The sequence below is a fragment of the Salvelinus alpinus genome, chromosome 7 (genome assembly GCF_045679555.1).
Source record: "Salvelinus alpinus chromosome 7, SLU_Salpinus.1, whole genome shotgun sequence".
NCBI lineage: Eukaryota > Metazoa > Chordata > Actinopteri > Salmoniformes > Salmonidae > Salvelinus > Salvelinus alpinus.
In genome coordinates this window covers 57887682-58009577 of record NC_092092.1, presented here as the reverse complement: position 1 = coordinate 58009577, position 121896 = coordinate 57887682, and the positions used below count along the sequence as shown (strand labels likewise).

General features: G+C 43.0%; 5 protein-coding genes across 19 annotated transcripts; 2 read left to right on the top strand and 3 right to left on the bottom strand.

Moving 5' to 3' along the window:
- Positions 1-11515: 11515 nt before the first annotated feature.
- Positions 11516-15287, top strand: LOC139581311 (CD40 ligand-like). Its single transcript, XM_071410923.1, has 5 exons — positions 11516-11843; positions 12580-12714; positions 12834-12855; positions 14104-14190; positions 14601-15287. Exons 1-5 carry the CDS (start codon positions 11661-11663, stop codon positions 14966-14968), a joined length of 795 nt encoding a protein of 264 aa, XP_071267024.1. The 5' UTR covers positions 11516-11660; the 3' UTR covers positions 14969-15287.
- A 1207-nt stretch (positions 15288-16494) lies between these two features.
- Positions 16495-46035, bottom strand: LOC139581310 (rho guanine nucleotide exchange factor 6-like). Of its 3 annotated transcripts, none has more exons than XM_071410920.1 (22): positions 45748-46034; positions 41935-42018; positions 37617-37701; positions 33938-34050; positions 33456-33660; positions 33260-33312; positions 33019-33113; positions 32727-32822; positions 29564-29686; positions 28017-28155; positions 27706-27765; positions 26698-26844; positions 25313-25399; positions 25146-25227; positions 24219-24334; positions 23800-23964; positions 22810-22830; positions 21780-21873; positions 20831-20932; positions 20508-20607; positions 19311-19365; positions 16495-19142 (listed from the first exon to the last, which is right to left on the bottom strand). In XM_071410920.1, the coding sequence occupies exons 1-22, from the start codon at positions 45910-45912 to the stop codon at positions 19020-19022; spliced, it is 2310 nt and encodes a 769-aa protein (XP_071267021.1). In that variant the 5' UTR covers positions 45913-46034; the 3' UTR covers positions 16495-19019. The 3 variants fall into 3 exon arrangements, with proteins under 3 accessions (XP_071267021.1, XP_071267023.1, XP_071267022.1); XM_071410922.1 differs by lacking the exon at positions 45748-46034 and adding an exon at positions 42616-43576; XM_071410921.1 differs by lacking the exon at positions 22810-22830 and having other exon boundaries at positions 45748-46035.
- Positions 46036-46459: 424 nt separating this feature from the next.
- On the bottom strand, positions 46460-60564 carry LOC139581307 (RNA-binding motif protein, X chromosome-like). 11 transcript variants are annotated; one of them, XR_011676201.1, is made up of 11 exons: positions 60424-60530; positions 51776-51982; positions 50557-50682; positions 50135-50241; positions 49891-50044; positions 49554-49667; positions 49330-49444; positions 49087-49203; positions 48917-49008; positions 46687-46774; positions 46460-46585 (listed from the first exon to the last, which is right to left on the bottom strand). XR_011676201.1 is itself a non-coding variant. In XM_071410916.1 (10 exons), the coding sequence occupies exons 3-10, from the start codon at positions 50663-50665 to the stop codon at positions 48055-48057; spliced, it is 1125 nt and encodes a 374-aa protein (XP_071267017.1). In that variant the 5' UTR covers positions 50666-50682; positions 51776-51982; positions 60424-60564; the 3' UTR covers positions 47741-48054. The 11 variants fall into 11 exon arrangements, 6 of the variants coding, with proteins under 6 accessions (XP_071267017.1, XP_071267015.1, XP_071267016.1 ...); XR_011676198.1 differs by lacking the exons at positions 51776-51982; positions 60424-60530 and adding an exon at positions 51390-51500 and having other exon boundaries at positions 46667-46774; positions 49554-49694; XR_011676197.1 differs by lacking the exons at positions 51776-51982; positions 60424-60530 and adding an exon at positions 51390-51500 and having other exon boundaries at positions 49554-49694.
- On the top strand, positions 59554-82436 carry LOC139581306 (transmembrane 9 superfamily member 2-like). Of its 2 annotated transcripts, XM_071410910.1 has the most exons (18): positions 59554-59841; positions 63412-63479; positions 67670-67763; positions 67999-68126; positions 68305-68434; positions 68711-68838; positions 69209-69320; positions 69451-69530; positions 70048-70153; positions 70420-70467; positions 70867-70999; positions 71802-71921; positions 72153-72210; positions 72324-72483; positions 72704-72855; positions 73033-73144; positions 73598-73769; positions 81782-82436. In XM_071410910.1, the coding sequence occupies exons 1-18, from the start codon at positions 59707-59709 to the stop codon at positions 81847-81849; spliced, it is 2004 nt and encodes a 667-aa protein (XP_071267011.1). In that variant the 5' UTR covers positions 59554-59706; the 3' UTR covers positions 81850-82436. The 2 variants fall into 2 exon arrangements, with proteins under 2 accessions (XP_071267011.1, XP_071267012.1); XM_071410911.1 differs by lacking the exon at positions 70420-70467.
- Positions 82437-87164: 4728 nt separating this feature from the next.
- Positions 87165-89550, bottom strand: LOC139581309 (probable G-protein coupled receptor 101). Of its 2 annotated transcripts, none has more exons than XM_071410918.1 (2): positions 89425-89550; positions 87165-88737 (listed from the first exon to the last, which is right to left on the bottom strand). In XM_071410918.1, the coding sequence occupies exon 2, from the start codon at positions 88625-88627 to the stop codon at positions 87281-87283; it is 1347 nt and encodes a 448-aa protein (XP_071267019.1). In that variant the 5' UTR covers positions 88628-88737; positions 89425-89550; the 3' UTR covers positions 87165-87280. The 2 variants fall into 2 exon arrangements, with proteins under 2 accessions (XP_071267019.1, XP_071267020.1); XM_071410919.1 differs by having other exon boundaries at positions 87165-88734.
- Between the last annotated feature and the right edge of the window lie 32346 nt (positions 89551-121896).

The window sequence follows — 121896 nt, the reverse complement described above, 5'->3', positions numbered from 1 at the left end:
TGGTGATGGTGTTTGTGACCACAGGGTGTAAGTGAGGCCCTATCTGACTAACTAATGGTAGTAAGGCTCAGCAAGAGAAGATTTTGAAAATGGAAACTTAATGGGATGAAGATTAAAAGCCATGTACCTGCGCGTATGCTAGGTTAAGGGGAGTCATCACTGGGGTCTGTCGTGACTTTACTTTCATTAGATAAGTCATCAGATAATCAACTATGTTTAATTGTTACCCAATTGAAATGAATCATGTAACAATTAACTCATTAGGATTTGGGGAACCACGAGAGCGGTTGTTTTAGCGTTACCTTCTCCTGAATTAAACTCAAGGTCTTTACCCATCACATCCATAAAACAGTCAACGTATTAATCATAACCTTGTGTTATATCATCATTCTGAACAGTTGTAACCTCCTGCATCTGCAAAACCCCCAGCCTTACTTATGATTCAGTACTACACAAATCGGTTGATTTATTAGCTAACTAACACAGGATAAACATACAGTAATACATTAGAAAAAGGTCCCTAGCAGACTGACACAACATATGTCGGCTTGTTACAAAGGAGATAGAAAGACGCTTATCATTGATACATTTTAGGAACTACTCTCACAGTAATCATATACTTTGCACACGAACCGCCGCCCGTTTGGAATAAAATCATGAATGTATTTACGTATAAATGTCTTCGTTCGCCATGTATCTATGTCGGAACCAAACTTTCTTGGATAGGATTTGGTTGGGTCTTTCCGCGGCACGCGGTCTCTTCTACTGTTGCTCTCCTCTGCCATCACCCGGAATCCAGTGACCCGTTGTGTAGTCCTGAACAGAACTAGAGCTCACTCTGCTTCCACTTGATCTGGAAGAGAATTATTTGAAGATAAGCTAGCCAGCTGTGCTGAGAGTAGCATACTACAGTGATTTGAGAATAGTAGAATGGTCCCACTAAAATTCGCTTTTCTAGATACTTTACTTAGGACCGCTAATCAGCTGTACCAGTGATTGTCCAGGAGGTGAGCTTCTCGCCTCTACCTCGTGTTGATAGTCAGAGTTCAAACCACTTTGGATGTGAGCTGCAGCTACATGCCTCTCTGTTCTAAATATGAATTTCTTTACCAATCCTTTTATACACTCTGGTCGAAAGGGACGGTTCCGTCAGGCTATTTACTGTGCAAAGTTTATAGAAAACAAATTCTCTGGCTCCAAAAATATTTTAACAAATACTTTCAGAAATGTTCATATTTCATGCACAATGTAGAGGATGGATATTTTGTACATGTAGTGTTTATACTTTAACTTACAGTATTTCCTTTATAACATGTTTAATTACATCACAAAATAACCCATATGTCATTCTTTAGATCACCTCTGGCCATTCCCCACGTTCTCTGTTAGAAATATTGTCCCAGTATTGGCTTTAGAACGTGTTAGAGTTTCTTCGGGAAACTGTTGGTGTAGACAAAGGAACATTCCTGTGTCAATTTGGAGAGGGATGTTCTCTCTTTCCTTGATTTACAACAGGGTGTGAAATGTCACCCCCCCCCCCCCCCCCCCCCCCCCCCCCCCCGACATCTATTCATTGCAAACCTGATCTGACCCATTTTGGATCCTCACAGGACAGTCATGACAGATCCCAATATCTATGTCCACAGATGATATTAAAGAAAATGTGAAGGGAGGCAGAGTGATTGAGGCCAAAGGGTTCATCAGTAGGAAAGAGGGTCAAAGAAGTGAAAGCTTATCAGTGACGCTGAGGTAGGAGAAAGTCTTGCTGGGCAAAGTACAGATTGAAACTATGTTAGAATTTGAAATGTTTTAAATGTCAAAGCATGGGACATGTACTGTAGTTGCTCAGTGTAAAGAAAAGATGTGGGAACATGATTATGGTGAATGTAGATCCAATGTGAAGGTTAAGTGCTGTACATGTGGGGGAGAACACAGTGCAGCATTTGGTGGATGCCAGGTACAGAGAAAGGCTAGAGAAGCTCAGAGATATAAGATCAGTCATGATGTGTCATATGCAGAGGCCGTGAAACAGATTGGTAGAACTACAGTGGGGACTGATGGAGATTACATGGATGTACCTGTAGTTAGTGGACCTACTGTCAGGGCTGATGCTTCTCATGGTCCTGGCAGGGTTTTGAGGCCTGTTCAGAAATGTTGTGCTCATGAATGTGCGGCATCCAAGGACACTTTAATAATGAATAAAGTTTCCTTCATAACTTTTATTGGTATTATCAATACGACTTAGGTTGTGGAAAGCAGAAATGCCAGGTTGAAGATTATTGTGGAGACGGAAAAAGAGATATTATTGTGGGTAACAGATGTTACTGTTGAAATGGTTGTTGACATGCTGAACAATCCTAAGGGTGGAGTGTTTCAGCATGATATAGAGAAAGTTTAATGGAAGGGGTTTTGGGGGAGGGTTTGGTAAAGTTAGGGATTTATTTGGTTTGAATTTTATTTTCATGGTGTACAGAATTGGGCAGATCATGATTTTACAGTACGTGGCGACATGCACTTAAACGATTGTTTGCGGACTGCCATAATATCAGAGTTTTTGCTCTACAGCCAATTCTGTCGAATCAAAATAATTAGCAAAAAACAATCGGATTTCAACGAACGATATGGAAATAAATTTAAAGGAAAGGGGGGTACAAAAATGGTCAGATCAATACTGCAGTTGAAGAAATTAAAAACATTATCTCTTTCAAGGACAGTCTTGTTAAAAAAGTTTTCTTACTACTTCCTATTCAAAGTGCTCTGAACAAATTAATGGACTGCAGTTGTGAAGCTTTCTAACAAAAAACATTTCATGATACAAATACTCGCTCGTATCGACATTCTTTCACTTACACACTTCCCTTTTACTGTATGAATCTTGTACGCTCCGTCTATGCGGAACTAATTTCATTAATCTGCTTTTAAAATTGAATGTGTATTTTAACAACAGTGTTTGAGCATCTTTTTCTCCATTTGTGCTAATTCAAACCTTAATTATGTAATTACATTTGGGAGGGGAAAGAATGCCCTCCTGCAGTTAAATCAGCCATTTGTTTGGCCCAGTTGCAGTAGAGAGAATGACTTTGCTTGCACTCCAGGCACCATAAGAGGTACTTGAAGCGCACTCAAGTCATAATTTCATTTTCTAATAGCCAATACAAGTAGGATGCTAACAACTGGGTCAGGATCTGACATCCCCCATGGAACCAAAGTTAAAAGCACTAACTAGTTCTCCCTGAATTTTTACCCCTGGGTGCAAAGGAGAAGTTTCTGTATGTGAGCGCGTTTGAGTGGTAAGGCTACACTAACCGACTGTAAACGAAAGTCGAGGGGGTGCCTCTGCAACAGCCAAACGTCAGACACTGATCTGGTTATCCAACAAGGCTCAGAGTAACATGGCAGTGTTGCCATTATTTAGAAGTTTCTTTGATGTAAAAAAAACTATCTCATCACACACACCCACCAACTGAAATACTGTGTGTACATGGTATAGTCAGCCTCAAATATCACAGCAATTTGTAGCCACTGTATGAATCTCGGCAAGGTTGGTTCCTGTTTCAGTCTGGTCACGTTTGCGTCAAAACCAAACAAACACCCTCACGATTAGGGGATAATAGAGCCTCCCACTATGCAGGTGACGAAAGGCGGTGATCAACGACTTGATGCCAGATCTTACAAGATAGGTATTGGGTAGATATTTTACATATCATCTAACCACATGTTGCAGGGCAGTCCTACAGAGCCAAAACACTTATTGTTTTCATTCTCTCCTTCTACTCAGACCTGGGACACCAGGTGAGTGCAATTAACTACAAGGTAGTAAGAAAAAAACAGAAGTGTTTCAGCCCTCCTGGATCAGAATTGCACAGCCCTGTAAATCTGGTGCCCGAAGGCACAGTCAATGAAGTGGCAAGAGACCATTGATTGACGCATGCAATGTGTGAGTATGGGCACACACACACACTGTAGAGGAATCACAAGGTGGAACTCAGAGCAAGGGAAGATTATGGTCAAGTCAGGATTTCTCAGTAAATGGAAAGATTCTAATTTAATCCTATTGAGTCAAGCAGTTTCCATAGCATTTCATCAGCAGACTCATTTGGAATGGTAGTCTACTTCCGAAATGGCACCCTAGTCGCTTTATAGTGCACTACAAGAGCCATGTTCAAAGTTGCACTATAAAGACAATAGGGTGCCATTTCGGACGTAGACTACCACTAAATGTCTTGAGTTAACATTCACTCTGCACTAGCAGTAAAAGAGGACTTAAGACAAACTAGGGGGGAAAAAACCCTGAAACTTTCATTTTCATAATGCACATTGCTGAACAGAGAAATGACAGTTTGAAGTGTTCCATTATTAAATGCAGCCTTGGCAACATTTTTTTTTTTTTTTACTACAAAAACGCACTGTTTTGGAATCAGCTTAGTTTCCTTGTATCTAAAATATATGAACCATGACATACATTGCAACAATATAGAAACTAATACAGCGGCATATTAACATGACTGGCAAGCTGTCTAAACAAAGTTCACCAATACACAACTGCCAAAGCACTAAATTCTACATTATAGGCATAAGGGAAATACACATTTATATTTAGTATGGTGATCAGTAACAAACCAGGGCTTCCCTTAGTGGCATACATATGAATCTCTGGTGGTATGCCCCTTGAGCTATAGTATTTGTTTAACTGATGATAAAGGGGTTTAAATCCATGTATAAATATCAAGTTATGATTCAGCCCTAAATGCAGTAGAAGTCTGATTTATAACGATATGAGGATGAAGATGCAAGAAGGCTAACGCTAAGAATGGAGCAGGAATGCTAACACTAAGGTTAGTGCTGGAATTCACAAGCCAAAGCAAGTCAATGGTACCCATATTAGCATTTTCTTGCACTTCATGTCCAAATCTATAACTATTGAGTTATACAATTTATTTTTTGGACATGAAGTACACAAATTCTAATATGGGTAGCTTACCATTGACTCACTTTGGATTGTGCCATCAATGCTAAAATATTAGCATTTGAAACAGTGGTCAGGTAAACAAAACCAAAGCACAGATTTGTCATATATTGTTAAGAGTATTTTACTTTCAATTGGTATCAAGAATATGCATATCCTTGCTTCAGGGCCTGAGCTACAGGCAGTTAGATTTGGGGGTCATTTTAGATGAAAATTGGGAAAAAAGACTAATCCTTAAGAGGTTTTAAAGCGGCAATATGTAACTTTTTGGGCGACCTGACCAAATGCACATAGAAATGTGAGTTATAGATCTGTCACTCATTGAAAAAAAGTCTAAGAAGCGATAGATCTGTTCTGTGTGCTATTTCTATGCTTCCTGTTCTCAAGTTTTGTTTTTGCATCTTTTACTTTTGGTTTAGTACACCAGCTGAAAATATTCTTTGTTATGGAAAATATATTAAACAGCGGTTTAGATGGTGCAATGATTCTCTACACTATATTTGCTTGTTTTGTCACAACCTGAAATTAGGCAAACTGTTAACATTTTAGCAACCAGGAAATGGCAGAGTGATTTCTGCATAGTGCACCTTTAAGCAAAAAGGTTACATCAACTCTGGGGTCTGTTTTGAGGCAAGCCACAGGGGAAGACTTTGTGCCCACAACCCACCTGTGAAATTTTGCATGCGAATGTGGAACACTGTTCCACTTTCAGTAAAACCCTACATATATTAACATGCCTTCAAGCTAGCAGTCTTTCCATTCTCGCTCGTCCTGTGGTCCAACTCAAATGCTTCACTATGAGAGGAGGCTGGGGGTGGCTCTTACAGCAATTTACAGAATTCTGATGAAAACCAACCATCCCCGCTGTTGATTTGTGGGATAACATTGGCCTCTCAAGCGTTGGTGTGGTTGACACTGACTAATTCTTTCTGTAACCAGTGTGGGTTTTTGGGCACCTATACTTGAAAGAGGGGCGGATTTCCAAAAATGTCTTCCCACTGGGTACAAGCTGGTTGAATCAACATTGTTTCAATGTAGTTTGTCAACGTATTGTTACGTGAGAAATACATTGGATTAGAAGAAAAAAAATGTTGAGGAAGCAATTTCAACCACAGGATTATGTCAAGGTAACTGAATTTCAACAGACAAACCTTGTTTAAAATACCATATGACCAAAAGTACGTGGACACCTGCTCGACAAACATCTCATTCCAAAATCATGGGTATTAATATGGAGTTGCCCCCCCTTTGCTGCTATAACAGCCTCAACTCTTCTGGGAAGGCTTTCCCACTAGATGTCGGAACATTGCTGCGGGGATTTGCTTCCATTTAGCCACAAGCATTAGTGAGGTCGGGCACTGATGTTGGGCTATTAGGCCTGGCTCGCAGTCGGCATTCCAAATCTTCCCAAAGGTGTTATATTTGGTTGAGGTCAGGGCTCTGTGCAGGCCAGTCAAGTTCGTCCACACTGATCTTGACAAACCATTTCTGTATGGACCTCGCTTTGTGCACGGGGGCATTGTCATGCTGAGACTGGAAAAGGCTAAGTTAAACGCACAAAATAAACGCTCACAATTGGCCCAGCGTCGTCCGGGTTAGGGGAAAGTTTGGCCGGCTGGGATTTCCTTGTCCCATCGCGCTGTAGCTGCTCCTTGTGGCGGGACGGGTGCCTGCAAGCTGACTTAGGTCATCAGCTGGACTGTATTTCCTCTGACACATTGGTGCGGCTGGCTTCCAGGTTAAGCGAGCAGTGTGTCAAGAAGCAGTGCGGCTTGGCAGGGTCGTGTTTCGGAGGACACATGGCTCTCGACCTTCTCCTCTCCGTAGGGGAGTTGCAGTGATGGGACAAGAGAACTAAATTGTTATTGGGGCATATGTGTAAATTGTATATGTGTAATTTGTACTTTAAAAAAAACATCAGATCTAGATCCACGATCAGATAAAAAACATTAGGCTGTGCGGCACCTCCCATCCAAGGTTTTAACCAAACCTATGTTATTTGTCACTGACTGTTACCAATGTGCTATCAACCTAAATACTATAAAGCATTTGTAAAGTCATCAACAGCTATTGTTTCAATTCAACCCATAATTCAACTAAGAATAGACAATACAATAGGCCTAGGGTTTCAAGCTTGGGTTGATTTCAAATGGAATGATATTTAGTTATATTGAATTGTGTTTGGCTGTCAACGCAACCAAATATCAATATTTAAAGGTGATGTATTTTCTGCTGGGTTAGTTCAATCTGTGCCACTGAATTAGTCTGGCTTTAATTCTAGTTTGTCTACAAATGTATAATGATGTTGGATTCGCAGCTCCATCTCAACATTCTAAGTAAAACAAAACAGGACTAAATCAAATAACTTTATTTAAAGTGCACATAAAGTTAGATTTTATCCTGTTCTTTAATTTACATTTTTGGTTGAGATGGAGACATGAATTCAAACATTAATTCCAGTTTGTCTACAAATGAATAATTTAAGCCAGACTAAATCAGTAACCCAGATGGACCTATCCAATGGCTGTAATAATCTGCGCAGACGGTTGAATGGCATTGATTATTTCCACCATTCTATTGTAATCTCAACTGGAATGCAGGTCATTTGGTTCTGTCATTAGATTAAACACAATGGCAACACAATCTGTCCTATAAATAGACAAATCTGACATTGAATTCCCATTTACTATGCTGTGCTTTTAAATAGTTGATAGCGCAGTGTTAAACATTTGGGTGACAACTAATCCAAAAATCTGACATTTCTCCATTGGAATTTGGTTGAGCTTTAAGAGAATGCTGCCTATATACATATACTTGAAATCACTGGCCACTTTAATAAACGGAACACTAGTCACTTTAACGTTTACATATCTTGCATTACTCATCTCAACTGCATATACCGTATTCTACTGTATCTTAGTCTATACTGCTTTGACATTGCTTGTCCTCCATATATTTATATATTCTTAAATTACATTCCTTTACTTAGATTTGTGTGTATTGTTAGATATTACTGCACTGTCGCAGCTGGAAACACAAGCGTTTCACTACACCCGCAATAACATCTGCTATATGTGACCAATAAAATTTGATTTGAGGTTTGATGAAAGCACAGTGATAACACATTGGAAATTCAGTTAACTTTTGGCTGTCTTTTGGAGTGGGTGAATATAGGTTGTAATCCCATTGATCAACGTCTCAACCACAGGAGGCTGCTGATGGGAGGAAGGCTCATAATGCCTTGAATGGAATGGTATCAAACATATGGAAACCACGTGTTTGTGTTCAATAGCATTACATTTAATTCTGCATACTCCAAGAAAGGTTCATCTCACCTTTTTGGTACATTTAAAAAAAAAAAAAAACATTCAGACTATTTGCTATGAGACTTAATTGAGCTCAGGTGTATCCTGTTTCCATTGATCATCCTTGATGTTTCTACAACTTGATTGGAGTCCACCTGTGGTACAATTTATTGATTGGACATGATTTGGAAAGGCACACACCTGTCTATATAAGGTCCCACAGTTGACAGTGCATGACAGAGCAAAAACCAAGCCATGAGGTTGAAGGAATTGTCCATAGAGCTCCGAGACTATTGTGTCGAGGCACATATCTGGGGAAAGGTACCAAAAAATGTCTGCAGCATTGAAGGTCCCCAAGAACACAGTGGCCTCCATTCCTAAATGGAAGAAGTTTGGAACCACCAAGACTCTTTCTTTAGAGCTGGCCGCCCAGCCAAACTGAGCAATCGGGGGAGAAGGGCCTTGGTCAGGGAGGTGGTCACTCTGACAGAGCTCCAGAGTTCCTCTGCAGAGATGGTTGTCCTTCTGGAAGATTCTACCATCTCTGCAGCACTCCACCAATCAGGCCTTTACGGTAGAGTGGCCAGACGGAAGCCACTCCTCAGTAAAAGTCAAATGACAGCCCACTTGGAGTTTGCAAAAAGGCAACTAAAGAATCTCAGACCATGAGAAACAAGATTCTCTGATCTGATGAAACCAAGATTGAAGACTTTGGCCTGAATGCCAAGCATCACGTCTGGAGGAAACCAGGCACTGCTCATCACCTGGCCGATACCATCCCTATGGTGAAGCATGGTGGTGGCATCATGCTGTGGGGCTGTTTTTCAGTGGCAGGGACTGGGAGACTAGTCAGGATCAAGTTAAGATTAACGGAGCAAAGTACAGAGAGATCCTTGATGAAAACCTGCTCCAGAACGCTCAGGACCTCAGACTGCAGGAAAAGGTTCACCTTCCAACAGGACAACGACCCTAAGCACACAGCCAATACAACGCAGGAGTGGCTTCGGGACAAGTCTCTGAATGTCCTTGAGTGGCCCAGCCAGAACCCGAACTTGAACCTGATCGAACATCTCTGCAGAGACCTGAAAATAGCTGTGCAGTGACGCTCCCCATCCAACCTGACATAGCTTGAGAGGATCTACAGAGAAGAATGGAAGAAACTCCCCAAATACAGGTGTGCCAAGCTTGTAGGGTCATACCCAAGAAGACTTGAGGCTGTAATCGCTGCCAAAGGTGCTTCAACAAAGTACTGAGTCTGAATACTTATGTAAATGTGATATTTCCTTTTAATTTTTTATAAATTTGCAAAAATGTATAATAACCATTTTTTCTTTGTCATTGTGGGGTATTGTGTGTAGATTGAAGAAAAAACATTTTAATACATTTTAGAAATAAGGCTGTAACATAATAAAATGTGGAAAAAGTCAAGGGGTCTGAATACTTTCTGAATTGCATCACTGCCTGGTATGGCAACTGCTCGGCCTCCGACCGCAAGGCACTACAGAAGGTAGTGTGTACGGCCCGGTACATAACTGGGGCCAAGCTTCCTGCCACCCAGGACCTCTATACTAGGCAGTATCAGAGGAACGCCCTAAAAAATTGCCAGGCTCCAGCCACCCTAGTCATAGACTGTTCTCTCTGCTACCGCAGAGTGGAACCGGAGCACCAAGTCTAGGTCCTTGAGGCTTCTAAACAGCTTCTACCCCAAGTCTAGGTCCTTGAGTCTTCTAAACAGCTTCTACCCCCAAGCCATAAGACTCCTGAACATCTAATCAAATAACTACACAGACAATTTGCATTGCCCCCCCCCCCTGTTTTACACCGCTGCTACTCTGTTATTATCTATGCATAGTCACTTTAATAACTCTACCTACATGTACATATTACCTCGACTAACCGGTGCCCCCGCACATTGACTCTATATACAGGAGGTACTGGTACAGTCTCACTATTGTTATTTTACTGCTGCTCTTTATTAACTACTTGTTACTTTTTCTTATTCATATTTTTTAAACTGCATTGTTGGTTAGGGGCTTGTAAATAAGCATTTCACTGTAAGGTGAACACACCTGTTGTATGTGACAAATACAATTTGATTTATTTGCTCTATTTTTTTGGATCAACTGATTCAGTGGAAGTATAGAAAAGAAATGACACACTTGTGAATCATATCCTGTGTGAGATGGTCAGAAAGGTTAGCCACCAGTTTTCACTTCCACTTTCTTTGCAGGGTGCAGTGTGTGATAAACAACCCAGCTAACAATTCTAGGGGGAGAGAATGTTCTTGTAATGTTCTCCTGATGTTTGTGCCCATTTTTTCCTTTAGTTATGGGAAAATTCTATGTATGTTAGCAAAAAACTCCGGAGAACTTATTTAGCATGTTTTGGCATTAGACTTAAGAGAACATTCCCTTTCAAGCACAGTCTCGTTAAAAAGAAGCGTTCGTACTACTTCCTATTCAAAGTGCTCTGAACAAATTGTCAAACAGAACATGGTTACCATGTTTACTGAATATCCTAAATTAATGTTCTAGACACGTGTCATGGGAACGTTGCAAGTACATGCCTAACCAATGATGTTTAAAACAAATGTGGTGGCATAGCAGGAAGATCAGATGAACCAAAAAGTTGTGAGTCTTAGGTGAGGACATGTGGAATAATAACTGTATAAATGAACAATGTAATCATGTGTCAAATATGTAAGTTGAAAACATTGTATATTAAAATCACTGTTTGTGTGGATGTCCCTAACCTTGACAACAGACAACGAGCTGTGAATGGATCAGTGGTTCACCAATCAGGGCCTTGATGGGATCTGAAATGGTAAAAAAAAAAAATTTGGCAAAGTCCTTTCAACTGTAAACCTATGAAAACGTTTGATTCAATTGAAATATCTAACATGCCCAACTCTAAACAGAAATATATAGATGCATCTCTAGGTGCTGGTTGAATTGTTTTCTGTCAGATGGACAAATTTCAGCCAAAAAGCCTTGGTCAGCAAATGCATTGATTGTGCAACATTCAAACCCTTCTTTAGGTGATTTCCATCAGCATTTCTACTAAGCTCTATCATATCACACACCAATCACTTCAAGAAAGGAACCTTTTGGAATCAGTCCCTGGGTAAACGTGGACTGGAGAAGCCAACAGGTAAAAATGGGATTGTTTAGAGAGGTTGATGCATTCAAATCAAACTCAGACACAATGTACACACACACACACACACACAGACATGCACTCAGAGGCACACACCTAAAAGTTGAGAGCTTCCGGGAAGTGGCCTCTGAAGAACACACTTGCTAGTGACAGTCGACTGACAGTAGCTATTCAGAAGTGAATGGTGTGTGAAGGCAGCCAGACCTCCCCAGAGTAAATCTCTCTGCACCACCATGATCAACATGTACCAGACCAACCTGCCTCCACCACCGATCCCCCCCCGGCTAGGCTCTGTCAAGTCAGCACCAGGCCCGGGCCACAACAAACCTCTCCTCGGGTTCCTCATTGGTATGATAGTGCTCCAAATGCTGCTACTACTGGGGGGATTCACCTACCTGTACCACAAGGAAAACAAGGTAAGAACTCACCTTTCTAGATATGGTTATACATGTATTAGTTTCTTAGTGCCACGTTCACAACTATCATAGATCATGGATACAAGTTTATTTTTGGTAACACTTTAATTGGATAAGTCCATCCGTGAATGCTCTACAGACTCTCAATAGCATTTCAACTAACTGTCTACGAACACTAGTCCTTATCCTAACCTTTATTCTAAACCTAACCCTAACCTTAGCCAGCAGTTGCTTATGAACAGATAGTATGACCACCTGTAGAGCATATCTAGACGAACTATCCGGACTACCCAAATAAAGTGTGACCCGTTTAATTATTTTATAGCTGAAATCTATCCTGAACTCTACTAGAGTGAGATATTGTTTGAATATGACTGCCGTCGGCTCTACGTGACATAGTATAGTGTATTTTCAAAGAGCATTGTGGTTTACAGAGTAAGAGCGTCTTTTCAACATCTAAAGTATTTCAGTTTCAACCTAGGCCTACTATTCTTCAAGCACAGGAAACAACCTCCGTTATAAAACAATTAAAATAGGTTCATGAGAACATTTTCCATGATCAGAATAAACATTCGACAGAAACATTTAGAAACAACACACACAAAACAACTGCTTAGTCCTAACATGCTTCATGAGCTTGTCCTGATGTGAACTTGAAAGACACGTGTGATCCTCCTTAATCAGTGCTGATATTAAATATAATGTTAACATTAATTCCTGCTTTGTTTGGGCTCAGTATGACGAGGACTTTGAACACAAGTACCTGGATGACATGATTGTCCTGAGGAGACTTGGGGAGTGTGAGAAAGACAGCCAGTCAATGCTGGACTGTGAGAAGCTTGTGGAGAAATACAAAAACATAATGGAAAAGGTAGGCTATGGTTTCTGAGACTCAAATTAAGATAGAGGTTTTAGGAGTACATTTGGAGAAGAAGAAATATGCAGTATTAACAGATAATTAAGCAATGCTATGCTCTCTCTCTCCTCAAGGTCTCAGAAGTGGAAGGAAAAGGTATGTCAAAATATTTAATTACATACAGTGAGCTCCAAAAGTATTGGGACAGTGACACGTGTTGTTGTTTTGGATCTGTACTGCAGCACTTTGGAGTACAGACTGTCATCTTTCATTTGAGGGTATTTTCATCCATATCGGGTGAACCGTTTAGAGATGACAGACCTTTTGTACATAGTCCGCCCATTTTAGAGGACCAAGGGTTATTGGGACAAATTCTCTGATGTGAATTAAAGTAGTACAATTTGAAGTATTTGGTCCCATATTCATAGCACGCAATGACTACATCAAGCTTGTGACTACACCTTTGTAGGATGCATTTGCTGTTTGTTTAAGTTGCGTTTCAGACTACGCTGTGCCCAATCAAAATTGCTGATAAATAATGTATTGTGTTACTTTTATTGTAAATAAGAATAGAATATGTTTCTAAACACTTCTGCATTAATGTGGCTGCCATGATTACAGATTGCTACCATGATTACAGATTGCTACCATGATTACAGATTGCTACCATGATTACAGATTGCTACCATGATTACAGATTGCTACCATGATTACAGATTGCTACCATGATTACAGATTGCTACCATGATTACGGATAATCCTGAATGAATCGTGGATAATGATGAGTGAGAAAGTTAGACACACAATTATCATACCTCCCCAAAAAACAATGCTAACCTCCACTGCCATTGTAATGGTGAGAGGTTAGCATGTCTTGGGGGTATGACAGTTGTGCGACTCCACAGTGACACAATACATTATTTACCATTCATTATTATTGGGCACAAAATAATCTGAAACACAACCAAAACAAACAGCAAATGCATCCAACAAGTGTGTCACAAGCTTGGATGTACTTAATTCATTGCATGCTAGGAATATGGGACCAAATACTTAACGTTTGACTACTTTAATACATAAGTGAATTTGTCCCAATACTTTTGGTCCCCTAAAATGGGTGGAGTATGTCCAAAAAGTGCTGTAATTTCTAAGCAGTTCACCCAATATGGATGAACATATCCTCAAATTAAAGCTGACAGTCTACACTTTAACCCCAGTCAATGTATCACTTCAAATCCAAAGTGCTGGAGTACAGAGCCAAAACAACAACATGTGTCACTGTCCCAATACTTTTGGAGCTCTTTATATGTGTTTCTGTACTTCACCTGCTTTACTTGCCACACTGTCAGCAGAGAACCTCCTATTCTGAGAGGGTGAAGACTGACTGTCTGTTCTCCGTTTCAGCTGTCAAACTCACTGGGGGTTTGCTCTCGAATGGAGCCATGGCACGCATGATAGTCAAGCAACCTGTAGTTGGTGCACTCCCTTCATGTAAGAGATGTTACTTATCACGAACATTCTTGGTTTGTCTTTTCCCTATGGAATTGCAGCCTCAATTCAAGATAAGTGTCAGTATGAGGTACTACATAAAACCATGACTACATGGAACTCTTAACTAATGTAAGCAGTAAAATCTGATTCAAACAAAAGACCTACACCTTATGGAACAGCGCCGACAGTGAAGACACACACACACGCAAACACATACACACATCGATTTTGTATTGTAGATATGTTGTAGTAGTGTAATAATGTATTGCGAAGTGTAACGTTTGAACTGTATGTACATTTCCTTAATGTTGCTGGACCCCAGGAAGAGTAGCTGCTGCTGCTTTGGCAGAAGCTAATGGGGATCCATAATAAATGCAAATTCTTAAAATATAAATTGTTTGGTTGAACAGCAAAGTATCTGGAGTGGAACATAGGCCACTCAGTGCTGAGGAACGTCCAGTACTTCAAGTCCAGCTGGCTGAAGGTTCAGCAGTCTGGAGACTACGACATTTACTCCCAGGTGGCCTTCTCCAAATGGCACCCCAAAACCCCTCTGGCCAGCCGGGTGAAGCTGAGGAAGGGGGAGACAGGAGAGGAGAAGAACCTGATGACAGCCTACTGCAGCCTGGGGGACCAGAATCGTACAGACGTGTGTACGGCCTTCCAGGGAGGAGTGTTTAGTCTGGAGCCTGAAGACCAGATCTCTGTGTGGGTGACGGACCCCAGCCTGGTCAACTATGAAGAGGGGACGACCACCTTTGGATTATATAAACTGTAGGCTAGACATTACCTACAGTATGGAGAGGATGGACTCTATTACTTTGGATTATTACTGTATTGGAGTGATGGGTGGAATCAAAGCCCTGCGTGCTGTTGGATTTGTTACAGGACTGATCACAGATCTGCTCATGGACTACAATTTGAACATCTTTCTAAAAAAAGGCCATGGTGAAAGGAATCCCTGGAACTTATCCCTGTTGATTGGATAACCTGCTCTCCCTGCCCCCACAATGTTAGATATGAATATGGCAATGACTGTGTATTTATTGTGACGGATGGTGTTTGTATAGTTAATAAATTATTATATTTTAATTTAAAACGTGATTATTTGAATTATAAATAACCATATCTCTGTGGTAAGTTTCCAATTGGTTTATTGCATACAGTATCATTTCAGTGCTTGGAACTGACGCAACCCGTGAAACCTTTATTTCCACAAGCCCCCCCGCAATTTCGTGGGTTGCTAAGCATAATTATCAAACTAAATGGTGTGTTGTTTGACTCATCACCACAGACAAATGTCATGTACTTTATGGTTATGGTCCCCAACACAACTTGTGAAACCAAGTTGAAAAAAAAAAAAAAGTGTCTCACGCAAACCTTCTGCAGCAATGTTGCATCCCCTCACAACAAACGCTGCAGTAACCTCTAGAATTAGCACCAGAGCAAAAAGACCTGTGCAACAAAACCAGACAGGTCTAATGAAAATCAGTGCGTTTCATGAGGATGCTGTGACAGCAATATGAGGTCTTCACACAGGGCACTGACTAAGCCATTTTGTATACTGTAGTAACAGCTACTCCAGGGGTATTCAAATCTTACCCTACGACAGCGCTTCCCAAACTCGGTCCTGGGGACCCAAAGGGGTGAACGTTTTCTTTTTGTCTGTAGCGTTACACAGCCGATTAATTTAAAAAAAGAATCAAAGCTCGATGATGAGTTGATTATTTTAATCAGATGTGTAGTGCTAACCAAAACGTGCACCCCTTGGGGTCCCCAGGACACAGTTTGGGAAACGCTGCCCCACGAGGTCCGGAGTACTGCTGTCTTTCTGTTCTACCTGAATTAATTGCGCCATCTTGTCCCAGGTCTAAATCAGTCCTGATTTAGAGGGGAAGAATTAAAGAGCAGTGAAACTGGCTTCCAGGTTTCGATTGGGATTTCAGGGAAACAATGACTAATCTGGTTTATAAAAACAGTACGAACGTATGGCGACAAACTCCACACAGCCCTGCCGTCATATAGACCATTCCACTCCAGAGGTAGAGGGGTTGTTGAGCAGCATGGAAAGAGTAAGTCTACAGAGCAGAGGTGCAGCGTACCCTGTCAGGAGGTGAAGTGGCTTTCACAGGATGTCATCTTTACTCAGTCATTCCATCCCGTCATGGGTGTCTCTCAACATACACTAGTCACTGTAGCGTGGTCTATGTACCTGTGCAATCACTCAGAAGTGGAGAACAGGTGGAAAGCAGTTTACCAATGGACTTTTCCAGCATGAAAGAAAAACTGATGAATCACAACGGATCAAGTTTGATTTTTATTAAAAGAATGACCATACTGAAAACATGACAGTATGCCGCCACTAGAAGGAAAAAAATGCCTTACAATAGAGTTATAATTTGCGTCAAACAACTTTTTCAAATGATACACATGGAGTGGTCTGCCGACAAGTCGTCATGAGCAGGATGGAACAGTCCAAGTGCTCGCTTAGGCTATCAGGCATTGAAAACTTTAAGACACTTTATGAAGAAAACAAAATGCATTGATAAAAATATTGATGGTAAAATTAATCTCAGCAATAAAACAAACAAACAATACTGAAGGACATTTGTACAGGTGACAAAACATGTGGAGTTGACCTGACAGACCGTGGGACCTGAACACAACAGCTTGTAACAGTATACTGCTATACATCAGGACTGCAGAGAACACAGTGGCCAGGAAACAGGGACAAGGCAATAGGCCCATTTGGTTAAGGGGGTGAAAGAGTCATCATCACTGTACATTAACAGAGATACGTTTCTTTATACATTCTGGTCTACTGCCCAACTGACTGTCTCAGAGTGACACTAAAGTAAAAACAGTCATACTGAAGTGGTCACATTGCATTTTCATGAAGTTCCTACTGTCACTCTGCAGTATGAGGTTGACATCAGGTCCTACAGTGTATGCACTGCACGTCATCCCGGGAGGAAGTGCTGTGATTCAACTGAATAATCTTTCACCTAAGTGCTGTGATTCAACTGAATAATCTTTCACCTAAGGCCTTGACATAAGGCATCAAAGCCCGGTTCACATTGAATTGTTACACGACCCTTACCTGTCCCCATGAACGTCTAAACAGTGCCATCAGCCCCATTGAAAATGGGAAACATGACAGAAAACCTGTGCATGTAAATCCCTGCCACTTCCTCTGTACCTCGTAACTTAATCCACTGTGATCAGGAGGCCCTTGATCCCACTACTCATACTTTACACTCTCCATCAACACAATCAAAGTGGGGACATATCTCCATCTGCATTAACTCATGAGAAAGAAGCATAAGAACGACAGACCAGGGACGAAATTTACAAACCGTCCAAGAAACGGATCATCTTTGTTCCCTTTTAGACCATAATTAGTTAAGATTTAAAAAAATGTACAGGAGGGTCCTGATCCTAGAATAGCAGTCCTACTCAGACACTCTGAAAATGGGCGCAGGACACGGATGCAATGAGACTTCCTTGGAATGTAACCCTAACTCACATTGTGGGACACAGTTTACGACGTACAAATAACATTGTTCCTGTGGTACCAAATTCTTAAAATCAAAATGGGTTGTGTTTTGTCTTCCCCAATGGACAATGCCAAATAAATAAAGATCACTTTTTTAAAAATCCTTAGGTTATCATTCTGTAGAGGTGGTTTCTGCGGTGCGGGTTGGTTTAAGGCAGAAACCCAGAGACCGCCCCAAGTGGGTTCCCAGTACCATATAACCTACATACAATACACACGTCTCTACCTACATAATGAAATGTTTTCATGGAAAATAAATAAGCAATATATATTCTTTAACTCCCGAATAAAGCAAAGCTATGTATTATTAGTACATGTATTTAATTGTTATATCGTTTCGGTAAGAAAGTATAGGCCACACCGTTGTCATCTTTACATGTGTCTATTTTATACGCAATACACCATATACGGGTATTCTATTTGTTATATATCTATATCCCTGAAAGCTTTGGCCTATATATTGATCGTCACATCTAATGTGTGACAATATCATAAAAACACTGTACATCCATGCAGATTGTAAGAAACACAGTCAAGGACATTATTCACTAATGTTAACACCAGCGTGGATATGAGCGGTATTGAAATCCACTTACCATGAGCTAGAGGACTGTTTGATAGTTCATGGATAGGTCTCACCCATCTGAAATGAAAAGCTAAAGCTTTGAGGACTATGAAATAGCTTGGAGACGCAGAGTCTCACGTCTTGAACGTGCATTCTCAAAATGCCAATGATGTTCACTAAAGCTCGACGCAAGCCTCGCTCTTTCCCGACAAGGCTGCAGGGGGTGTCCTCAACACCAAAATAAAGAAACAGTGCTGTAACAGACATAGAGTGGGACAGATGAGCCCTAGTTATGGCTGAGGGAGTCGCTCTCCTGCTGAAACAAGTGCATGCAAGAGAACACTCCATTGAACTGAAAGATGGCTTCTCGTTCCCATTAGATGTTCTATTGAAAATGTAGACACAGTAGTCCACAGTGGCGATGCAGCTGGTGACACTAGAGCAGTAGTTCTTTCTCCTTTGTCCAAAATGCTTCCATCAGAGTTGACCAGTGCCAGTAGACGGGAGGCAATCAATCAGAATTTTCGCTTCTGGTTATTCCCCCCCCTCCAAGCATCAGACCAGAGAGTTGCTCTAACCATTGTCCAGATACATGAATCCAACCCTTCTGTGTTGTAGGGATTGAAGGCAGTCACACACAGTCGCACACACACACACACACACACACGGGCTAGGTAGGTAGGTAGTTGGGTAGGTATGGGGAGTTGTTCAGTGCCCTCCATCCTCCCAGGTACAGTCGTTCTTCTGCTTGGCCAGCTTCCTGACCACTCTCTCCAGCTCCTTACGAGACTTCTGCTCCTCCTCCAGACAATGCTTCATCCACTTATTCTCCTGACAAGACCCATACAAGTTAAATATTACACAGCACAGATGTGAGAACACACCTACACCCACAAGTATGAACCCACACAAACCACAATTACCCACTACACCAACACTACTTAACAAAAATGGCTTGTCAACCTTTACATTTCTCAGAGTGAACAATTCATGTTTTACCTTCTTTAATTCATGGACCTCATCCTTTAAAGCATATACTGCATCAACCAGACTCCTGCCAGTGCAGAAACAAAAAGGTTATCAGAAAGTGGGACAACAGCATATCTTAATGTCACATTATGTTCTTTGACAAAGGCTTTGGAATTTGAGTGTTCCAGGCAGCCGAACATAATTTCACAAATATTGACGAGGCAATTTCTTGCTTCTCAATGTTCAAGGTAAAACCACCACTTGCTAATACCTTAACGTTATTATGTAAAGAAATACATTTCTTAATTTTAACTGGATTAATAAATACCACAGATTTGAAAAAGCATCGTATTAGATGTGTTGAAACGACCACCTAAACAAAACTAACTGCAGATCCATGTCATACACAGGAGGGCTGGGCGATATGGCCAGGTGATATACATAATACTCTGAGTAAAAGAGAATGTTTTTGGATTTTCACCCTCCAGACATTATTTCCTAGAGGTCTTAATGATGAAATGCCTATGTATGTTATGTTGTAAATGTGAACATTTAGGATTACTCTGACGTTTTTCTTGCGCTGTAGCCGATGATTTATGAAAACTTGCTTGGTAGGTCGATGTCCTCATTGTGTTTAATACGTTTAACGTACACACTATTTCAAATATTTATGAAATGCACATTGTTATATTGGTAGCACTTATTTGTTCTCTTGACTCCAACCCCATTCGATGCGTGGAACGGATGTGGGTGGAGCCATGTCTACATAATAGTGCTAAGGCAGTGTGTCCGATACATAAAGCTTATTAAAGAGCAGTGACACTATCAAGAGCGGTGACACTATCAAGAGCGGCGACACTATCAAGAGCGGCGACACTATCAAGAGCGGCGACACTATCAAGAGCGGCGACACTATCAAGAGCGGTGTGCAGGTTTCTAATTTTACTCAACTGTTACCATGCACCTGCAACAAAGACAGCTAGATGTGCGAGTGCCTTTTGAATTCTGGCCAATATATCATATTTTTCACATTTTTGACGGTATTTTATGTTTTTAATAATAAAAAAGTTCTAAAATAAACTTTGAGTAGTTCATGATCTTAGGGGGCAACAAATAAGTGATTTCAAATGAGTCTTTCTCCATTCTGATGGTATACCGCCCCGCCCTAACACACAGTGTTGTAATGGTTTAATAAAGGTCTATTCTCCTGAGTGGTGGCCATCTTACTTTTCCTCTATGCTTGTCTGACCGTTGTTCTTCATCTCCTCCACCATGATCTTCTCTTCCTCTGGCAGCAGGACCTGAGGGACACACACTTTCCTCACCGCTGCAGAAAGACACAATAACACACATGTAAGTCTGAGTCATTGCCATGCCTATCTATGGGCCATTAAAGGTGTGACACACACACACACACACACACCTTGTACCTGTTGAAATAAATTATTTGTCTGTATAACACACACATCTATGACAGGTTGAAAATAATCACTCACACACAGATGCATACAAGTGCGCGTGCCCACAGACAGACACTCTCTTCAGCTCACCTGTGCTGGCCTGATGCTGGCTGGCATGATGCTGGCTGGCCCCTGTGCAGTAGGCCTCGATCACCTTCAGAATCTGGGCATCCTCCTCCAGAGCAGCTGTACCTGTCAATCAAAGGCACACAGGGGAAACTGGGAGTCAGGAGCCTTCTGAACCACAAAGACTGACTTTAAATTACAACATTCAACTGACACACAGACCTGACAGACAGACAGGAACAACTGATTTAGCTGCTTCATCTCTATGGTAACTGTCTGTGTGTCTGCTACAGATGGTCAGTTCCCCTCTCATTGTTCCAGTTACTTTAAATTAACTGTCTAGTTTTTCCAGATTTCTATTAAATATGACCTATAATTAATTACAATATGAGTGAAATAGTTTTCCTTCCAATAAATGGTAATGAAGTGTGTTTAAAAGCAGCTTTTCTGTGTTAGAATGGTTAAGGGCTACAACAGAATGGTGTCTACCGTCATTAAAAATATTAAATGGCAAAAGCTGATTGGCCAGCTCAGCCAACTTGACATCACGTTAAATGAGGAAACAGCAAGCATTTTTAAACAGTCTGTTTGAGTAGTATTTTTTCCCCCCGAAGTGTTTTTATTTTATTTACACTTTGGCCACAAATATGAGTATAGGATGAGTCAACAACATTATTTGGGTATGAGTTAACGGACTATGAACTTCAAAAAGTGAGATTTTACTGGACAGTTACTAGGAGCTGGATGTCTCACCTAGCGATGACACTGAATGTGTGAGGTACCATAAACCACGTGAGACATGCAATTTGAGTTACGTGCAGTGAATTACACTGGAGTGTTGATTCACAGTGAGAGAAATGAGTTAATTGTTTAGGCAGCGACTGTATTTTGCCACGCAGAGTGTGAATCTGTGCTTTCCTTGGTGGCAACACATTTATGGTTTCATTTCCTAGAGTGGAATGATCAAACCTACTTTTCCGTAAGAGGAACTCATCATCGGAATGTTTTCTTTCTGCTCTGCGTTTTGGGAAGAAATTCTTAATGGGCCCAGAGCTCTTACTGGAGTCCTGTAGGAGTGACAGAACTGTTAGGAGGGTACGGTACACAGAGTCATAGCCAACACAGTGACACACACCTTCAAGCTAGGGGGAAAAACATCACGGTAAATGCAAGCCTACAGTAACACACACACATTGCCTCCATAGACGAAAACATACACGGTGACAAAGTCTTAGAAGTTCCACAAGCATGGGACAGCAGTAACCAAAGAAACCTGGTGCATGTTCATTAGGGCACGCAACAGGAAAATAAAATTATAATTTCTTATTGGAGAATTTAAGTAGCCACTCCCCGTTTCAGTCAGGTTTCTTCCATTTGGTGCCTAATGAACACAACCCTGGTATTATTTTAAACAGTTTACTTTTAGAAACAAAAATTGTCCCATCCGAGTCATTAATTAACACATTTTGTTTTTAGCACAACCATGTCACACACTTGTTGCTAACTGTGTGGCCTATGTCATCACATCTGCTATAATGAATCACCTTTACCATTAACGAGATCATGATTAAAATAATGAACAATTTTAAAACCCTCTTATGTAACCACTCCCATTTTCAAACCTGTAAATTGCCATTTATTCTTTCTTATTTGATCATATGCTAGCCAAGGTGCAACAAGAAGCAGCTTCGTTGAAAATAAAGCACACACACACATTAATTTATGCACAATGTGTCCATCTCAATAAAGATGTGTGGGATGAGTGCTTCTGCATCAAATTCTACTTGTATCCGTTACCTAGAAATAACTTTGTGTTACCTAGAAAACAGAACGTCTGCCAGAGGCTCTTGGTGAGTACGGGGATAAAAGACAGACAAGGCAGCAGAGAACACAGGAAACCAACAGCTTACAACAGAGGAAGAGGCAAACAGAGCAATGACATGCCACTTCAGCACATGCACGCACACATCCACACAGAAGGAGAGCGATAGATCTAGCCTCACCTTCAAGATAGAAGACATCCTCTACAGCAGCCAGTATGGAGATAGAGAGAGAGAGATAGATAGAGAGATAGAGAGAGATGCATGAGAAGAAAAAAGAAAGTGGGAGAAATTAGAACAGGGTGAACGGTGAAAATGTCAGTACCCCCCCCCCCCATCCTGCAGTATGAAGAAAACAGAGTGATGATTCCACAGAAAAAAAGAGAGGGAAAGGGGAGATGCATTCTCCAGAGAGGTAGAGGAGACCCCAGCTAATAGCTGCTTTAACCCTGGGGGCATAGAGCATAGTGGGTAATGCTGCACTCTAGCTTTAGAATATCGTGAAATCTCACCACAAATGACCTATTTTCAACCTACGTCATTGTACGTAACGTCTTTCTGTCAACGTTTTCATGGATCTCAGGAATCCGCAAAACGATAACCATTTTTTAAGAGGACTATTCTGGCAAAATAAATGGTCAGTGACCAAGCTCGACCTCACCGCACACTGACCACTTCCCGACCCTGTGGAGTAGCAGCTGGTGCAGCCCACCACCAGGTCAACTTGACAGCCAGACAAACGCCATTCAAAAGACAAGTCTGTACCGGAATGAATGTAGTTACTTATCACCAACACAACCCCCCCACCTTGTCTATACACTGTTTTTATATAGATTCGTTGACCCCCGTTTGCCTACTCATCTGGTAAGAGCTCTGCCCACTCAAACAGCTATATCTGACAGGGTTTTTCCATGGACCCGTTAAACTCATGTTACTGTAAAAGACAAAGCAGTGCTCTTTACCCCAGGCGCCGAATATACTTAGTGGGTGCAGGCTTTTGTCCTAACCCAGCACTATATCCTGATTCAAGTAATCAGCTATTCATCAAGAACCTGAATAGCTCCAGACTCTAGAGGGTTAGTGCTGGGCTGGAACAAAACCCTGCACCTCTCAGGTACCAAGACTGAAGAACAAAGAGATAGATGGATATTCTGTAGGTCTGGGTTGGCCTACCTCCTTGTAGCCCAGTGCAGCGGAGGGCTTGAGAGGTGGGGCGGGGCGCAGGCAGCTCAGGGACCAGGGCTTGGTGGTCTTGGGGGGCTCCAGGGGTCCCCGGTTGGCCTGGCAGGGGTTGCTGAAGCTGGGCAGGTGAGTGGGGGTGCCCAGCATACTGACCGGCTTTCAGTCAGAGAGATGGGATGTGTGAGGTTCAATGCAAGTGCCAGCCATGTGTGAAGTACAGTGGATGTTCAAATGGTTCAGTGCAATGCGAGTTCTGGATACATGTGAAGTGGTGTAGATGTTTTCATACTATGATACTAAGTCTAGAGGGAAATACAGCACAGCCATTTTGTTTAGTGAACATTCTCTACGCAACGGCACTTTCTACATCTTTTCAAAAAGAAATCATGAACAGTGTGCCACGTCTTTACCTTGATAATGGTGCCCACGGGGCTGGCTCCTTCGCTGTAGGCATGGAGATGGTCCAGCCACTCCTGCAGCTCCTGGGGGTTACTGCAGAACACTGTGACGCGATCCATCGTGCTTCCTGCAACACACACACACACACTTCAGTGGGTTGCACTTTGCAGGAAAGATTCAGGCTAGGTTACCTAGAGATAGGGCTGGGTAAAACTGTTAGCAAGACGTTTCGTAAAGCCCACATGTAGGGCACCTGGCATGAATCATAAACGTCCACCATGACAGCTGGCGAGTTGCGACTGGATGAAAAACTGGATTATGGTGTCATGGTTAAAAAATAAAATAAAAACTGTTAGCCTGTGTCCTGCGGCAAGTATATAAGACAACTAGGAGGAGTGGTTCTCCCTGCAGCCCTGGCATGTTAATGATAGCATTGCATAAACGCTATGACGCATAATTTCACGTAATTCATTAATGTAGCGTCGTTTCCCTTTCCCTCAGTGAACGTCATGAGTAACTGCATCATTAAACCCGAGATGAATCAAGGTTTTTACACAGTTTGTACTGAAGGCATTGGAATGAGAATGACATAATATAATAGGAAGCTGCTCTGTCAGAGGGATGTCAAGGAAGAAATCCTCCATTGATTCACTAAAAATGAGGCGCAACTGCATTACTGACCTTCAACCCACTGACGTGTAGAGTGTAATGGACCAGTGACCTCTGATCTATTCAACAGGACCAGTGTGTTAAGATATAGGCCTTTCACAGGAAACCCAATCCTTGGCACTGATCACAAAAATCACTAGAACGTATCTATTTGATGGAACTGCAGACAACACCAAAGCGTATGAAAATGTATGCACCCACTACTGTAAGTCACTCTGGATAAGAGCGTCTGCTAAATGACTCAAGGGTCCCTCGCTAACCTACGGTACCTGTGATCTCAAAGGTGTAGTGGCCGTTCTCCGTGTCCTCCGTCTGCCTGGAGACTGTGGAGCCTGTCAGCGGCAGCCTTCCCTGGGGGGGGACAGAGAGAGGGGGGGGGGGGGGGGTTGACACACTTCCCCAGATTGAGTGCAATACTTTGGACGCATTAGGTTACCTGGTATATGAAGCCGCTCATGCGCGGACTAGCAGACAGCAGGACCAGCACACCGGGAAACAGCATGAGGTAGCGCTCCTCCTTCTCCTATGGGGAACACACACGCAGCGTCACAGAATCAATCACACAACGACACCCACGGACACAGGTGAGTGTCTGGGAACTCGGGCAATGGGATATGAAAATCCCTGTCACATGTACTCCATTGTTGAGGGAGCTAGGCCATAAGCATTTCGGTGCACCTTTTATCCGTGCTGTAAACTGTGTACGTGGCGAATACTTTTGATTTGACATCGAATGTGAATCCCAAATCACAATATTTCAGCTAAGTTAAAAAGGTCAAGACAACAGGGAATAGGTTTGAAAGATGTTAGATTGGCGTCAGGTGGTGCTTCAATCAGGCCAAAACACAGCCAGATAATTGTTCCTCTCAGCTTTCAGATCTTCATAGTCGACCCCTACACAGAAACCACACTGCGGGGGAGGGGGACTGGCTTTCCACTCTATATATAGCCAGTCTGGGGTTTCTGATTCATAATGAAATTAGATATTTGATTAACATAGGCATAACGTATGAGAGAGGGGTGGCAATCAGCATATAGGACTACAGAGGGTAGTGCGAACGGCTCCGTACATCACTGGGGCCAATCTTCCTGCCATCCAGGACCTCTATACCAGGCGGTGTCAGAGAAAGGCCATAAAAATTGTCAAAGACTCCAGCCACCCTAGTCGTAGACTGTTCTCTCAGCTACTGCCTGGCAGTAGCGCCAAGTCTAGGTCCAAAAGGCTTCTAAACAGCTTCTACCCCCAAGCCATAACCCTCCTGAACCTCTCGTCAAATGGCTACCCAGACTATTTGCATTGCACCCCCCTGCCACTCTCTGTTATCATCTATGCATAGTCACTTTAATTAACTCTACCTACATGTACATACTACCTCAACTAACCGGTTGTATTCAGCGCATGTGACTAATACAATTTCATCTCCAGAATGTGTTCGACGGAAACAATCTTATCTGTGCCAAATAATGTGGCAATGGCACGTTCAGTCATTTGGAAATGCTATTCACAGGAGCTGAAATAATATAATTCTGGGGAAATAGGTCCTTGTATCAATTCTACGCCTGTGAGTGAACAAACGGGCAACAATTGTATTTCCTGGTCGTCAAGCAGAGAATGTAACTGGTCTACCTCACTTTTCTCGTTATTCGCCTAACCACCGTTCATACTGCTCAAAACATTGTTATTTTGAACTTTGACCGTCTCGGAGGTGGTCTGTAGCACTCTCTCTGGGTAGTTGCCCTTACACACAGATCTAGGATAGGCTTACCTTCCCCAGATCCTAACACTTAATATTGGGATACACCTGTATCTGTTGCTCTCACCTCATTGGTCCCGTTCTGCATGTGGACCAGGGACATGTAGGCCACGTGACCCAGAGACTTCATGCCGTCTCCCTCCCAGCCTCTCACTGGCTCTGACAGGATCTGTAGCTCCAGGTTCTTACGCTTCCGCAGGTCCTGACACTGGGTCTGAAAGGAGAGGTGTCCATTACTGTATAGTTCATATGAGAAATTGAAACACTGTTAATGTGTGGTGGATAGATTAACCATAAGATAAAAGCTGTTTTAAGCCTGGTTTAGTAAGCATTTCCACACTATAAATGCAAAAATGTCCATGATATGGCAATGCTGCAACAGGTATAAAAGAACTGTGCATCGTGCAAAGGTGAATTACAGAGAACAGTTTACCGGGACCAGAAGGGGGATTCCCCATCTCTCAAAGACAAAATGACAAATCAACACCAACCAGGTTCACGTTAAATAGGGCTGGTGGACCCAAAATATGCTCAAATGCACACCTCAAGAGACTACTACAGTGTGTGTGAGTCAACGCTTCCCCGCAAACTCTCAGCCACACTGTGGAAACTGCCTCTCAAACTACTGCTCCAACAGAAAACGGTGTTTCATGCTGCTATTTCAGTCCACAACCCACGATTGGAAAACGTTTTTCACTGAGGACATATTACACAGGAAGCAAGATCGTTTTTTCTTTTCAATTAAAACAACCGAGGTGGGCGTATCATCTTGAGAATTTCTCTCATGGAAGACAGTCTTTTATGTGATGCTCCATCTCAGTTTGGAAACATAAGAACTATATACAAGCAACATCTCCAATCTTCTGAGAAGGACAGCCTTCAGTAGTTTCAAATTGCTAGGTGTGCTTTCATCAAGACAGACAGTGATGATTCTTGGTAGTGTGTTAGGTAATATAGACTAGATGATGCTACTGTAGACTTGTGAGTTGATACAGTACTCAGTGTACACGGCTAATCTCTATGGACCATGTCTACCTAAACATTGCATGAGGAACCACAGGGGTTCTGTACCTACCACCAAGCTTTTAAAAGCCACCGTAACCTTCAAGATGTCACTGTAGTCCGGGTGGGCCTCCTGCAAGATAGTCAACAAATTATAAACATTTAAATAATTTATATCTTACACAATACCCAATTAAAAATATAGAAATCAAATCTACATTAACACGTTTGGGAGGGATATCAATACATGGTATATCAATGGTATTTGGGCATTGTAGGGGAGTGCTATCTGGAACAGCGGAGGTGAGTTAAATCTCAGTTGCATACGGATCCATAGATGGGCCTATAGAGAGTTATGTTGGCTCCAGATGAGGCCTAATGTACCTCTATATGTCTCTCCAGCTCCTGCAGCAGGATGGGATACTTGTCCAGCCTCATGAAGGGTTTACTCAGGCTGGTGGTCAGGGTCAGGATGCCTGGCGTACTAGCCCCCTGGCTCTCCATGAACGTACCCAGCTCCTCACTACAACAGACAGAGACACACACACACAGTTTTACTGCTGGGTGACCATGTAAAGAGACAGAGAAAATATTCTACCATGGAAAAAAATCTAGATTTGTTGAATGTGTTTGGTAGTGAAAGAAAAAAGCTGAAAAGGATCCCACAGTATGAAAGATGCTAATTAGTTCAGTGTGAAATCAAAAGTGCCTCACCTGCCTGGAACATAACCACAACTATAGATATCCTGTGTGCAGCTTCCTGTGTGTGTGTGTTTGTATGTGTCATGACAGTGTTCTCTTGTCTCTGCAGTGCATGTTTTCACATGAACAATTACGCAGCAAGAGACCGAGGGGGGGGACACCAGTTCCACAATAGTGTACATGATTAATTGCGTTACTAACATAATAATTACACAACCGCTTGATTCATTGCTCTGTTTGCTCGTTACAACTACATTGCGTGTGATGGACAGCGCTGTGATTAACTGTTCACAGAGCCTCAGGGCCCGGCTGATTGTAGTGAGGGGATATGAATCAGGAGGCTACAAATTAAAAAAGGTCACTCACAACGGACGAGAAATCCTGACTGGTTGCATCACTGTTCGTTATGAGAACTGCTCAGCCTCCGACCGCAAGGCACTACAGAGGGTAGTGCGAACGGCCCAGTACATCACTGGGGCCAAGCTTCCTGCCATCCAGGACCTCTATATCAGGCGGTGTCAGAGGAAGGCCATAAAAATTGTCAAAGACTCCAGACACCCTAGTCATACTGTTCTCTCTGCTACTGCATGGCAAGTGGTACTGGAGCGCCAAGTCTAGGTCCAAGAGGCTTCTAAACAGCTTCTACCCCCAAGCCATAAGACTCCTGAACATCGAGTCAAATGGCTACCCAGACTATTCACATTGCACCCCCCTCCCCACACCACTGCCACTCTCTGTTGTCATCTATGCATAGTCACTTTAATTAACTCTACCTACATGTACATACTACCTCAACTAACCGGTGCCCCCGCCCATTGACTCTGTACCGGCACCCCCTGTATATATTGTCATTTGATTTTTTTACTGCTGCTCTTTAATTACTTGTTACTTTTATCTCTTATTCTTATCCATATTTTTTGAAACTGCACTGTTGGTTAGGGGCTCGTAAGTAAGCATTTCACTGTAAGGTCTACACCTGTTGTATTCGGCGTATGTGACTAATACAATTTTATTTGAGACACCGCTCTGTTGCGCCTCTACATTTCCAGAGAAAGTATGACTCCTAGTGGCTCAAAGAGAAACTGCAACTACTCTTCTATAGCCTATGGTTATCCACAAAGACATTACATTTTACTTGCAATACTAAACTGATGGACTTGATTTGCAGTGAAATGTCAATCAAATGCAGATGCATGTCATGCAGAACTGAGATGCCAGTAAGGACTGACCTGTGGTCAGTGAGTACGCAGACAGCCGAAGGGTGACTGGAGCAGTATGACCGGTACAGCCTCCTGATCTGACTAATCAGGTTGAGGTAGCAGGCAGCCAATCGCTGCTGGCTCTCTGGAACCCTGCAACACACAGAGAGAAGTGGGTGTGTTAGTTACTAGGACAACAGTTGGGTTGTTCCTGTATGTTTAGTTTCCGATTCCATTCTACATATTGACCACTAGAGGGAGCATAGAAACCTGAGGCCATACCATCTAGAGCTGCAGGTAACTGCCAAAATAAAGGAAACACCAACAAGTGTCTAAATAAGGCGTTGGGCCACCACGAGCCGCCAGAACAGGTTCACTACGCCATGGCATAGATTATTGGCAAAGTGTCTGGAACTCTATTGGAAGGATGTGATACCATTCTTTGTTGATGATCAAACGCTGTCTCATGCGCCACTCCAGAATCTCCCATAACTGTTCAATTGGGTTGAGATCTGGTGACGGCCTAGAGCATATGGTTTACATCGTTTTCATGCTCATCAAACCATTCAGTGACCACTCGTGCCCTGTGGATGGGGGCATTGTCATCCTATTGGGACATAGCCATGGTAGCCTAAATAATGGTCTGCACAGCATTTTTAGACATTACCCTAAGCATGATGGGATGCTAATTGCATAATTAACTCAGGAAACACACCTGTGTGGAAGCACTTGCATTCAATATACTTTGTATTCCTCATTTACTCAAGTGTTTCCATTATTTTGTCAGTTACAAGTACATCACAACAAATACAATTATCCCCAGAATATCTGATAGAAACCGCTGAGTAGGCAGAAAGTGTAGTGACAAAGATTAGACATTGTGTTAGGGTAATGTGATTGGACCAATTCAGTTGCCTCAATGAGCAGTGCCCCCACTGTTTCCTCATTACGCTCTCTCACAGTTCCTTCTGAAATTATTCAGGCCCCTTGACATTTTCCACCTTTTGTTACCTTACAGCCTCATTCTAAAATGGATAAAAATCCTCAGCAATCTACACACAATACCCCGTAGTGACAAAGCGAAAACAGGTTTTTCAAATGTTTTGCAAATGTATTAAACTTGAAAAACAGGAACACACTAACATTCAAAGGTTTGGGTTCACTTAGAAATGTCCTTGTTTTTGAAAGAAAAGCCAATTTTTTGTCCATTACAATAACATCAAATTGATCAGAAATACAGTGTAGACATTGTTAATGTTGTAAATGACTATTGTAGCTGGAAACGGATTTTAATGGAATATCTACATAGGCGTACAGAGGCCCATTATCAGCAACCATCACTCCTGTGTTCCAATGGCACGTTGTGTTAACTAAACCAAGTATATAATTTTAAAAGGCTAATTGAGCATTAGAAAACCTTTCTGCAATTATGTTAGCACAGCTGAAAACTGTTGTTCTAATTAAAGAAGCAATAAAACTGGCCTTCTTTAGACTAGCTGAGTATCTGGAGCATCAGCATTTTTGGGTTCGATTACAGGCTCAAAGTGGCCAGAAACAAAGACCTTTCTCCTGAAACTCGTCAGTCTATTCTTGTTCTGAGAAAAGAAGGCTATTCCATGCGAGAAATTGCCAAGAAACTGCAGATTTCGTACAACGCTGTGTACTACTCCCTTCACAGAACAGCGCAAACTGGCTCTAACCAGAATAGAAAGAGAGTTTCTAAGTATCCTCAAACCTTTGAACGGTACACACACACATATTTCCTTTATTATCCTCCAACCCTACCACTCCTCCCCCAAATGGAGAAAACTAGTGAACAACAACGCTTAGGCCTGTATTTCCAGCGTATACATACTATATACATTTAATGGTGCATCCTGTTTCCATTGATCATCCTTGAGATGTTTCTACAACTTGATTGGAGTCCACCTGTGGTAAATTCAATTGATTAGACATGATTTGGAAAGGCACACACCTGTCAATGTAAGATCCCACAGTTGACAGTGCATGTCAGAGCAAAAACCAAGCCATGAAGTTGAAGGAATTGTCCGTAGATCCCCGAGACAGGATTGTGTCGAGGCGCAGATCTGGGGAAGGGTACCAAAAAAATGTCTGCAGCATTGAAGGTCCCCAAGAACACAGTGGCCTCCATCATTCTTAAATGGAAGAAGTTTTGAACCCCCAAGACTCTTCCCAGAGCTGGCCGCCCGGCCAAACTGAGCAATCGGGTGAGATGGGCCTTGTTCAGGGAGGTGACCAATAACTCTGACAGATCACCAGAGTTTCTCTGTGGAGATGGAAGAAACTTCCCAGAAGGACAACCATATCTGCAGCACTCCACTAATAAGTCCTTTATTGTAGAGTGACCAGACGGAAGACACTCCTCAGTAAAAGGCACACGACAGCCCGCTTGGAGTTTGCCAAAAGGCACCTAAAGTCTCGCTGGCTATGGGAAACAAGATTCTCTGGTCTCATGAAAATAAGATGGAACACTTTGGCCTGAATGCCAAGCGTCAAGTCTGGAGGAAACCTGGCACCATCCCTACGGTGAAGCATGGTGGTGGCAGCATTATGCTGTTTGAACGTTTTTCAGTGGCAGAGACCGGGAGACTAGTCAGGATCGAGGGAAAGATGAACAGAGCAAAATACAGAGAGACCCTTGATGAAAACCTGCTCCAGAGCGCTCAGGACCTCAGACTGGGGCGAAGGTTCACCTTCCAACAGAACAACGACCCTAAGCACACAGTCAAGACAACGCTGGAGTCGCTTCGGGACAAGTCTCTGAATGTCCTTGAGTGGCCCAGCCAGAGCCCGGACTTGAACCTGATCGAACATCTCTGGAGAGACCTGAAAATAGCTGAGAAGCGACGCGCCCCATCCAACCTGACAGAGCTTGAGAGGATCTGCAGAGAACAATGGAAGAAACTCCCCAAATACAGGTGTGACAAGCTTATATCATCATGCTTCAACAAAGTACTGAGTAAAGGGTCTGAATACAATTGTAAATGTGATATTTCCTTTAAAAAAATGTTTTTTATACATTGGCAAAAATGTATAAAAACAGTTTTTGCTTTGTCATTATGTGGTATTGGGTGTAGATTGATGAGGGGCAAAAAACAATTTAATCCATTTTAGAATAAGGCTGCAACGTAACAAAATGTCTGAATACTTTCCGAATGCACTGTACACTTACTTGGTGCACTCGTCCAGAGCAAGAACCAGACCCTGCTGGAAGGTGAGGATCTCCTCCAGGTTACCACTCAGACTGCCACTGTCTGTAATGCTCAGCCTGGACACCACACAGCAGAGAACATAGAATTACAATGAGTAGAACAGATATGCCCATTAAAAACAATGGCATGTTGCATGGGTCATTCGGAGATATTCACAATGCCACAAGACTCTTTAGTAACTGGTATTTCAAAATGTATCTAAACAGTTTGCATCTGAATGAATTGACCCCCATCCTTGTTCGCTGAGCTTACTTGTCGCTGGCCTTTAGAGGTCGTAGGTAACAGCTCAACATTGTCTGCAGCTCCTTGACAAACTCCCTCTCATGCTCCAGGATGTCCTGCACCACCTGAGAAAGATCATTTAAATAACCCACATCCTATTCGAGACAGAAACGCTGACACAGCCTAAACTGTTCCGCTAAGCGAAGCTGTAGTGGCCCAGTGCATATGGAGCTGTAGAAAAGGGACATCCAATGGGAGAGGGCCCACTCACCACACTGTAGTAGTTCTTGGTCAGTTGAGATGCTTTAGGAGACACAGGTTTATCTGCAAGAAGTAAGGTAGTCGGGGGCGAAGTTACAGAGCAGCAAACAGCACACAGAATGAGTGGTGGTGTTCTGCTAAGCATCATAATCTAGTCTGGTGTTTGTCCAGCATGGTACCACAGACTCTTTCCCAGCCCTACTCACCACAGGGCTTGACCTCGCGGACATAGTTGCTGGGGAACCAGCCCGTCTTGCCATTGAGCGAGCCCTCCCACCAGCCGCCCTCCTCCTGGCGCGACACACTGATCAGGTCTCCCTTGTTGAAAGACAGCTCATCCTCGTTGTTCTGCTTGAACTGGAAGCGCGCCTTCACCAGCACCAGCCCGCCTCCGCCGTTCTCTGACATCTCCTGGTTGCGTAGAATAGTTGTCAGTTACTGACTCGTATACAATCTAACCAATCAGGAAAGTTTGATTTATTATGCATTTATGTAATTTGTGAGCCGAGTGTACAAGCCGTTCAGGACAGGCGTACAGGAGTGTGAATATATTTGTAATTGCTGGTTAACAGCACATGCTACAAAAAAGGTTCCAATTACGTCCGTTTCACTGTCAGGGTCATCCTTTTACAAACACGGAATGACACACAAACGACTAATGTGACTGAGTGCGTGCGTGCGTCCTTACCGCTGGTTTGGATTGTCTGCGCAGGGACTTGGACCTGGAAGAGGTGTGTGAGGTGGTGGACTGGCTAGGAGCAGGTGTGCCGGACTGGGGACATGACCTCTCAGTGCCACAGTCTGTGGAGGAGAAAATACACACACACACACACACACACACACACACACACACACACACCTTAAATAGTTAATTATGATCCACCATGTAGCAATGTGACTGCAAAGGACTCGGAGGTTAGATAAATGTTTGTGAGTCTGTCCTTGAATATCATGAATACGACAACTTACAATTATTTTAATCAAGTACAAAATCACTGTTTCATTTTACAATTACACTACTCATGACAGATGAGATGACAGAAATACTTGTCTTTCGCACACACACTTCAGTCGTCAGGTTAAATGGATTTCAGACCAATGTTGAAGCATTGGTCTGTGCAGTGCTAGCAGCTTGTTGATGACAATGTGTTTCAATGCAAGCCGTTCGCTCTGCGGAGTCCCCAAGGGACAGTGGGCACACAGATGTCTGCAGTGCCTAGCTGACAGAATCACCTCAACTAGCACACACTAATCCCAGACCAGCCATCTAACACAGACAAGCTGAGAAACCTTGATGCATATTATCATTGACCAACATCAATGATGTAATGGCTCATTATACCTCAAATGTGCTCAAGTAAACAGATGGCGTGGATGGTAGTTTGAGTTGGACAATAACACTGGCAGGTAGACAAAATAATCTTCAAAGAGCTGACTAATAAACTCTTGTTAGTGTTCTCTGACAGGAGTCGTCTTGTGAGAGGACTCCCTTGCAGTCACAGTGATGCACTAGCTTCTAGCCCCAGCAGTACCAACAGAGCTGGGCATGTCTCTGCCACAACCTCTTCCAATGCCAGCTGCAAAACCTAAGTCAACAACTACACTAAACAAAAATATAAAAACGCAACATGTAAAGTGTTACTCCCATGTTCCATGAGTTGTAATAAATAAAAAAATCCCATAAATGTTCCATACGCACCAAAAGCTTATTTCTCTCAAACACTGAGGAGTATCTGTCTATAATGAAGCCCTTTAGTGGGGAAAAACTCATTCTGATTGGCTGGGCCTGGCTCCCCAGTGGGTGGGCCTATGCCCAGTCATGTGAAGTCCATAGATTAGGCCCTAATAAATTTATTTCAAATTGACTGATGTCCTTATATGAACTGTAACAAAGTAAAATCTGAAATTGTTGCATGTTGCATTTATATTTTTGTTCAGTGTATGTGGACCCACAGCCATCCATTCCAACATACTATTAGATCAATACTTGGATCGATGTCGGGAGGTGACAGCGAATACTTTCTAAATGAACCAACACATGACTTTAAAATGAAACATTTGCATCCTTGTCGGCTGGTACCGAGTCTACATCCACTATCCAACGAGGGAAAGTGTCCTGGAGTAGAACCTTCATTTGATCTCTTTTCAATATAGGAGCAGATCATCACCAAGCTATTTATACATGTTTTGATAGAGAACCAACCATCTGGAAGGCAGGATTAGCTATATATCCTATTAGTCACACAGACCATTATAATAAGAATTGATAAAGAGAGATTGGCAGAGGTATTGCGACAGTCTGGAAATGACTGGAGGAAAAAGCACCAGGATCATGTTTTTATTCAACCTTTTAGACCCGAGAATAGAGATATAAAAAAAAAGACATTTTCCAAGGTAGATCTGGTCATGTAGGCTATAGGAAAGCCCTGTCCAGATATAAAATGACTGGTGTGCTTTGGTGGTTCAGAGTTCTCCTTTAACAATTGGAGGGCACTCCATACATATATCCATACTGGTTCAGCCAACTATTTCTAGGGCACCGCCAAGAGTCAGTGCCAACCTGGACATCACCCTCATTCCCCATCCCTTTACAACTGCAGAAAAAGAGAGCGCAGACGGCAGGCCAGTATAGAAGGAATGCTTGCGTTTCTCTTAGCTGTGAGGGGGTGAGTATTCCACATCCCTTTACACATGCAGTGAGATGCCCAGACAAGCCCTGTACTGTAGTCGGCAGCTCCCTCCTCGTGGCCTGGCCACCAATACTTCTCGCAGCTGCACTGTCAGAATGTGCACACAACCACACAGAAACACAGGGAGAGAGACACAGTACTGAGGCCTGTCAGAGGATCAGCAGAAACACAGGGAGAGAGACACAGTAGAGGCCTGTCAGAGGATCATGATAAGCAGAAACACAGGGAGAGAGACACAGTACTGAGGCCTGTCAGAGGATCAGCAGAAACACAGGGAGAGAGACACAGTACTGAGGCCTGTCAGAGGATCAGCAGAAACACAGGGAGAGAGACACAGTACTGAGGCCTGTCAGAGGATCAGCAGAAACACAGGGAGAGAGACACAGTACTGAGGCCTGTCAGAGGATCAGCAGAAACACAGGGAGAGAGACACAGTACTGAGGCCTGTCAGAGGATCAGCAGAAACACAGGGAGAGAGACACAGTACTGAGGCCTGTCAGAGGATCATGATAAGCAGAAACACAGGGAGAGAGACACAGTACTGAGGCCTGTCAGAGGATCAGCAGAAACACAGAGAGAGAGACACAGTACTGAGGCCTGTCAGAGGATCATGATAAGCAGAAACACAGGGAGAGATGCCTCTTCTCGAACCCATTAAAGAGCGTATGACTAACCCAGCCCAAATCAATAGCACTAGACAGACATTTTGAAGACTATTCCATTTCAAGCTGAGAGAGCGAGAGATTCTGGTCCAATCGTCATGCTCCGGCCTTTAGCATCGATGCTCTCTGATGAGGATTGGCGCTAAGACAACTTCAAACACATAACGACACTATTGGATACAGTCAAGTGATGGCTTTTAGAATTAGCAGCAAAAGCTTTGCGCTAGCAGAAAGTCAAACAGTGTATCGATTGGAGTGACTGTGTCAGCTTGCTGTATATCACGTGAATGTCTTACAGCCGCGCTGCACTGTTGCTTTGACATGAAATACCATTTCATCATATTGACAATGAGCTGTCTGCCATGTAAATTCCCTTCCTACAACCGTCTTATTCAAGCTGAGCCAGGTGTCTTCTAATGCAGTGTTACAGAAAAGAGTAAGGCATGTTCAGTAGGACATGAGAGCCATGGTAGTCATCAGAGTAAATATGGTACTCTGCAGGAGGCCCTTAGAAACAGACACACAGCCATGCCAGCTGTCTGTGAACAGGGCACCTTTTAAGATTCACCAGGCCTACTGGGACCAATCCAGCGAAAAATGACACATGCATATTCATTTTACACACACAAGACAGAGTGTATTTTAAACCACAACGTTGAGTGTGGTCATTGTGAGTCTCAGCACTACACACTTCACACACTAATGCGTAGCTGTAAAATGATTCAGTTTTCTACTAGAGCTTACAGCGTGTGAGGGCAGACAGTCATGCAAACGTAGCATACACATCAATGATTACAATATTGCATGATAATGAAGGCAGGTGAGTACATTTTATTTGGGCCTAAACTTTAAGCTCATTATGTATGGTCTTATTCAGTGGGGTACAATGTTTACCACCTTAAAAATAGAAAATAATGTGTGGAGTAGGAATGTCTGTTTAACCCAGTGCATTTCTATCTGACTGTTTTGTAGCTCTGCATCCTCCTGAATAAGGCCCAACAGTCATTCGACTTACCTTGGGTGGCGAAGTTGACTCCCAGCAGAGTGGTCAGCACTTTGTTAAAGTTCTCGCCAGAGTACAGGCACTCTGGTTCAAATCCCTGGCAGGAGAGGAGACCGACACAAAGAAGACACTTTCAATTCAAAAACAAAATACCTGGCTGCTTATATGACTGACTAAAATCAGCAGGGGACAAGAAGTAGGTATAAAATCATTAGCAACAAAGATGTAGGAGATACTGCTTGGCTGATTATCAGACAGAGAGAATCCTGACCGCAGCCCAGCATCAACACATAATGGGATGTGACTTACACACAAGAAGACGGAGAGAAAAACAGACGTGTTGAATGTGACCCATATTTTTCGTGGCCTAGTGGTTTTGGTAACGAAACAGACGGTTCTCTCCTCATTTGGGGGGTTCCTGAGTGGCGCAGCTGTCTAAGGCACTGCATCTCAGTGCAAAAGGCGTCACTACAGACCCTGGTTCGATTCCAGGCTGTATCACAACCAGCTGTGATTGGGAGTCCCATAGGGCGGCGCACAATTGGCACAGCGTCGTCCGGGTTAGGGTTTGACCGGGGTAGGCAGTCATTGTAAATAAGAATTTCTTCTTAACTGACTTGCCTAGTTAAAGAAAGGTTAAATAAAAAACTAATTTGTCCTTCGATGCGCGCCGAGCACTCGCTCGCTCTGTCTGTCTGTCTCCCGGGCCTCACAGACAGTCGGTTATCCACTTTCCTCTAGCGGCTATGGTTTCACACTTGAAATGAAACATCTTAAATATAGAGGGTAGCAGTCCACGAGGCATCTGTTCACTATCTAGCCCTTCAGAGCCAACGCGACTGACTGACTCATGCATAGTCTTTTCAAAGCTGAAGTGTGGCCTATCTGGTAACCATGTCAAGACGACAGACTGAGGTAGCGTGTGATATTGACATGTAGCAATCTGTTGTTGTCAAAAATGAACAAGCATCTAGAGAAACGAAGCACGGATACAAACATTAAAACAGTGACAAAAGTTTAACAATCTGAAGCTAACATATGACACAGGAATCAAACTTGTTTGTTGCTGTCAAAAAGCATTGAGCAGGGCCAGGGTAGTATGTGACTCACAGGCGTTACAACTGTATATGTCTATAAAAATAATAATACTGTAGGCTCAGGATCTATAAATTCAACTATACTGTAGTCGACCATAACTCGTCAAGTTAGCCGTCACTCAAGCCGTCGCAGCTGCTTCCCTTTTCTGCATCTCGGAACAGAAGTGAAAGTTGTGTGAATGTGGTCTTTGTCCAGTCACATGACAGCCCCATGGCTGTGGTTAAGAAAAATGGAGTGAGAGGGTGACTGGCCAGAGTATGAACTGCAACGGTCCGGAAAAAGTCAAGAAGACACATTGTACAGGGGCTTTCCAAATCCTTACGGTCGTGAGCTCCTGAACTGCCCCAAAGCCTCTAATTATGGAGAAGTGCGATCGCTGCAAGAAAGCAGAAGGGACCTCCCAAACCACAACAGACCAGCCTGCGTTTCTCCCCCCGAACCACTTGACTTGCAGTAGCGAGCCTGGCTGATTAAATTACTTTCTTTTTTTCCTAACCAACTAATGTGATTCAAGACCAGAAACGACTGTTTATAAGGGTTGGGGAGGAAAAGGCATGACTGAGGGTCCAGTGCGGCAGTCACTGTAATGCATAGGGAGGGAAAGGACTTCCAACACCCTCTTATTTTGTGCATCATCACTCATAGTGCTGGAAATACAGTTGAAGTCGGAAGTTTACATACACTTAGGTTGGAGTCATTATAATTCGTTTTTCAACCACTCCACACATTTCTTGTTTACAAACTATAGTTTTGGCAAGTCGGTTAGGACATCTACTTTGTGCATGACACAAGTAATTTTTCCAACAATTGTTTACAAACAGATTATTTCACTGTATCACAATTCCAGTGGGTCAGAAGTTTACATACACTAAGTTGACTGTGCCTTTAAACAGCTTGGAAAATTCCAGAAAATGATGTCATGGCTTTAGAAGCTTCTGATAGGCTAATTGACATCATTTGAGTCAATTGGAGGTGTACCTGTGGATGTATTTCAAGGCCTACCTTCAAACGCAGTGCCTCTTTGCTTGACATCATGGGGAAATCAAAAGAAATCAGCCAAGACCTCAGAAAAAAAATGGTAGACCTCCACAAATCTGGTTCATCCTTGGGAGCAATTTCCAAACGCCAGAAGGTACCACATTCATCTGTACAAACAATAATACGCAAGTATAAACACCATGGGACCACGCAGCCATCATACCGCTCAGGAAAGAGACACGTTCTGTCTCCTAGAGATGAATGTATTTAGTGCGAAAAGTGCAAATTAATCCCAGAACAGCAGCAAAGATGCTGGAGGAAACAGGTACAAAAGTATCTATATCCACAGTAAAACGAGTCCTATATCGACATAACCTGAAAGGCCGCTCAGCAAGGAGGAAGCCACTGCTCCAAAACCGCCATATAAAAAGCCAGACTATGGTTTGCAACTGCACATGAGGACAAAGATCGTACTTTTTGGAGAAATGTCCTCTGGTCTGATGAAACAAAAATAGAATTGTTTGGTCATAATGACCATCGTTATGTTTGGAGGAAAAAGGGGGAGGCTTGCAAGCCGAATAAGAACACCATCCCAACCGTGAAGCACGGGGGAGTCAGCGTCATGTTGTGGGAGTGCTTTGCTGCAGGAGGGACTGGTGCACTTCACAAAATAGATGGCATCATGAGGGAGGAAAATTATGTGGATATATTGAAGCAACATCTCAAGACATCAGTCAGGAAGTTAAAGCTTGGTCGCAAATGGGTCTTCCAAATGGACAATGACTCAAAGCATACTTCCAAAGTTGTGGCAAAATGGCTTAAGGAAAACAAAGTCAAGATATTGGAGTGGTCATCAAAGCCCTGACCTCAATCCTATAGAGAATTTGTGGGCAGAACTGAAAAAGCATGTGCGAGCAAGGAGGCCTACAAACCTGACTCAGTTACACCAGGTCTGTCAGGAAGAATAGTCCAAAATTCACCCAACATTGTGCGAAGCTTGTGGAAGGCTACCCGAAACATTTGACCCAAGTTAAACAATTTAAAGGCAATGCTACCAAATACTAATTGAGCATATGTAAGCTTCTGACCCACTGGCAATGTGATGAAATAAATAATTTTCTCAACTATTATTCTGACATTTCACATTCTTAAAATAAAATGGTGATCCTAACTGACCTAAGACAGGGCATTTTTGCTAGGATTAAAAGTCAGGAATTGTGAAACTGAGTTTAAATTTATTTGGCTAAGGTGTATGTAACCTTCTGACTTCAACTGTAAATAAGGTATTTCTGTTTTTAAAAAATGTTATAAATTAGATTAAGAAAATTAAAAACCTGTATTTGCTTTGTCATTATGGGGTATTGTGTGTAGATTGATTTTTAAATAAAATCTATTTTAGAGGCTATAACGTAACAAAATGTGGATAAGTCAAGGTGTCTGAATACTTTCCGAATGCACTGTAAATATCAATGTCACATGGCTGAAGAGGGGGATCATTTTCACTTGTAGAAAAGGTAGGGAGTGCTGCTAGATTTTCTATTGCTGTTTAACCAAGCAATATGATGCATACTGCTCAATGCACACTGCTCAAGCAGTAATAGACAGTGGAGCCGTATGCCGTGTTTAAGTGCTAGTCAGAACTAGGAAACTCAGAAATGTCCGTCTTGCTAACGGTTTGTAGTTAACATGTGCCACGTTCAACCAGTCGTACATTTTCGAGTTTACTAGTTCCGACTAGCACTTGGACGCGGCATTATTTAAGACGAGCAGTCTTAGTTGAGACCCATCAACAAACCCATCTGTCTGTGTGTTCTGTGGGAGTGACTGACAGCATGCTTGCTTAAGAGGGCAACCCACTCCACATGGCAATCAAGAGACATGTCACAAAAATACTGCATGCAGAGGAAAACAAATCTATGCTGAAGTAACAGCTAAACAATTGTAGGAAAGTTAAGCTTTTGTTGACTGAAACCTGAGTTGACTCTAGAAAATAATACTGCATAATTGTGGCAATAATCACCGCTTCGAATTGCTCAGCTGACAGATATGTAAATCGTGGAGACCAGTCCTTAAACAAGCAAACCCTTAAGGCAATGTATTATTGTTTGTATGAAAATGTTGACTAAAGCTAGAAACAAGAATTCAGCAAGGAACTCAAATCAAAATGTCCAACAACAACAAACACATTATCACAAAACATGTCAATATAGAAGAGATGAAACAACCACCAACCAAGCTGTTTGAAATGACTTACCTCTACTTTCAAGGATGTGCATCCTCTCAAAAACTCCTTGATATTGGCGATGCAGTCAGCTTCGTTCCTCGGTTCCTGACAGTACTAAAACAGACATAAAATAAATATATAAAAACATAGCCTATTTTGGAGATAAACGGTTTATTTTTTTGGTTTACTATTATAGGCGTTGACGCAAATGACAACTCAAGGTGGGGAAAATAAACAGTCACAATCCACTGTATCCTTTCGAATATTGATATTTTACAGTTTAACAAAGTAACGGTGGACTCTTCCTACGTCTCTCTTTCAGGAATATCGTGTCGGTTTCAAGACAGCTGGGAACTCGGAAATCTTTAAATCGAACTTCCGTGCGTTATACAACTGAGAACTCGAAAAAAACGAGCTCTGATGGGGATAAAATTGTTTAGAACGGTCAACTTCAATTTCAATGTCAGGGGCTTCATTGGCATGGGAAACATATGTTTACATTGCCAAAGCAAGTGAAATAGATAATAAACAAACGGGAAATAAACAATAGAAAAATAACAGTTAAACATTTACAAAAGTCGGAATTCTAAGACGGAAATTCAGGCATCTTCCTAGAGTTCTGACTTTTCGACCTAAATATCTCTGACGTCACGATTGAACTATTCCCCCCTCCGAGTTCCCAGTTGTCTTGAATGCAGCAAATATACCCACCACTCGCTCAAGGGGGTGGTTGCACCAGGAAGCAAGCCTTTGAGGAGGAAGTGACGATGACCTCTCGCTGCATTTCAAAAATATCCACAGATTAGCCATTATATTGAGCAAATACTGAGGTGGTCGCTCTAACGATGAAAATACGTTTCTTAAAAAATGGAAGGCAGTGGGAAGGTGCAAGTTCAAGTGGGACCATTCTAGCCAATGAGAGGGCAGATACGCGCGTGAACAACAGGCACAATCCAATATAAAGTGTTTTTTTCTCAGTTGCCGGGATATACACTCGTAACAACCTTTTCTTCGAAACTTCTATTCGATCAAATAAGCCGCACGTAGCAAATAAGCCATTCATTTTTTTTATTGACCAACTTCGACACTCATTGACCTCCATACAAAAAACTCCTCACTTGATGAGCGAAGGAAAAAAACACCTGCTGGAGAAGACAGATTTTGCGCCCACTATACCTGTCGCTTCGCCTATTGCCCTCGATTATTCTTCAAACGAGGGGATTCGATCAATTTGAGCCGTCCCTAGTTGCCACAGACACAGTCATAAACCCCGCCGATTTCTACAATTGATTTTCTTAAAATGTGATTTTAAACCTAACCTTAACCACACAGATAACCCTGTGCCTAACCCTGACATTAAATAAATACCAAAAAACATATTTATGTTTTTTTTTAAACAATATAGACAATTTTGACTTTGTGGCTGTGGTAAATAGTGGAAACCATCAATCAAATCAAATGTATGTATAAAGCCCTTTTTTTACATCAACAAAGTGCTATACAGAAACCCAGCCTAAAACCCCAATCAGCAAGCAATGCAGATGTAGGAGCACGGTGGCTAGAAAAAACTCCCTTGAAAGGCATGAACCTAGGAAGAAACATAGAAGCCCTGAGTCTGAACTCCGCCCTGTGCAACTGGGTCCTGGACTTCCTGACAGGCCGCCCCCAGGTGGTGAAGGTAGGAAACAACACATCCACTTCACTGATCCTCAACACTGGGACCACACAAGGGTGTGTGCTCAGCCCACTCCTGTACTCCCTGTTCACCCATGACTGCGTGGCCATGCACGCCTCCAACTCAATCATCAAGTTTGCAGACAACACAACGGGTCTGATTACCAACAATGACGAGACAGCCTACAGGGAGGAGGTGAGGGCCCTGTGAGTGTGGTGCCAGGAAAATAACCTCTCACCCAATGTCAACAAAACAAAGGAGCTGATTGTGGACTTCAGAAAACAGCAGAGGGAGCACCCCCCTATCCATATCGACAGGACCACAGTGGAGAAGTGGAAAGCTTCAAGTTCCTTGGCGTACACACCACTGACAAACTGAAATGGTCCACCCACACAGCAACAGTGCCTCTTCAACCTCAGGAGGCTGAAGAAATTTGGCTTAGCACCTAAAACTTTTACAGATGCACAATTGAGAGCATCCTGTCGGGTTGTATCACCGCCTGGTACGACAACTGCACCGCCCACAACCGCAGAGCTCTCTAGAGGGTGTTGCGGTCTGCCCAACGCATCGCCGGGGGCAAACTACCTGCCCTCCAGGACACATACAGCACCCGATGTCACAGGAAGGCCAAAAAAATCATCAAGGACAGTACAGGTGCATCAAAGCTGGGACCAAAACACTGAAAAACAGCTTCTATCTCAAGGCCATCTGACTGTTAAATAGCCACCATTAGCACATTAGAGGCTGCTGCACTATATACATAGACTTGAAATCACTGGCCACTTCAATAATGGAACACGAGTCACTTTAATAATGTTTACATATTTTGCATTACTCATCTCATATGTATATACTGTATTCTATTCTATTGTCTTAGTCTATGCAACACTGACATTGCTCGTCCAAATATGTATATATTCTTAATTCCATTCCATTAGATTTGTGTGTATTGTGGTGAAATTGGTACATTACAGCACTGTTGGGTCTAGAAACACAAGCATTTCACTACACCCCGCAATAACATCTGCGAAACACGTGTACGTGACCAATAAAATTTGATTTGAGAGAGGAACCAGGCTCTGAGGGGTGGCCAGTCCTCTTCTGTCTGTGCCGGGAGATTATAAAAGTACATTACCAATCTGGCCCGGGCAGGTGTGTTCTTTCACTATGTGAAAATTGATTGCATTTGTTTTGGAACCGGGCTGCGTCCCGGGCTTGAGCCATGTGCACCGGTCAAATCCCACGGCGAAGTCGGCACTAAACAAAAGTGACCTAATTAAGCACGTGGTGTAATGAGTAGGATTCTTTTCGCATCTAAAAGTGATTGCTGTTATGTTATGTTTCTGGACCATTCACCACGCTGCCTTATTGACAGTATGACCGAGCGGCGCAGATTGATTTGATTTGGTTTGATTGCAGTTCGATTTGAGATAGGCGTTCCTCCTCCACCGTTTTTCCCTGTTCACGTCACGGGCCATAGACCGGTGCACCCTCGGCTCAGCATAATCGAAAATGCAGTGCAATTTTTTCCCCCCTAGTCAGTGACAATCATCAGTTTTGAATTGGATAGCCTACAATTAAATTAGAAAAATGGCTTCCGCCTAATGTAGCCTGTTACATTAACCAAGTAGGCTATGTTCCTTGTTCTACATCTGTGATTCAGCTGATCTGTACAAAATATTATTCCTGTCTGGTACCCGAAGTGTAAAAAAATATATACCTGCTAAAATGCACAGGTTTTGCATAGTATAATGTGCATTAACCTGAATATAAGCATCTTTGGTTACATAATTATATGCGTTTTGGAACATGTTTTGTCATTTTCAGAATGCGGAAACACTTTTCACTTGACAGGAAGTCAGCAATGCATGCAAACCCATAGGAGTTCAGCACTCTTTTACATTATTGATACATTTCTCATCGTAACGTTGCATATTAATGTATTCCACGCTGGTTTAATTGGACTATTGAAGTTACATTACACCAACGGGGATTGGTAATTTATTCAAACAACCCCTCCCTTGCGATTCAAACAATCCCTCCACTGGCATAGCCAGTGTTTTTTTCTTCTCACGGTTCAAGTTGTTGACTTAGTAAATATTACTTTTCTCCGTTATCACCGTTAGAATGTTGCACGGATAACAGTGCAGTAACAATGTTCTGCTTACCTTTGGAAGAGTGCTGGGCACGAGCCGCTCCATGAGTTTGCACAAGACGACCCCATCTTTCAGAGATGTTTTCAGAAATTCTTCTGGGTCAGCTATGTTCTTCTTGGGTGAATTAAGCACCCCTAATGATATCAGCCACGTTACTGTCTGCTCCTCTGGGTTCATGGTTCCAATTAACCCTCCTTATTATGCATCCCCACCGAAGGCGCCAAATTATACAACTCCGTATCAAAATGTTACCCACATCCGTGTCACACTTCTGCTTGTAAAAACGCCGTTAGTACTGGGTTCCCCTACAGGTTAATAACAAGCACTGTAGCAATACATATTGATGAAGGTGGTTTCCATCCTATGCAATAAGTTTTCGCCCTTCCACACCTGAGACACTGTAGGTGAATTCTGAGCTATGGTTGAATGTTTTCTGCCTCCAATTCCACTGAAATAACACCAGGAAACAGAGAAATCATGTTATCTGAAGGGACACATCCCATATTCAACAGAATGCTGTAGAAAGTGGCGACCACAATAGTGCCTCAGCAAAAAGAATGAAATCTGCATTACATTCTAGTCAAACATCTTCATGGACTCCCAAAACTCCAGGAATCAAGTTATTTTGCTTTTGGGCACCATATAAAATCAACCACTTAGTGGCTAACCATCGCTGTTCAGGACTGTCTACAAATGACAAACAAATCTAAACTACACCAAACAATTCCAAGTAAAACATGTTTTATTGGCAAAAATAGACATCAAGATTTCAAGGCTAATTTCTCAGCCAGAGTTCTGTCCATGGACATGCCCACCACTCTTGGTTCCATCACATGATCAGCACAGGTACCTGGAACAGGGAAACAAATACAGTCTATTAAGTCTGAAAATGTTACATGTAGCTATTAAGAGTGATTAAACTATTGATTACTGAATTGGTGGTGGTCATACACGTTCGGTTCTCTGTGCAGTGGTCCAACATCCACTTGGATCCAACAGGACGGCTTTAATCAGCAATAGTTCCAGAAGATTGCTCATCCTGAAACAAGAAAATATAAATTAAAATCCCGCCATTTCTTTTGGATTACATAAAATTGATAACCCAATCCTCCAGTATCCCCTTCAAATAACGCAATGGTCCGATTTGATTCTCGCTCCCATTCACTTTCCAGCTTGGTTGTTAGGACATGGCTGCTCTTCCGAGTGGTCTCCATTTGAGAATTGGCATGCTTGAGACAAGCTTGATCTTTGACTATGGCACAGAAAAATAAAATGAAATCCACTGTACACAAAAAAAGAATCCTTATTATGAACATTGCCCCTCAGTAAAAAAAAAAATTGCCAAACATTTTTTGGGATGAGTTGAGAAAAACAAGTGCCCAGCAAAGGTGATCTCCTTTTGTGATTCTGCGCATTGTTGACAAGTAAGATGTTGACCCGTAACGTAGGTTTAGTGGCTAATTCATTGTTTATCAAGCAAAATACAATTTCTTAAAATTGCTGCAATTAAAATTTAGTAGACAAAAGACAACAAAAAAAAGCTACTTCAATTGAACTACATTGATTCGTTTCATTCCCTGGGGCATCCAGTCTCTTGCACACTATACCTTTTGAGCTGACTGCAATTCACGGTAATGAGAAACTTAACAGACGAGAAACAAAAAGTTTTGCTTTGCTTACCAGCTGTTGACACTATCAGTCGGGTTGAAAAGACTCTGGCGTTTGGTTGTTGGTCTTTGGTAAGGTCGTTGCAAGCCAGCATTGTTTGGCTTTATGGCGATGACTCCATTTCCAGAGGGAAAACTACACTGATTGACATGCGTTGTCCTCCGACAACCGGTTGGACAATGCAAAGTACAGGACTGCTAAGTGTCATCTACAAGCGTCACAGTTGAAAGTTCTGCATTTCAAATGATCTCTACTTGTTGATGTGCGCTGGGCAATCGGTGTACATTTATGTAATAGTTTGTCACTTTCAGAACATCCATTAGTGTTGGTAAAGAACTTTGGTTAAAAACTTTATTAGTATACGAAAGCCATATCCAAGGGCATAGCAGGACTTAACAGCACTAAATGTACAAAAACTAAACACGCATCACTTGGCAATGATATCACATGGGCTGGGGAAATAAAAGTAATTTTAACACTTAAAACAAAAATAAATTGACAGCCTGAAGATAAACATCTCAAAACCTATGCTTGTCCATGGAATTTCACATCCTAGTTTTTTTGCCCTCTCCAACTTTCCACCCACTTATATAAGTAGTGAATGAACACGCATTACGTAGCGGTCGCTTTGATGTCATGTCCAAGTCCATCTCAGTATCTGCTCCGGGCAATTCCTCTATCGACTCTGGTGCCTCCGCGGCCACCACGGGGTGCTCCACGACTTGAGCCACTGTACGCGTCACGAGGAGGGTAGCCTCTCTCGATTGGGGGCGCTGGCCCCCGCTCCTGCCTGCCCATTCGCTCACCACGGCTAGGGGGGTATGGGTCACTTCGACTGCTGGGGTAACTTTCACGACCGCCATAGCCATCCCGGGAACTGCTGCCATAGTCGTCATAGCGACTGCTTCCGCCACTGCCATTGTAGGATGGTTGGGGGGCTCTTGAGGGTGGGGCGCTGCGTGAGTTACCTGCAGGGTCAATGGGTCAGGTAATTGGCAAGTTTCACTTCACACACTTTGCTGAATTATGAGCCAATGTTTTCTGTGAGTATTTCTTAAAGACTATCAATTGCAACTATATGTTTAAATCTCCAATATGCTAGGGATCTGATCAAAACTTAACATTTAGGTGCTTTCAGCGATTATTTATCCAAGCTTTGGGGATCATAAATTAGGCAATGAAAGCCCTTTGAGCATGCCATGGTTTTGTTGAGGAGCTGCTTTTTCCTTTTAGAATTCCAGTTGTTAGAATCTCACATTGGTCACAGTTTTTCAGTGAGGTCTTGATGGTTTTGTGAGGGTCGTTTCACCCTACAAAAACAGATTTGAGCATGACTCCTTGAGGGAGTATTTTGTGACACTGTAGAATGAACATTGAATGGTTAAGAGGCTTTTTGGATGTTTCCCTCGCCTCTTGTGGTGCATGTAAGGTCTCCAGCTCCCAGGGGGACATTGAGCAGGTTGTGGGAGACTAGAGCAACTTTTGTCCATTATACTTAAGTGGTCAATCTTACCGTAACCACCGTAGGGCTCTCGATAGGCAGCTGCACTAGGGCGCTCCATATAGCTTTTGGGTTCCCGGCCTCCACCATAACCATCACGCTCACTAGTGAAAGGAATGGTGTAACGTTACTTATGTCAACGGAACTCTCAACCAATCTTTAGAGTCACAAGCCAAACATACCTGTAGCCCCTGGACATTGACCCATAGTCATCACGAGAACTGGATTGGGGATAATCCCTTGGTGGTGGTGCGTAGTCCCTTGTATCCCTGGAACTCGTATAGTCCCGGCTAGAATAGCTGTCAAAATGGGAAAACATGCCACTTGTGTAAACAAGCAATGTGACAAATGTTAAAAGTAACATTAAGAACATGTAACCAACCACAAACAGAGTAGCAAGATATTTGTTGAATGGGCAAACCCACCTGTCCTTTGTGCTGTAATAGTCATCCCTTGGTGATGGGTAATCATCCCTTCTGGACATCGACTCTCTGCGGGGAGGGGGTGGGCCATAGGGGTCCCTGTCCCTGGACATGGGAGCTAAAGAAAACAAGATCCTGCAGTAATTATCAGGAGAACAGAAGTCTGTGGCACTACGTGGTTAGTCAGTCCTTACAGGAATAAGTTCAAGAGAGGTATTCACACTTACTTCTACCCATAGGAGAGGAAGCATGTCTCTTGGGTGGGGGGCCTCCGTTACGAATCGGAGGTCCTCTCTTCAGTGGTGGGGGGCCTCTGGATGAAATCCCTTTGAAAAAGGGTTCTACAATTCCTACGTTATCATAGTAGTCTTTCGGCAGACAAGAAATGCAAATATTAATGGCAAACTCAGCACTCACGAAACAATGTATGTGAAAAAGTAATTTCAAAAGACATAAACGCCAGTTTCATAGCCTACATACGTATCCCAATGTAAGTGGTTTTTAAATAATACTATTCATAAATGCCCAATGCAACAACTCCTGTGAGTACTTCCGCAAAGTTACCTCTGGATGGGGGACCCCTCATACCGCTTGGTGCTCCTCTAGATCCTCGAAGGCCTCTAGGGGGACCACGGCTGCGTGGATGCATCGGTGGTGGGCCGCGTCCAAAAGTAGGTTTCGTAGCTTGTTCAACCTTGATTGGCTTACCATCAAGCGACTTTTAAAAAGAGATTGAAGCGAACATTAGGAATGTACACAAGCTAGACGCTAGGGTCATTTAAGTAGATTAAAAAATGCACAACTTTACCTTCCCATTCATTTCACGTGCAGCATCCTTTGCATCTGCAGGACTCTCAAAGGTCACAAAAGCAAAACCTCTTGATTTGTTTGTTTCCCGATCTTTCATCAACAGAACTGATGAAAGGGAAAAAATTCATATTTAATGCAGACACAAGAAGACTAGGTTACAAAATATTAATCTGAACTGATGCTCAAAATTGAGGTATTGGGTGTATTTTTCCCCAGCTCATTGCTTATCAAAAACATGTTATTCACTTAAATGCTCATACTTGAGATCCAAGCAGTTCCAATATGCATAAGTTATGTGCTCTAGAATCCAACTGTCCTCATACTATAGCAAGAGTAATGTCTTTATTGGGACATAACTATTGCAATGTAACAGCAATCCATTTAGGTGTATTCTTCATAACCAAAATAAAAAATATGTACCTTCTACTATTCTGCCATATTTGCTGAAATACTTTTCAAGGGCCTTTTCGTCAGTTTCAGTGTCCAGGCCTCCGATGAAAAGCTTCCCTGGTCGGTCAGCCTCTGCCATTTTTGCGTCGGTTTAACCTAACAGGAGAAATTAGTTTAAAGCCACCAGATCGACTGTTTGTGAAACAAATGAGCGTGCTTGGACTAAAGCATGTTGGGGAAAACAATTAGTCCTCCCTCCTGACCTCGGTTTCGAAACATGCCGTTAACTAGCTAACATTAGCTTAATATTTGATTCGGGTCTACGTGGTGTCTAGAAAGTTTATGTGTTGTGTAGCTATCGTTAACTACTTAATTACGATTAACTTTCTAATGTACAATGCTATTGTATCTTTGTTAAGCTTTAACATGCAGGACAAAATGGCGTCGAAAGTGGAATGAATGGCTAGTTAACATTTCCAAACCAAACGTATCTCTGCCAATTCCCTCCAGCCAGGACATCAATTATACTAGTTCAAGTTACCTGGCAAGTAAGCTGATTTACAAACGAGTTAGTTTAAAACAGAATTACCACGTGGGACCATGTCAGTCCAAGTGCATTATTAGTAACTTAACAATAAACGTGCATTTAACAATAAATAACAACCGGACAAAACTGTGGATTCATTGAACAAAACTCAAAATGGCGACTAGTTCATTTGAGGCTGGCTAGCTGTTAGTCGGATGTTAAAACATAGGTGCACGCGTAAATGTATGGGGTTTTATCTGATATTAACGTGAGTTGGATGTTTACCATCTGCAAAACATTGTGCACAAAATACATTTGAACGGTGCTTGACACCTACCTCTACGATTTCCACAACGCGCTGGCGCATCAAGAAAACTGCGAAACGATGGATGTAAATTTATAATGATCACGTGCTATCACGCATCCGGAAGTAGCTGGCAATTTATGCATATTCTATCTGAAAAACCAGCACAGCAAAAAGTAAAACCACTGCCTCTTTTTTATGTGCATGTCTGATATTTTTTCATATTATATTTTCTTCTATTTTTGTTTTATTCTAATGAGCATACAAATATAGAACATTGACAGCATTGAACAGTAATAATGTTATAGGTAGGTCGCTTGCAACATTTAAACTGACACGACTTTAGAGAAGACCAAGTGCACAGATGGAACAAGGGGGGATAGTTGTAAATATATTTGCCAAGAGTCTGGCAGACTAACCAATCAAACGTATCTTCCGTCCCACTTCTTAATGACAACCAAATGAACGACGGTTTGGATGTGTGCTAGTAGACAAGGCAGTGGTTTTGGTTGGACAGTTGGAAAGCTTGCTGATGAAAGTGGTTTGAGGGAGTTGGAGGTTGGCCCTTCTGTGGTGATAGGGGATGTTCCTCCATGGTTACTGTCAGATCCTGTTGTTGGTCTAACCTTGGTAGAGAAAAGTAAAAACTGGTTAGAAGTCAGTGATATAGGGAAAGGTTGACAGTTACATTGGTAGAAGTTATGGTTTTTTACCGCTTTTCACAGATCGATCCAAGGACCCAGATAGTGGGCGCACAGGAGCAGGCGTGAATTTGATGTGCAGATATGTAGAAGGCTAACAGATGAACTGTCAGTATACGCAGTTGAACTGTAAGCGATAATTGTTTCTCTCTAGTGGGTGGAGGACGTACAACCTGTTAGAATTATAGTACTCTCTGTATTGAATAGTTTATCAGCTGGTAAATCTAATAGGAGTGACCTACTATAGGAAATACAGTACGTGTCAAAAGTTGACACACCTACTCATTAAAGGCTTTTTCTTTGTCTTTACTATTTTCTACATTATAGAATAATAGTGAAGATTTCAAAACTATGAAATAACACATTTGGAATCATGTAGTAACCAAACTAGTGTTAAACAAATCAAAATATATTTTATATTTGAGATTCTTCAAAGTAGCCACCCTTTGCCTTGACAGCTTTGCACACTCTTGGATTCTATCAACCAGCTTCATAAGATAGTCACCTGGAGTACATTTCAATGATCAAGTGTGCCTCATTAAAAGTTCATTTGTGGAATTTCCATCTTATTGTGTTTGAGCCAATCAGTTGTGTTGTGACAAGGTAGGGATAGTATACAGAAGATAGCCATATTTGGTGAAAGACCAAGTCCATATTATGGCACGAACAGCTCAAATAAGCAAAGAGAAACGACAGTCTATCATTACTTTAAGACATGAAGGTCAGTCAATACGGAACATTTCAAGAACTTTGAAAATGTCTTAAATTGCAGTCGCAAAAACCATCAAGCACTATGATGAAACTGGCTCTCATGAGGACCACCACAGGAAAGGAAAACCCAGAGTTACATCTGCTGCAGAGGATAAGTTCATTAGAGTTACCAGCCTCAGAAATTGCAGCCCAAATAAATGTCACATGCTCCGGTACAGGTGTAGACCTTACAGTGAAATGCTCACTTACAAATTGCGCTGTTGGTTAGGGCTTGTAAGGAAAAAAATTGGTATTAGGTAAACAAAAGATAATTAACGAAAACATTTTTTAAAAACAGTAAAATGACAGTGAAAATAACAGTAGCGAGGTTATATACAGGTGGTACCGGTACAGAGTCAATGTGCGGGGGCACCAGTTAGTCGGGCTAATTGAGGTAATATGTACATGTAGGTATAGTTAAAGTGACTATCAGGCCTTCATATTTGAATTGCAGCAAAGAAACCACTACTAAAGGACACCAATAAGAAGAAGAGAATTGCTTGGGCCAAGAAACACGAGCAATGGACATTAGACCGGTGGAAATATGCCCTTTGGTCTGATGAGTCCAAGTTTAAGATTTCTGGTTCCAACCGCTGTCTTTGAGATGCAGAATAGGTGAACAGATGATCTCCACATGTGTGGTTCCCACCGTGAAGCATAAAGGAGGAGGTGTGATGGTGCTTTGCTGGTGACACTGATTCATTTCGAATTCAAGGCACACGTAACCAGCATGTCTACCACAGCATTCTGCAGTGATACACCATCCCATCTGGTTTGCGCTTAGTGGGACTATAATTTGTTTTTCAACAGGACAATGACCCAAAACACACCTCCAGGCAGTGAAAGGGCTATTTGACCACGGAGAGTGATGGAGTGCTGCATCAGATGACCTGGCCTCCACAATCACTCGACCTCAACCCAGTTGAGATGGTTTAGGATGAGTTGGACCGCAGGGTGAAGGGAAAATAGCCAACAAGTGCTCAGCATATGTGGGAACTCCTTAAAGACGGTTGGAAAAGCATTCCTTATGAAGCTGGTTGAGAGAATGCCAAGAGTGTGTAAAGCTGTCATCAAGACAAGGGTTGGCTACTTTGAAGAATCTCAAATATATTATGATTTGTTTAAAACTGTTTGGGTTACTTCAACAACAACAAAAAGTGTTTTTTCATATTTTTGATGGACTGTCATTTCTCTTTGCTTATTTCAGCTGTTCTTGCCAAAATATGGAATTGGTCTTTTACCAAATAGGGCAATCTTCTGTATACCACCCCTACCTTGTCACAACACAACTGATTGTCTCAAACGCATTAAGGAAAGATATTCCACAAATTAACGTTTAACAAAGCATACCTGTTAATTGAAATGCATTCCAGGTGACTACCTCATGAAGCTGGTTGAGAGAATGCCAAGAGTGTGCAAAGCTGTCATCAAGGCAAAGGGTGGCTACTTTGAAGAATCTCAAATATAAAATATATTTTGATTTATAGAGATAGAGATATTAGTATAGAGATATTGTAGAGATAGAGATATTAGTATAGAGATATTGTTATCCACGTCGGCACCAACGATGTTAGGATGAAACAGTCAGAGGTCACCAAGCGCAACATAGCTTCAGTGTGTAAATCAGCTAGAAAGATGTGTCGGCATCGAGTAATTGTCTCTGGCCCCCTCCCAGTTAGGGGGAGTGATGAGCTCTACAGCAGAGTCTCACAACTCAGTCGCTGGTTGAAAACTGTTTTCTGCCCCTCCCAAAAGATAGAATTTGTAGATAATTGGCCCTCTTTCTGGGACTCACCCACAAACAGGACCAAGCCTGGCCTGCTGAGGAGTGACGGACTCCATCATAGCTGGAGGGGTGCTCTCATCTTATCTACCAACATAGACAGGGCTCTAACTCCTCTAGCTCCACAATGAAATAGGGTGCAGGCCAGGCAGCAGGCTGTTAGCCAGCCTGCCAGCTTAGTGGAGTCTGCCACTAGCATAGTCAGTGTAGTCAGCTCAGCTATCCCCATTGAGACTGTGTCTGTGCCTCAACCTAGGTTGGGCAAAAGTAAACATGGCGGTGTTCGCCTTAGCATTCTCACTAGGATAAAGACCTCCTCCATTCCTGCCATTATTGAAAGAGATCGTGATACCTCACATCTCAAAATAGGGCTACTTAATGTTAGATCCCTCACTTCAAAGGCAGTTATAGTCAATGAACTAATCACTGATCATAATCTTGATGTGATTGGCCTGACTGAAACATGGCTTAAGCCTGATGAATTTACTGTGTTAAATGAGGCCTCACCTCCTGGTTACACTAGTGACCATATCCCCCGTGCATCCCGCAAAGGCGGAGGTGTTGCTAACATTTACGATAGCAAATTTCAATTTACAATTTTTTTTTTTACGTTTTCGTCTTTTGAGCTTCTAGTCATGAAATCTATGCAGCCTACTCAATCACTTTTTATAGCTACTGTTTACAGGCCTCCTGGGCCATATACAGCGTTCTTCACTGAGTTCCCTGAATTCTTATCAGACCTTGTAGTCATAGCCTATAATATTCTAATTTTTGGTGATTTTAATATTCACATGGAAAAGTCCACAGACCCATTCCAAAAGGCTTTCGGAGCCATCATCGACTCAGTGGGTTTTGTCCAACATGTCTCTGGACCTACTCACTGCCACAGTCATACTCTGGACCTAGTTTTGTCCCATGGAATAAATGTTGTAGATCTTAATATTTTTCCTCATAATCCTGGAATATCGGACCACCATTTTATTACGTTTGCAATCGCAACAAATAATCTGCTCAGACCCCAACCAAGGAGCATCAAAAGTCGTGCTATAAATTCTCAGGCAACACAAAGATTCCTTGATGCCCTTCCAGACTCCTTCTGACTACCCAAGGACGTCAGAGGACAAAAATCAGTTAACCACCTAACTGAGGAACTCAATTTAACCTCGCGCAATACCCTAGATGCAGTCGCACCCATAAAAACTAAAAATATTTGTCATAAGAAACTAGCTCCCTGGTATACAGAAAGTACCCGAGCTCTGAAGCAAGCTTCCAGAAAATTGGAACGGAAATGGCGCCACACCAAACTGGAAGTCTTCCGACTAGCTTGGAAAGACAGTACCGTGCAGTATCGAAGAGCCCTCACTGCTGCTCGATCATCCTATTTTTCCAACTTAATTGAGGAAAATAAGAACAATCCAAAATTTATTTTTGATACTGTCGCAAAGCTAACTAAAAAGCAGCATTCCCCAAGTGAGGATGGCTTTCACTTCAGCAGTAATAAATTCATGAACTTCTTTGAGGAAAAGATCATGATCATTAGAAAGCAAATTACGGACTCCTCTTTAAATCTGCGTATTCCTCCAAAGCTCAGCTGTCCTGAGTCTGCACAACTCTGCCAGGACCTAGGATCAAGAGAGACACTTAAGTGTTTTAGTACTATATCTCTTGACACAATGATGAAAATAATCATGGCCTCTAAACCTTCAAGCTGCATACTGGACCCTATTCCAACTAAACTACTGAAAAAGCTGCTTCCTGTGCTCGGCCCTCCTATGTTGAACATAATAAACGGCTCTCTATCCACCGGATGTGTACCAAACTCACTAAAAGTGGCAGTAACAAAGCCTCTCTTGAAAAAGCCAAACCTTGACCCAGAAAATATAAAAAACTATCAGCCTATATCGAATCTTCCATTCCTCTCAAAAATTTTAGAAAAAGCTGTTGCGCAGCAACTCACTGCCTTCCTTAAGACAAACAATGTATACGAAATGCTCCAGTCTGGCTTTAGACCCCATCATAGCACTGAGACTGCACTTGTGAAGGTGGTAAATTACCTTTTAATGGCGTCAGACCGAAGCTCTGCATCTGTCCTCGTGCTACTAGACCTTAGTGCTGCCTTTGATACCATCGATCACCACATTCTTTTGGAGAAATTGGAAACCCAAATTGGTCTACACGGACAAGTTCTGGCCTGGTTTAGATCTTATCTGTTGGAAATATATCAGTTTGTCTCTGTGAATGGTTTGTCCTCTGACAAATCAACTGTACATTTGGGTGTTCCTCAAGGTTCCGTTTTAGGACCACTATTGTTTTCACTATATATTTTACCTCTTGGGGATGTCATTCGAAAACATAATGTTAACTTTCACTGCTATGCGGATGACACACAGCTGTACATTTCAATGAAACATGGTGAAGCCCCAAAATTGCCCTCGCTAGAAGCCTGTGTTTCAGACATAAGGAAGTGGATGGCTGAAAACGTTCTACTTTTAAACTCGGACAAAACAGAGATGCTTGTTCTAGGTCCCAAGAAACAAAGAGATATTCTGTTGAATCTGACAATTAATCTTGATGGTTGTAAAGTCGTCTCAAATAAAACTGTGAAGGACCTCGGCGTTACTCTGGACCCTGATCTCTCTTTTGACGAACATATCAAGACTGTTTCAAGGACAGCTTTTTTCCATCTACGTAACATTGCAAAAATCTGAAATGTTCTGTCCAAAAATGATGCAGAAAGATTAATCCATGCTTTTGTTACTTCTAGGTTAGACTACTGCAATGCTCTACTTTCCGGCTACCCGGATAAAGCACTAAATAAATTAGTGCTAAATACGGCTGCTAGAATCAAAAAATTTGATCATATTACTCCAGTGCTAGCTTCCCTACACTGGCTTCCTGTTAAGGCAAGGGCTGATTTCAAGGTTTTACTGTTAACCTACAAAGCGTTACACGGGCTTGCTCCTACCTATATTTCCGAGTTGGTCCTGCCGTACATACCTACACGTACGGTCACAAGACGCAGGCCTCCTAATTGTCCCTAGAATTTCTAAGCAAACAGCTGGAGGCAGGGCTTTCTCCTATAGATCTCCATTTTTATGGAATGGTCTGCCTACCCATGTGAGAGACGCAGACTCGGTCTCAACCTTTAAGTCTTTACAGACGACTCATCTCTTCAGTAGGTCATATGATTGAGTGTAGTCTGGCCCAGGAGTGTGAAGGTGAACGGAAAGGCTCTGGAGCAACGAACCGCCCTGCTGTCTCTGCCTGGCCGGTTCCCCTCTCTCCACTGGGATTCTCTGCCTCTAACCCTATTACAGGGGCTGAGTCACTGGCTTACTGGTGCTCTTTCATGCCGTCCCTAGGAGGGGTGCGTCACTTGAGTGGGTTGAGTCACTGACGTGATCTTCCTGTCTGGGTTGGCGCCCCCCCTTGGTTTGTGCTGTGGCGGAGATCTTTGTGGGCTATACTCGGCCTTGTCTCAGGATGGTAAGTTGGTGGTTGAAGATTTCCCTCTAGTGGTGTGGGGGCTGTGCTTTGGCAAAGTGGGTGGGGTTATATCCTTCCTGTTTGGCCCTGTCCGGGGGTATCATCGGATGGGGCCACAGTGTCCCCTGACCCCTCCTGTCTCAGCCTCCAGTATTTATGCTGCAGTAGTTACTGTGTCGGGGGGCTAGGGTCAGTTTGTTATATCTGGAGGACTTCTCCTGTCTTATCCGGTGTCCTGTGTGAATTTACGTATGCTCTCTCTAATTCTCTCCTTCTCTCTTTCTTTCTCTCTCTCGGAGGACCTGAGCCCTAGGACCATGCGTCAGGACTACCTGGCATGATGACTCCTTGCTGTCCCCAGTCCACCTGACCTTGCTGCTGCTCCAGTTTCAACTGTTATTATTATTTGACCATGCTGGTCATTTATAAACATTTGAACATCTTGGCCATGTTCTGTTATAATCTCCACCCGGCACAGCCAGAAGAGGATTGGCCACCCCTCATAGCCTGGTTCCTCTCTAGGTTTCTTCCTAGGTTTTGGCCTTTCTAGGGAGTTTTTCCTAGCCACCGTGCTTCTACACCTGCATTGCTTGCTGTTTGGGGTTTTAGGCTGGGTTTCTGCACAGCACTTTGAGATATCAGCTGATGTACGAAGGGCTATATAAATAAATTTGATTTGATTTGTTTAACACTTTTTTGGTTACTACAAGATTCCATATATATTATTTCATAGTTTTGATGTCTTCGCTATTATTCTACAATATAGAAAAGAGTAAAAATAAATTAAAACCCTTGAATGAGTAGGTGTGTCCAAACTTTTGACGGGTACTGTATTAATGTTATTATGGAGAATTGAGAGAATGGGTGATTCTGCTGGGTCCCAGCACATGCGGTTATGGAAGGGAATTAAATTTTATACCAGTTAGCCAACAGAGATTTGAAACAAGATGTAATTGATATTGGGTAGAGGTTTGGCCAAATGTAAGATCAGAGCCATTTTGATAGATGTGTGGCAGAAGAGATGGGACTGAGCACAAGGGCCAGCATTTATATGCCCTCCAAAGAAAGGTTGGTGGACCAAGATTCAAATGTCAGATTCGAAAGAGAGAGGTGGTGTTTGCTCGAATTTGCTTAGGACATTGTACATTGAACTTGTAATTACATCTGGTTGCCAAGCAAGTGAATGGTTTGCGTCTGGAGTGTATGGTCGATGAAACGGTGGAGCATGTGTTGTTATATTGTTGTAAGTATGTTGAAGAGAGGGAAAGATTGAAGTGTAGGGTCATTGAGGTTGGACGTGGTTTGGAAGGGATTTTGGCGATGGGGGAGGGTCTATTAGAACGTAGTAGGGATCTTTTTTTAATTTCTCAGAAGTACTGAGTTAGGTATGAGGATTTAGAAATACTGTAAACTGTCCACACACTCCAGCACAGTAGGTGGCGGCATGCACATTTAACGTTGGTTTGCGGACCACCATACATCACATAGAAGAAGAAGCGTTGGACGCTAGCTAATTATCTAAGCCCAACTGGCTGACAAGCTGGCTAGCTAACGTTATTTTTCCTCGCAGAAACAAAAACGGAACTAGCTACATACCAAGTTAATTGAAATTAGAAACAAAACCGGGACAATGAAGACGCGGATAGACACTGAATTTGTACTTGTGTTCACGTTAGTTGCCTTTAGTACTTGTTCAGGATTCTACCTTCCGGGTTTAGCCCCAGTGAGTTTTTGTGAAGATGGTAAAGGAGGCGATGATTGTCAGGTAAATGTACACATTTGGTATTTTTTACGGACTGACATTGTCCCACGTGGTTATTTCGCTGTAAACTAACTAGCTTGTGCATCAAATTGACGTTTAATGTTACATTTGCTTATAGTTTATTTCCTTCCGAAAGGCTAGCTAGTTACGGGGTTAGTTCCTAACGTTATTTAGCTAGCTGCATGCTAGTCAAGTGACAGATACTGCTGCACTAGTTACCAAAGCTATTCACTAGCTAAACTATCAAACCTTAGCGTAACGTTACCAGTTGTTGCTAGCTTGTTATCGGATTAGTCTTGATTTGAAGTGGTTGACATTATTAGCTAGTCTGTAACTTGTGCGTCACGGCTGGCTAGATAAGATCACTACAAAACATTTGCTCTTGAGAACCCAAGGCATTCTGCCTTATCTCAAGCAAGGTTCTCAGTTATAAGCACTGCTTACCGGTATGACCATGTTAACTACAATCCCGATACTGTTTCAACGTTTAGAAACGCCAATCACCACTTGCGATACCGTTTTCGAAACAGAAAATATAAGTTCCATATATCTGAGAATCTTCAAAGTAAAAATATATACACTTACTGTAGTAGGTTTGAACAGATCAATATGGCTTTTTACATCCAGCCGACGAACTACACTCCCTTCTCAGTTATTCTAAGGGAACAGGTGGACATGTTAGATGGCTAATTAACACAGGCGGTCGCCTCTCTGTCTTCCTTAATTAAACAAGAACTGTAACATGGAGGTATGACCATGTGGGAACCCTAATCCCTGTAAAGGGTGTGTAGTAATTTAACCTTTAGTTTTCATCAAACTATTTCTGGCTGATATGAAAGATAAGTTAATTTTGTTTCCAAAACCGTACAGCAAAATAAGCGTGTTAAAGGCCCAGTGCAGTCAGAAACGTGATTTTCCTGTGTTTATCCCTGTGATAATGCTCTATTAGTGTGAGTAAGAGCTGTTCCTAACCTCTGGCAATAATAGCTAATTATCAGTTTTCCCCCACCACTCAGACCACTCCCAGATAGTCCTAGCAAAATTCTTGCTTGAGAAATTGCTTTAACTAAGAAGCTATTTTTTACCATTTTGTTTAAAAACAATCACAGTAATGTACTTAAAGGTGCTACGCACTTTTGTTCTATTTTTGCATTGCTATTTCTTAAAATGTCCATAATATATCTGGTGCTAATAGTGGTACGTGTTGTGATTGGCCATAATATTCGCCAAAACCACTGTTCGAAGCTGGTGGACCAAAACCGAAAGTAACTTTCGTTTTCGTCCACCAGTTTCAAACAGCTGTAAAAAATGATATTTGTTGTTACTGAAAATATATTTCACAGTTATTTAGATTAGAGGTCGACCGATTATGATTTTTCAATGCCGATACCGATTATTGGAGGACAAAAAAAGCCGATACCGATTAATCGGCCGATTTATATTAAAAAAATAAATAATTGTTTTTTAAATATATATATATCATACACACACACACATTTTTGTAATAATGACAATTGCAACAATACTGAATGAACAATGAACACTTTTATTTTAACTTAATATAATACATAAATACACACACACGCACACAGCGCTGAAGTGACAATGATACTGAAGAGTCTGCTTAGGAGACAAATACTCTCAACTGTTTGAATAAAAATAGAGTTTAAGTTACCTGTGATGAATGTTGAAAACAAAAACTTTAATTTCTATATGCAGGAAATCCTATTTTAATAATGGGCATGGTAAGAATTGACAACCAAAGTGCGAGTCATAATTCCCATGACACCTTCTAGCAAAATCTGAAAAGCGGTTCCTTCATTTATTCCATAGGATATTTTTAGATTCACTTAAAATAAGGTCTGTGTTTTGTGTAGGCTTACATCACCGTGCCAATTTTATAACTGTGTAGATATCCATAGGACAAGGTAACTCTGATCAATATTGGCTAAATATAAGCGAAGATAAAAAAAATTGTAGAGTGGATTTATGAAAATATGTTCACAAACGTTACCTTATCCTAGTGAGATTTACACTGGTATCAAAACGTCGAGGCGGTTTAAGCCTGCACGAAACACAGACCTTATTTGAAGTAGATCAAGACATTCTCTATGGAAGACATGAACGGTAAAATAACGAAGGAACCCCTTTCAAGTACAGCCGCAAGTTATTACAGGAATTATAACACGTCGACTATTTCTCTCTAAACCATATACCTTTGACTAATCCGGAAACTATCACCTCGAAAACAAAACGTTTATTCCGTTCCGTATTTTATCTAACGGGTGGCATCCATGAGTCTAAATATTCCTGTTACATTGCACAACCTTCAATGGTGTCATAATTACGTACAATTCTGGCAAATTAGTTCGCAAAGAGCCAGGCGGCCCAAACTGTTGCATATACCCTGACTCTGCGTGCAATGAACGCAAGAGAAATTACACAATTTCACCTGGTTAATATTGCCTGCTAACCTGGATTTCTTTTAGCTAAATATGCAGGTTTAAAAATATATACTTGTGTATTGATTTTAAGAAAGGCATTGATGTTTATGGTTAAGTACACATTGGAGCAATGACAGTCATTGATTGAATTTTTTTTATAAGATAAGTTTAATGTTAGCTAGCAATTTACCTTAGCTTACTGCATTCGCGTAACAGGCAGGCTCCTCGTGGAGTGCAATGTAATCAGGTGTTAGAGCATTGGACTAGTTAACTGTAAGGTTGCAAGATTGGTTCCCCCAAGCTGACAAGGTTAAAAATCTGTCGTTCTGCCTCGTTGTTCCTAGGCCGTCATTGAAAATAAGAATGTGTTCTTAACTGACTTGCCTAGTTAAATAAAGGTGTAAAAAAAAAACGGCAAATCGGCGCCCAAAAATGCCGATTTCCGATTGTTATGAAAACTTGAAATCGGCCAGATGGTACAATGATTCCCTACACCATTCAGTGCTTGTTGTATTATTAAACTGACTTCAAAATACAGGCCTCTGTGTGTTCATGACCTAAATTACATGCGGGTGTACAGTATATTCGTAGCATCTGTCATAATAGTAACCCATGTTAGTAGTTGCATATTAGATCTCCCCTCTTTCTACATTCCTAACTGATATTTTCTGTCACATCCGCTTGCATGTGCACCCTTTGACAAAGGTGTTTTCCCGCTAATTGCATTATGGACGGAACATTCGCGCGTAGCCTGCTTGCTGCCTTGTGCGTATTGCTGCTCTTATAATGTGATTAAATAATAGTTTATCAACGTGACCGATGCATGCATACTAACCGTAGTCATGCAGGTGTTTGCAAGGTTTAGTGCATGTGCCAGGTGATCTAAATCGCAACTTCTGCACCGGCGCTCAAAAAAGTTGGGTAAATATTTTGTCAAAATGTTCGATAATTTTAAGGATCAACCCCATGGACAATCGTTGGAGTAAATGCAAATTATAATTTTATTCAACAATTTTGCTTGTAAATGAATCTTCCAGGTTTGGGCAGTGCTTTGACTGTATACCAGTAAGTGGTATCGCACAGATTTATTAGGCAACATGCCTGTATGACCATCTCTCTCCTTCCTTAGACTCTCATCCAGCTGTTTGTGAATCGCTTGGACTCAGTGGAATCAGTTCTGCCCTATGAATATGACGTGTAAGTAGTAGCCAAGGTTATTATAGTTTTGTGTTTGTGTTTTAGTTTTTATTTCTATTAGATCTTTGATTTTTATTTGAAATTCTGTTTAGTTTCAGTTTTCAGACTTGATTGGCTAGTTGTTATTTAGTTCAGTTGTATACACACATTTCATTTTTATATTATTTAGTTTGTGTTAGTGTCCGAAAGCATGCATGGGAGGTAATTTCCAGTTTATAAGAGCATGTCAAATTTGGTGTCAATTGAAAGCGAAGAGTCTACATTTTTTGTTGTTGAAATTAAGGCATACAGTGCATTTGGAAAGTAGTCAGACCCCTTGACGTTTTCAAAATATTGTTACGTTACAGGCTTATTCTAAAATGAATTAAATACACATTTTCCCTCATCAATCTACACACAATACCCCATAATGACAAAAATGAAAATAGGTTTTTAAAAACAGAAATGCGTTATTTACATAAGTATTCAGACCCTTTGCTATGAGACTCGAAATTGAGCTCAGGTGCATCCTGTTTTCCATTGATGATCTTTGAGATGTATCTACATCTTGATTGGAGTCCACCTGTGGTAAATTAAATTGATTGAACATGATTTGGAAAGGCACACGCCTATCTAGATAAGGTCCCAGAGTTGACAGTGCATGACAGAGCAAAAACCAAACCGTGAGGTCGAAGGAATTGTCAATAGAGCTCCGAGACAGGGTTGTGTCGAGGCATAGATCTTGGGAAGAGTACCAAAAAATGTCTGCAGCATTGAAGGTCCCCAAGAACACAGTGGCCTCCATCATTCTTAAATGGAAGAAGTTTGGAACCACCAAGACTCTTCCAAGAGCTGGCCATCCGACTAAACTGAGCAATCGGGGGAGAATGGCCTTGGTCAGCGATGTGGCCCGATGGTCACTCTGACAGAGCTCCAGAGTTCCTCTGTGGAGATGGTTGTCCTTCTTGAAGGTACTCATATCTCTGCAGCACTCCACCAATCAGGCCTTTATGGTAGAGTGGCCAGACGGAAGCCACTCCTCAGTAAAAGGAAAATGACAGCCCGCTTGGAGTTTGCTAAAAGGCATAAAGGAGTCTGACAATGAGAAACATGATTCTCTGGTCTGATGAAACCAATATTGAACTCTTTGGCCTGAATGCCAAATGTCACGTCTGGAGGAAACCTGGCACCATCCCTACGGTGAAGCACGGTGGTGGCAGCATCATGCTGTGAGGATATTTTTCGGCGGCAGGGACTGGGAGACTAGTCGGGATCAAGGGAAAGATGAACGGCACAAAGTACAGAGAGATCCTTGATGAAAACCTGCTCCAGAGTGCTCAGGTCCTCAGACTGGGGAAAAGGTTCACCTTCTAACAGGACAACAACAGGAGTGGCATCGGGACAATCCTTGAGTGGCTCAGCCAGAGCCCGGACTTGAACCTGATCAAACATCTCTGGAGAGACCTGAAGATGGTTGTGCAGCAACGTTCCCCATCCAACCTGACAGAGCTAAAGAGGATCTGCAGAGAAGAATGGGAGAAACTCCTCAAATACAGGTGTGCCAAGCTTGTAGCGTCTAACCCAAGACGACTTGAGGCTGTAATTGCTGCCAAAGGTGCCTCAACAAAGTACTAATGAAAGGGTCTGAATAGTTATGAAAATGTTATATTTCAGTTTTGAATTTTTAGTTAATGTGTTAACATTTCTAAACCGGTTTTTGCTTTGTCATTATGGGGCATTGTGTGTAGATTGATGAGGGGGGGGGGGGGGGGGGACTATTTAACCCATTTTAAAATAAGGCTGTAACATAACAAAATGTAGAAAAAATCAAGGGGTGTGAATTCTTTCTGAATACAGTGTGTATTTGTGTATATATACAGTACCAGTCAAAAGTTTGGACACCTACTCATTCAAGGGTTTTTCTTTATTTTACTATTTTCTACATTGTAGAATCAAAACTATGAAATAACACACATGGAATCATGTAGCAACCAAAAAAGTGTTAAACAAATCAAAATATATTTTTTTATTTGATATTCTTACAAGTAGCCACCCTTTGCCTTGATGACATGGAGATTAATACATCATTATTGGACGTTGCTACCTCGTGTCTGCCCCTCCTGTTTGTTGTGATGCTGAGTTTGCCGACTGTCAGCTGTACGTAAACACATGGACAAATCCATTTTCGACTGTGTTTTGGAAAGGTAAACACTAATTGTTTCAAGCTAACGTTAGCGAACCTAAGTGCCAGCAGTTCATTTGCTAGTGAAATAAATTTAAATGCAAATACGAAAAATAACTGGTCTCATTTGTGCGAGTGTGATATACATTTTATTCCTCGTCCCATTAGTTGTATTTTCCACATAATATTACGAGGATCACGCAACCTGACACTGTAACTGTAATTATGATCCGCGTCACAAAAAGCATTACAAAAGTATAATCAAATATAAACATCTTAAATGGAGTCGGTCTCATGTCCATTGCTCTTGTTTCTTGGCCCAAGCAGGTCTCTTCTTCTTATTGGTGTCCTTTGGTAGTGGTTTCTTTGTAGCAATTTGACCATGAAGGCCTGACTCAAGCAGACTCCCCTGAACAGTTGATGTTGAGATGTGTCTGTTACTTGAACTCTGAAGAATTTATTTGGGCTGCAATTTCTGAGGCTGGTAACTCTAATGAACGTATCCTCTGCAACAGAGGTAACTCTGGGTCTTCCTTTCCTGTGGTGGTCCTCATGAGAACCAGTTTCATCATAGCGCTTGATGGTTTTTGCAACTGCAATTGAAGAAACTTTCAAAGTTCTTGAAATGTTCCGTATTGACTGACCTTCATGTCTAGTAATGATGGACTGTCGTTTCTCTTTGCTTATATGAGCTGTTCGTGCCATAATATGGACTTGATCTTTTACCAAATAGCCCTATCTTCTGTATACCACCCCTACCTTGTCACAAGAAAGCAATTCCACATATTTACTTCTAACAAGGCACACCTGTTAATTGACATTTATTCCAGGTGACTACCTCATGAAGCTGGTTGATAGAATCCAAGAGTGTGAAGCTGTCATCAAGGCAAAGGGTGGCTACTTTGAAGAATCTCAAATATAAAATATATTTTGATTTAACACTAATTTGGTTACTACATGATTACACGTGTTATTTCATAGTTTTGATGTCTTCACTATTATTCTACAATATAGTAAAAATAAAGAAACCCTGGAATGAGTAGGTGTGTCCAAACTTTTGAATTGGTATCGTTTTATATTGTTTTGTAAAAAGTGTGTATGGGGGATTGGAAATGAAGCAGACAATTACATTGGAAGCCACAATCTATCTGCAATATTAAAGCTGATCTACCCCTTAAAAAAGAATCAAGTTAGCTACCTAGACACATTTTCCCATTAGCCAGTGATGGTGATTCACAAACTATTTGTTCTATTTAAAACATAATCTCCTGGCAGTATTTACCGGCTAGATTCAGTAGCTTAACCCCTAAATGTGCCGTTCCACGAGAAGAGTGCTTTTTGCGTCCCTATTTGATATTTTAAGTAGAAATTGTACACCAATATTGATTTATAAAAGCCTGTTTTTGTTAAAAGAAGTGCCATTTAAAAAAATGACCACATGGAGAATTTACAAAATTAGATTTTTAATATGGATAAAGACTTGCTAAAGTGCCAAAATTTAGCATTTTGACTTGTCCTTCCATGCACTCTGTGAATTCTAGGAAGATTTTAACCCATATAAACCAAACATTTCTCCAAGTTTACACCATCATTGTAAGCCCTAGTTATTTTGTTGCTTTGACAGTCATTCCTAAAGATGATTATTTATTTAATTTGATTACTGATTCATTTACGTTTGTCCCTCATTTTAAGGTCAACCCTGTTACGTGAACTGAACTGTCCCCCCCCCCCCCCCCCCCAAAGCCTCAAAACACCAAACTGCACACAGTTTAGAAGGAAATAAAACTGAACGTAATTCATGACTGTTTTTATTTTAGTTAGTTTTGGAGTCATAGATAATAGTTTGAGTATATATTTGTTCATTATTTTATTTAATTTGACAATATTGTCTCTTCATGATTCATTTTAATTTCAGTTTTTATCTACTTTAACTTTGGCAGCAGCTCTGACTGGTACATACCTCTGTCTCTACCGTATCTTACTTTTGTTAGATCATTGCACATTCATTGTCAAATTTTTTTTTTCACAGCTTTGACTTCTGCAAAGATGACAACGAGAGGAGACCGTCTGAGAACCTGGGCCAGGTGCTATTTGGTGAGAGAATTGAGACGTCGCCATACAAGGTAGGGCACCTCTGTCATCACAGGTTTCATTGATAGTCTGGCATGTACCACCAGACTTTAATTAATCTAAAGGTTCTCTGGGCCCAGCTTTTCAGGTATTGGATTCCATTGTTTTGTGTTGCTCAATCACTCCAGGCAAGACCGGCTATTCAAGCTGCCCTGTTCTTCCTGTTATACCCATTTATGTGTTATTTTATGGCAGTTTCAAGAGTTTTTATTCTTCACTTTCCCTCAGTTCCTTTTCAAAAAAGATGAGAAATGCAAGGAATTGTGCACCAAAACCTATGTGAAGAGTAATACCGATGATAAGAACATGCTGGACTTCCTCAAGAGAGGAATGCAGTTGAACTACCAGCACCATTGGTGAGCTAATCATTCTCCTCATGAATAGGTTGAGATACTTCTAGGTAATTCTACAGAAAATGGGTCTGCTTATCCCCAGGCATAGTAGGACAGATTTGTGTCAACCAAATCACTTGCAGGGCTTTTCCAGTTTGAGTGTTTTTTAATTGGGTTTAACCAAATGTGTCTTTGTTTTCAGGATTGTTGACAACATGCCAGTCACTTGGTGCTATGATGTGGAAGACAGTCAGAAATACTGCAATCCTGGATTCCCCATTGGCTGCCTCGTCACCACCGAAGGGCGCGCTAAAGATGCCTGTGTCATCAATGTGAGCCATACTTTTACAATATCTCACACACAGGATGGTTGCCCAATATCTATCTGATAACACTAGAGATTGTAGCTATGCCAATTCTAGTTCAGGGCAGGCTGTGTTGTGAAATGGTAATATTCAGTAGTAACAACATCATTAGGTTGGACCATGAGTAGGGTGAGTCAGTGAGCTGTTTTTATAATAGCTCTAATGATAACCTGCTTTGAATATGATTGTTTAGTATGCACTATGGAATATGGGGTAATTGACTGGAATCCTTTCTCTTTTCAGTCCGATTTCAACAAGAAGAACACGTTTTACATCTTCAACCATGTGGACATCAAATTGACCTACCACAATGGGGAGGGGGAGGGGTGGAGAGGAGCTCGCCTGGTGGCTGCCACACTGGAGCCCAAGAGGTAAGAATTTCAGACGGCCAGATGGCGTGTAAATCAGGTGATGTATGAGCAGATCTATCTCATTTTCATTAGCCGCACTTGAACATACTGTCGCTGGTGCTTCCATAGGTGGCCATGAATATGCAGTGTTCTATACTCGATGAACAACTGTTTGCCACGTACGGTTGTTTCATTTTATTGTTGATTAGTGTCATTTCCACATTTCACCAGAGGAGGCCAAAACTCATACTTTTTTTGCACTGCAGCGCGCATCTGGTATAGAAAAGCAGAGTTTCATATGAGGCACTGGAAAGCCCACAACTTTATAATACTTTTTGAAATGGTTTTGTGTTGTAGCTAGTGGTCTTATGTATGTTTGTGTGATTGACAGTATCAACAATGCTGATGCTGACAAACCGACATGTGAAGGCCCTCCCATGGAGGTTCCTGGAGAGTTTAACAGTGACGTGAAAATCACCTACACCTACTCTGTCAGCTTCGAGGTACATTAGAACAGTTAACCACAAAGTATTTGTTTTACACATACAAGTACACCATGTGTTTGGTCAACAGCATAGTTCATAGAAGCATTAAAGTATCCTCTTTCTCAAATAATCATTTCTTAATTCACAGGAAAACAATGACATCAAGTGGGCCTCTAGATGGGACTACATTTTGGTCTCCATGCCTCACACCAACATCCAGTGGTTCAGGTACGCTTGGTCTCGGGTACGCTTGGTCTCGGGTACGCTTGGTCTCGGGTACGCTTGGTCTCGGGTACGCTAGGTCTCGCAACACTCAGCCCTGATAAGGGACTTACAGCACAGAAGTAGAGAACATCTCTAACAGGCCTCTGAGAAGGCCCTTCATTATATCCTAATCAGCAGACAACTGTTCTGTAAACACCAGCCTGAGAGACTTGTATGAAGTCAAAACCAAAAGGCAGTGATGTTGTTTCCAGTCAATCACTATCAACAGATATGAGTTTAATCCATAACATACAGCATCTAATCTAGTGACCATCAACCTGCACCTTAAATGTCACAAATGGAACACTGGAAATCATGTCTAACAAACTCCAAATATGCTAAACAGTATGTTGATCACTCTAAATGTAATAGGAACTTTAGTCATGTTAAATATTCCCATTCCAGTGCTGTTATACAGTAGATTAGTATGTGGTGCTCTTCTGCTGTCATGTTAATGGCGCATGGCTTGTGTTCTTTCCAGCATCATGAACTCCCTGGTCATCGTGCTCTTCCTGTCTGGCATGGTGGCTATGATAATGCTGAGGACCCTGCACAAGGACATCGCCAGGTACAACCAGGTGGACCAGGTAAAGAAACACACACAGCCGCTCTTTGAGACACTCACCATCTCACTTCTCTGACCGTCAAACTATAGGATCGTATGAAACCAAGTTCCATGCAGCGAAACAGAACTGGATTATTCAGTTGTGTTCCATTGTACGCAAAGGAATCTGTCATGAGTGAATGGGGCAGATGGACGTGGCAGAGGATCCATCTGCCAAAAGTCATTGATGTTCTGTATGTTGTCGAACCACAAGCATGAAACCTTTGTTGTAACATTTCATATTCACAGGAAGACATGATAAAGGCTCCACCAAAACAAGGAAAATCCATATTCTATGTAAGCTTATCGAAAGCCATTTGAGCACAAATTGGGGATTGTTGGTGTGATTTCTGGGAGCTACCGCTTGAAGTGTCATATAACTTGTAAACCTTTTAAAATGTGGTGTAGTGCAGGCCATCATTTACAGCTGAACAGTCCTTTGAATAAAACAAAAAAAATAATCTTAACCACCTCTGCTATTGGGCTAAACTGAGTTCTTGTCTACACCATATTTTACAGCCATTGGCTAACGTGATCATGTGGTTTTTGCTACACTAGCAGGTGTTAGACGAGCTGGAAGATGGGCTAATGAGTCACTCTTGGTGATTGGCTGATCTGTAACGAAGCAATTTGAATATGCATACCTTTGACCATTCCATTGGGTCTGATTGGTTGTGGTGCACTCTAACCCAACAGGAGGATGCCCAGGAGGAGTCTGGGTGGAAGCAGGTGCACGGGGATGTGTTTAGGCCTCCCAGGAAGGGCATGCTGCTTTCTGTGTTCCTCGGCCAGGGAACCCAAATCTTCATCATGACCTTCATCACCCTCTGTAAGTAACTCTTCCTCAGATGCTTTAAAACCTCTTAAGGATCTGACCCTTTCTTTAAAAATGTTGCCTAAAATGACATACCCAAAACTAACTGCCTGAAGCAAGGATATGCATATTCTTGATACCATTTGAAAGGGAATATAACACATTAGATCTGGTCAAATATATTTTTTTGTACGTTTTTGAAATTTAAGAGAAAGGCCATAATGTATTATTCCAGCCCAGGCTCAATTTAGAATGTGGCCACAAGATGGCAGCAGTGTATGTGGAAAGTTTTAGACTGATCCAATGAACCATTGCATATCCGTTAAAAATGTGATATCAAGACTGTCCAAATGTGCCTAATTGGTTTGTTAATACATTTTCAAATTCATAATTGTGAACTCTCCTCAAGCAATAGCATGGTATTCTTTCCCTCTAATAGCTACTGTAAATTGGACAGTGCAGTTAGATTAACAAGAATTTAATCTTTCTGCCCATATCAGAAATGTCTGTCTTGGGATTTTTTTTGTTACTTACAACCTCATGCTAATCACATTAGTCTACGTTAGCTCAACCATCTCGTGGTGGGGACACCGATCCCGTGGAGGTTAATAAGCAATGTAAAATCACAATCCATTACAGCATCTTCAGAAGATGGTTTATTCAACATGAACTCAAGTCTACATGACCTATAGGGAAGAGTTTTTAATGGAGTCATAATCATTGTCTCTTATTGACATTTTACTAGAGTAATAGTGGTAGTATTAATGTAGTGGTAGTATTCTCTGTAGTGATGGTGACATCGGTTTGACTCCTCTAGTCCTGGCCTGCCTGGGGTTCCTGTCTCCAGCTAACCGAGGTGCTCTGATGACCTGTTCTGTGGTGCTGTGGGTTCTGCTGGGCACCCCTGCAGGATACGTGTCAGCACGCCTCTACAAGAGTAAGCCCCATTTTACATACTCATCAACGAACCACCCGTAAATTAATTTAATAAGATTGAGTGTGAGAAGGGAATGATATGAATGCAAAACAGATCGTCATTCCAGGGCTACAGTGATCGGGACAGTATGATATTCCCTCCAACCATTCAGTTAGATATGTATTTCTGCCTGAATAGTCTGTATTCTGTATAGCTTATGATTTTAACCCTTATTTCCCCATGTGTCCTCAGCTTTCGGTGGTGAGAAATGGAAGACCAATGTCCTGTTGACAGCACTGTTGTGTCCAGGGTAGGTCAGCTGTTCGCTGTATATACTGTAACATCCAAAGCTTCATTCATTTGATATTCTCCTTAACATGGAGATCTGTACAGAGGCTTCACATTTGTCTCTCCCTTCCCCAGGATTGTGTTTGCAGACTTCTTCCTGATGAACTTGATCCTGTGGGTGGAAGGCTCGTCGGCTGCCATCCCCTTCGGCACGCTGGTGGCCATCTTAGCTCTGTGGTTTGGTATCTCCGTGCCCCTCACCTTCATCGGTGCTTACTTCGGCTTCAAGAAACCTGTGAGTCTCAAATCAGATCCCCTACCCCTTGTCCATGGAATCTTATTCATTATGATTTAAATGGCAAAACTGACCCTAGATCAACACAACTACTTTGAGATGGATTATGAATACGGGCCCTGATATTTTGTCCACTTTAACAGCCAGCCCTTTCTAATATGGCGTACAACTTTCCATTTCTTGATGAGTTGCCACCCCTCTCTCTTGCTCCATTCTACAGGCCATTGAGCAGCCGGTGAGAACCAACCAGATCCCCAGACAAATCCCAGAACAGTCGTTCTTCACCAAGCCTGTCCCCGGCATCGTCATGGGGGGCATCCTGCCCTTCGGCTGCATCTTCATCCAGCTCTTCTTCATCCTCAATAGCATCTGGTAGGAAGTTATTTCTATTATATAAAATAACTGTAATGCAGTTGTGTGTCCTGTCACCTGTCCGACCGTCTGTCTGTTGCTGATCTTTCTGGTAGAAGCGACTCGCCTGCTGGGAGACTTGTTTGACTGACTTCATCGATTGATGTAATAGTTAAATGTTTTTATCTTCTGTTCCAGGTCTCACCAGATGTACTACATGTTTGGTTTCCTCTTCCTGGTCTTCATCATCCTCCTTATCACCTGCTCTGAGGCTACCGTCCTGCTATGCTACTTCCACTTGTGTGCAGAGGTGAGAGGAAACCATACTATTCAGTGCCTTCTTTCAGAATAAAGGCCTACTGAAACATGTAGGTGTATATTAATGTAAAAAAAAAAAAATCTTTTTTTTTTTTAACCTTTATTTAACTAGGCAAGTCAGTTAAGAACAAATTCTTATTTTCAATGACGGCCTAGGAACAGTGGGTTTCAATCACGGCCTAGGAACAGTGGATTAACTGCCTTGTTCAGGGGCAGAACAACAGATTTTTTTACCTTGTCAGCTCGGGGATTCGATCTTGCAACCTTTCGGTTACTAGACTAACGCTCTAACCACTAGGCTACGTGCCACCCCGGTAATGTGGACGATGGTGTACTAGGAAACACCGTGAAACATTTACCAGGGTACCTGCTTCAACCATAATAGCAAACGTAATAACTCTTTCAGATCCAGAATGTCTGTAGCGTAACCTTGTGTTTCCTGTAGGACTATCACTGGTGGTGGCGCTCCTTCCTGACCAGCGGCTTCACGGCCGTCTACCTGTTCGTCTACGCCGTCCACTACTTCTTCTCCAAGCTGCAGATCGTAGGAGCCGCCAGCACCATCCTCTACTTCGGCTACACCTCCATCATGGTGCTCATCTTCTTCCTCTTCACAGGTGAGTGGACTGGGAACACTGCTTGAGCCAGGTTCATGAACATGATAGTAAAAACAGGCCGGTGTGCGTCTCAATGAACCATTCGCTTGTATTATTTGCAAAGACCTGTCCTATTGTTTGTTCATGGACTATGGTTAAGAGGCGTTAACCCGCCCGTCCTTCAACACATGCCGCTTGCAGTTTTATGAATGGCGGCGACAAATCTTCTGGAGTAGAGATCTGTCCCAGAGGCATTGTGTTGGAAAGACTATAAGAGGGAGAAGGAGGTGGGGATTGGAATGGAAATTGCTAAGTGTTTGAAGAAGCCGTGTTGATTAACATCAAAGGGACTGCTCAGCCCGGCCCTGTACACACTTGCTAGGATGCAGGAACCCTATCCCGTTCCAGTGACGACATAGACCAAAGAATGCACTAGTATTGCGCAAGTATTGTTTGCTCAACCCCCCTCCCCCCGTGACAGGCGTCACACCTCTGATTCCTCTAGTTTTACTGGCAGTACAGCTGTACTTTGCTAAATGCACTTAGACTTTTACCGCAGACATTTCCTTCTTACGGCAACATTTTAAATAAGTCTCCTTGGAGATGCTGGAGTGCATCCTTTTAACTGAGAACAAATAAAGACTCATTATTTTAAAAATTTCCATTTTTTCCCCCTTTTTTTCTTGATCATAATGAAAGGTGTGCAGCTTGTAGTCTTAATGTGGTAATTTATACTGCAGAGGAATACAAACCAGTCTTCTAAATGGGTTGAATTTAGTGGCTTTCCCTCTTCCTGGTTCCTGTGCCAAGTTTGGCACTGAGCAGCTCATTCATATGCTGAGAGGAGGGAGAAAGGCCAGACTGTGTTCCACACAGTGAACTCCTCCCAGTCTACTTCATGGAAAAGAGCTGGTCATAGGAGCTGTGGTGGAACAGCACTCAGCCATGCTCTCTGACCACCTCTCCATGTTCCTACTCTTAAATTATATATGTATCTGTAGTGTTCATCAAACCTGATTATTTAATTTTTTTGAAGATCAACAGACCCCCTGGTCTCCTCAGTGGGACATTTTGACTGGACTTGACCTATTATTAGCACTATTAAAACCGAGCACGCGTTTTAAACAAACGAATACCGGACGTATTTGTGAATTGCTGCTTGTAGTAGTTGATCAATGGTTAGCCCTCCTATAGGTGTTGGTTTTAGAGAGAGGGTAGCTTTCGTCTCCTAGAAAATAAACGTGAGGCAGCGCCCAATTTACCGGTTGCCATGGATTCTAATAGATGCACCAGTATCCCTGACTACGGCTGTTATGGAAACTTCCCCTCGCCGGCACTCAAAATATATAGCTGTGTACCAGGAGGAGAGCAATGTGGGCGATTACTGGGTATCCACACTCACAACAATACTGCTATTAACAGATCTGCCTCTCGCCCTCTGTCCTTACTGTGATGTGTAACGGGTAGAAATGGACACAGGGTTGACATGGTAACGACACTCTTCGACCCCGTCTGGCCTTTGCTTACACACACACACACACACACGTGACCTAGGACACAATTTAAGGAAAGTCCATACAAAACTACCCCTGAAGAAATGAGTTTCTCTCTCCCGAAATATAATATAGACCTATGATTTTATGGTGACCTCCTATCAAATGGATCCTAATAAATCAAGTTAAAATCATAGGCAGATGAGCCTAAGGGCCAGATGTAGCCTATATCACCGAAACAGTGTCAGCCCCTATCTTAAGACTGCGATAAGCAATATTGGGATGGGCTGGCAGAAGATTGATCAATCTAAAATAAAGGGGCTTCATCGGAATAATCCTAATCTGCCCCATTTCAGATTTTTGACATTTTTAACAAGACATCACCCAATCGTCGCCTTCCCATTTCACCTCGTCTCAACTTTGATCAAAACTTAATCCAGGAGTCTCTTGTATGGCTCTCATTGAGCCATCAGATACGGGTGTTCAAAGTTTTTTTTTATATATATATACATTTTGTCCCATGATTTTGCCCAATTTAAATTGTTCTCTCCAGAGAGGAGCTCAAACATCAGTGTCACTCCATTTCCACTCTGACAAACTGAATGGTATGTATGTACAGGTAACAGCCAAAATAAGTTAAGCACTAATATAAAGTGTCTTGATAGGGTGTTGAGACAGAACAGCGTCAATGCACCTTGGCATACACAATGTATACAAAAGTATGTGGACATCCCTTCAAATGAGTGGATTCGGCTAGTTCAACCACATCCGTAGCTGACAGGTGTATAAAATCGAGAAAACAGCCAGGCACTCTCCATAGACAAAGATTGGCGGTAGAATGACCTTACTGAAGCGCTCTGTGTATTTCAACGTGGCACTGTCATAGGATGCCACCTTTCCAACAAGTCAGTTCGTTAGATATAGGCTCAGCCGCAAAGTGGAAGGCCACACAAGCTCACAGAACGGGACCGCCACGTGCTGAAGCGCGTGAAAATCGTCTGTCCTCGTTTGCAACACTCACTACCCAGTTCCAATCTGCCTCTGGAAGCAACGGCAGCACAATAACTTCGTCAGGAGCTTAATGAAATGGGTTTCCATGGCTGAGCAGCCGTACACAAGCCTATGATCACCATGCGCAATGCCAAGTGTCAGCTGGAGTTGTGTAAAGCTCGCCGCGATTGGACTCTGGAGCGGTGGAAACACGTTCTCTGGGGTGATGAATCCCGCTTCACCATCTGGCAGTCTAACAGACGAATCTGGGTTTGGCGGATGACAGGAGAACATTACCTGCCCCAATGCATAGTGCCAACTGAAGTTTGATGGAGGAGGAATAATGGTCTGGGGCTGTTTTTCATGGTTCAGGCTTGGCCCCTTAGTTCCAGTCAAGGACAATCTTAACACTACAGCATACAATGATATTCTAGACGATTCTGTGGTTCCTACTTTGCGGCAACAGTTTGGGGAAAGCCCTTTCCTGTTTCAGCATGACAATGCCCCCATGCACAAAGCGAGGTCCATACAGAATTTTTTTTACGAGATCAATGTGGAAGTACTTGACTGGCCTTCAGAGCCCTGACCTCAACCCCATCAAACACCTTTGGGATGAATTGGAACACCGACTGCGAGCCAGGCCTAATCGCTCAACATCAGTGCCTGACCTCATTACTGCTCTTGTGGCTGAATGGAAGCAAGTCCCCGCAGCAATGTTCCTTCCCAGAAGACTGAAGGCTGTTATAGCAGCGAAACGGGGACCAACACCATATTTAATGCCATGATTTTGGAATGAGATGTTCGATCAGCTTCGACGAGCAGGTGTCCACATACCTTTGGTCATGTAGTGTAGATTCTACAAGTATCTGGAATTCTATTGGTGGGATGTGACACCATTCTTCCTTGAAAAATTGCATGTTTTGTTGTTGGTGACGGACATCGCTGTCTCAGGCGACGCTCCATAATCTCCCACAAATGTTCTCTTTGGTTGAGATCTGGTGACTGAGACGGCCATGGCATATGGCTTACATCGTTTTCATGCTCATCAAACCATTCAGTGACCACTCGTGCCCTGTGGATGGGGGCATTGTCATCCTATTGGGGCATAGCCATGGTAGCCTAAATAATGGCCTGCACAGCATTTTTAGACATGACCCTAAGCATGATGGGATGCTAATTGCTTAATTAAGGAACCACACCTGTGTGGAAGCACCTTCTTTGTTTCTTGTTTCTCCAAGTGTTTCCATTGTTTTGGCAGCTACCTGTATGTGGCTGTAAAAGACATGTACAGTTTGTACATTACACCCATGTCATACAGTGTATTTACAGTCCTTCAGAAAGTATTCACACCCTTTGACTTTTTCCACATCTCGCTCATACAGCCTGAATTGTTTTTAGTTACTGGCCTACACACAGTACCGCATGTCAAAGTGGATTTTTCATATTTTTTTGTTGCCATTTTTACAAATAAATAAAAAGCTGATATGTCTTGAGTCAATAAGTATTCAACCCCTTTGCTATGGCAAGCAAATAAAAGTAAAACATTTGCTTAACTAGTCACTTAATAAGTTGCACTCTGTGTGCAATAATAGTGTTTAACATACTTTTTGAATAACTACCTCATCTCTGTAACCCACACATACAATTATCTGTAAGGGAGGTTTTCCAATGCCTTGCAAAGAAGGCCATCTATAGAGTACCACAGTATGAGTCATAATACCCATAAAGTCTAGCGGTCAAACAAGGAAATGGTTCCAATTGTTTTTCACCATTCATTTTTCCCGTAGAGTATTTTAGAAACACTTAAAATAAGGGTTGGGTTTCTTGTAGACTTACCCTGGCGTGACGTTTTGATAACTGTGTAAATCTCTCTATGCCAAGGTGTCTTGAAAAGGATCATGGAGAAATGTTGCACAATCCAGTTGTGGAAAGCTTTTTAGAGACTTTAATTATTATTCTTTTTTAACTAGGCAAGTCAGTTAAGAATAAATTCTTATTTACAATGACGGCCTACACCGGACAACACTGGGCCAATTGTGCGTCACCCTATGGGACTCTCAATCACGGCCGGTTGTGATTCAGCCTGGATTCGAACCAGGGTGTCTGTAGTGACGACTCTAGCGCTGAGATGCAGTGCATTAGACCGCTGCGCCACTCGGGAGCCAACTTACCCAGAAAAACTCAGCTGTAATCGCTGGCAAAGGTGCTTCTACAAAGTATTGACTCGGGGGTATGAATACTTATGGAAATGAGATATTTCTGTATTTAATTTTCAATAAATGTGTCATTATGGGGTATTGTGTGTAGATGGGTAAGATAAAATAATTATATACAGTCATGGCCAAAATTTTTGAGAATGACACTAATTTCCACAAAGTTTGCTGCTTCAGTGTCTTTTTAGATATTTTTGTCAGATGTTACTATGGAATACTGAAGTATAATTACAAGCATTTCATAAGTGTCAAAGGCTTTTAGTGACAATTACATGAAGTTGATGCAAAGAGTCAATATTTGCAGTGTTGACCCTTCTTTTTCAAGACCTCTGCAATCCGCTCTGGCATGCTGTCAATTAACTTCTGGGCCACATCCTGACTGATGGCAGCCCATTCTTAATGCTTGGAGTTTGTCAGAATTTGTGGGGTTTTGTTTGTCCACCTGCCTCTTGAGGATTGACCGCAAGTTCTCAATGGGGGAACTTAAGGTCTGGGTAGTTAACTGGCCATGGACCCAAAATATCGATGTTTTGTTCCCGAGCCACTTAGTTATCACTTTTGACTTATGGCAAGTTGCTCCATCATGCTGGAAAAGGCATTGTTAGTCACCAAACTGTTCCTGGATGGTTGGGAGAAGATGCTCTCGGAGGATGTGTTGGTACCATTCTTTATTCATGGCTGTGTTCTTAGGCAAAATTGTGAGTGAGCCCACTCCCTTGGCTGAGAAGCAACCCCACACATGAATGGTCTCAGGATGCTTTACTGTTGGCATGACACAGGACTGATGGTAGCGCTCACCTTGTCTTCTCCGGACGAGCTTTTTTCCGGATGCCCCAAACAATCGAAATGGGGATTCATCAGAGAGAACAACTTTACCCCAGTCCTCAGCAGTCCAAACCCTGTACCTTTTGCAGAATATCAGTCTGTCCCTGATGTTTTTCCTGGAGAGAAGTGGCTTCTTTGCTGCCCTTCTTGACACCAGGCCTTCCTCCAAAAGTCTTCACCTCACTGTGCATGCAGATGCACTCACACCTGCCTGCTGCCATTGCTGAGCAAGCTCTCTACTGGTGGTGCCCCGATCTCGCAGCTAAATCAACTTCAGGAGACGGTCGCTTGCTGGACTTTCTTGGGCTCCCTGAAGCCTTCTTCACAACAATTGAACCGCTCTCCTTGAAGTTCTTGATGATCCGATAAATGGTTGATTTAGGTGCAATCTTACTGGCGGCAATATCCTTGCCTGTGAAGCCCTTTTTTTGTGCAAAGCAATGATGACGCCACGTGTTTCCTTGCAGGTAACCATGGTTGACAGAGGAAGAACAATGATTCCAAGCACCACCCTCCTTTTGAAGTCTGTTATTCGAACTCAATCAGCATGACCGAGTGATCTCCAGCCTTGTCCTCATCAACACTCACACCTGTGTTAACGAGAGAATCACTGACATGATGTCAGCTGGTCCTTTTGTGGCAGGGTTGAAATGCAGTGGAAATGTTTTTTGGGGATTCAGTTCATTTGCATGGCAAAGAGGGACTTTGCAATTAATTGCAATTCATCTGATCACTTTTCATAACATTCTGGAGTATATGCAAATTGCCATCATACAAACAGAGGCAGCAGACTTTGTGAAAATTAATATTTGTGTCATTCTCAAAACTTTTGGCCACAACTGTATACAGTACCAGTCAAGTTTAGACACCTAGTCATTAAAGTTTTTTATTTTCTTATTTTTTTTTACTGTTTTCTACGTAGTTTTGATGCCTTCACTATTATTCTACTATGAAATACCACATATGGAATCATGTAGTAACCAAACAAGTATTAAACAAATCAAAGTAGCCACCCTTTGCCTTGGTGACAGCTTTGCACACACTTGGCGTTCTCTCAACCAGCTTCACCTGGAATGCTTTTCCAACAGTCTTGAAGGAGTTCCCACATATGCTGAGCACTTGTTGGCTGCTTTTCCTTCACTCTACGGTCCAACTCATCCCAAACTATCTCAATTGAGTTAAGGTTGGGTGATTTTGGAGGCCAGGTCATCTGATGCATCACTCCATCACTCTCCTTCTTGGTCAAATAGACCTGGAGATGTGTTGGGTCATTGTCCTGTTGAAAACCAAATGATAGTCCCACTAAGCGCAAATCAGATGGGATGGTGTATCGCTGCAGAATGCTGTGGTAGCCATGCTGGTTAAATGTGCCTTGAATTCTAAATAAATAACTGACTGTGTCACCAGCAAAGCACCATCACACCTTCTACATGTTTCACAGTGGGAACCACACTTGCGGAGTTCATCCGTTCACCTATTCTGCGTCTAACAAAGACAAAAATCTCAAATTTGGACTCAAAGGACAGATTTCCACCGCTCTAACATTGCTCATGTTTCTTGGCCCAAGCAAGTCTTCTTCTTATTGATGTCCTTTAGTAGTGGTTTCTTTGCATTAATTCGACCATGAATATCTGATTCACGCAGTCTCAACAGTCGATGTTGAGAGGTCTGTTACTTGAACTCTGAAGCATTTATTTGGTCTTCTATTTCTAAGACGGGTAACTCTAATGAACTTATCCTCTGCAGCAGAGGTAACTCTGGGTCTTCCTTTCCTGTGGTGGTCCTCATGAGAACCAGTTTCATCATAGCACTTGAAGGTTTTTGCGACTGCACTTGAAGGAACTTTCAAAGCTCTTGAAATTGTCGATATTGACTGACCTTCATGTCTAAAAAATAATGATGGGCTGTCATTTTTCTTTTCTTATTTAAGCTGTTCTTGCCATAATATGGACTTGGTCTTTCACCAAATAGTCCTATCTTCTGTATACCACCCCTACCTTGTCACATCACAACTGATTGTCTAAAACGCATTAAGAAGGAAAGAAATTCCACAAATTAACTTTTAACAAGGCACACCTGTTAATTGAAATGTGTTCCAGGTGACTACCTCATGAAGCTGGTTGAGAGAATGCCAAGTGTGCAAAGCTGTCATCAAGGCAAAGGGTGGCTATTTTGAAGAACCTAAAATCGATTCTGATTTGTTTAACACTTTTTTTGGTTACTACATGATTCCATGTCTTATTTCATAGTTTTGATGTCTTCACTATTATTCTACAATGTTGAAAATAGTACAAATAAAAACCCTTGAATGAGTATGTGTGTCAAATTTGACTGTGTGTGTTATTTAATCCATGTTGAATTCAGGCTGTAACTCAACAAAATGTGAAATAAGTCAAATGGTATGAATACTTTCTGAAGTCACTGTATTATACTGAGTGTGTAATGTACAGTGTTTATTTTGTATACAGCAGTACTTGTGTCTAAGAGTTTCCCCCCCTATCTTCCTCCTCAGGCACCATTGGATTCTTTGCCTGCTTCTGGTTTGTAAATAAAATCTACAGTGTGGTGAAGGTGGACTAACGGAATGAGGGCCGGACTCCCTGCTCTCCCAGTGCAGCGCTTTCACAGTGACCGCTTTGAGGAAAGGAAGCCCTTTGAATGACTTGAAAACATCACGTGTCTCAGAAGATCTAGAGAGGTGAAGCCCTCAAACTTGATATGTTGCGTTCGTAATTATTTTTGGCTTATACCGTCTAAGATTAATTGACATTTTGATTTGACTTGCACCTTGATCTACGAGGTGAGTTCCAAAGATCTAAGTTAGCGGGTGACTGGTTAGGGGAGGGTGGTGAAGGATGCTCCAAAATGATTTTCCCCCCCATTTCTAATGTTAAAAAAAAATAAGTACTTTATTTTGCTTTTATATTCTCAGAAACCTAAACTCATATTTTTATTTTTCACCAACTCTGCTGTATTCAGAAGATATGTGTTGATACTTAAAGAATGTCACCTATATGGATCTGTCCTTTACAACATTTATTTTTTGTTTATGTTTTGGTTGTTTTTATATTTGTTTGGTGAGGTGAAGACGCTGTAGAATCCTAACCATTTAATGACCTGTACTATCGTTTTACAGTAATAGATACGGTATAAATATCTACAACTGACTCTGCCATGAAGAAATCTGTTTGTTATTTTTATGGCTATATTTTGGTTGATATGAAAATAAGAATATGTAGTTAGAAACACATCTTTATCGTAAATGAATTTGCTATAACAGTGGAAATGTAAGCCAAAGCTTATGACTCATTATGTTTTTTGGGGGGGGGATTGTAATGTCTCACACAGCACAGGAGAATACAACTTGGTGGATGATGATGATACAGTATACCACATTTAGATGTTTATTTCTTATTCGGTAACTTACTGTAACTAGATGCGTAAAATCTCTATTCTCTCAGATGGACATTTTTCCCACCTTTTTAAAGGTGCAAACCGGGATTGGTACATCCATTTTATTTATTTTGTTTAATAATTTTGTTCAATCATATACAGCTGTTGATTTATTGAAGAATAATGCCCAGCTGTTTACCAAAATAAGTGGCGGTGTGACCGCTTTTGTTTTTCAAATCTTGGATTGCCCCCTTTTTTTAAAGGCAAAGCATCAATCTCACTGCCGCTCCATGGAAGGAGTTCTGATCAGCGTTGTTTAAACTCACGTTTGATTAATTTTTATAAATTAACTGTACACAAGCATCCTCAGACCATGTTTAGGGGGGGAAAATATATAGAAATCTTCACAAATGTCTAGTTTTTAAAGAAGTACTGCATATAAAACATTCTGTTATTTACTTTAGTGTCACTATTTTACATGTTCAACGGGAAACATATCACACAATACTTTACAATGGTGTTGGCGATGATTGCCATCCTTTTGATGTTTGATTGTCAACTAGCACTCCAGGTCAATTACCTTTTAAACAAAATGTCTGAAAATTTAGATTCTCAGCACTCAAGTCTATATCACTCATACTTAACACACTTCAGGCTCTCAACAACATGCATACAGATCACACTTACTGAAGGACTTCCACTCAACAGAGATTAACCACTGCTGAAACTACTATATCGGCACCATGTTTGTTTGTTAGCCAACAATTCTGTGATGAGGTCTCAGATGAACTTGCTTTAGATTGAACACTTGCACTTGAAGTACTTAAAAAAAAAAAAAAACTAGTATTGGTTCCTTAAGACCAGGGGCAGAGGCGGCTCTTTCTACATGTACAGTCAGGTCCATAATTACTTGCACCCTTGATAAAGGGGGAGGGGGGGGAAGACTATGAAATAAGTAATACATTAATACATATTGTATGCTAAAACAATTGGGAAATTATTTTATACTAATACAATTACCAAAATGATTGGAACTCCTCCCCTTGCGAGGATAATAACATACTTTTTTGTCAAATGTTCTATGAGATTGAAGGACACGTTGGGAGGGATCTTAGACCATTCTTCCATACAGAATCTTTCCAGATCCTCCATATCCTTACATCTGCTCTTATGGGCTGTCCTATTCAATTCAAACCACAGGTTTTCAATGGGGTTCAAGTACGGGTACTGAGATGGCCATTGCAAAATGTTGATTTTTGTGGTCAGTTAACCATTTTATTTGTAGATTTTGATTACTGATTGGGGTTATTGTTTTGCTGGAAGATCCACTTGCAGTCAAGTGTCCTGATACTTGGTCAAGTTCATGATGCCGTTAACCTTAAGGGCCCCAGGACCAGTGGAAGCAAAATAGCGCCATAACATCAAAGATCCACCACCATATTTTACCCAAGGTATGAGCTACTTTTCTGCATATACTTCTGTTTTTCAACATCAAACCCACCACTGGTGTGGGTAACCAGAGCTCTATTTTCATGTCATCTGGGCAAAGCAACGGTTCCAATCCAAGTGCCAATGTCGTTTATCAAACTCCAGGCGGCCCTTTATCAAGGGTGCCAATAATTATTTTTGGGTCTGACAACATTCATTCCATGGCTTTGAGGAATACATTTCCGAATCAGTATGTGCACATTTGTATTTACAGAGCATCCGGAAAGGATTCAGGCCCCTTGACCTTTTCCACATTTTGTTACGTTACAGCCTTCTTCTAAAATGTATTTAAATTGTTTTTTTCCCTCAGCAATCTACACGCAATACCCCATAATGAGAAAGTAAAAACAGGTTTTTAGAATTTTTGGGAAATGTATAAAACATAAACTGATCACATTTACACAAGTAATCACAGCCTTTACTTTGTTGAAGCAGCTTTGGCAGCGATTACAGCCTTGAGTCTTGGGTATGACACTACAAGCTTGGCACACCTGTATTTGGGGAGTTTCTCCCATTTTTCTCAGCAGATCCTCTCAAGCTCTGTCAGGTTGGATGGGGAATGTCGCTGCACAGCTATTTTCAGGTCTCTCCAGAGACGTTTGATCGGGTTCAAGTCCGGGCTCTGGCTGGGCCACTCAAGGACATTCAGAGACTTGTCCCGAAGCTACTCCTGCGTTGTCTTGGCTGTGTGCTTAGGGTCATTGTCCTGTTGGAAGGTGAACCTTCGTCCCAGTCTGAGGTCCTGAGCGCTCTGGAGCAGGATTTCATCAAGGATCTCTCTGTACGTTGATCTGTTCATCTTTCCCTTGATCCTGACTAGTCTCCCAGTCCATGCTGCTGAAAAACCGTGCTTCACCGTAGGGATGGTGGCAGGTTTCCTCCAGACGTGGCTCTTGGCATTCAAGCAAAATATTTCAATTTTGGTTTCATCAGGCCAGAGAATCTTGTTTCTCTTGGTCTGAGAGTCTTTGGGTGCATTTTGGCAAACTCCAAGTGGGCTGTCATGTGCCTTTTACTGAGGAGTGGCTTCCGTCTGGCCACTCTACCATAAAGGCCTGATTGGTGGAGTGCCGCAGAGATGGTTGTCCTTCTGGAAGGTTCTCCCATCTCCACAGAGGAACTCTGGAGCTCTGTCAGAGTGACCATCGGGTTCTTGGTCACCTCCCTGGCCAAGGCCCTTCTCCCCTGATTGCTCAGTTTGGCCGGGCGGCCAGCTCTAAGAAGAGTCTTGGTGGTTCCAAACTTCTTCCATTTAAGAATGATGGAGGCCACTGTGTTCTTGGGGACCTTCAATGCTGCAGACATTTTTTGGTACCCTTCCCCAGATCTGTGCCTCGACACAATTCTGTCTCGGAGCTCTACGGACAGTTCCTTCGACCTCATGGCTCAGTTTATGCTCTGACAGGCACTGTCAACTGTGGGACCTTATATAGACAGATGTGTACCTTTCTAAATCATGTCCAATCAATTGAATTTATCACAGGTGGACTCCAAACAAGTTGTAGAAACATCTCAAGGATGATCAATGGAAACAGGATGCACCATAGCTCAATTTCGAGTCTCATAGCAAAGGGTCTGAATAGTTATGTAAATAATAACCTGTTTTTGCTTTGTCATTTTTGGGCATTGTGTGTAGATTGATGAGGGAAAAAACATGTAATCCTTTTCAGAATAAGGCTGTAAGGAAACAAAATGTGGAAAAAGTCAAGGGGTCTGAATACTTTCCCAATGCACTGTATGTACACTTGCTATATTGTAAGTTTGAGAACATCAGTATTTTCAGAGGTCTAAACATGAATCTAGCTATAGTACTGGGTTTACAGTACTCTGTAACCTGTTTCATATCGACTAATAGTCTGACCTCCATGCCCTATGCTCTGATAAAGTGCAAAGATAAAGTAACACCAATACTTATATGGTATACTAATACTATCTACGCTTTACAGAAGCGGCTAAGTGAGCGGATGTGGTCAGTGGAGCCCTACCAAGAAGCATTTCCACGTTCAGGTAACGGGGGTTTGTGAGAGCTCTCAGCCTCCTTTTGAAACTCAGAGATGAGAGGGCCAAACTGGCTAAGGCAAATATGAACAGTGTAGCTTTCAGAAGGCTTGGTAGAGCCATCCACTTGGTAGTGGAGGGGAACAGTCAATGAGACACTGCACAGCTCACTGACGAGGTGCTTTGAAAGGGAACCAGACGGTTCAGCCGCTCAATAGGCTTTACGGACAGGCATGGACACTCCACAGTCCCCATAACACCCTGAATTAATTGGCTGCACTGGCAGGCTGCTTAGACTGACTGAATCATGGGGCAGAGATACATGGGGGATATTAGTTAGATGAGATGCTGTTTGGGAAAGGCAGCAAGATTCTGGTGCTAAAGTAGTGATCTAGACTAATGAATCAGTGGTCATGTTGATCCCACTCAGCCATCTCTTCCTTGACATCACGTGTTATACACTATGGGGAGGGTGAGTGGTAATGGTTAATACATTCTAATCATGCTCTCCACAGAAGATAAACAGAAGCTGTCACCAAGGGGAAATTGTGTCCTGTAGCAACATTTGCAACACTCAAATCAAATACATTTGTGGCATGTTATTTCAAGTTGATATGAAATGTGATCTATTTCGTGGCAATTTGACAGATTCCCTCTAGAAACACTCCCCCTTCCCTTTATATTTCTCAATGGCTAATGTTATATAAAAACATACGTTTGAATGCACAAAATGAGCAATAAATACACTTTGGTGACCCTGTCTAGTGCTCTCGTAGACATAACAGTAGGTACGCGTTTTTCAATGCCGCGTCAACCATGACCTAACAATAGGAGAACCAACAATGGCTTTTCAAGGAAAATACTGCAACTCAGGTTGTCTATGACAAGTAAACATGACAAGTAAGCATGTCTATGACAAGTAAGCATTACTATGTCAATCTAGCCATCAAAAATACAACAACCCCGAATCACAATAAACAGACAATGTCAGAATGGATAACCCTGTAGACTAGAAGGCAGATCTGCTCAAGTTTAACCATGCTGAATAACCATGATGTCTTCGTTGGAGGTGAAAACAGCCACATGAAAGACAAGTCAACCCATCTCGCAGGCTGTTTCTCTGTAGACTGTTCTACTTGGTAGTGGTGTGGACAGTCAGCTCTCTCTCAGAGCTCAGGCTGGTGGTCTCTTTGCGGGTGTCCCTGGACCTCCTATCCATGGTGGGGGAGGAGGAGGTAGCCTCTGTGGTGGTGCCCTCCTCCCAGGTGCGGAGGGGGCAGACGCGGGCAGCCAGACTGGGCAGGTTGGGGTGCGTGGAGCGTCCGTCGGTCACGGTGAAGCAGCTGTCCTGGGCGGAGTTGTGGCAGGGACGGCCCTGCCTGCAGAGCGGACCACACAGCAGGGCCAGGAACTCCTTCCTCACGCTGCGGTGCATGTAGCCGTAGATGTAGGGGTGGAGGCAGCACTGGAAGAAGAAGAGCACCAGGGCTAGGGAGGCCAGCCATGGAGGCACAGCAGCACTGGAGCGAATGGAGACCGTGTTAAGAACACTGTAAGGTCCCATGCTCAGGATGTACGAGGCCATGATGACGAACACCACCCGGGCTGCCTTGCAGTGGTAGTGGAAACGTCTGTGCCTGCCCCGGATGGGGTACCCCCCGGCTGAGAAGGAGTCCAGGGGTGGGGGTGCCTGTTGGGGTGGGCGCTGGGGGCTGCCGGGGCAGGGGGCCTGGGTATCCGGAGGCAGGTTGGGATGGGACTTAGACTGGGTCTGGATGGGGTGCACAAGGGCGTTCTGCCTCCTAGCTGCCCTGAATACCATCCAGTAACAGCCCAGCATGATGAGCACCGGCAGCCAGAAGGAGCAGGTGGCAACCAGGACTGAGTAGGACAGGCTGGAGGACCACACCACAGAACACACGTTATGCCTGCGGTCAAAGTCTATGGCCCCCCAGCCGTAGAGGGGCGGCGTGCTCTGGAGCAGACTCAACACCCAGGTGCAGGCAATGAGGTTGGTGCCCAGATGAGGGGTCATGCGGGTGGGGTAGGACAGCGGGTGGATGATGGCCAGATAACGGTCCACCGACACCACGATGATGGTGTTCACCCCGGCGAAGGCAAACAGGTGCATGAGCACTATCAGGGCCTGGCAGAAGCGGGCATCCAGGGGCCACACACCAGGCACGGTGGCAGCGATGGCGAAGGGCATGACCAGCACGGTCTGGAGCAGGTCTGCCAGGAGGAGGTTGAGCACGAAGCGGTTGGCCACGTGGAGGAGCTGAGGCTTCCTCTGGAACACTAACAACACCACCACATTACCAAACAGAGACACACACACGATGGCTGAGATCAGCACCATCTTCACCACGCTGTTGGCCACCGACGGCCAGTCTGTGGGGCCAGGAGGACCAGAGGAACCAGGGTCCCAAGGCACGGTGCTGGAGTTACTGCTCACACCAGGCACCTCAGAGGTGGACATGCTGGAGTTGGCAGGGTGGGGGAGACAGCATGCGTGACTGTAGCTCTCACAGCCTTCACCGTTTCCACCCGATGTCTCACAGGTCCTTTTTTCTGTCAGTCGGTTTTCTTCTTGAAGGAGAGGATGAGAGAAGACAAAAGCACAAGCTTGAACGGTGGTTTGTCTGCTTTCAAAAAGCATGTACTCTCTAATTCTAGAGGACTACATTGTTGAGGCTGATTTAATTTCACTATGAATTCATTCATTTACATTTTTTAAAATATTTTTTTTACTACGACTTATAGTATAAAATAATATAATTTCCCAATTTTTTGGAGCATACAATATAGCTAAGTATTTGAATAATTTATTTTATACATTCCTTATTGCTCATCTTTATCAAGTGTTTCAATCATTTCAGACCCCACTGTAGCTGCAAAACCATTGCATACATGGTATACCTATGGCAATGTCTCTCTGTAACAGCTGCATTAGACCAGTTAAGAGAGCACGAGTGTCTGTGCATTTCATTATCTATCAACAGAAAACTGTGCAAATTTGAACCCCAATCGCCAAACACATTCTCACAAAATTAACGACAGTATTATTCCTTGATACCCCACTTCCATTGCAAATAAACATACAGTATTTTACATAGGCGACTTGAAATTGAGAAGGAAAAGGATTCAAACAACCCCTTCCAAAATGCCATAGTTCATCCTTGCTCACTGATGCTCCCAATCAATGAATTTTGTACAATCTACTCTTCACTGTTGCCAAAACAGCAACAAATGTATCAATGAGAATAAACGTTTTACCTTGAAATGGCCATCTTTCCTTTGTTTGGGGGCGGGTTCGGTCGAGATGCTGAAGGCTGCGGTGTTTTGGTCGGGGATGATGCTCCGTTCTCCTCAGCACCAGAGCGCTGGTTCCCACATTGATACCGTTCGATTGTCATCGCTTCGCCGCGCTCCCATTTTAGGCAAGGCTGTATCGTCAATGGCAGCAGCCCCCCCCCCCCCACGGCTCAAGCGGCATACGCTTCTTGTCATCACTCAGTGGGACAGATTATTTGGACAAGAATAATCTCCACTGCCCTTTACCGTTTATTTTCATGACAAATCAAGCATTCCTTATGTAACGGACTATGAAATACTGGTTTGTCATAAAACGGACGACACCTGCGCTGTGAGAGCAGCTCATCTGCAATCAGCAACATTTATTTGCCAATTTTTCTCTTTGTTCAAAATGCAAAGACTTTTGGTTACACTGTGGGCTATATTTGAATGCTACAATACCCCCCCCCCCCCCCCCAAGAGCACCAACATTCATAATGCAATCCTGATTTAGATCAACGTATCAAACAGTTTTTTTCCCCGGTGTTTTAGTTCAGTGTTTCATTGAGCGTTATACTCGAAATGTAAATTTCCTGTGACCAAAAATTACGAAAGTAATTTAATTAAACGAAAATAATTTTCTGGAATAAAGGGCTACTAAACCTGCACCCCTCTGGAATATCCACAGGTGCATCTTGCATAGATCAGCTTCAATATTGCAGATAGAACGCAAAATCTATCAAACTAATTGTTTGCATAATTTCTAATCTCCCACTTTTTTGTATTTTTTTATTTCCCAACCCTACCACCCCTCCCCTGATTGGAGCAACCTAACGGAAAACAACACTTCTTCTACTGCTAAGTACCCTCAGATGTCCATCTTTCCCGGTACACTACCATTTAACTATTTCCTTTTGTAATACATCCTTCTATTTTACTGTGATGTCTTATGAGGGTCGTGAACCTCTCTATTTGTACCATTTCTACAGAGATTGACCTTAAAATAAATGCTTTACCTAACGGTATAATCATATTTTCTCATTGATTGATGGTGGTTTTTCAGATCTTCTAACAGTACTCTTTGTAGGTCCAACAGAACACAGACATAACTTAACAACCACTCCTGGACCTGACTCCATAAACGTGCCACGGAAGGACATCACCAAAAGAGATCTATCGATTCCGTTTCCTCGTGGCAGAGTCTGCACAGGGCTGACTATTCAATGCCCCACGTATTCAGCATTCTTTTTGTGGCCAGAATTTTATATTGAAAATAATGGATTGATGCTCAATTGTTGTTTTGCATTTCAGTTCATAAACCTTGCATCTATGTTGAATCATTGTCAAATTTGATAGTAAAATTCTAAAGCTATATACAATGCATTCGGGAAAGTATTCAGACCCCTTCCTTTTTTACACATTTTGTTATGTTACAGCCTTCTTCTAAAATTGACTACATTAAATTGATGAGGAATTAATCTACACACAATACCCCATAATGACAAAGCGGTAACAGGTTTTTAGAAATGTTTTGGTGGTGACGAAGAACCCGATGGTCACTCTGACAGAGTTTCAGAGTTCCTTCTCCATCTCCTTCTCCACAACCAGCACTCCACCAATCAGGCCAGACAGAAGCTCCCCTCAGTAAAAAGCACGACAGCCCGCTTAGAGCACCTAAAGGACTCTCAGACCATGAGAAACAAGATTCCCTGGTCTGATGAAACCAAGATTGAACTCTTTGGCCTGAATGACTAGCGTAACATCTGGAGGAAACCTGGCACCATCCCTACGGTGAAGCATGGTGATGGCAGCATCATGCTGTGGGGATGTTTTTCAGTGGCAGGGACCGGGAGACTAGTCAGGATCGAAGGAAAGATGAATGGAGCAAAGTAGAGAGAGACCCTTGATGAAAACCTGCTCCAGAGCGCTCAGGACATCAGACTGGTGCGAAGGTTCACCTTCCAACAGGACAACAACCCTAAGCACACAGCCAAGAAAAAGCAGGAGTGGCTTCGGGACAAGTCTCTGAATGTCCTTGAGTGGCCCAGCCAGAACCCGAACTTGAACCTGATCGAACATCGGGTTCGATATGCCATCCCATCTGGTTTGCGCTTAGTGGGAATATCATTTGTTTTTTTACAGGACAATGACCCAACACACACATTTTTGGCTGTGTGTTTAGGGCCATTGTCCTGGAAAGACCTGAAAATAGCTATGCAGTGACGCTCCCCATCCAACCTGACAGAGCTTGACAGGATCTGCAGAGAAGAATGGGAGGAACTCCCAAATGCAGGTGTGCCAAGCTTGTAGCCTGATACCCAAGAAGACTCAAGGCTGTAATTGCTGCCAAATGTGCTTCAAAGTACTGCGTACTTATGTAAATGTGATATTTCATTTTTTTGAATGTATTTATATATTAGCAGAAATTTAAAAAAAATCTGATTTTGCTTTGTCATTATGGGGTATTGTGTATAGATTAATGATCGGGGTTGGGACAATTTAATCAATTTTAGAATGAGGCTGTAACGTAACAAAATGTGGAAAAAGTCATGGGGTCTGAATACTTTCCGAATGCACTGTAGCTACACAACAGTATGTGGAGTTGCATGTGTACTATCCCAGTTTGTTGTATTGAATCTCCAATCATCTCAATGGTCTAAGTGTTTGAATAATCCAATCAGACGGTTTAATTAAGTGGGGATCTTAAGGTCTGGGATGTAAACAACATAGAATGTCAGGAGATGGCGTAACAACAGGCTAGGAGGGGGCTTGGACACAACCTTGTGACCTCTCTTCATATATGTTGTATAAGGCCAAGAGGTTTACCTGATCTGTCCAGGTTATAGGGTCTGGATGTGTTTCTTGGTCAGGTCATGTGATCAGGAAATACAGTACCAGTCAAAAGTTTGGACACCTACTCATTCAAGGGTTTTTCTTCATATTTACTATTTTCTACATTTTAGAATAATAGTGAATACATCAAAACTATGAAATTACACATATGGAATCATGTAGTAACCAAAAAAGGGTTAGACAAATCAAAATATATTTTAGATTTTAGATTCTTCAAAGTAGCCACCCTTTGCCAGCATTGCACAATCTTGGCATTCTCTTAACCAGCTTCACCTGGAATGCTTTTCCAACAGTCTTGAAGGAGTTCCCACATATGCTGAGCACTTGTTGGCTGCTTTTCCTTCACTCTGCGGTTCAACTCATCCCAAACCATCTCAATTGGGTGATTGTGGAGGCCAGGTCATCTGATGCATCACTCCATCACTCTCATTATTGGTCAAATATGTCTTACACAGCCTGGAAGTTTGTTTTGGGTCATTGTCCTGTTGAAAACCAAATGATAGTCCCACTAAGCACAAACCAGATGGGATGGCGTATCGCTGCAGAATGCTGTGGTAGCCATGCTGGTTAAGTGTGCCTTGAATTCTAAATAAGTCACAGACACTGTCACCAGCAAAGCACCCCCACACAATCACACCACCTCGTCCATGATTCACGGTGGGAACCACACATGCAGAGATCATCCATTCACCTACTCTGCGTCTCACAAAGACATGGCGGTTGGAACCAAAAATCTCAGATTTGGACTCATCAGACCAAAGGACAGATTTCCACCGGTCTAATGTCCATTGCTCATGTTTCGATGGCCCAAGCAAGTCTCTTATTATTATTGGTGTCCGTCCTTTAGTAGTGGTTTCTTTGCAGCAATTCGACCACGAAGGCCTGATTCAAGCAGTCTCCTCTGAACAGTTGATATTGAGATGTGTCTGTTACTTGAACTCTGTGAAGCATTTATTTGGGCTGCAATTTCTGAAGCTGGTAACTCTAATGAACTTATCCTCTGCAGCAGAGGTAACTCTGGGTCTTCTTTTCCTGTGGCGTTCCTCATGAGAACCAGTTTCATCATAGCGCTTGATGGTTTTTGCGACTACACTTGAAGAAACGTTCAAAGTTCTTGAAATGTTCCGTATTGACTGACCTTCATGTCTTAAAGTAATGATGGACTGTCATTTCTCTTTGCTTATTTGAGCTGTTCTTGCCATAATTTGGACTTGGTCTTTTACCAAATAGGGCTATCTTCTGTATACCACCCCTACCTTGTCACAACACAATGATTGGCTCAAACACATTAAGAAGAAAATAAATTCCACAAATGAACTTTTAACAAGGCACACCTGTTAAGTGAAATGAATTCTCATGAAGCTTGTTGAGAGAAAGCGCAAGAGTGTGCAAAGCTGTCATCAAGGCAAAGGGTGGCTACTTTGAAGAATCTCAAATGTATATATATCTTGATTTGTTTAACATGTTTTGGTTACTACATGATTCCATATGTGTTATTTCATAGTTTTGGCGTCTTCACTATTATTCTACAATGTAGAAAATAGTAAAAATAAAGAAAAACCCTTGAAATGAGTAGGTGTCCAAACTTTCGACTGGTACTTTATGGAAAAACTTATGGAATAATTCATAAATTGACCAATTGACTTGCAGAAACATAAAAAGGTTTGTGTTGACTTGAAACAATCCTAGGTTGAATGTGTTAATTACATTATCATCTGAAAGTCTTCGCAGTTGATAGCGCGGAGAAACAAAAGCTGCTAAGATCCTCTGCCCAATCCAATTAAACTGTAGCCTCCTCAGCAACATCCTACTCCACATCTGTAACTAACGAGCGCTCTTGTTACCAGTCTGCAGAATCTAAGGTGTCAAAAAGTCCTTTGAAGTGCTGAGTAAGCACTCCCTGTTCGATTTGACTGCATATTAAATGCTGGTGGCCATAGGAAGAAGTTTCTCTTCTTCCTCCTCATGGCCCCTGGTTCCAAGGGAGCCCTGCGGGGCCTCCAGCCTGCAGTGGCCTGTGGGATTACACCCTGGTCCTGTGGCTGTCAGGGACACCCTCAGGAGCCAGACACACACTGGGTAGGAAGGGCCCCCTTCTCCCTGGAGCCCCCCAACCCCTACTCAGTTGTGGGGCCCCTAAGATTATTTCTCTCTCACACACAGGCTGTTAACTAGTGCTCATTATAACCTTTGGCAGTGAGGAAGCGGTTCAAAGGAGAAAGTCACAGTGTTGCAAAATAACCTTGTATAGGGAACCACAGTGAGAAGAGCGAGAGGAGATGAATCATATATTTATTCCCCAACATGCATACTGTTGATCTGAAGAACTAATGTTCCCATTGATCAGCCATCAAATCAAGATGTCATGTGAACCGGTCTGATGAGGTAGAGCTGTATTAGGGAGCGGGACTGCATTGTGGGTTGGGCACTCATGATACTTCAGACCAGGCTCAGCTGCTACTGCATTTGGTGGTGTAAAGAACAAATAGGTGCGTGAATAAAACATGTATCCACCTCTCCTGTATGTGTGGAGTGGATCAAGGACTCTGTTTGGTCACAGAGCCCATCCCCCCTGTCAGATGAAGACTGAGTCATCAAAGGTTCTGTGTAGTAATGACTTGTCAAACATTACAACCATGTGAGTGGGTAGTATGTGAGGAAATCTCTTATTACAGTTGGAAAGAAGGAACAGGTTTTGAGGTCACCATTCATTTAGTGATACTACTGGTTTTGAACCGTCATAACAGAGTGGGTTTATACCGCCATCTAGTGCTGAGATTGATACATTTCATCAGTTTTTGGTATTTATTAGGATCCCAATTAGCCGCTGCAAAAGCATCAGCTACTCTTCCTGGTGTCCACATGAAACATGACATAATACATAGTACAGAACATTATTAGTCAAGGACTGAACTACATACATTTAAAACGTCACACATAGCCTACATATCAGTATATACACACAATATATTTGTCTAATTAAGCAATAAGGCCCGAGTGGGTATGGTATATGGCCAATATACCACGGCTAAGGACTATTGATAAGCGCGATGCAACGCGGAGTGCCTGGCCACAGCCCTTAGCCGTGGCAATATACCACAAACCCCAGAGGTGTCTTATTGCTATTATAAACTGGTTACCAACGTAATTAGAGCAGTAAAAATACATGTTTTGTCATACCCGTGGTATACGGTCAGATGTACCACGGCTGTCAGCCAATCAGCATTCAGGGCTCGAACCACCCAGTTTATAATACATAATACACTGCAAATTCCAATACAAGATATATAAAATGGCTGTGTCTCTTCACAGTCCCCTTTGTGCAGTAAGGTGTTCTTTTATCAGTGTTTTAAAATCTGGTTTTATTGCTAGCTTGTGTTACCTGGGGTCCACAAAGACTTCCATTTAGTCATGGCTCTAATTAATACATGTGTTTTCCAGCCTCTGTTCTGGACCTGGGGACTGTGAAGAGACCTCTGGTTGCATGTCTTGTGTTGTACCGATGAGTGTCCAAACTGTGTGCCAACTGTTTAAACAGACAGTTCGGTACCTTCAACACATCAATACCTCGAGTTGGGGCGGCTTGGAGGGGCCTCACTGATTCAAAGTTATAGTAATTGTTTCACCATACATCACTACATTCGTCTTAATTCAGTGGATTAATGCAAATAATTACCAAAATCGAAAGATTTCATATAACCATGAATATTAACTTAGCACTAAACTATATAATAGTAGTGAAGTGTGTGACAATGTTACACAACACCTCAGCCCACACATCATTCTGTTTCTAAACCATTGATATCCATATCATCATGATTAGCATTCTCTTCATGTTGCCAATCCACATGCTTAATACATCAAACTACATGACCGTACTCAACAATTGGGTCAAATCTAACGCTGCGCTGTCTCATCATAAATGTATTAGGCATATTAAGAATGATATCTAGTATACATATAGCTTAGAGAGCTCTTTGATGTACATGCATATAACATATATGCAAAGTTACATCTTACATTGACAATTCATTAGGACAACTAGAAATATAAAATATAATTACGAAAAGCAATTCAGACTCACTGCTCTTGTAACTAAGCCAAACAGCAAATTAAAAAGTATGGTACGAAAAAGTTACAACCAAGTCCCTTCCCATACATGTTAAGGTAGGTAAAGTCCCTTCCCATCCATTTTAAGGTAGGTAAAGTCCCCTCTCATCCATTTTAAGGTAGGTAAAGTCCCTTCCCATCCATTTTAAGGTAGGTAAAGTCCCTTCCCATCCATTTTAAGGTAGGTAAAGTCCCCTCCCATCCATTTTAAGGTAGGTAAAGTCCCTTCCCATCCATTTTAAGGTAGGTAAAGTCCCTTCCCATACATGTTAAGGTAGGTAAAGTCCCTTCCCATACATGTTAAAGTAGGTAAAGTCCCTTCCCATCCATTTTAAGGCAGGTAAGTCCCTTCCCATACATGTTAAGGTAGGCAAAGTCCCCTCCCATCCATTTTAAGGTAAGTAAAGTCCCCTCCCATCCATTTTAAGGTAGGTAAGTCCCTTCCCATACATGTTAAGGCAGGTAAGTCTCTTCCCATCCATTTTAAGGTAGGTCGAGTCCCCTCCCATCCATTTTAAGGTAGGTAAAGTTCCTTCCCATCCATTTTAAGGTAGGTAGAGTCCCCTCCCATCCATTTTAAGGTAGGTAAAGTTCCTTCCCATCCATTTTAAGGTAGGTAAAGTCCCCTTCCATCCATTTAAAGGTAGGTAAAGTCCTTTCCCATACATTTTAAGGTAGGTAAAGTCCCCTCCCATCCATTTTAAGGTAGGTAAAGTCCTTTCCCATACATGTTAAGGTAGGTAAAGTCCCCTTCCATCCATTTTAAGGTAGGTAAAGTCCTTTCCCATACATTTTAAGGTAGGTAAAGTCCCCTCCCATCCGTTTTAAGGTAGGTAAAGTCCTTTCCCATACATGTTAAGGTAGGTAAAGTCCCCTCCCATCCATTTTAAGGTAGGTAAAGTCCTTTCATATACATTTTAAGGTAGGCAAAGTGCAAAGGTGCTTTATTCATCTTGGAAGATTCCATTAACTTCTGTTTTGTCGGTGGTCAGACACACACACACACACACACACACACACACACACACACACACACACACACACACACACACACACACACACACACACACACTGTTCTGTAAACACCAGCATCTTGGAGACAGGCCCTTTATATCCTAATCAGACAGCACCAACTGTTCTGTAAACACCAGCCTCTTGGAGACAGGCCCTTTAAATCCTAATCAAACAGCACCAACGGTTCTGTAAACACCAGCCTCTTGGAGACAGGCCCTTTAAATCCTAATCAGGCAGCACCAACTGTTCTGTAAACACCAGCCTCTTGGAGACAGGCCCTTTAAATCCTAATCAGACAGTATGAACTGTTCTGTGAACACCAACCTCTTGGAGACAGACCCTTTATATCCTAATCAGACAGTACCAACTGTTCTGTAAACACCAGCCTCTTGGAGACAGGCCCTTTAAATCCTAATCAGACAGCACCAACTGTTCAGTAAAAAACAGCATCTTGGAGACAGGCCCTTTATATCCTAATCAGACAGTACCAACTGTTCAGTAAACACCAGCCTCTTGGATACAGGCCCTTTATATCCTAATCAGACAGCACCAACTGTTCAGTAAACACCAGCATCTTGGAGACAGGCCCTTTAAATCCTAATCAGACAGTACCAACTGTTCAGTAAACAACAGCATCTTGGAGACAGGCCCTTTAAATCCTAATCAGACAGCACCAACTGCTCAGTAAACAACAGCATCTTGGAGACAAGCCTTCTAAATTCTAATCAGACAGCACCAACTGTTCAGTAAACACCAGCATCTTGGAGACAGGCTCTTTATATCCTAATCAGACAGCACCAACTGTTCAGTAAACACCAGCATCTTGGAGACAGGCCCTTTATGTCCTAATCAGACAGCACCAACTGTTCAGTAAATACCAGCATCTTGGAGACATGCCCTTTATATCCTAATCAGACAGCACCAACTGTTCAGTAAACACCAACCTCTTGGAGACAGGCCCTTTATATCCTAATAGGCAGCACCAACTGTTCAGTAAACACCAACCTCTTGGAGACAGGCCCTTTATATCCTAATCAGACAGCACCAACTGTTCAGTAAACACCAGCCTCTTGGAGACAGGCCCTTTAAATCCTAATCAGACAGTACGAACTGTTCTGTGAACACCAACCTCTTGGATACAGGCCCTTTATATCCTAATCAGACAGTACCAACTGTTCTGTAAACACCAGCCTCTTGGAGACAGGCCCTTTAAATCCTAATCAGACAGCACCAACTGTTCAGTAAACACCAGCCTCTTGGAGACAGGCCCTTTATATCCTATTTAGACAGCACCAACTGTTCTGTAAACACCAGCCTCTTGGAGACAGGCCCTTTAAATCCTAACCAGACAGCACTAACTGTTAAATAAACACCAGCCTCTTGGATACAGGCCCTTTATATCCTAATCAGACAGCACCAACTGTTCAGTAAACACCAGCATCTTGGAGACAGGCCCTTTAAATCCTAATCAGACAGCACCAACTGTTCAGTAAACAACAGCATCTTGGATACAGGACCTTTAAATCCTAATCAGACAGCACCAACTGTTCAGTAAACAACAGCATCTTGGAGACAAGCCCTTTATGTCCTAATCAGACAGCACCAACTGTTCAGTAAATACCAACCTCTTGGAGACAGGCCCTTTATATCCTAATCAGACAGTACCAACTGTTCAGTAAATACCAGCATCTTGGAGACAGGCCCTTTATATCCTAATCAGACAGCACCAACTGTTCTGTAAACACCAGCCTCTTGGAGACATGCCCTTTATATCCTAATCAGACAGCACCAACTGTTCAGTAAACACCAGCCTCTTGGAGACAGGCCCTTTATATCCTAATCAGACAGCACCAACTGTTCAGTAAACAACAGCATCTTGGAGACAGGCCCTTTATATCCTAATCAGACAGTACCAACTGTTCAGTAAACACCAGCCTCTTGGAGACAGGCCCTTTATATCCTAATCAGACAGCACCAACTATTCTGAAAACACCAGCCTCTTGGAGACAGGCCCTTTAAATCCTAATCAGACAGTACCAACTGTTTTGTAAACACCAGCCTCTTGGAAACAGGCCCTTTATATCCTAATCAGACAGTACCAACTGTTCTGTAAACACCAGCCTCTTGGAGACAGGCCCTTTAAATCCTAATCAGACAGTACCAACTGTTCTGTAAACACCAGCCTCTTGGAAACAGGCCCTTTATATCCTAATCAGACAGCACCAACTGTTCTGTAAAAACAAAACGTTGTCAGCTGCTACAGAATCACACAGTGTTCACAGGATGTCATCAATACAATGTTTATAAATTGTTTTATTTTTACCTTTATTTAACCAGGTAGGCCAGTTGAGAACAAGTTCTCATTTACAACTGCAACCTGGCCAAGATAAACTAAAGCAGTGCGACAAAAACAACACAGAGTTACACATGGGATAAGCAAATGTACAGTCAAAAACACAATAGAAAAATCTATGTACAGTTTGTGCAAATGTAGTAAGATTAGGGCGGTAAGGCAATAAATAGGTCATTGTGGTGAAATAATTAAAATTTAGCATTAACACTGGAGTGATAGATGTGCAGATGATGATGTGCAAGTAGAGATACTGGGGTGCAAAAGAGCAAAAAATATATAACAATATGGGGATGAGGTAGTTGGGTGTGCTATTTACAGATGGGCTGTGTACAGGTACAGTTATCAGTAAGCTGCTTTGACAGCCGATGCTTAAAGTTAGTGAGGGAGATATAGGTCTCCAGCTTCAGTGATTTTTGCAATTTGTTCCAGTCATTGGCAGCAGAGAACTGGAAGGAAAGGCGGCCAAAGCAGGTGTTGGCTTTGGGATTGACCAGTGAAATATACCTGCTGGAGCGCGTGCTACGGGTGGGTGTTGCTATGGTGACCAGTGAGCTGAGATAAGGCGGGGCTTTACCTAGCAAAGACTTATAGATGACCTGGAGCCAGTGGGTTTGGCGACCAATATGTAGCGATCAATACAATACAACAACAGTGAAGAATCAGTGTGTTCATGTACATCCAGTCTGGCGTCAATCACTATCAACAGATATTGTGTAGGAACCGTTTGGCTTGCTTATGTGTCATTTAATGTGTTGTGTAGGTTGTCTGTCCAGGGATGTTTTAACTTGTTTTGTACACTAGAGGGCACTATATGTTGGGTCAAGGGTCAATGGTCACATGTGTATAAGTAGTGCAGGTGACCAGGGTCTTTTTCCAGTTGGAAAAAGTCCGTCCTCCACCCTCTCTACTCCGTCCTGTCTCCTCCGTGACCTGGAAACCGTGGTCGGGTAGATAGCCACCTTTCATCGAGGACAGTAATGCGGATCCCACCTGAGTCCTTCACGGAAGAGTTTTGAAATACGCCACACACCCTTTGAATCAGCTTCTTTTTGTTGTTGGAAGAGAACCATGCACACGCATAAAAACATAATCTATTTAAATGTCTTGCACAACAAACTTTATTTGTTTTTATCACTTTACATGTTATTTTGGGAAGTCAAGTCTGCTTAATCTGCGCGGACAGATTTTGGGCGGAGTTGACCGTCTTGCTTCGCCTCATCCTCTCTGGCACAGGTTAAATATTTTTTGTTTATTTTGTGTTCAAAGCGACTGAGATTCTTGTTTGTAATGAAAAGCGCTATATAAAATGCATCTATTATTACGTGAGAGGAGAGGGCATACGGTTCTTACTGTCCCACAGGAACATGCTTATAGATTACCCACCGGCACCTTTTATATGGTCATATTTTGTATTGGAACTACAGTTGAAGTTGTAAGTTTACATACACCTTAGCCAAATGCATTTAAACTCCGTTTTTCACAATAACTGACATTTAATCCTAGTAAAAATTCCCTGTCTTAGGTCAGTTAGGATCACCACTTTATTTTAAGAATGTGAAATGTCAGAATAATAGTAGAGAGAATGATTTATTTCAGCTTTTATTTCTTTCATCACATTCCCAGTGGGTCAGACGTTTACATACATTAAATTAGTATTTGGTAGCATTGCCTTTAAATTGTTTAACTTGGGTCAAATGGTTCGGGTAGACTTCCACAAGCTTCCCACAATAAGTTGGGTGAATTTTGGCCCATTCCTCCTGACAGAGCTGTGTAACTGAGTCAGGTTTGTAGGCCCCCTTGCTCGCACATGCTTTTTCAGTTCTGTCCACTAATTTTCTATAGGATTGAGGTCAGGGCTTTGTGATGGCCACTCCAATACCTTGACTTTGTTGTCCTTAAGCCATTTTGCCACAACTTTGGAAGTATGCTTGGGGTCATTGTCCATTTGGAAGACCCATTTGCGACCAAGCTTTAACTTCCTGACTGATGTCTTGAGCTGTTGCATCAATATATCCACATAATTTTCCTCCCTCATGATGCCATCTATTTTGTGAAGTGCACCAGTCCCTCCTGCAGCAAAGCACCCCCACAACATGATGCTGCCACCCCCGTGCTTCATGGTTGGGATGGTGTTCTTCGGCTTGCGAGCATCCCCCTTTTTCCTCCAAACATAATGATGATCATTATGGCCAAACAGTTCTATGTTTGTTTCATCAGACTAGAGGACATTTCTCCAAAAAGTATTATCTTTGTCCCCATGTGCAGTTGCAAACCGTAGTCTGGCTTTTTTATGGCGATTTTGGAGCAGTGGTTTCTTCCTTGCTGAGCGGCCTTTCAGGTTATGTCGATATAGGACTCGTTTTACTGTGGATATAGATACTTTTGTACCTATTTCCTCCAGCATCTTCACAAGGTCCTTTGCTGTTGTTCAAGGATTGACTTGCACTTTTCGCACCAAAGTACGTTCATCTCTAGGAGACAGAACGCGTCTCCTTCCTAAACGGTATGACGGCTGCATGGTCCCATGGTGTTTATACTTGCGTACTATTGTTTGTACAGATGAACGTGGTACCTTCAGGCGTTTGGAAATTGCCCCCAAGGATGAACCAGACTTGTGGAGGTCTACAATTTATTTTCTGAGGTCTTGGCTGATTTCTTTTGATTTTCCCATGATGTCAAGCAAAGAGGCACTGAGTTTGAAGGTAGGCCTTGAAATACATCCACAGGTACACCTCCAATTGACTCAAACTATGTCAATTAGCTTATCAGAAGCTTCTAAAGCCATGATATTATTTTCTGGAATTTTCCAAGCTGTCTAAAGGCTCAGTCAACTTAGTGTATGTAAACTTCTGACCCACTGGAATTGTGATATTGTGAATTATATGTGAAATAATCTGTCTGTAAACGATTGTTGGAAAAATTACTTGTGTCATGCACAAAGTAGATGTCCTAACCGACTTGCCAAAACGATAGTTTGTAAACAAGAAATTTGTGAAGTGATTGAAAAACAAGCTTTAATGACTCCAACCTAAGTGTATGTAAACTTCCGACTTCAACTGTATGTATCTTTTTATACGCGATAAATGGGATCATCACCCAAAGACAGATCTACGTTTGGAAAGCTGATTATTGTGGACACGTCATGAACTGCTCTCAACCTGGGCCAGTGGCGTCTCATATGAAAATAATCCATAACATTCAGCTTCAAGTCCAGTGACCATCAACTCACACCTTAGCTGCGTTTACACCGGCAGCCCAATTTTGACCTTTGTTTCACTAATTGGTATATTGACCAATCAGATCAGCGCTGAAAAAGATCAGATGTGATTGGTCAAAAGACCAATTACTGGGGGAAAAATCTGAATTGGTCTGCCTGTGTAAACAGCCTTTGAGTGTCACAAATAGAACACTGGAAATTATGTTTATTACAGAAACTCCAAATATGCTAAATATTATGTTGATCACTCGAAACTAAATATGTACTTAAGTCATCTTAAATGACCCCAATACACACACACACACACACACATTACAGTGCTTGTGAGGGGCTGTGGCTAAAGAGAGCTGTATCTATAAGCAAATAGATAATCAGGAGATTCACAGAGCGACCGTCACACCACTGCCCCTGAAAAGGACCCATTCACTTCTTCTGCTCACCACAATGGCGTTTGTCTCCAGAGCCCAAACAGTTTAGAAGTAATTACTTGTGTTTTCCCCAGAAGGTGATTACTTCACCACACTTGGCAGCCATTGTCAACGGCCGCGTTTCACATTCACGCAAGTGGGCCCTGCCCACAAAGGACAGAAGTGCCCGATTGATGACGGCCCTCAGTGGCCAAGGGAGAATTTAAAAGTACTTGTATGGGACTCTTTCGGGAGATTAACTTGCTATAAGGGCTACCTGCCATGGACACATTCGCCGTATTCATGGGGCAAGCACAAAGAGTTTTTGACTGGGGCCACAGCTACATGAAAGCAAATGGTGAATGGGATAATGGTCACAAAAGACAACAAACCTCAAGTGTAGAAAAATAAAGTGTCCTCTCAGATGGGAGGCCTCCATTCACGGACAGACGATTCTTCCCATTGACCATTGAGGATCCGCCCGCTCCGCCACCAAAGGCCCCAAACTAATTAATTTTAGACAAGCAGTGTTGTGGGGAAGGGTTCCAAAGAGAGGAGCACTCTGGAGCAAAGTGTTATTTAATTAAATCTTTCTATCTGACAGACTTCCCTGGAAATGGACGTCACAGACCAACACACCAGCACAACAAGCAGTCCCCCCCCCCCACCCCCCCTCCGGCTTAAGCAAGAAACACACAAGAAACACATATTGAGACTTAGCAAGAACACGGGTATACGCTGAGTGTACCAAACATTAGGAACACCTTCCTAATATTGAGTTGCACCCCCCCCCCCCCCCCCCCTTTGCCCTTAGAACAGCCTCAATTCGTTGGGGCATGGACTCTACAAGGTGTCGAAAGTCTTCCACACGGATGCTGGCCCATGCGGACTCCAATGCTTCCCACAGTTGTGCTGGATGTCCTTTGGGTGGTGGACCGATCATAATACAAATGGGAAACTGGTTGAGGGTGAAAAACCCAGCAGCATTGCAGTTCTTGACACAAACTGGTGCGCCTGGCACCTATTCACCCTCTGAATGTCACACATACACAATCCATGTCTCAATTGTATCAAGGATTAAAAATCCTTATTTAACCTGTCTCCTCCCCTTCATCTACACTGATTGAAGTGGATTTAACAAGTAACATCAATAAGGGATCATAGCTTTCTCCTGGATTCACCTGGTCAGTGTCTGTCATGGAAAGAGCAGGTGTTCTTAATGTTTTTTATGCTCAGTGTAGACTGCTGTCTTTCATAACACCAACACACACAAGCAGCACACTAACGACACACATTCCACTTTACGCTTCCTGACTTCAGAAGGTCTCTTAGACTACGAGCAGCAACACATTTGTGACCGAGAAAGAGTGAGGATTTCCCGTTCTCTGCATCTGTAGACCCATGGTAGAGCTTTAAACTCCCTGAGCCACAAAGACAGATCGGGGACTGTGGCCACACTGAAGCCACGTGTGTCAGATTCAGGCTCCTGCATTTTTTTAGCTTATGTGTACGTGTGAGCGAGGGAGAGAGCGAGAAAGAGGGAGAGACGAGAGAGGGAAAGAGAGAAGCATGAGAGAGAGAAACAGAGAGGGGGGAGAGAGAAAGAGAGAAACAATACATGCCCACATGCATTGCGAAAATGTGAAATTGCTCATGCCATTATTTTAGGGTTGTAGATGAGAAAGGGGGGGGGTTGAATTGCTCTTCTTATATAAAACAGATTAGGGGCCGAGGGAGGGCCAGACTTCTTTGCTCGTGCTCACGCAGTGGAAAGGCACTGACAGGTGTGCCTTTGTATGTGCATGTGTGTTCATGCGGCATGTGTGTGTGTGTGTGTGTGTGTGTGTGTGTGTGTGTGTGTGTGTGTGTGTGTGTGTGTGTGTGTGTGTGTGTGTGTGTGTGTGTGTGTGTGTGTGTGTGTGTGTGTGTGTGTGTGTGTGTGAGAGAGAATGGGGTTTGTGTGTGAGAGCAAGAGAGAGAGAGAGGGAGGGAGAGAGGTGTGTGTGTGAGAGAGAGCCTTGTGTGTGTGTGTGTGTGTGTGTGTGTGTGTGTGTGTGTGTGTGTGTGTGTGTGTGTGTGTGTGTGTGTGTGTGTGTGTGTGTGTGTGTGTGTGTGTGTGTGTGTGTGTGTGTGTGTGTGTGTGTGTGTGTGTGTGTGTATGCGTGGGCATGGACGGATATATGTCCCCAGTTAAGCTTCTCTAAGTTTTGTGTTTAATGCCTCTCCCTCGCTACCTCCTCATACCCCTCACCATGTTTTAGAAACGAGTGGCCATCTTCTCACACTCTGTTGAACTCCAGTCTTAACAGGCCAGACGGCCAGCACCGGCCTGCAGTTCACCTCATAGGGACATAGGGATGCAATGGGTAGAGCAGACAGATAGAAACAGGTCCAATGCTAATAGATGGAAAGAAAGGTACATGAATATCGGTAGATTTTTCAAATGGTTCACTGGCAGTTAAACTCAGACCCTGGATAAGTCTTCAAATGCAGAGCTTCAAAACCAAGCTGGTAAGACCTGGTAAGAATACTTTCAAGAACAATCAGTATAAGCTCTGGATTTAAATATAACATTACTTTATTTAACAAAAAATATTTGGATTTTATTTATTCCATTAATCGATTTAAGCTTTAGCCACAAAAAAAATCCAGGCAGATTTGCTTAAGTGTATAAGTAATATGTATTATTAATGTTATGATAGTGCCAGGCTCACCACATAGTACTATCATGTGTCTGTTGGTCCCAGTCTGACAGTAATAATGTCACTGTCTGGGTGAGTGGCGCTTCCAGGTCAAAGGTCACCTGCTCCTCATGTTAACTGTAGCGAGCCTCTTTACACCAGATTAGTCCAGCGGGTGCATCTGTGTCTCTCGTGCTGTTGCATTGTAGTGCATATAGCTGGTAGTTTTTACATTTGGCAGAATTTCTATGTAGTAGGAAAAGGGAGGACTGCATGTAACCATACTACAGCGCTACCTGAATGAGAGCTGGCAGAAACAGGTGTAGTTTAGTATTTGACCATTAGATGTCAGAGTTTGCCTTGTTAACGGGGCTCTGCTCCCCGGTGCTTGCAGAGTTGTGCACGTGGTGTGACAGTTTCCCCAGGAAGCTAGGGTGACATTTGCCTGACTTAATGACACAAGCTAATGAATCATTAGCGATCCCAGAGGTATTCCTGTTAGAGAGGCTTTGGCGTGCCTGGCCCTAGCAGGGGGTCCCCAGCCCCAACATGTTATGTATGCATATGTTTAACCACTGCAGCCCACACTAAAATGTCTTAGTATTCTCCCGTTAAGTTATTTAGTGTGGATTGCCGTTTGCTGTTTTTCCCTAGTCCTTCCTCTCAAATCAAATGCAGAGGTAAAAGCACTTTGAATATCTGTGTAACTGTGTTCCTTAACCTTGTGCATATAGCCTTATGGGGGGCCGTGGAGTAGGCGTCATTGTGTCGGGCTAGGGCCCAGCTCTCTGGGTTTCTAGAGAAGGGCCAGAGAGAGAGGAAAGAGAGACGTTATCAATGGTTGATTGGGCGGACAAGGGGAAGGAGGTTTTGGATTTGCTGCATCAATGGTTGTAACCCCATCGCTTTGTCTTTATCAAGCAAAATAAACACATTCGCAGACAGATCAGGCTGAGAGTAGCAGAAGATAGACATATCCAGTCTACCTTCCATTCATTGTTGTTGTGTTGTGCTGCAGAATTAAACTCCTGAGTATATCCTCTCAACGTTTTGAATGTACACACTGGGCACACCACCTCGTTTCAACGTGGATAATTGGGTAATATTTGGTTGAGACGTTGATCAATGAGATTGCAACCTATATTCACTCACTCAAAAATACAGCCAAAAGTGAGTTGAATTTCCAATGTGTTATCACTATGCTTCCAATGGAAAAACAATGTCAGATTTTTGGTGTCTATCACTGCGCTTTCAACCATTTAAAAGCACAGCAAAGTTGAAACGGTAAAACAGATATTCTGTTTATTTATACAACAGATAAATGTGTTATCACTGTGCTTCATCTAATAGCAGAACCAAATGACCTGGACTGCAGTTGAGATTACATTAAAAGTACATGGTGCAACTGATCAATGCCATTCGAGATTCTGCACAGACTATTACAGTAATTGTGAAGATCCCCACAGACCTGCGACAACCTCTGCATGCTATCTTGAACATGCACACTTTAGATGATTACATAAGAAGACATGTATAGTTACAGGAACCTCAAAATGTGGCCATGGATGTGTTACTCTTTTTAAGGTTGAATGTTACATTAGTTTGTAAGATAGCCTTAACTTTAGGCTATTTACTGTATTTCAAAAGTGAAATTGAATTGTATTTGGTTGACAACACAACCAAATATCAACATTTAAAGGAGATGTAGCTACTGTTAGGATAGTTCCGTCTGAGACACTGGCTAAATCCCATTCTTTAAATGTTATGTTTGGTTGAGTTGGAGACTTGAATCCAACATATAATTTGTTAACTTGTCGACAAGCTAATAGGCAATTTATTTTATTTCAAAAGTGATATTGTATTTTATTTGGTTGTCAACGCAACCAAATATCAACATTTGAAGGAGATTTAACCTTCTGCTTGGATAGTTCCATCTGTGCCATTGACTTAGTCTGGCTTTAATTCCAGTTTGTCTATGTTGGATTCACATCCCCATCTTAACCAACAATCTAAGTTAAAGAATAGCACTAAATAAAATCAAACTTTATATGCACTTTAAATTAAGTTTTATTTGATTTAGTTCTATTCTATAACTTGTATTTTTGGTTGTGAGACAGTGGCACAGATGGAAATATCCAAGCAGAATAAAAATCCCCTTCAAATATTAATATTTGGTTGTGTTGACAACCAAACACAATTCAATATAACTAAATATCATTCCATTTGAAATCAACCCGAGCTTGAAACCCTAGGCCTATTGTATTGTCTATTCTTAGTTGAATTATGGGTTGAATTGAAACAATAGCTGTTGATGACTTTACAAATGCTATATAGACCTAAATAGCATAATTGATAATATACTGTATTAGTGATAAAGTAGGGTCACATTTAATTTTCTCTGTTAAACCTACCGTTTGGAATGACTTCGATAGCAACGGTGAATCTATTTAGTTTCTCTCAACATTCTCATGATAGCACATTGGTAACAGTCAGTGACAAATATCATAGCTAAAATGGTCTGGGCTTGGTTAAAACCCTTGAGAGGAGACCAAAGGTTAGCTGTAGATAGATCAATTCTCTGCCCCGCATATTGTTTTCCTTTTCTGATAGTGGATATAGATCTGACGTTGTTTTAAAGTTACAAATTCAATATATTTAATATAAGGTTTGTCTATGTTGACATTTGGTTACCATGATGACATAATCTTGTGTTTGAAATTTCACCCTCAAAACAAGTTTTTCAAATCCAATGTATTTTCCATGTAGATTCCACGTCACAATACATTGACAACTCACGTCGAAACAACGTTGATTCAACCAGTTTGTGCCCAGTGGGAAGCTTCTGACCTGCTATGGTCAAAAGTTGAGGCAAGCAACACTGAACCATGCATGAGAGCATCAGCGATTCCGGATGACTGTGTGATCACGCTCTCCGTAGTCGATGTGAGTAAGACCTTTAAACAGGTCAACATTCACAAGGCCGCAGGGCCAGACGGATTACCAGGACGCGTACTCAGAGCATGCGCAGACCAACTGGCAACTGTCTTCACTAACATTTTCAACCTCCCGGACCAAGTCTATAATACCTACATGTTTCAAGCAGATCACCATAAACCTTGTGAGCCATGACCTGCCTAAATGACTACCCCCCCATAGCACTCGTGTTTGTAGCCATGAAGTGCTTAGAAAGGCTGGCCATGGCTCACATCAACACCATCATCCCAGAAACCCTCGACCCACTACAATTTGCATACCGCCCCAACAGGTCCACAAATGACTCAATCTCCATTGCACACCACACTGCCCTTTCTCCCTTGAACAAAAGTAACACCTACGTGAGAATGCTGTTCGTTGACTACAGCTCAGTGTTTAATACCACAGTGCCCTCAAATCTCATCACTAAGCTAAGGACCCTGGGACTAAACACTTCCCGCTGCAACTGGATCCTGGACTTCCTGATGAGCCACCCACAGGTGGTAAGCGTATGCAACAACATCTGCCACGCTGATCCTCAACACGGGGGGCCCCTCAGGGGTGCGTGCTTAGTCCCCTCCTGTACTCCCTGTTCACCCATGACTGCATGGCCACGCACTCCAACACCATCATTAAGTTTGCCAACAACACACTGGTGGTAGGCCTGATCTCCGACAACGATGAGACAGCCTACAGGGAGGAGGTCAGAGACCTGGCATTGTGGTCCCAGGACAACAACCTCTCCCTGAACGTAAGAAAGACAAAAGAGCTGATCGTGGACTACAGGAAAAGGGAGGCCGAGCGGGTCGAGAGCTTCAAGTTCCTTGGCGTCCACATCACCAACAAACTATCACACCAAGACAATCGTGAAGAGGACACGACAACACCTATTCCCCCTCAGGAGACTGAAAAGATTTGGCATGGGTCCTCAGATCCTCAAAAAGTTTTACAGCTGCACCATCGAGTGCAACCTGACTGGTTGCATCATCGCTTGGTATGGCAACTGCTCGGCATCCGACCGCAAGGCACTACAGAGGGTAGTGTGTACGGCCCAGTACATCACTGGGGCTAAGCTTCCTGCCATCCAGGGCCTCTTTACCAGACAGTGTCAGAAGAAAGCCTTAAAAATGTTCAAAGACTCCAGCCACCCTAGTCATAGACTGTTCTCTCTGCTCCCGCAGGGCATGCAGTACCGGAGCACCAAGTCTAGGTCCAAAAGGCTCTTTAAAAAGGCTCCATGTATAACTCTATGTTGTTGTTTTTGTCGCACTGCTTTGCTTTATCTTGGTCAGGTCTCAGTTGTAAATGAGAACTTGTTCTCAATTGGCCTACCTGGTTAAATAAAGGTGAAATAAAAAATAATAATAATAAATGAACAGCTTCTACCCACAAGCCATTATACTGCTAAACAGTTAATCAAATGGCTACCTAGACTATTTGAATTGAACCCCTTTTTTACACTGCTGCTATGCATAGTCACTTTACCCCTATCTACATGTACATGTACCTATTACCTAAATTCTCTTGGTACCAGTATCCCATGTATATAGCCTCATTATTGTTATTTTATTGGGTTACTTCTTTTCTTAAAAAGTAATTTTTTACCTAATATTTTCTTACTTAAAAAAATATTCTGCATTGTTGGTTAAGGGCTTGCAAGTAAGCATTTCACTCTAAGTTCTACACCTGTTGTATTCGGAGCATGTGACAGTTTGAAATGGTGGATAACTTTTTTGTCTCAAAACAAACAGGACATTTTTCTTATTTTAGCTTCCTTTGTTGTGGAAAGCTGGCCCGAGGAGATAGGACGTACTGTGTTTGAGTGTATATGAACTGTAGTAGCAAGGTCATTGGGTTATGGCTAATTGTCTCTCATGGGGTAAATTCCTCTCTCTCGTTAATCTTTGAATCGCACCAAAATGTGAGAACAGCTTTTTATGAAATACAGAAGAAGTGGAAGCTACCCCCCCCCGGATGTGTTTTGCCCCGTCTGCATTATTACTGTCCCCCCCCTACTGTGTTCCTGGCTGGGTCTGGGAGAGAACCAGCCTGGCTGTTATGTACCAGGGGCTCCAGGTGACCTAGCCTGATGCCCCCTCCACCCCCTGCACCCCGGCTGCCACCAGAGAGGGGCATGGGGTCGCATGGGAGCATCGGGGGCACTTTAGTGATGAGGGGTTGAACAGGGTTGGCTGGTAGGTGGGCTGAGTTAGTTTTGAGGATGAGTGGGGAGTGAGGTGTGTTACCCTTGGGATAGGCTAACCCCTAACCCCTGAGACCTGCTAGCCAACCCTGGTGCTTTGTACTGTGACCTCAGTGAACCAGGGTGTGTTTGGTGATATACAGCCCTGCAGCTGGGCAGAAATATTCATCTGGACATGTGCTGTTATTGCATTAGCAGTGGGGCTATGAGCTATGAACCCACCCACTGAGTTTGACACGGCTCTGACCTACCAGTTTCTACTGGACACCATTCCTCTCTAGACAATCGGCAACTTAGATAATGGAAGCTCAAAATGTACTCTGTACATATCGTACTCGATACCTCTAGTGCAATTTCGGCCTCATTTTTAGCCGCCTGTATTAATGTGCGGCCGAAGGCAATTATGAAACACGGCGTGGGCGTCCTTTTCTGTCTACTTCCATGCGGCCGCGGCGGTCCAGCAGACCTCTGCAGCGGCTCGGCATGGCTTCTGCCCCTCCATTTTGTTTCAGCGTGGGTCAGTGCGGCAGGGTTACGGCTCCCCCATTGAAAGTGACATTAGCGGGGCGATACAGAGGGATGAATTATTCTGTTTCATAGGGCCGCTGTACCGCTCATTGATATGCAAAGGAGAACTAGGCACGGCGTTACCGCCCCGGCTCTGCCAGGTACCATTTAATATCACGTGGATATACACAGGATCCTTCATTTCCACTCAGGGGGAAGATTTCATTCTGCCATACAGAGCCCTTGTAATTCCACCGGCCCATAGAGGAGGAAGATACAGAGTTCTTTCCCATGGCTGAGTAAGAGTTGTAAACCTGAGATGGGATCTGTGGTACTAAGGGTAGTGTCCCCTAAGGCTAGGTCCTGGCCCTTTCCACATTATCCACACCTAGTAGGCCACAATCTGCCAAACTCTTCCTTGAGAGGTAAAGACAGGATCCTGTCAGAGATTTGACTCTTGACCCTTTGAGCGTGGGTTACCATGGCTCCAACAGGTCTGTGGAGATGAGCTCTGTGGAGAGTCAAAGACCAAGCCGCCAACATATTTGCTTGTACATAAAACGTCATCATCTTCGTGTTTTCGGAGACAGCAGGGGTGTGTCTGTCCAGTGGGAACCCCATCTGCAGGCCCGTGGTGGCAGTGGAACCTCCCCTTCCTCCACACCCATTAGCGTTCACCCCCAATTACACACATATAGATAGACTACCACAAAGGCACAGCTTGCGCCGACCTACCTGCCTGCCCCCATACGCCAATTGTTTACGCCCAGGAACATATTTAAAGAGGCACACTTCCACACCCTTAAATCTCTGCAGGAGGCCACAGGAAACAGATGAAGATGCAGGCAGGTTGATTAGGAAATAGTTGGCCTACATTTCCCTGAGTGACGCGCCACACCGTCGCAACCGCCACCATTATCAACAACCAATCAACATAATTTTCCGTAGAAATCCCAATTTGGACTTGAAAGAGGTTGCTACGGAAGCTGATGGCTCCGATAAGAGAGGGCGTATCACTTGTCGCTTGGCGGAGCTTCCACCCCTCCTGAGTCGTGGCGGAGGCAGCCATTCACACCGAGCATCTATCAAGCTCCATGCATGAAATTGCCTTTTCACATCAGCAAGTGGTGGATTTGTAACAGGGCCTTAAGGATAGCTTATTTACTCACTTGTTTATGGTGAATCAAAGTGAGGCAAACTTTTCATTTTTTTTCTTCTTCTCGCTCGGCGTGGAAGCCTCTTAGCCGCGGGCCTTTCATGGTGTCAGGGGCGGGGCCAAGGCGTTGCATGTGATTCCCTATCTCCGGGAACCCCGCAATTACATCTGGCACAACTCTGCATGAAGTAAGGCTTTATAGTCCTTTGTGCATCTCAGCTTTGAAGCGCCGGGGTCCTCTATAAGTTGCCTTTTTGTCCCCCCCCCAACTAGAGACAGAAGACAGAGGACAGAATGTGATGTGTCGTCTCCCTTGCCAACACAAAGCCCCAGTGCATTGGACACACCTTGGATGGCACAATGGATGAAAAGCGCTGCGAGGCTTGGACATGCAGGACCACGCTGCCAGATAAAGATGCTTCAAAAGTTGAGCCCTCCTCTCCTCCGCCGCTCCCTCTCCTTCTTCCCCGGAGTGACAGAAAAAAGGGAGAGAAAAAGAAAGAAAATATTCTATTTACATTTTCCTTTTATTGTATTTGCGTTCTATGCCTGTGCATATAAATGGCCATGTGTTGCTGAGGAGAACTAGGCAGACAGAGAGTAAATGTGTACATAAGCTATCGATTAGTGTGTGTACGCATGTTTTTGGGGAATAGTAAAGGATTATCCAAAAACATCCCCCGCTTTAAGGCTGGTGACCTATTAATGAACTCTGGAACCACATCGACAACCCCCCCTCTCATCTCTCCTCTCCTCACAGAGAGACTAACCACAGCTCAACAGGATCACTCCAAAACGCCCTCCATTTTGTCTGCCGCCTCAATCAATCACGTTTGGCTGAAATGGCCGGCCAGTGGTTTACAAGAGATAGGGGGAGGATTTCTGTGTGGACATTTTGTGGCCTTGATTTATAGGCATCGTTTTTGGTGGTAGGGATATTGTTCAATAAAATGTTTTATCAGGCAATTCATGTAGAGGAAAACCATGATCATTAACACTAACAGTACATCCCTCCCTCCCTCTATCCCGCCCTGCTTCCCTCCCTCCATCCCTCTTTCTCTAGCTCTAGTATCTCCCTCTCCCTATTTCTCTGCACCCCACCGAATTTGTCAAAAAGGAAGTCAAAAAAGAGCTGACTTTTTCCCTGGTAGTAGCACCCCCCCGCGCTTCTCCTCTCTCACCCGCCGAAACAGATGGCGTTTTATGCTGAGCACAATCAGGACTATTCAGCGTCAGCCGGGCGAGCCCTCCCCACCTGCGCTCGGCTCCCAATCACAACCTAATGAACACATTGGGAGCAGTCTGCTCCAAATTACTCCCAGTAGGGGCCGGGCCCACAGGTACCCCCCCGCCCCATCACCTAGTCCCCTCTCTCCCCCCTCACCGGTCCCCCTGAACATCCACCCTGTACCTCGGCCCCATGCAGTACCCAGCCCCTATACCCTGGCGCTTAATCAAATCAAGATTTTTATCTCCCTGCCGTCAGCATTCCAACACAACACTGTGAGCTGCGGAGTACGGAGAGTGCAGCGTGTATGTTTCACGTGGGCAGATTGACACGCTCTCGTGTTCATGTGTTCATGCAGAACTGAGGGGACTTTCATGCCAGACAGTTTCTGGTGTTAGGGTGTTTCGCCGTGGTAAATGCTGTTTAATTTGAGTTGCTCTCATCTATGCACGCAGACACACACACACTCCCTGAGTGGGCATCTGAGGTCTCCACTAAGGACAAGGATGTGAGATTGGGAGATAATTACATCAGGGCTATCCATTTCCCATATTTCATATTCAGTGTTGTGATTGTCATGATGCAAGCTACACGGAGTGTACAAAACATTAGGAACACCTGCTCTTTCCATGACATAGACTGAACAGGTAAAAACTATGATCCTTTATTGATGTCACCTATTAAATCCACTTTAATCAGTGTAGATGAAGGGGAGGAGACAGGTTAAAGAAGGATTTTCAAGCCTTGGATTATGTATGCGGGTGAACGGGCAAGACAAAAGAGTTATGTGCCTTTGAACGGGGCATGGTAATAGGTGCCAGTCGCTCCGGTTTGAGTGTGTCAAGAACTGGGTTTTTCACGCTCAACAGTTTCAAGAATGGTCCACCACCCAAAGGACATCCAGCCAACTTGACAGAACTGTGGGATGCATTGGAGTCAGCATGGGCCAGCATCCCTGTGGAACACTTTCAACACTTTGAAGAGTCCATGCCCCAACGAATTGAGGTTGTTCTGAGGACAAAAGGGGGTGCAACTCAATATTAGGAAGGTGTTCCTAATGTTTGTACACTCTGTGTGTCTGTTTTCCAAGAACTGCCAGCCTTCTGCAATATTGATTTTTAGTGTCTGTACTTGTGTTTGTGTGTATACAGTATCTGTATTTGTGTTTGTGTGTATACAGTATCTGTACTTGTGTTTGTGTGTATACAGTATCTGTACTTGTGTTTGTGTGTATACAGTATCTGTACTTGTGTTTGTGTGTATACAGTATCTGTACTTGTGTTTGTGTGTATACAGTATCTGTACTTGTGTTTGTGTGTATACAGTATCTGTACTTGTGTTTGTGTGTATACAGTATCTGTGAGCAAAGGCAGGAGGTAGTTGTATAATGTATATCTATGCTCGAGAACAGAAGTGTGCTGTGGCCCCCAAAATGAACTGACATACCAAAACACCTTCCAACCCCCCCCCCCCCCCACGTCCACTGTGACCCACGCTTCCCTCACTCATCCTGTCCCATCAATCTCCCCTGATCCTCTTGGACCTCGGGCCAACAACCACCCCCATCCACCCCCGTGTCTGTCCATCACACAGCCTGACAGGTCCCCCCAGCCAAATCTATACCTCAAACGGCCCAAGGGTGGTGGACCAAGCCTGGTCAAAGCCTGGTCCCTCTGCCGCATGTCAAAAAGAAGCCAGGAGCCACAGAGGAAGTGCAAATATCCTCTCTCCATCCTAATGGCCTTGATCCAGATGGATGCGCCCATGACAATAGGACCCCGTGCCTGTGGTTTTTGTCAGCGGGCAACACAGAGGCCACCACAATGACTCTGCATAATTATGCATGTAGCCAGAGGACTATTGACATGTTAAAGAGCAACCGCCAGTTGCTATGATAATTGATTTGGGCCCATTCCGAAACAGAGGGCCTTTTTGTCTCAACATGTCTTTTAAGGGCCACTTTGAGGGGCATATGGCATGGCCCAGAGACAATGGGGTTGAGTTATAATAGGATTCAGGAAGGTATCTTTTCTCTGCCCATTCACCCTTTAACATAGGGTCATATATACTGTATATCTCTGTAGTAAGAGAGCTTTGATGGAGTTGCTATTGAGGAGGTGTGCTGTGGGTTTTTGGAGTCACCTCTCATGTAGAGATTGACAGGCAGCTTGTAGGTAGCTTTCTGCCAGTGGAGGTGTATGGGCTTGAGGTAAATGAGATTGCAGTAGAATATGCTGGAACATTGCCATGACCTCTCTCCACTTTTACTATCATCCGATACTCCATGAACCCAGACTTCCCTATGTAGAAGACAGAGAGTCAGAGAGAGGTTGAACTCATCACTCCCAGCAACACCATAAACAGCCAGGCAGCCTCCCTCCACCACTGGGCTGTGTGAGTAATATCACACCTGTCATCAGGGACCACTGTGACCTGTTTCACCAAACATCAGCATCAATGGCATTCCTCCTGATCCTGCTGGCCTTTTGATTGGGCTGTTTGGTTACGTCACGGGACGTCCCTGCTCCTTCTACTCTCTCTCCGCTCTCTCTGCTTCCATAGTGTCTCATTGAGACTGGTCACTTCTTGTGTCCAGCTGCACTGTGTTTGGTCTGTAATGTAAAACCCAGGAAGCCTTTGAAACCTAATGAAAGCCTCTTCGGGAGGAGGTTGGAGGTTCATCATTATTAGGAGACTCAAAGAGTTCCCCCCTGACTCCCCGGGGCAGGTCACAGACATACTGGACTCTTTTCTACAGCTGGAGGTTGTGTTGAGTGTGTCAGAGAGTGTGTGTCAGAGAGTGTGTGTAAGTGAGAGTGTGTGTCAGTTATAGTGTGTATGCCGGTTAAGCGAGTGTCTGAGTTTAAAGTGTGTGTTAGAGAGTGTATGTATGTCAGTTAAGAGTCGGACTCGGTTGCAGTATGTGTAAAGTATTTTGTGTTATTTTTGCAGGACGTAACATACCATTCTAAATGGATGATGTTGTACACAGTTGTGCACAATTTTTGGGCTCATGAGCTCTACTTTCAAAACTATTGGCTGAAAATCTACAAAACCTTCGTAACGCATCTTTCAGAGTGCGTCTATCATCAGTAGATCCATCCTAGTCCCACCAGGCACCCCTACACGGCTCATTCAAACCAGCCCCAGCCCAAACACGAGGTGTGTGTGTAGGTGTGTATGTTCTGCCATATTAATGTTTATATTTCCTTTAGAACCGTGCCAAGCAGCAGACAGCAGCAGTGAGGAAGGATTAGAAAGCGTCACACTAGCACTTTTGGGCAAGTCCCCCCCATGTTAACAAGACGTTCGTTAACGATATGGTGTTTACGTGGTGGTCGCATGTGTAATTACGGTGCTGTTGTATTTGTCATAAAAATCAGGGGGGCGGTGGGGCAGGAAATGTAGCAGGAGCCAGTTTCACTTTGAACAGTGGAAAATGAAATCTTGTCAAAAACCTCACAATGTTGTTTTGACATCATTTCAACGTTTATGGATTTTCCTATGTGTGGTAAGATGGATGTGTAAAAGCTGTAAGTGGTTCACCTGGTGTTTGTTGGGGGAATAAAGGTTGACTACCTTCAGGGAGGTTTAGCCTCCAGTGCTAATTCATGAGAACCATATTATGTGTGACTACCTATTGTGTGACTACCTACAGTAAACTAAACCTAGCTACTAACGGATCCTTATTCTGATGGGAATGGCCTGGTTAAGAGTCAATATTTAATCCATTCATCAAACTGTATTCCTAAAACTGTCCATGGAAGACACTATAGCCTTTTGGTCAAATATCTGTTATTTGACAATATACTCTTTAGACAATGACAGACTCAGCAGTACTTACTAGAAGTACTTACTAGGAGTACTTACTAGGAGTACTTACTCAGCAGTACTTACTAGGAGTACTTACCAGGAGTACTTACTCGGCAGTACTTACTAGGAGTACTTACTAGGAGTACTTACTCGGCAGTACTTACTAAGAGTACTTACTAGGAGTACTTACTAGGAGTACTTACTCAGCAGTACTTACTAGGAGTACTTACTTGGAGTACTTACTCGGCAGTACTTACTACGAGTACTTACTAGGAGTACTTACTCAGCAGTACTTACTAGGAGTACTTACTCGGCAGTACTTACTAGGAGTACTTACCCAGCAGTACTTACTAGGAGTACTTACTATGAGTACTTTCTCAGCAGTACTTACCAGGGGTACTTACCAGGAGTACTTACTAGGAGTACTTACTAGAAGTACTTACTAGGAGTACCTACTCAGCAGTACTTACTAGGAGTACTTACTCAGCAGTACTTACTAGGAGTACTTACTCAGCAGTACTTACTAGGAGTACTTACTCAGGAGTACTTACTAGGAGTACTTACTCAGCAGTTCTTCCTAGGAGTACTTACTAGGAGTACTTACTCAGCAGTACTTACTAGGAGTACTTACTCAGGTGTACTTGCTGGGAGTACTTACTCAGGAGTACTTACTAGGAGTACTTACTCAGCAGTACTTACTAGAGTACTTACTCAGCAGTATTTACTATCTATCCATCCATCCATCTATCCCATGGGACGCTTTTGACAAAGCCACACTGATAACCTCTTACCCCAGATATCAAAGCAAGAGAGAGCGAGTTTGACCCAAAAAACATTGACATCTCAGTAGCCTTTCCAAGCCTGTGTACAAGTAGTCTACGGCATTAGTACTACTCTGTCAACAGTCTCTATGTAGAGAGTGAACTCAGTGACCTTCATTGGTTTCTGATTAATGACAGAGTGTTTTTAGGATGTGCCCCACTTGAGTATTTTCAGGTCAATCAGCATTGTATATGGGATGAACTTGATTTAGAATTCAAGAGACTGCTAAGGCTACCAAATGTTACAAGATAATGCTGCATAGATGTTGTTGCTCAGATAAGACAGGTATGTCAGTAATGTCCCTTGTCCTTGTTGGTATTTATGGAGATGAATGTTTGGGTGCCGTGGTGGCCAACCCTCCTGTCACCTCCGTCCCACCGGGTGGCAGCCTGATGCCTATACATCTATGCTAATGAGGATGCCTGCTCGTCTCAGCTCTCTCCTCTACCTTATCGCCCTCTCTCTTCTCTGTCCTCTGCCTCAGTGCATACCTGGCATGCCTTGGCTCCACAAGCTTTCTCATCCTCCTCTCTGTCTCTCACGTTCGCTCTCTGCCCCTCTTCCCTTATTCCTATTCGCCCATCACACGGGCTCTGTCGATGCCTTACATATTTTCTCTGCATTTCTCTGTTTTTCTGGCAACATTCCTATTTTCTGTGTATGTCTACATGTATGGTTGAAACTATACCATAGTTTGATTGTCATGGTCTGTTGGCCAGCAGCCATAGACAGTGCTAAACATGGCCCGATCATTCAAACTCAAATTCAGACAGATCTATTTAGCCTGTATCCTGTAGATAAAGAAATGGCCTTGTTTCTACAGATCACCACTGGTTAACTCTATCCCCAGAGCGTGACTGTGCGAGTGTGAATTAACTTAAACCCAACAGATGATATAAAGGGATAAAAAAGTGGTCGTGACCCCAACATTATTTCAGGCCAGAATGGGACCGTCCAGACAGTATAAATCCATGCTGACTTAACTACCTTACCCTGCCGCCCACCCCCCACCGCACCCCCCCGCTCACCCCTTAGCCTCTTTGTTCTCCATTGAGCCCTACCTCCCAATCGTGACTATTTCTTATCATGTATTTATTTGTTTAATCCACCCCTCCCCCTACAATACTTGTCGGTCTCACTCCCCATGCACTGACTGTCTGGTGGTAGGAGCCCCCCTCTCTCCCCTCCTCGTCCTTATACAGTCCCCATCCTGTCCCCACTCATCCCCAGCCCTAGCCACGGCCCTAGCCCCAGCCCTATCCCCAGTCCCAGCCATAGTCCCAGCCCCATTATCAGCCCTATCCCCAGCCATAGCTCAAGTCCCAGCCACAGTCCCAGCCCCAGTCCCAGCTTTATCCCCAGTCATAGCTCCAGCTCTAGCCTCAGTCCCAGCCCCAGTCCCAGCCTTATCCCCAGCCATAGCGCCAGCTCTAGCCCCAGTCCCAGCCTTATCCCCAGCTCTAGCCCCTGTCCCAGCCTTATCCCCAGCCATAGCGCCAGCTCTAGCCCCAGTCCCAGCCTTATCCCCAGCCATAGCACCAGCTCTAGCCCCAGTCCCAGCCTTATCCCCAGCTCTAGCCCCTGTCCCAGCCATAGCGCCAGCTCTAGCCCCAGTCCCAGCCTTATCCCCAGCTCTAGCCCCTGTCCCAGCCTTATCCCCAGCCATAGCGCCAACTCTAGCCCCAGTACCAGCCTTATCCCCAGCTCTAGCCCCAGTCCCAGCCTTATCCCCAGCCATAGCGCCAGCTCTAGTCCCAGCCTTATCCCCAGCCATAGCACCAGCTCTAGCCCCAGTCCCAGCCTTATCCCCAGCTCTAGCCCCTGTCCCAGCCATAGCGCCAGCTCTAGCCCCAGTCCCAGCCTTATCCCCAGCTCTAGCCCCTGTCCCAGCCTTATCCCCAGCCATAGCGCCAACTCTAGCCCCAGTACCAGCCTTATCCCCAGCTCTAGCCCCAGTCCCAGCCTTATCCCCAGCCATAGCGCCAGCTCTAGTCCCAGCCTTATCCCCAGCCATAGCACCAGCTCTAGCCCCAGTCCCAACCTTATCCCCAGCTCTAGCCCCTGTCCCAGCCATAGCGCCAGCTCTAGCCCCAGTCCCAGCCTTATCCCCAGCTCTAGCCCCTGTCCCAGCCTTATCCCCAGCCATAGCGCCAGCTCTAGCCCCAGTACCAGCCTTATCCCCAGCTCTAGCCCCAGTCCCAGCCTTATCCCCAGCCATAGCGCCAGCTCTAGCCCCAGCCTTATCCCCAGCTCTAGCTCCAGTCCCAGCCTTATCCCCAGCTCTAGCCCCAGTCCCAGCCTTATCCCCAGCTCTAGCTCCAGTCCCAGCCTTATCCCCAGCTCTAGCCCCAGTCCCAGCCTTATCCCCAGCCATTGCGCCAGCTCTAGCCCCAGTCCCAGCCTTATCCCCAGCTCTAGCCCCAGTCCCAGCCTTATCCCCAGCTCTAGCTCCAGTCCCAGCTTTATCCCCAGCCAAAGCGCCAGCTCTAGCCCCAGTCCCAGCCTTATCCCCAGCTCTAGCCCCAGTCCCAGCCTTATCCCCAGCCATAGCGCCAGCTCTAGCCCCAGTCCCAGCCTTATCCCCCAGCTCTAGCCCCAGTCCCAGCCTTATCCCCAGCTCTAGCCCCAGTCCCAGCCTTATCCCCAGCTCTAGCTCCAGTCCCAGCCTTATCCCCAGCCATAGCGCTAGCTCTAGCCCCAGCCCTAGCCCCAGCCCCAGCCTTATCCCCAGCCATAGCTCCAGCCCTAGCCACAGTCCTATCCCCAGTCCCAGCCCCATTGCCAGCCCTAGCCCCACTCCCAGCCATAGCCACAACAACAATAGGCGGATGTTTCGCCACAGCCTTGGAACCCCATGCAACCACCACTAGCGAGCCTGTATGCACACCATAAATGATGGATTCATTAGCATGCATGAATATCTTTTTGAAAGGGGGGATGCCTTAATTCATTATTAATCCCCTCACTGGCAAACAGGGCTGTTGCTACCTGGGCTGGGCTGAGTTGGGCTGGGCTGGGCTGAGTTGGGCTGGGTTAGGCTGGGCTGGGCCGGGTTAGGCTGAGCTGGGATGGGTTGGCTAGGCTGGGCTAGGCTGGGCTGCTACTAAACTCTACTTT

Excerpts from the sequence above, each read along its gene's own strand:
- LOC139581306 (XM_071410910.1), top strand. The coding sequence starts at position 59,707 with ATGAAGACGCGGATAGACACTGAATTTGTACTTGTGTTCACGTTAGTT. Across the intron at positions 63,480-67,669 it reads CTGCCCTATGAATATGACGT|CTTTGACTTCTGCAAAGATG; the intron begins GTAAGTAGTAGC and ends TTTTTTTCACAG. Across the intron at positions 69,531-70,047 it reads ACCAACATCCAGTGGTTCAG|CATCATGAACTCCCTGGTCA; the intron begins GTACGCTTGGTC and ends TGTTCTTTCCAG.
- LOC139581311 (XM_071410923.1), top strand. The coding sequence starts at position 11,661 with ATGATCAACATGTACCAGACCAACCTGCCTCCACCACCGATCCCCCCC. Across the intron at positions 12,856-14,103 it reads CTCAGAAGTGGAAGGAAAAG|CTGTCAAACTCACTGGGGGT; the intron begins GTATGTCAAAAT and ends TCTCCGTTTCAG. Across the intron at positions 14,191-14,600 it reads AGTTGGTGCACTCCCTTCAT|CAAAGTATCTGGAGTGGAAC; the intron begins GTAAGAGATGTT and ends TTGGTTGAACAG.
- LOC139581310 (XM_071410920.1), bottom strand. The coding sequence starts at position 45,912 with ATGAACCCAGAGGAGCAGACAGTAACGTGGCTGATATCATTAGGGGTG. Across the intron at positions 33,313-33,455 it reads CCGCGAGGTCAAGCCCTGTG|ATAAACCTGTGTCTCCTAAA; the intron begins GTGAGTAGGGCT and ends TACTTCTTGCAG. Across the intron at positions 29,687-32,726 it reads GCTCTGGACGAGTGCACCAA|GGTTCCAGAGAGCCAGCAGC; the intron begins GTAAGTGTACAG and ends TGTGTGTTGCAG.
- LOC139581309 (XM_071410918.1), bottom strand. The coding sequence starts at position 88,627 with ATGTCCACCTCTGAGGTGCCTGGTGTGAGCAGTAACTCCAGCACCGTG.
- LOC139581307 (XM_071410914.1), bottom strand. The coding sequence starts at position 50,665 with ATGGCAGAGGCTGACCGACCAGGGAAGCTTTTCATCGGAGGCCTGGAC. Across the intron at positions 50,045-50,134 it reads CACGTGAAATGAATGGGAAG|TCGCTTGATGGTAAGCCAAT; the intron begins GTAAAGTTGTGC and ends TCTTTTTAAAAG. Across the intron at positions 48,372-48,916 it reads AGAGCCCTACGGTGGTTACG|GTAACTCACGCAGCGCCCCA; the intron begins GTAAGATTGACC and ends TTGACCCTGCAG.